The sequence below is a fragment of the Leucopleurus acutus genome, assembly GCF_964270905.1.
Source record: "Leucopleurus acutus genome assembly, chromosome: 1".
NCBI lineage: Eukaryota > Metazoa > Chordata > Mammalia > Artiodactyla > Delphinidae > Leucopleurus > Leucopleurus acutus.
The window spans coordinates 145,562,701-145,706,879 of NC_139142.1; the positions used below are offsets into that span (position 1 = coordinate 145,562,701).

At 41.2% G+C, this 144,179-nt stretch overlaps 3 protein-coding genes across 6 annotated transcripts; all 3 read right to left on the reverse strand.

The window, feature by feature from the left end:
- Window positions 1-1,356: 1,356 nt before the first annotated feature.
- Window positions 1,357-22,041, reverse strand: PSMA4 (proteasome 20S subunit alpha 4). 2 transcript variants are annotated; one of them, XM_082836103.1, is made up of 9 exons: window positions 21,961-22,041; window positions 7,020-7,046; window positions 6,752-6,794; window positions 6,307-6,469; window positions 4,905-4,982; window positions 4,508-4,596; window positions 3,914-4,044; window positions 3,042-3,165; window positions 1,357-1,921 (listed from the first exon to the last, which is right to left on the reverse strand). In XM_082836103.1, the coding sequence occupies exons 2-9, from the start codon at window positions 7,020-7,022 to the stop codon at window positions 1,767-1,769; spliced, it is 786 nt and encodes a 261-aa protein (XP_082692229.1). In that variant the 5' UTR covers window positions 7,023-7,046; window positions 21,961-22,041; the 3' UTR covers window positions 1,357-1,766. The 2 variants fall into 2 exon arrangements, with proteins under 2 accessions (XP_082692229.1, XP_082692228.1); XM_082836102.1 differs by lacking the exon at window positions 21,961-22,041 and adding an exon at window positions 8,469-8,578.
- HYKK (hydroxylysine kinase) lies at window positions 6,755-37,330 on the reverse strand. 3 transcript variants are annotated; one of them, XM_082836061.1, is made up of 6 exons: window positions 37,026-37,330; window positions 32,330-32,680; window positions 31,280-31,419; window positions 21,961-22,144; window positions 7,020-7,046; window positions 6,755-6,794 (listed from the first exon to the last, which is right to left on the reverse strand). In XM_082836061.1, coding segments are annotated over exons 2-5 (672 nt in total). In that variant the 5' UTR covers window positions 32,676-32,680; window positions 37,026-37,330; the 3' UTR covers window positions 6,755-6,794; window positions 7,020-7,044. The 3 variants fall into 3 exon arrangements, with proteins under 3 accessions (XP_082692187.1, XP_082692185.1, XP_082692186.1); XM_082836059.1 differs by lacking the exons at window positions 6,755-6,794; window positions 7,020-7,046 and adding an exon at window positions 12,578-14,762; XM_082836060.1 differs by lacking the exons at window positions 6,755-6,794; window positions 7,020-7,046 and adding an exon at window positions 14,885-17,638.
- Window positions 37,331-39,736: 2,406 nt separating this feature from the next.
- Window positions 39,737-89,315, reverse strand: IREB2 (iron responsive element binding protein 2). Its single transcript, XM_082845713.1, has 22 exons — window positions 89,250-89,315; window positions 87,349-87,438; window positions 70,020-70,185; window positions 68,456-68,593; window positions 67,353-67,571; window positions 64,931-65,000; window positions 64,253-64,436; window positions 63,060-63,199; window positions 60,399-60,570; window positions 58,363-58,463; window positions 56,210-56,326; window positions 54,977-55,136; window positions 54,024-54,159; window positions 52,763-52,847; window positions 52,243-52,399; window positions 51,807-51,931; window positions 50,227-50,331; window positions 49,988-50,130; window positions 47,178-47,325; window positions 46,970-47,092; window positions 44,105-44,290; window positions 39,737-43,388 (listed from the first exon to the last, which is right to left on the reverse strand). The coding sequence occupies exons 1-22, from the start codon at window positions 89,266-89,268 to the stop codon at window positions 43,278-43,280; spliced, it is 2,895 nt and encodes a 964-aa protein (XP_082701839.1). The 5' UTR covers window positions 89,269-89,315; the 3' UTR covers window positions 39,737-43,277.
- Between the last annotated feature and the right edge of the window lie 54,864 nt (window positions 89,316-144,179).

Sequence of the window (144,179 nt, forward strand, 5' to 3'; positions counted from 1 at the left end):
GCAGCAAAGCACTTCTCAAACTTCAGCATGAACTAGAAACACATGCAGAGCTTGGTTAAAACAGATCGCTGGGCTCTATGCCAAGATTTTTATTCAGGAGGCCTGGGATGGGACGCTAGAATTTGCATTTCTAGCAAACACCCAGGTGACGCTCCACAGACCACGCTTTTAAGTAGCACTGCCCTACAGCACTTCCATCAGACGATTCTATTCTAAGTGACAGCATCCTAAGCAAAGCTCAGCGGTGGAGCTCCCTTTGGCCAAACTGAACTATTCTCATCTTTTGGTTCTTTTTCCTCTGTAGCCTTAGTTTCTCTTGCATAACCTTTCACATGGCTTGGGCTGCCGACTGGGAGAGCTGGTCCTAATGCAGGACCTTCAGTATTCTTTCCTCATATCCACACATCAAGTCTGGCTTGGCTCAGCCCACACGTTCATTCTCAAACCCATCCCTGCAGACAGACATGGTAATCTGGCCAGACTGCGTGATGTGCTCACCTTTGTGAAAGGCATGGGATTATCTGATTGACAGACCTACCAGGACCACCTGGAGTAGAGGGGCAGAAAACCAGAGTGGAAAACCCGTAGCTTACAGGAATGATGAGCTCAAGGCAGTGGTCACCTCTCGGGGGTAGAGGGAAACAGAGAAGAATGAGACCTGAAAGGGACACATAGGGGGCTTCAAAAGTAATGATTAATTTGTTTCTGAAGCTCGGTAGTGGATACACAGGGCTTTCATTTTAATTCTACCTTTCGCGTTTTACTATGTTTGCAAGTATGTATGTGTACACACACACACACACACACACACACACACACACGATTTTTAAGTCCAGTATGAACACCCATCAATATCAAAGGTTGGCGAACGACTCTTATTTCACTGGATAGGCTTCGGATAGGGTAATATCAGACGAGACCTAGGAGAAGGACAGCTCTCCGTTTTGCTCAAATTGGGCTACAGGTTCTCCAAGATGGTAGGGGAACAACGAATAGAAAATCTTCACTGCACAGTTCCCACCTTTCTTTTTTTATGATGTTTACATTTCTGTCCACTTTAACATCTTATTTAAAAGTAACTGGGACTTCCCTGGTGGCGCAGTGGTTAAGAATCCGCCTGCCAATGCAGGGGACATGGGTTCGATCCCTGGTCCAAGAAGATCCCACATGCCGCGGAGCAACTAAGTCTGTGCGCCACAACTACTGAGCGTGTGCTCTAGAGCCCACGAGCCACAACAACTGAGCCCACGTGCCACAACTACTGAAGCCTGTGGCCTAGGGCCCATGCTCTGCAACAAGAGAAGCCACCGCAATGAGAAGTCCATGCACCGCAATGAAGAGTAGCCCCCGCTCGGCGCCAACGAGAGAAAGCCCACGTGCAGCAATGAAGACGCAAGGCAGCCACAAAAAAAGTAACTGCAAGAGTAGCCACAGTATACATAAAGTGTGAAAAGACCACAGCCCTATTAATCCTGGTATCTTTAACAGTTACTGCTAGAGAATGTTTTCCTTCACCATTTCCATTCTTTCCAAGTTTTATTCAAAAAAAAAAAGAGGGGGAGGGTGATTAAGATGTCCATGAAGAGTAATCATCATTACAATATTCACCTGGACAGCAATAACAAGGACCCAATTCAGTTGGTACCATCCTATTTTCCCACTAGACAAGTTAAAAAGAGCCAAAGCCTTCTCAGTGTGGAAGAATAGGGCCGCTTTTACACTGAAATGGTGCCCCAAATGAGTTATAGAATCCCTGATTTTGTCTTCTATTTATCCTTTTCTTTCTGTTCTTTTTCTTTCTTCTCACGCTCAGCTTTCGCTTCTTCTTCCTCATGTTTTTTGATCAACTGTTCCACTTCCTTTTGTTTGAGAACTCTGATGACTGTCTTTCCATTCTCTCTCGTTAGTGTGGCGATTTCCACTGGAAGCAAACACACACACTTGTAATACAGGCAGCCATACTTAGCCAAAACCCTTAATAAGCAACCACAGTTTAATCTCTTCATACCGTTTGAGCCTTAGTACACCACTTTTCCAAGTTTTCTGCTGAATATAATTCATGGATACTTTCATGGAAACAAAATACCTTCAATATTGTAATGTTTTTATGAATGTTTTTACTTTAATATCATCTTTATCTTCATCCATACTAACTTTCTGAGCTGCTGTTCTGTTACTTTTGTGGAAAAAGTACCACCAGCCAATTGCTCTAGCTGGCCTGACCAGAAAGAGCCAGTTTCCTCGTTAGAACCTCTGAGGGCTCAGCCAAAATCTTTAACCAGTACTTACACTTATTTTTCATGAACTTTTCAAATCTCTTTTCAAAACAAAGGCACGAAAAGCAGCTCCCATGACTATGGATGAGAAAAGCAGACTAATGCCAAAAGGAGGAGAAATTTTGAGAAGGGAAAATTGCGTAGTGCCTCCTTGAAATTAGGTAGAAGTAGACAAGAGGACAATCTGCAAGTAAATGGCATTTTTTAAAGCAACACCAGGAGCTAAGTTATCCTAAACTAAATCAATACGTTAATTTACCACAATTTTTGAAAAACATTATTTACAAATATTGTTTTATATGGTCATGTAACTTTAGTTAAATAAAGCATTTACAATTGCAAACATGGGCTTAACGTAAGAGATCAGTAGATTCAGAAGAACAGAGGGTACAACTCATGCAAATGTTGTATCTCTGGTAAAGGACACCAAACATAGGTAACCATATAATCACTTTCATATTCTTTATCATATGTACACATGAGCACAGATATCACTGTCAAGAAGTCGATAAGATAGAATAGCATGGATCAGACTTAACCATGAATATTGAGAACATTCAGGCTCAAGCCCTTAAGCTTGTTATGTAGTGTGGGACGGTGGCTCCAGAACTTGTCAGTGTTGACCTTGGTCAAGTCTTAGGAAATAGCTGTAAGGTCACCTAACTTATAAGGCTGCTGTTTCAGGGCACTATGATAACATGTTAAAGGCCTACTCAATCAATTCCCTCACTAAGCAAACAAATTAGAGGAGTGGACATAAATTACCTTTTTCAGCAGAGAGCTTACTAACATCCATGGTCTTATTTAGGACTTTGATAGCTAAAGCAAGAGCTGACTTCAAAGTCATTTCTCCTTCTTTGTAATCTTGTTTTAACATTGACACAGCTGCCTATAAAACATAAGGAAGAATCAACACAGAGAACTTCCTTTAAATTTTTGCGATTTTTAGGAACATGAATAATGCCTGAATTATTATTGGCATTATAACCAACATAAACAATTTTTTTTAACATCTTTATTGGGGTATAATTGCTTTACAATGGTGTGTTAGTTTCTGCTTTATAACAAAGTGAATCAGTTATACATATACATATGTTCCCATATCTCTTCCCTCTTGCATCTCCCTCCCTCCCACCCTCCCTATCCCACCCCTCCAGGCGGTCACAAAGCACCAAGCCGATATCCCTGTGCCATGCGGCTGCTTCCCACTAGCTATCTACCTTACGTTTGTTAGTGTGTATACAACATAAACAATTTTAATGGCAGGGAGGGTTGACATGGGATAGGGGTGCAAAGGAGGGATGTTGATGATCTATGAATGAATCCCAGGTATCCATGACAGAATTCAGGGGGTCTGTGAACTAGTATGTGGGAGATGGGGGAACTAGATCTTATTTTCTAACTGAAAATTTTCTAACTGAAAATTAGCACTTCCTTTCATTATTACTGTAGGCAGTAAACCCTAGTAATATTAGTAGTACCTGTGACTTCTTCACCAATAGAAATCACAGATACTTTCATATCACATTAAGGCTGTTGCAGCTACCTTAAAATGCTGTTTACACTCATCACTACTTTAAAACTATGGCAGTTACTAGACCCTTTGCTACATTCTATAGCAACACAAAAATACTCACAGCGCTATTATTTCCAATGCATGTAGCTTTCCATCCTCCATAATTTCCGCTAGGGTCACTCTGATAGAGCTGAAAGCCATAGTGCTTATCCCAGCCAATGTAAAGCAATGAAACACCAAAGGGACGTTTTCCTTTAAAAGAGAAAAAAAAAGCTAAACATACCAACAATCTAAATTTAGTATCACTATGGTTACTTGAGCTCAGTGGCTAACCCCTCTTCTGTGAAGTTAAGCATTCATAAACTGTTCCGTGTTCTGGCCACCACAGATAAGCTCCATCAAAAATTCCACTTTTGTTTCTAGGATTTGGATGTAGCCAGGAGAGGGAATAAAGACAAAGAGGACCAGTGCTAAATTTCATCATTATGTAAAAAGCAATTTGTTTCCTGATTTGAAAATGTTATTTTGGCCTTTCAATAGTCTATTAATAAAATGTTCGATAGTCTACATAGTGGAAGCCAGTTAGTTCATGAAGTGAGAATGGATGAAAAGTGTCTACTTATTTCACTTTCAATTTCATTTTACCATCTCAAAAAGGTTATTACTCATAAAACGTTTTATCTTTTGGGAATAAAATTTCCAAAAGTTTCAGTACCTCCAAACTGCGTATAAGCTTGTTTGATATCACACAGTGCTGTGACCAACTGCTCACAAGGAATTGGCTCCTGATACTGCAATAAATACCTAGGATAAAGAAACTGGCATATGAATAGTTTTCTCTAAAACACTCTATATACACACTCTGAAAAGAAATCTCTGTCATGGGGTCAACATAATAGTCACTTATAAATAATCTAAAGGGGGAGAGTAGAGGGCATGGCAACATCTTAAAAATCATACAGTAACTAATATTTTCCAAGTTTGGTTAAAGAAAAAAACACTGTAATTTGCAATTAATATGTTTTTAATGACTTTAATCTTTACAAAAATGAGTTCTTAGAAACATCGAAACTAATTTTACATATCATCAATTATAGTATTTATGACCATACCTTTGAGCAATGAGCCTCAGTTCATTAGTCAGAACATTAGCATCAGAAGTTATGCCTGCCACACTGCAGGCCATATCCCTTGAGGAAAAGAAAGACATTTATCTGTAAGCAGAGAAGATGTTTACCAGGGGTATTTTACAAGTTTTAGAAAGTACTAAGCTCTATTAGAAATTCACCATGCTTCCTCTCAGCTGCTACACCCTTCAGACAAAACCTATATGTGTTTTATCTTTGTAGGACACTTTCAACTTGATGTCATTCAACACATAAGATCAACAAATGCACACTTAAGTTCTTCACAAGAGATGTATTTACCATCACCACCCTGTGAACAGGGCAAGAGAATAAACACTAGGAAGCTAGGGTAAATCCCAAGAAGATTCAACCACAAAGAAGAAAAAGGTTTTGCCAGACAGGAAGACAGACTACCCCACGCTCTTGGGTAGTAAGCACTCTCACCTCCTAAGGCCTAACTTGATGGGGGTGAGGGTGAGGGGACCCGAAGGGCGGGATATTTTATGAGCCTGCCTAGGAAGCTCAGGGCTAGGCTTACAGGGAGGGTGCATTTCCTTTCTCTACTCCCCATTCCCTGAAAGCTGCCCTGGCTCTCCTACAGCTTCGACACCCTCTGGCACTGTGCCTAATCAAGCCTGCAAGCTGCTGAGGGGCCCAATAGTGACTGTGGAGGGATGACACTTTCTTGGGTGAGTGTATCAGAAAGGCCCTATAACCAGAATTCACCTGGCTCACCACTGAAGGGAAAGTCTCCAATGAGCAAATCCAGCTCTCTGCTAGCTGCAAAGCCCTGAACACCCAACTGTAACAGAAACTTCACTAAGTGTACAGAAAAGTCTAAACTTTTCCCAGACCTTCAGGAGGCCTATTCTTTGGTAAGATTCAGTATAATTCAAAAATAATTCCTGAGTAACCATTATAAACAATACCTTGAGGGCCTCCTATATGCCAAACACTGTGCTAGTTTATCTCATTCATTTTATTTTATTTCATTAAACTGCCACAACCACTCTAGTAGGCTCTGAAGCCCAGAGAAGTTAAACAATGGGTGTGAAGTCACAGCTTTCATATTCTTTCATATTCTTTGGTGAATATGAAAGTCCCAGTTACTTTCATATTCTTTGCATTGGTGGAGCCCAGATTTAACCCAAAGCTGTGTGACTACCAAGCCTCTTATCACTATACAACGCTGTTTCTCCACTAAGTACTTGACCCTGCACTTTTAAAGAATAACATATGGTCCTGGGCCTCAAGGAAGTTTCAAGCAAATAAGTTAAAAGGAAAAAAATTCAGAAGTAAAAACAGAACAAACTGTTCAATTCTATCATGTCACATGGAATAGCCCTCCCAAAATATGATGAGATGTTTGCCCTAAGATTTCACTTACTCGTTCAGTTTATAAATTTTTTCAGAAAAAAAGACTTCATCAAGAAGCTTGTGGATGTTACGTCTCTCTGCTGCAAGCAGAACACCATCATTTGCTAAAATTCCCAAACAGGTGCCTGCATGTCCTATAGCTTCCATGGCATATTCAACTTGGTACAAGCGACCTACAAGACAAAAGCAGTGAGAAACCAAGACTCTCTTCCTTGTTCTTGCACCACTGGTTCAAGAGAAATCAGCAACAACACTGGAAGGCTACAGACGAGAGTCCTACTTTTACTCATAGTCCTATGATGTACATAATCAACCTGGTGATCATTACTTCAAACTACAGAAAGGATGAACAACTGAGTCTTAAAAAAAGTTTGTAGATTCCCCACCCACCCCTAAAATTCAAATACTTAAAAAATTTTTTTTATTTGAGACAGATCAAACAATTTATATTTTACCTTCTGGAGAAAATATAGTGGTCCTGGAGTCATATCTTCGAGACTGCAAAGGAAAAACATACAAATGATTCCTACTCACTTTTAGTAAGCCAACTCCTGTAAACCCACAAGTCATTTTACAGAACACATCCTGGTATACAAAATTCAGAGAGTGGGAGGAAACTGGTAAGGCATCATTCCATTTCAATTTTCTCATGCAAGTCTGTAAGCTGAGTACAAGCAATACAATTTATCAGGCAACAGCTAACTGGCATGTGTATTAACTCACCATGTTTTCTGAACTTTATGATAATTCCTGTAAAAAGAAAATAGGATAATTATTAAAATGAAACTTACAATTTAAAAAGCATTTCTTGACTTGAAAAAAAAATGTTTTCTTCACTCTCTTCATTCAGCCAACATTTACGGTGCACCAGGCACTATGCCAAATGCTGGAATGCCAGCATGGGTAAGAGCAATCCCTTTCCTAAAGAGCATACAGTCTGGTGGCCAGGTGAGGGAGAAGACACAGAAGGACAATTATAAAGCAATATGGTAACAGAGGCACTAAGGGTAGAGTGGGAAGAGGGTTGGAGAAAATCAAGAAAGTATTTTTGCGAAACACATACAGAAAATGAGCCCAAATTAGAGATGGGAGAGGCAGAAATAAGGCTGAGAACATTTAGGTCTAAGAGGAAGAACAGGGGAAGAAAGAAGGGAAAGGCATTCCAGGCAGAGGAGAAAGCTTGGGCAAAAGGCACTGAGGCAGGATAGCTTAATGGGCGAGAAAAATTGCTGAAGTTAAAAAAGATATGAAAAAACTAAAGAACTAAGCAAGTATCCAGACCATGTAGAGTTTTGAATGCCAAGCTAAGAGGCTTAGGCTTTCTCCAGAGAATGATACGGGGTCCTGAACTATGAAGGGGAGGAGCGGGATGGTAATCTTTGGCATCATTACTATTACTGCAAAAGACAACACTGGGGCTCAGCGTGATTTGGTGGAAAAGCCAAACTTCGGCCTCCAGAGCCAATTTTCCCAAATTCTAGAATATCGGTAATTAAAAATGGAAAGATAAGCAGGGATCAGGTCCCGAAGGCCCGCGTGCCCAGGTAAAAACTATGAATGCTATCTCTTATGCAATGGGGCTCCAAAGAATGATGCTGGGCCAAAGAGCCACAGGAGCTGACCGGCATTTTAGAAAGATCGCTCTGGCTGGTGAAGAGTGGGGCAGGGTAACCAGCTATGCGGCTCCTGCAACACGCAGGTGAAAGGTAAGGCTGGCCCTGAGCAGAGCGCCAGGAGATCACAGAGAGGAGACCGCCGGGGCTTCTGATTCGCGAGAGAACACAACTTTCTCATCTCCACGCCAGACGCAGGACAACGGCCCGAGGCGAGTTCACCTGCACCTCCTTTCCCGCAGGTTCACTTTCACTACGGACTCTTAACAGTGACGGAGGCAGCCCTACAACTCTGTCCTGCCCACCGGCCCCGCGCCCGCCCCGCCGCCCGAGCGTCCCCAGCCCCGTGGTGCCTGCTCAGTGCAGAGAAGCCCGACAGCGGCCGTCCGGAGCCAGTCCCGCGGCCGATCCATCACCAAGGAGCCGGTGCAGAGTCATCGTGTCCACGGTTCCTCGGCGGCCGCTGCAGGCCGGGACCAGCTCTGCCGCGACGCTCAGGATCCCCGCCCGCGGAGAGAGCGGCCAAGCTTCCGCGAGTGCGCAGGGGGCAAAGGCTCACCGAGGGGAGACGCTGAAGAGCCTACACGGAGCTCTTTCTCTGCGAGAGAAAACGCACCACCACCGCCTGAGTATCCGCTGCTAATATGGCCCCCGCGCGTGCGCACAGCCACCGGCGGGGGCGGGGCAGCCGAGGACGCGGAACTCCTTCTGGGGGGCGGAGCGAGCGCCGGTTGTCCTTGTGGGAGCTGCGGGGTTGCGGTTCGGAGGCACTGGCAGGGACCCTCAGCACGATGAGGGGGCACTAGAACACGGGGAGCGGGGCAGGAAGACCCTGACCAAGGAGGAAGTGGAATTATAGCTAATGTCCCTTTTCCACTGTTTGCGCTTTATTTTCACTTTCGCTTTCTATTCAGCACTAAGTCATTGGCCCAGGAGAGCACTAGTGTGGGACCGCCTGTTAATTGCTTGCCTTTCCTGCCCTGTTCTCAAAACGGACCCAAGCACGTCAGACGTTACCCTTCACTCTGCCTTTTCTCACCATCTCCCTTCTTGAATCTGTCTTCCACTTTTATTGCTGATACATGCATTTTGGGGCATATAAAGCATATTATGAGGGGGTTTACACCTTTGGGAGAACTTTCACCTTAGTCTTCTCCTCTTGTCTTTTCACCTCGTTAGAAAGGATTCCCCTGACCAACCTAGTTAAAGCAATACCCTACCATCACCGTACACACACGTTATCTTTTATACAGAAATTGTCATGTTTATTTATTTATTTATTTATGTGTTCATTATCCATCTCTCCTTTCCACTCTTTTTTTCATCTGGCTTCAGTCTCTGTGTAAACTATTTACTATTCATGTTTTAAGTTTCTCCGAGCTAGACGCTTGACTAGGTCTGAATTAATGTGTAGTCATTTGCTCATAGTCTCCTCGAAGAAGAGGTCCACAGGGTAGGGACTTTGTCCTCTTCATGTTGGGCAAAAAAGTATTATTGACGGATCTGGGCTTTGAAAAGGAGGTAACCTGGGAATGAGTTGTGGTTTGAGGTCTCTCCTTTCATTTCTGCTTCCCAGGCACATAGGGAGGTGAGCCAAGGCAAAATGGCAAGGGCCACAGCCAGACAGGTGGTGTTCTGAAAGCATCCTTAGGTGGCAGTGTAACTTATGTAATCTCTCTGAGGATTCCTGCCACCTTAGTTCATTCTGACGAATTAAGCATTAAGAGTTTTAAATGAGAGGTAGAATTTATTAGGTCAAAAGAAGAGGGATCAGTTGAGATAAAAGAGCAGAAGTAAAAATGAGTTTAACAAGTTTGGGTGACAGAGTAGCTCAGTCTGGTCAGAGTGAAGAGAGGTCAATAAAGGGAGGAAAGGAGGAAAGGCATTTTAGGCCAAACTGTAGAATGCCTTCAATGCCAGAATTTTTTCTCTGTAGGTAGTGGGAAAAGAGGATTAAAGTGATGTTTTAGGATGATGAAGCCTCATGATCTCCCATCCCACATGTTCCTCCTACAATGTGGCATGGATGCTTCCCATTGAGAGGTTTTGTGTCCCTTTCCCCTGAATCCGGGTGGGCCTGTGACTGCAACGGAAGTAACATCATATGACTTCCAAACGCAGGTCATAAAAAATAAATTTCTGTCTTGTTCTCTTGGGAAGGTGTTTCTTGGAACCCTGGCACCATGCCATGAACGAGCAGAGACCAAATGGAGAGATATTCCACCAACAGCCCGGCTGAGGTTCCAGCATGACTGGCCAGATTTGTGAGTGAGGATTCCTCTAGATGATCTTAGTCCCCCATCATTGAATCTCCCCCAGCATTGAGGTCTTCCCAGCTGAGGCCCCAGGCATTGTGGAGCAGAGACAAGCTGTCCCAGGGCCTGTCTGAATTCATGACCTGAAGAGTCCATAAGATATAAAAAATTGAGCTTTCAATCTACTAAGTTTTTGGTTAAATTGTCACACAGCAATATATTGTAATGAGAGTTTTTATCTGGCCCTAATATGAAGGCTGTAAGGTGGAGAGATTAAGGATAATAACACCAGAAAGTAAAGTTCTGTTGCAGTCTAGAGGGGAGAAAAGCCCAGACAGAAAAAGATACTTGCAAGAGTAGAGTCTTTGCTGGAGGTATGGTATTGATTCCCAAATCTAGAACTGGTTTTCCTCCTCATTGGTGGAAAGAACCAAAGACCAGCACTTGTAGACATGCGTTCATTCTAACAGTTCATCAGACGGTTCTCTATTAAGGCTGTGCTAGGGGCCTGGCACCAAGCTAGGTTCTGAAGATAATGAAATAAATATTATTCAATGTATGCCACCAAAGAGTTTATAAACTACATTGACCTGATTGATTGGAGATAAGCTAGGGCAAACACCAAATAGTAAAATAGCAATGCAAGGCAGCCCGTATTTAAATATCTGAAGAGTTGGTCAGCAATATTTGCATTAAGATAATTCAGTGGAAGAGAATCCATGTTAGCAGAAGGAGCAAGCAAGCAGGAAATCTGTAGAATTTCATGGTATAAGAAAATGAACATTGGTCTGGGAGTGAAATGCAAATTTTAGTTCATTTTTCTAGTCCCCAGTTTCCTGAATGGTCAAGGCAGATAAAAATCACAACCCCTTAAATTTGAGAAGCATAAGTGCTTTCCTGTGAATGATCTCATTTGATCCTCCTAACACAGGTGTGTATGTGAGCCCATAGAGAGGAGAGGAGGGGAGGGGAGAAAGGAGGAGAGGAGAAAGTGGTATGGGTCCCTGGCTCTCTTGGAGCAAATTGCTTCAACTTTTAAAGCATCTATTTCCTCATCTGAAAATGGGGATTAATCACAACAGTACTATTTACATTCCCACCAACAGTGCAGGAGGGATCCCTTTTCTCCACACCCTCTCCAGCATTTATTGTTTCTAGATATTTTGATGATGGTTATTCTGACTGGCGTGAGGTGATAACTCATTGTAGTTTTGATTTGCATTTCTCTAATAATTAGTGATGTTGAGCATCTTTTCATGTGCCTCTTGGCCATCTGTATGTCTTCCTTGGTGAAATGTCTATTTAGGCCTTCCGCCCATTTTTTAATTGGATTGTTTGTTTTTTTTTTATATTGAGCTCCGTGAGCTGTTTGTATATTTTGGAGATTAATCCTTTGTCTGTTGTTTCATTCGCAAATATTTTCTCCCATTCTGAGGGTTGTCTTTTTGGCTTGTTTATGGTTTCCTTTGCTGTGCAAAAGCTTTTAAGTTTACTTAAGTCCCATATATACACTACTGAATGTAAAATAGTTAGCTAGTGGGAAGCCGCAGCATAGCACAGGGAGATCAGCTCAGCGCTTTGTGATGACCTAGAGGGGTGGGATAGGGAGGCTCAAGAGGGAGGGGATATGGGGACACATGTATGCATATGGCTGATTCACTTTGGTGTACAACAGAAACTAACAGTATTGTGAAGCAATTATACTCCAATAAAGATCTATTAAAAAATCATAACAATACTTTTCTCATGGTTTTTTTTGTGGAGATTAAATGAGATAATGCATGTAAAGTCCTGTGATATAATATGAAATATATGTTTGGTCTTTGTCCCAGGTTCTGGCACAAAGTTTCTAAAACTCTTGTCATTTCCTGAGTGGTAGGGGAGAGAGGAGCTTCTTTTTTATTCATAAGAAGCCCCTTTCAGCTACACATGAATTTATGCTAATGAAGTGAGTCTTGGAGGATGGGGGCTGATTATTAGAGGAACCAACCAAGTGACTAGAGGGCTGGAACTTTCAGCCTCACCCCCCACCTTCTGGGGAGGGGAGATAATTTGATCAACCAGTGGTCAATGATCTGATCAACCGAAGCCAACATAAAAGCCCTACCAAAGAGGTTCAAGAGCTTCTGGCTTGGTGAGCAGATCTACATGCCGGGAGCATGGTGCACCCCCAACTCCACAGAGACAGAAGCTTCTGTGCTTAGGATCCTTCTGGATCTCACCTTATGTATTTCTTCCTCTGTCCATTTATTATTATACCCTTAAAATAAACTAATAAACATAAGTAAGCATTTCCCCGAGTTCTTTGGGCTGTACTAGCAAATTATAGAACCTGAGGAGGGGTCATGGGAACCCCCAACTTACAGCCAGTTGGTCAGAAGTACAACCTAGGACTTGAGGCTGGCATCTGAAGTGGAGGCAGTTTTGTGGGACTGAGCCCTTAACCTGGGGGTCTGCTCTAGCTCCAAACAGTTGGTGTCAGGATTGCTTAATGCGAAGGAAAACTCCACATGTTTAGCGTCAGAAGTGTTGTGAGAGTAGAGAGAGTTTTCTTTTAAATACTTAGTACTCAATAAATATTTGTTTTTATTATTTATTGTTAAACAGTAAGGCAGGAAGGACAGGGATTTGATCATCATTTACTGATCTAAAATTCTGATTCCTAAGAATCAGATCACTGATTGAATATGAGAGAGGCAAAAAGAAAACTTCTCCAATATTCTGAGTTTGGGTAACCTGGTTCATTCATTTAGTAAGTATTTATTAAGTCTTTTCTATGTGCCAAGCCCTGTGCTAAGAACTTTGCATCAATTTCTAAGAACTCTAACTCTATGAGGTACTACAGGCACTATAAGATAGGTACTACTTCACCTTTACAGATAAGGAAATTAAGGTACAGAGAAGTTAAAGGTGAATATAAGAATGATACAAGAGTGATACAAGAAAATTCAGAGAGAGACCTAGTTTGGGGAGTATAGATAGCTCTATAGGTAGGTCATTAGATGGAGAGATATAGAATCAATGTGTTCTCATGTATATGGAAAGAGATAACTACTGAGAAGGTGTTTGAATGGACAGGGTTCTAGACTTGAGTCATCTCTAGAGAATGGAGGGTTAAAATGACAAGAAGTAAACAGCTATTTACTATATCATACTAAGGGGGACATGAAGAGATATCAGTGAAGGAAATACAGTGGTATGATTAAAGTCAAGTAGTACATGTGAGCTATGTTCTTCAATATTACATATTCCTATGAAAAGAAACATAAATTGTAGAGAATTTTAAAATATCTGCTTAGGGTCTTTCTTAGTATCGATATGAAAACTATTTCGGTACTTCAGGAGTTAGTGGCCTTGCCTGGGTGTGTTATTTGCTTACTTGCAGTTCCAGTGAGTTCTGGCATCTATCTCTAGAGTTACAGTTTCAATTGCTCTCTCAAACAAGTTAAAGCTTTCTCTTATGAATACCATCTGTGTTTCCTACTAAGGCACTACGTGTGCCTTATTTTCTCCAGCCTTTCTTCTAGGATACATTAATTTTGTAAATATTTTTAAAGACCATGGGAAAGGCACTATACCAGGTGTAAAAAGGGATGAAAGACAAAAAAAGTTTTACATGGTTTCTGACCTCAAATAGCTCTTAGGCTAGATGACTACACAGCCATCATCCATGATACCAAGTGATGTGCCATACAGAAGACAGGGTACAATGGGATTCTGGACAACAAAGAGTTGGGAGAAGGCTTCATAGAATTGGTGATATGTTAACTAGGTCTGTGTGTTACATCCACTTATTTAAAATATGTGAATATGTCTACACATATATATTCCTTTCAAAGTTTAAAAAAATCATTGATCTCAGGGCTGCAACAGACCTTGAGAGATTATCCGATTCAGAATATCACTCTACATGTTTGATACACAAGGCAAGTGAGACCCATAGAAAGACATGCTTGTTCATGTAGTACTTTCTTAGGTTTAAAAAATGGTCATGAAATTGCTAGAAGACCTTAGTGGTTTCATGTGCATTGCAGTGTTTCATCAATTCATCTTTAATTATGCAGGGAAACCCTTTATGGAATTAGATTTGGTCCTATTGGTTTTTAATTACCCAAGTTAGTGTGCATTTTTATCTGGTCACATGGAGATCCCAGATTCATAGGACTTGGCAGTTTCAAACCAGATTTCTTCTACAGCTTTCTGGCCCATGTCAAACATTTGCTGTAAGTGCTTCCACCCAGTTTTTGCAGTAATCATGAGATACTCTTTGTTCTCTGGGTATAGCTGGCAAGAGTATGCAGCTAAGACAAGTGACTGACAAAAACGACAGCAAACAAGTAGAAACAAAGCACCCCTCTCCACAGGTGTCAGTGGGACTACACTTTCAAACCCTGCAAGGACATGACCTCCTACTTGTATAGGAGTCTTGCTTTCAATCATCATGTACATGATGGTGATTGCCACTTCAAACACATAGTAGCCATAGCTCATGTCATCAAAATCTAAAATCCCAGACACTTGATATACAGCATCTCCAAAGGCTGACTTGCTGGACTCTATTAAAATGTTATGGTCGTTAAGATCTCCATGATTGATACCTGAAAGGAGAAAAATCAAGCCAAGTAAAAACAGTTGTTCAATACCCTAGTTCATTCTCTTTCCATTGCTCTTCCTCAGGTATGGACATTCAGAAATTTGATAAGCAGAGATAAAGGCTAATCCCTCTTTTTCTTGAAATAAAATAATTTCCTCTGAAAAGGAAAAAGCAGTTAATTTTGGTGGTTGTTTTTGCTTTTGCTTCTCATCAATACAAGGCCAGAAGATGGAGACTGTAGTCGTTGTGAACACCTGATTTTGGCTATGAGCCAAGTAAAGGGAAAAGAACTGTATACACACACACATACACACACACACACCCCTACGTGTGTGTGCATATTCATATTATTATAAGAAGCAAAGAGTCCTAGAATGAACCAGATGTGCCTTTATTTTAACCTAGGATTTCTAAAAGAAATTTCTGATGACAAGGTAATTCCGAATGTCCCCAGTCTTTTGATTACTGGAATAGGTGGTGTTATTTTAAGACAGCACCACTCAAAGTGGGGGGCCTGTGGCTAGTGCTGGCCCACAAACTGTTATTAGTCTGCATCAAATAAAAACAGAAATTGAGACTGTTTAGATAATTTCATAGTGGTTTTTCATCAAAGAGTATGACAGGGGCCTTATCTCATTAACAGTATAGGCCAGTTTGGGTGTTGTCAAATGTGCATGGTAAGTCATATGTGGTGTGAGCCGTGAACTAATCTTGAATAGTAGGGCCATGTATCAGGCTGCACTGGGTTGGGAGAAAACCCCAAACTTTTACTATGGATAGTTTGAGAAGCACTGATTTAAACCACTGAGTGAGGGGACTTCCCTGGTGGTGCAGTGGTTAAGAATCCGCCTGCCAATGCAGGGGACACAGGTTCGAGCCCTGGTCCAGGAAGATCCCACATGCCACGTAGCAACTAAGTCCGTGTGCCACAACTACTGAGCCTGTGCTCTAGAGCTTGCGAGCCACAACTACTGAAGCCTGCACGCCTAGAGCTCGTGCTCCACAACAAGAGAAGCCACCGCAATGAGAAGCCCACACACTGCAACGATGAGTAGCCCCTGCTCGCTGCAACTAGAGAAAGCCGTGTGCAGCAACGAATACCCAACACAGCCAAAAATAAATAAATTTATTAAATAAATAAATAAACCTCTGAGTGAGGATTAGGAGGAGATGGGGATGTCCACGCCTACTGAAGCAGTTAGTCATGTACTTTATAATAAGTACGTGATATAAAGTCCACAATATTAGCTTCTAAATATAATGTTGATTTCTTCTATATGAGTTAGTATTGTGTAATTCATGTTAAGTGATATGGCACCGTTGGTGGCCTGTAAAAGCAATGAATATTACTGTAAACTACATGCTTCTGATTTTGGGGTTCATCATACAATTGATGCCATGTCATAGTTTCACTGGCAATATTTTTTCTTCCTAGAGGTTCATAAAGTAATTGGATATCTTGTACAGTCAAATGGCATTTTAGAATCAATGAAATGTTACTTCACTAATGCAATCTGTATATGCAAGAACCTCTCTCATTTTGTTGCTTCTCTTCACATGTCCAATGGCCTATTAAGAAATGATACAGCTACTCAATGCTTGGAATAAAATGACAAAAGTTGTTGAATTTGAGAATTAACGAAAGAAAAGAAAGAGTTCTGATCCAGTTGGCAGAGTGAATTCATTCTTTGATAACCCCAATATACATAGCAATGATAAAAGTAAAAAGAGAAAACAATAAATATACAGCCAGCCTCAAAACCAAGATAGATTTATACACTAAAAACAGAATAGAAATGCCAAGCACAAGCAGTGCAGTGAGCAGGAATAAAGCCACAGGCTTGTCTATCGTGTTCCAGATCAGCAGTGTGCTTTCCCCCTTTGGGAGAAGGAACTTAAAATGCTACCTGCTGGTTGGGAAACAGACTCACCACATGAAGCTGAAGGCAGTGATGAGGGTTTCCCAACTCTTAAAAGGATGACAAAATCTGCTACTACAACCCACTGTTTAGACTACTGCAGGTCCAAGGAGGCAGAAGGACAAAAATATAGCCTTAAAACCAAATGCCAAACCAGGCTGCTGTGTGACTATATTCTGTGCCTGATCATTCGAGTTACTGAAGTCTTTGGTTCAGTGTCTATAGTCAGTTTCTTGTTCTTGCTCATGATACCTTATTTCCCTGTGTGCTGATATAGAGTATGTTCTCTGGCCACAAGGCAGTTACTCTAGAAAAATAATCAAGAAGAACTTCTAAAACTGAAAAATACAATGAAAAAGTTAAAAACACAATGGTTGGGTTTAAGAGATTAGACATAGCTAAAGAGAGAATCGATAAACTCGAAAATTGTTGAAAATGCAGCACAGGCAGAGAAAAAGATTAACACACACACGCATGCATGCGCGCGCACGCGCGAGAAGGTAATATACACAGAGGATTCAGTGAGAAGGTCTAACATGAGCTTAATTGGAGTCTCAAAAGGAGAAGAAAGAGAGAAAGGTGCAGAGGCAAGAATTCTCCATAAATGGTGAAAGACCATGTACACACACAGATTTGAGAAACCTGAGTAGATCAAGAAAAAAAAATATTTTAAGAAAACATCTGAAAAGCATCCCAAAGGAGAAAAAGACAAAAGCAACAGACTGACAGCTGGCCTCTCAGCAGCAATGGAAGCTAGAAGACAGTGGAATTCTAAAATTCTAAACCCATGAAATCTAAAGTTCTATAGGCTGTGAAAATCTCCTCAGGGACGAAGACAAAATAAAAAACATTTTCAGACAAAATCAGAGAGAGTTCACCATTAGATAACTGCATTAAAGGAAATTCAGAAGGTTGTATTTCAGGCAGGAATAAAATAACTCCAGACAGAAGGTTTGGGGTGCTGGAAGATAAAAAGGGAATATATAAGTAAATCTAAATAAACTAGACTCTAAAACAAAAATAATAATGTCTTTTGTGGTGAAAATATAGAATTAAAGTTTGCTAAAACAGCAGCATATGAGTCAGGAAAGAGATAAATGGAATGAAAGTATTTTAAGGTCCTTGTATTGTCTTGAATAATATCAGACTTTGATAAGTTAAAGTCATATGTTAGAATTCCTAAGGTAATCATTCAAAGAATAGAGAGTATATAATTTTCAAACTGTGGGAGAGAGAGAAAAAAAAGACAAAAATAATTAGCACAAAAACAATTCACTCAAAAGAAGGGCAAAAAGGAAAAGAAAAAATGGAAAAGAGAAAAAATCAAGAGAACAAAAATATGATGGGATAGCTATATAATGTCAGATGGAGTAGACATTAAGGCAGAAAACAATGGCAGAGATAAAGAAGGATACTTTATATTGATAAAGGATACAATTTCCTAGTAAGACAATAATTCAAATTTTATATGCATGTTGCCTTGAAATATATAAAGCAAAATTTGACAGAAATACAAATAAAAATAGACAATCCACAATCAGACTGGGAGATTTTATATATACTTTCCTTAATAATTATTAGAACAAGCAGACAAAAAGATAACTCAATAGTATAGAAAACTTAAACAACATGATTAACAAATTTGACCTACTGGACATATGTATAACTCTGTACCCAGCACCTACTAAATACATTCTTTTTAGCACACAGGGACCATTTTTTAAACATTACCAAATGCTTCATTATAAAGTAAATCTTAACAAATTTCAGAGTACTAAAATCATATAGAGCTGCTCTGTCCCACATAGTAGCCACTTGCCACAAGTTACCATTTAAATTCATTAAGATTAAATAAAATAAAAAATCCAATTCCTTAGTTGCACCAGTCATTCAAGTGCTCAGTAGCCACACAAAAGCTAGTGTGTTAGACATCACAAATACAGAACACTTCCATCATTGAAGAAAATTCTACTCGAAAGCACTGATACAAAATACGTTCTCTGACCATAATGCAATTACAGTAGAAGTCAACAGTAAAAGGACAATCAAAAATTTCATCATATATATCTTTTATTGATCTATATCAATGGAGAGGTAGACCAATGTTCATGGATTATCTTACTCGATCTTATAATATAAATATATATATCCATTTTCTCCAAATGTGTATATAGATTCAATTCTAGCCAAAATCTAGCCAAAATCTCAACAAAATTTGTCTTTAAACATGACACGCTGATTCCAAAATTGTTATGGAAATGTAAAGGACCAAAAATACTCAAGACCCTCCAATAGAAGAACAAGAAGGTGGGAGGATATGTTTTACCAGATATGAAGACTTAAAAAGTTAAAGAAATTAAGATACTATGGTAATCTTTAGGTATGCTCAAAAATATTCCAGTTATCTTCCTTCTAGGAACATGCTGGGTTGCAATTCCCTGCTTCCCCAAAAGTTGTATGCGGCCGTGCGGCTTTTTTTGGCCACTTACATATGAACAGAAATGACATCACTTCAGGGCAGAAGCTTTAAGATCCAGCGTACAATTTACTACATTTTCTTTCCCCGTAGCAACATTCCAGTTGATGAAAGTTCCATCAGTCTAAATCCCAAAGTGAGAAAACACAGAGCCCTAGTGAATCCATGATAGACCTGCAGCTTGAGTTGGAACTGATAAACCTTTGTTATTATAGTCCACAAGAATTTGGGGGTTATTTGTTACTGCAGCATGACCTAGCCTAGCTGATACACAGTGTGGTATGGGTGCAGAGACTGACAAATAGACCAATAGAGTAAAATAGAGTTCAAAGACATATTTGATTTACAACAGAGGTAGTACTGGAAAACAAAAGGAAAAACATGGCTTTTCAATAAATGTTGGTGAGAAAATTTACCAGCCATAAGAAAAATTCACACCATATATAAAAATAAATTCCAGATGGATTATAGGCCTATTATGAAAGGCAAAAAACTAAAACTTTAGGAAGATAATATAGGGTAATATCTCATGACCATAGGTAGGGAAAATTTTTTTCAGAAAACACTAACCATGAGGTAAAAGATTGATATATTTTAAACCAATAAATTAAGGATTATTCATCAAAGCATATCATGAAGAGAGTGAAAAGACAAGCCACAGAATGGAACAAAATATTTGTAACACGTATAACCAACCAGGGGCTTGTATCCAGAAAATATTTTGAACTTCTAAAATCAATGAGAAAAAAATCCCAATAGAAAAACAGGCAAAAGACTTGAATAGGCACTTCACAAAAGAATATATCCAAATGGCCAATAATTGGGAAATGTATATTAAAACCACAATAAGCAACCATTACACACACATCAGATTTGCAAAAATTAAAGTCTGATAGTACCAAGGTTGTAGAGGAATATAAATTTTATTCTCTGCTAGTAGTGGTACAAAGTCATACAACCACCTTGGCATTAATAATGCCACCTTGTTTGGCATTATCTCTGAAGTTGAAAATGGACATGAACTATGATTCAGCAATCCTACCCCTGAGCTCATGAAGTCATATACTCAAAGAACTCATGAACATGTATAGCAAGAGACACAAGAATATTCACAGAGCACTGTTCTTAACAGACCCAAACTGGAAAGATCTCAAATATCTTTGAAAAGTAGAATAGCTAACGTGTGGTATATTTATGAATCACATACTCTACAATAATAAAAGTTAAAAATAAGCTATAGCCACATGCAATGACATGGATAATCTTACAGAAGTACTATTAAGAAAAAAAAAAAGGTAAGACACAAGTGAATATATACTGCAGGGAGACGGGACAGGGAGACCAGTTAGGAGGCTACAGCAATAATCCATTTGAGAAATGATGGTATTTTGGACCAAGTGGTGGTAGTAAATGTGGGAAACAGGGTTAGAAGTAGGGTATTCTTTGAAGTTAGAACTGATAGAATTTGACTGGATGTGAAGTGTGGGAGAAAGAACAAAGTCAAGCTGATGACTTGTAGGTTTTTGGTCAGATTAACTAAGCAAATGGTGGATACTATTTTAACGGAATGAAGATGACTGGGAGGGAGAAACAGGTTTGAGGGGGAAAACAATCAACTCCTTTTTTTTTTTTTTTTTTACCACATTGTGTTTACACAAAGTAAGTGCTAGGACTGAACTGTGCCCGCTCACCCCCCCCACCCCAAGTTCCCTGCAAATCTATGTTGAAGCCCTAACCCTCAGTGCAATGGTATTTGGAGATGAGGCCTTTGGGAAATAATTAGGTTTAGGGGAGATCCTGAGTGTGGGGCCTTCATGATGGGATTAGTGTCTTCATGAGAAGAGATACTGGAGAGCTTGCTGGCTCTCTCTCCACCATGTGAGGAGGACACAGAGAGAAGAGAGTCCTTACTAGAACCTGACCGTGCTGGCACCCTGATCTCAGACATCTAGTCTCCAGAGCTATGAGAAACACATTTCTGTTGTTTAAGCCACCCAGTCATTTGTGTTTTTTTAATGGCAGCCTGAGCTGACTATTACAGAAAGCAGAGGACAAAAAGGAAGTTCAAAGCCTATCCTCGGCTTTACTAGAAATGCCCCCTCAGTTCCTTGCCCTTTGACCAGTACTTCATTCTGGTCAGAAGGTTTGTTACACCCTAAAGAAATTGTTGTGCATGTGCATAAGGAGATATGCCCTAGATTGCTCATTGCAGCATCATTTATACAGAAAAAGAAAAAGGAACCAACTAAAATTCCATTAACAAGAGGATAGACCCAAAAAAATTACATTAAAATAAATTATGGAACACACACACACACACACACACTATGGAATATTATTCAGCAGTTAAAGCTAACCAGCTAAATGAACTAGAACTACACATATTAAATGGATCAATCTGAAAAACAATGTTGAATAAAAAAGCAGGTTGTAGAATGATAATATACAGTGTGATGCCATTTATCTAAAGTTTGAAAGCATGCAAAATACTACTGTAGGTAATTTATGAATATATACATATGTAGTAATATTAAAACATATGCAAATTTAGTAGGGAGGGGAGAGGTAGAATCATGTAAAGTTTAGAGGGAACTTCAAATGTAGCAATTTTAAGGGATTAGAGGGGGCTTCAAATGTAGCAATTTTAAGGGAAGTGAAAGTATTATTCTTTAAAAGCAACAGGAGCAAATCTGACAAAGTTTTAAGATTTGATAAAGCTAAGTTGTACCTCCATACTTTGCTGATGGTTTGAAATTTGACAATTTAAAAATCAAGAAAAATACTGATTTGAATGGGGGGATACTCACATTCTCGAAACTGACTTAATTTGGTCATTACTTCATCCTTGAACAGCTGAACAACCTGTTCGACAATCTCTCGATTCCGATTCTGGCCCAAGGCATACAGGTATTTCTCCAAAAGAGGAACATTTTTCAGATTCCAGATGAAGTTCTCCCGATGAAGACTACTTAACTTTGGGTGATGGAATTTCTAAATCAAAAGCAAAGAAACTCTTAGACTTTTAACAGCACAACCTCTATGGAGAGGTCCGCACCCTCCAAAGGGTGGGCTGGGTGTGCCTTAGGGAAAGAGCTGCCATTCTCTCGTGGTCACTGACTTGCTCCATTTACCTTCATCCACAAAGTGGTAATAACATCATATTTCTAGAGGATCTCATAGTTTTGAGAACACATTCCCATCTTCCCCGATCCTCACAACTGGGCAAAGATAGGTGTCACCATCTGCAGCCTACCAAAGGAATGGAGGCAGCTCTAAAGAACTCTGTGCTGGGCCCCCACTCCCTCTCCGACTTCATCTTCAACAACTTTTTTTCACTCTCTTCTAACCACTCTGACACTGGCCTCCCTGCTGTTCAAGGAACATGCCAGGCACGTTCCCACCCTTTTACGTTTGCTGTTTCTTCCTCCTGGGGACCCCAGGAATCCGTATGGCTAATGCCCTCGTTTCCACCAGGTCTTTACTCAGAAATCACCTTCTGGGGGAGGGTTCCTTGACCACTCCATCTAAAATTTCAACCCTCTCTCCAATATTTCATATCCCTCCTCTCTGCTTATTTTTTCTTTGTAAGCACTTGGTACAAAATGCTGTCTAACAGTCACCATGATTCCCTTACTTACCTTGGTATCCTTGCTAGAACGTAAGCTCCATGAGGGTCAGAGGCTTGTTTTGGGCCTGCTTTGTTCACTTCTGTATCCCCACATCTAGAACAGTGCCTGGCACATAGAAGGCACTGCTCAAGCAATATCTATTGAATAAATGAATGTTCTTAGCGTAGACAATTCTAGAATTGGAAAGGCCTTTAGATGTTGACCACTCTATCTAAAGTTCTAAATGGCTTTGACCATCATTGCACAAATGAAGAAAAGTTCAGAGAAGGATGATGAGTTGCCACTATGGGGCTGAGGGAGGACCCGGGTCTGCAGACTTCAGTCCAGACCCCTTTCACACAGTGAGTGCCTGAAGGGGTCTTGGTGTCCACCCAGTGGAGTAGCTTTCAAATTTTTCTGACCATGACTTGCAGTAAGAAATACGTTTTACATTGCAACCTGGTATATGGGTAACACACACTAGGGAAAAAAAGTTTCTGTAACAATACTTACAACCTTACATGTGCTGTATTCTGAGATTTTTCACTTTATTCTATTTCTTTAAAAATGTTCCTCTAAATTGATTTTTAACACCCACTCTCATGACCTGGAGTTTGAAAACCTCCCCCTGATGCTCCTGTTACTATTATCATGTCCTTACTAAGTGGTCACGTAGCCTCTGTTTGAATACTTCCTGCAGGAGGTACTTTTTACCCTCATTGAGATAGCTCTGTGTTCTCTCTTTTGCAGAGCTAAAAGCTGCCTCTCCCATAGTGTCTATGCAATGGGTTCCAACTGTGACCTCTGGGGCCACGGGAACAGGATTAGTTCTCCCCCACATGACTGTCCTCTTGATATCTGAAGACAGCACTTCTGCCTCACAGTCTCTTCTGTAGAGTAAACCTTTCTAGTTCCTTCAGTTTTTCCTCACATGACATGGTTTTGAATCTCCTGACCATCTGCTGTGTTAAATGTCACTGTGGATCACAAAAATACTCTACACAGTAAGCACTGAAAAACACTGTTAGGAGTTGTGACTTCTGGGGAGTAGGACTGGAAAGGAACTAATAATGAAAATGATGGTAGAGAGAAAAAAGGTTCATTTTACACCTTTCAGTACTGCTTCAGTACTGATACTTTTACCATGTGTATATATTACTTTTATTTTTAAAGAAGGCAAAATATAACACTCTTGTTAGGTTTGCAGTAGAGCAACCGTCCATTCAGGGAAGGCTCCGAGTCAGTTTCTAAAATGGTAGCACTGTTACCCCGTGCATCCCACTCTGGTATGGAGTAGTGGGAAGAATACTTGGGATCTGGACTTGGAATCAGACAGATCTGGGTTTCAACTGGTTTTATCACTTAATATCTCAGATCTTAGTTTCCTTAACAGTAAGATCAGGTATCAATACCAACCTCACAGGGAATGTAAATTGGTGTAGCCACTATGGAAAACAGCATGGAGGTTCCTCAAAAAACTAAAGAGTTGCCATATGATCCAGCAATCCCACTCCGGGTCATATACCCAGACAAAACTATAATTCGAAAAGATACATGCACCCCTGTGTTCATAGCAGCACTATTTACAATAGCCAACATAAATGCAACCTAAAGCCAACCTAGGAAGCAACCTAAATGTCCATCAACAGATGAATGGATAAAGAAGATGTGATACATGTATACAATGGAATATTACTCAGCCATAAAAAGAATGAAATAATGCCATTTGCAGCAACATGAATGGACCTAGATATTATCATACTAAGTGAAGTAAGTCAGAAAGAGAAAGACAAATAGCATACGATATTACTTACATGTGGAATCTAAAATATGACAGAAGTGAACTTATCTACAAAACATTAACAGACTCACAGATGGAGAGGGAAGACTTGTGGTTGCCAAGGTGAAGGGGAGGTGGGGGAGGGAAGGACTGAGAGTTTGGGATTAGCAGATGCAAACTATTATATATAGGACGGATAAACAGCAAGTTCCCACTGTATAGCACGGGGAACTATATTCAATATCCTGTAATAAAACATAATGGAAAAGAATATGAAAAAGAATATATACACACAAGTATAACTGAATCACTTTGTTATACAGCAGAAATTAACACATTGTAAATCAACTATACCTCAATAAAATAAAATTTAAAAAATACCAACCTCATAGTCATCTGTTGATAAACTAAGACATGAAATAAAGATTTCATACATAATAGGTTCTCAATAAATGTTTGTTGAATGTGAACCGTGCAGCTTATGTGCCTGACTTCTCTGGCCTTTCCATCCTTTGGCTCCTTAGCACACCAACCTGAGTGTCTGATAGTTTAATCACTACCCTTTATTAGCCTATCTAAACCTACCCCTTTTCAACTTCCTCCCTCTACCTCTCACACCAATTCCCATTTCTCAAGCACCTTGTTTCCTCTGCTACGAAGCTCTGACCACACTCATACTCATAAGCCCACCCTATATTTTCTTCTTTCTTATACTTAAATGAATCTCCTAAGATTGACCTCCAGCCCATTTGTGAACCAAGCAGCAACCAAATTCCAGTACAGATCAGTTGGTCCCTTCACTTGTGAATGCTCAGTTATGGCAACAACCAGAACTGCATTGTACTCTGGGCTCCTTGTACTCTGGGCCCCCCAGGCCTGCCCAGCCACTGGAAGCTTCAATGGCCCAGCCACGTCCCCAACAGAGCAGTCACAGCCTCTGCCACACCCCTGGGATTAAAATTCTGCACCTGTGTGGTATCTTGTGCAGACTCCGTGGTTCCTAGTGCTTATACAGAAATTAAAAACTTACCACCTACAAAGCCATGGGGGGGAGGTTAGGTGAGGGGATGAACAATGGGAATAAAGCATGATAAAATGCATTATAATACCTAGTGGGAAATGCTTCCCTTGGTTTCCTCTAGGACTCCCCTGTCCCCTGCGAGACAACTTAAGTTGCACAGCAGAGTGGCAGGTGGTTAACTACACAGCAGAACTCACTGTCAGCAATAATGTGGTGCTATCTCCCCCTGAGAACTGTATTTTCCATTTCAGAATTTAGCAGCAAAAGTTGAAACCTCAATGGCAACGGGCATATTAATAAAGGCCACAGGTAGTGTAGAAGGAAAGATCAGTAATAAAGAAGTCCTCTGTAACAGACACTCATCTCAACAGCTCATTTTGTAGATTTGATTCTGAGGATGGTAGAGAGACTTTCCTGAGCCTTCCAATCCATTCAAAGGTCTTTCTAAATAAAAGTAATATATGAAGAAAATTTCCTAACTGTACACTTAATTAGGAGAGCCTACTTCAATCCAAATTATATTAATGTTCAGAAATTGATGTTTTTAATGGATGTCCACAAATGGATTTGCCCCAAATTAACTGAAAACTATTATGACAGAAATGTTTAAACATTTACTAACCAAACCCTCAGTAAATATCTACTGAATAAACAAATAGAGTGCAAGGTGAAATGGTAATTATTGTCAACATAGAGAAAAGTCTTTCAATTGGCAAACATTTACTGAGCACTAACTATGGGATAGTGTGGTCTCGGACTCACAGAATGTATAGTTTAGTGACTCATTTTGGGGTGATGGGATTACTATTAACTTTAATTTTTTTTGTATGTTAATCTGACTTTCTTTAATGAGTCACTGAAAGGGCTTTTAATCAAAAAAGAGTTATTTCTATTTGGGGATAAAAAGGTAAATAAATACTAAATATTTCGAGTGTAATATATATTTCAGTTTCTGGCCAAGAGGGAGTAACAGGGTTTATCCTCCTGGTTGAAATACTTACAACACTGGACAAAATATATAAAACAATAGTTTTAAAGTTACTAGACATCAGGCAATGAAGGACAGGGATCCCTGAGAGATGGAGAACAAATGAGGTGAGTTTGTTTCGGATTTTGGCCTTGATAGAGGTGGAAGTGCAGGGAGGGGAGACCCAGGCAGAGCCCAGGGAACTCTCTGAGTTGAGGAGGCAGAGCCTCTAGGAAGACCAAAGCTGCTAGAGTTTTCAGGATAGATGACCAGAAAATAGGTTGCTACAGAGAGAGAGAGCACTCTAGAGACCTGGAGAATGTTCCCTTTGAGAATCTGGCAGATCAGTGTATGAGTATGAGGAAGCTACTCAACGCTGGGGAAAGAACAACCTGAAAGGATTAGAGGGAATAGTACTTGGATACACAGGGTCAGGAATAGCACCTGTTCCCACCAATCATACTCATAGTTCATGGGACATTGGGTAGAGAACTCAGAAGGGTCTTGCATTAATAGCGGGAAATAATTGTCCCTAGACTAAACCCAGCCCTGGTCCCACCCAGCAAGTATTGAAAGCAAGACACAAAAGCACCAAACTGCTTCAACTGCATCCACTCAAGGAAGCTCAATGAACACCAAGCACAAGAAACATGACCAAAACTATACCAAGACACATCATGATCCAAGTGCTCAAAAGTAGAGATAGAGAAAATCTTAAGGACACACACACACACACACACACACACACACACACACACACAGGACATATTACGTTTAGAGGAACCATCTGACAGCAGATTTCTTGTCAGAAACAATGCAAGAGAAGAAAGTAGTGCAATGTGTTTAGAGCATGTTGGAAAAGACAGTCAACCTAGACGTTTATGTCCAATGAAAATATCTTTCAAAAATGAAGGTGAGGGCTTCCCTGGTGGTGCAGTGGTTGAGAGTCCGCCTGCCAATGCAGGGGACACGGGTTCGTGCCCCAGTCCAGGAAGATCCCACATGCCACGGAGCGGCTGGGCCCGTGAGCCATGGCCGCTGAGCCTGCGTGTCTGGAGCCTTTGCTCAGCAACTGGAGAGGCCACAACAGTGAGAGGCCAAAGTACCGCAAAAAAAAAAAAAAAAAAAAAAAAAAAAATGAAGGTGAAACAAAGAAATAAGAAAGCTGAAAAAATTCATTACCAGCAGCCCCACACTGCAAGAAATATTAAAGGAAGTCCTTTAGGTAGAAGGAAATAATATGGATCTACAAAAAGTATGAAGAGCACTGGAAAAGGTAACCATATAGTCAAATATATCATTTTTTCCTAATTAAATCTCTTTAGAAGATAATTGAAAGTTTAAACAAAAATAATAACAATGTATAAGTAAAAGGTATGACAACAATAGAATAAGGACAGGAAGGAAGAAACAGAAGTATACTATGTCAGGTGCATATACCATACATGAAATGATATAACTTGAAGATAGACTGTGATGTTAAAGATGTATTCTATAAACCCTAAAGTAATGACTAAAATAAACAGAGTTATAGCTATAAGCCAACAAAGGAGATTAAATGAAATTAAAAAATACACGAACCAAAAGAAGGCAGAAAAAAAGCAAATTCGAGAATAAAGAATAGATGTGACAAATAGAAAACAAATATCAAGATGATAGGCTTAAACCTAACCATATAAAAAATCATATTAAATGTAAATGGTCTAAACATCCCAACTGGAGGTCACAGATTATCATATTGGATAAAAAAGCAGGACTCATGTATATGCTGCCTACAAGAAATACACTTCTACTATAAAGTACCAAAGAATTTTTCCCTTGTTCCCAGAAGACTATAAATATCAAGTCTCTGAAGGTAGAGAGAATTAAAAAAATCTCCTAAAGCTTATTGTTAAAGTGTTCTCAGCCCTGTCTCATCTCTCACTTAACTCTCCTTAAGTTTCTACCTTACTCTTTTCTCTAAAGCACCAACCAGATAGATAAAATGACTGTGGACAGAATCAGGGAGTGGGAGCAGGCAGGCTGATCCCACCGGGTACTAATGGAGCACACGTGAAATGCGTAGAGGCTGATCTGCTTTCCTGTACGGCAGGAAGCCTTAGCTTCCACAGATCTCAACACTTTCTAGACCCCATCTCTGACATTTTCCCCTCCCTCTGGTCCTTTGTTCTAGGCTGTGGAGGCAACCACTTGATTGCTACCAGAGAGAACCCTGCCTACTTTAGAATGGAGCTGTGTCCCAGCAAACCCAGGTTACAGTCCATGTCCTGCTCAGTCCTTTCCTCTCTCACACCCTTAACATTAAATCAGTCACCAAATTTGGTTGGCTCTTTCTCTCTCTCTTTTTTTTTTTTGTGGTACGCGGGCCTCTCTCACTGTCGTGGCCTCTTCCGTTGCGGGGCGCAGGCTCAGCGGCCATGGCTCACAGGCCCAGCCGCTCTGAGGCATGTGGGATCCTCCCAGACCAGGGCACGAACCCGCGTCCTCTGCATCGGCAGGCGGACTCTCAAACACTGCGCCACCAGGGAAGCCCTGGTTGGCTCTGTCTCTTAAATATATCTTGAACCTTTTCTTGGTTCAACCCTCAATCTGCTTTTTCCTGATTACTGCATTAGCTTCCTAGATGCATTCCCTGCCTCCATTCTGGCTTTCTGCCAATCTACCTATCATATTGGCCCTCAGAGGGCTATAAATTAGAATTTTTTTTCCTGCAAGTCTCCCTACTGAGCAAGCAAATAAGACAAAGTCCAAACTCCTTAGTGTCATATATGGTAACATATTTTATAATCTGACTCCATCCTATGTTTCCAACTTTATCCCCTGTCTCCCTCAGGTTTAACCCCTATACTCCAGCCACAGTGAATTATTCAGAGGTTCTAGAACATAGTCATTGTACTGCCATGATTTTTTCATGCTCTTTCCTTTCACTGAGCACCCTTCCTCCTTTTCTCTGACTGACTGATGGATTTGAAACTTTTAAGAACTAGCTCAAAAGTTTTTTTTTGTTAGTTAACATTTTTTTTTATGAAGCCCTCCTTGAATACATACTATATGTTTGACACTGCTAGACATGAAGGATAAAAGACGAGTAATTAAGATGTAGACCAATTTCTTAAGAAGGTCATTTCTTCTTATGTAGCATATGTAACAGGAAGCACAAGCAACAAAATTACAATACCATACATGATAGACTGTTACCCTGATGGCTCCCTATGAACCATGCCTCCTGGTGTGCATGCCCTTATGCAGCTTCTCCCGGTTGACTTTGGGATTAGACACGTCACATGCTTTGGCCAATGGAATATGAGCTAGCATGATTCAAGCAGAGGCTTGATAAGCATTTGTACACTGGGGCTTGTCCTCTTGGCACTCTCTCTTGGAAGACAGCAGCTGTGTTGTAAGGATGCTCAAGGCCATCCTGGAGGATGAGACACCAGGTGAAGAGAAGAGGACACATGGAGAGGATCTGAAGCACCGCAGCTGAACTCCCAGCTGAATATAGCTGCATGAGTGACCCCAATTAACACCAAGAAGAGCAGAGAGGCCAGTCAACCCACAGAATCATATGGGTTGACAAGATGTACAAGTTCCGATGAAGCAAAGAGAAGGAAGTGATCCTCTTCGTACAGCCTGGGAAGAGAAAGAAGGGTCCAGGGAAGATTTCACAGAGGAGGTGGTGCCTGAGCTGTGTGTTGAAGGATAAGTAGGAATTTTTCAGAGCAGGGGAAAATGTATTACTGGTTGAGAAGACGGCATATGCAAAGGCGCAGATGCATGAAACAGAAAGGCACATTCAGGGAATGACAGGAAGTTCTATTCTGGTGGTAAGAGAAGCATGAAAGCGGAGACATGGACAATGAGACTAAGCAGGGGAGAGGCAGGGATGAGGCCACACAGTGCCTTGTCTGAAAGAAACGCTGAGGACCTCGGCCTTTACTTTGAAGTCAGTGAGAGGCCACCGAAAGGTTTTAACTATAGAACTGACATAGTCAGATCTGTAATTTTAAAAAGTAACTCTGAACTGGTATAAAGAATACATTGAAGGAGAAAAACACCTGAATGCAGGGCGGGATAGTCGAGGCAGGAATGGAAAGAAGAAGATGGATTGTAGAGACATTTGAGAGGTAGACTGGCTAGGATTTAGTGAGTAATTGGAAATGTTTTACTCATACAAACTGTTGTTTACTTTTTCAAGAAAGTGTCTATCTGTCCCCCTGGAACACACTCCTCTAGGACAGGGGAATCTTTACCTTTCCCGCAGTGCCTGCCATAGAAGAGGTACTTAGTGAACATTTGTTGATTAAATGAAGATGTTTCGGTAGGTCTGGAAAAATATTTGTCAAACAAGGTACCATTTCTATAGGACCACAACATCCTTAACACAAGTCATTTCAATCCATTTGTAACACAGCTATTGCTTCATATAGAGGTCTGGCTATGTCTTATCTGGATGAAAACTTCAGGTTTTAATTTGTGAATGCAGACTGTTTTCAGTGAGCAGCATAAAGAATACCATGGATTTCTAAAGATGTAGGTAATCTTGCTAGTAGACTAGTAAAGTACAGACCTGGGCAGAAAGAAATCTTTTACTGTCATAAAATGTATGCATCTACTACCCTATTTCCTTCGTAACACATGTTAAGAGGCGCCATATAAAAAGAGAGTCTGACCCTAGGTGTATTTAAAATAAAATAAATCAAAACCAACACATAAAAAATTCTTATAAGCAAAATAAAACTCCAGATCTTACCTCCAGTGTTTTATCCAACTTGGCAGCTACTCTTCCAATTTCATATAATAGCTGGGGGCTGATGGGAATCTCAGCTATAGGCCTTCCTGGCAGATACGTCAGCAGCCTCACCAAGTAGCTTTTGATTTCAGAGCCGCTATCTAGATGGATGGAAGTATATATCCTGTCAATTATTCTTGAAAAAAAAAAAAAGAGGAGAAGCTATTCTGCCTTTCCAATTACTATTGCAAAGAATAATACAGAACAAGAGAAAAAACACGCTAACCTAGGACAAGTCAGCAGGATTCTGTGGAGCAGGGCCGAATGGATCAAGCAAGCAGGTACAACAGACAGACATTAGGACATTGGGACCAGCCATTTACATACTAACATAACTGTGGCCCCAAGTCTGCTGGCCTTAGCTCTAAACATAAATCACCTGCTCTGGTAAGTGAAGGCCTAAAAAACATTTTTTATAAATTTAAAATCGAGGAAGGTATGATAAAGAAATGAGTGTTTCAGAATCACAGGCTTCTTTAGGGACAAACTGCTGCTTGGAGAGCTCTATTAGATACATCTTAAGAAAAAAAGAAAGATACATCTTAGCATTTAGAATTGAGAGGAACCAAGTTTCACAGATGAGGTTTCCTTAAGAATTTAAGTTGTGTACCCAAGGTCACATGTACAGTAATTACAGAGCTGGGATCTAAAATTCCTGATTCTGTGTTCTTTCTACAAGATCACAGCACTGAAATATACAGCTGATCTGATGAATAAAAATATTTAATTATTTTCCTAATTAAAAATAAAAGTTCCCTTAGTTTCCACATGTCCCTTTAGTTGTTCATCCATCAGATCCTTCCCAGGCAGAAGAGTTACACCAGACCCAGGCTCTAACCACTTCTGAATCACAGCCCCAGTCTCTACTTGGGTGATGCTGTGGCTTCTCCCAACTGCTGAAAAAGTAACCCTGTCTACACTTGGAATGACGTACCTGTTCTTCATATTTCTACTTGTAGCCAAAATGCAGTAATGCACATGGACAGGTGACGACCAGTGGTAGTCTCGTACCTACTGATATGAGAGAGGTTAAGTTGTCTCCTTTAGTACGACACATGGAGGCCGTTGGAAATCCAGCTGCTCTCAGAAATATGATGATATGACTCTGCACTTCAATCAGGTCTGGAGTTTTGCTTGACTCGCTGTTGCTTATTTTGAGGACATACTCATTTGGGCCATCTGTAGTGTCTTTGGTTCTTAAAATGCATACATGAAAGTTTTGGTCATCATAGCTAGGAAGTGGCTTGATCTTGGAAACTTTTAATCCAAATACCGATTCCACTAATGCAGAGGCTTGTACCTCACTGAAAGTGGGTTTGGTAAGAGCCTGTGATTGCTGACCACCTCCACTTGACATTATTTCTAAGGAAAAAAAAAAAAACCCAAACAAATAAACTAGAAAGGGGACATATAATGAATATACTTATTTAAAATATTTTTCTTAAGACAGACCAATAATGTTTCCCAGTACTGATTCTGTATTTCTCTTGATTATGAATTTTCACTCATAAAGTTAAAAAAAATAAATGAGTGTATGAGATAAAAAAGCAGTGAATAAAAATCCTTGTACCATAAATGATTTCTAAACTCACCTCTCAAGCAAAAGGTATGTTCCCAGGGACAGAATGAAGACCAGGAAAGCACCTTGGTATCACCAATTCCTCCACCCCTCCCAGTACCATGAACTTTATTTAAAGGGGGAAGTTATGTCCTGAGAGGTTAGTGTCTTGCCCAAAGTTATATATAAAGTTACAGTGAGAACTCAGCCCTCTAGACTCATAATCCATAATTATGTACTTTGGACTATATTACCATCAGTTTTGGTTTAAAATATAAATTCAAATACAGTGATCTTACTTTTCTGTGTTAAATTATAAAGGTCATCATCTAGCTTATTGCACATACTTTGAAGGGTGGGCTGATGTGCAAAGCATCACGTGAAGCACTGTGGGAGACAGGAAATGCACTTGGAGGGCTCTAAAAAGTTAACTCATGGTCACAGATATCCCAAATAATAAAAAACATAAAAGCTGTTCAAAACAAGTTATAAGGCAGTAAGTGATAAACTGATAGAATGCCAAAGAAAACACTGAATTGAGTATAAACCTGAAATGACTGAATTATCACTGAAGTGACTAAGTTTACCTTAAATTGTAAAGAATAAAATTTCTACTGTTAAGCAGAATAGGGGCTTAAAATAAAAATTAAGGAGGCTTCCCTGGTGGCGCAGTGGTTGAGAGTCTGCCTGCCAATGCGGGGGACACGGGTTCGAGCCCTGGTCTGGGAAGATCCCACATGCCGCGGAGCAACTAGGCCCGTGAGCCACAACTACTGAGCCTGCGCGTCTGGAGCCTGTGCTCCACAACAAGAGAGGCCGCGATAGTGAGAGGCCCGTGCACCGCGATGAAGAGTGGCCCCTGCTTGCCATAACTAGAGAAAGCCCTCGCACAGAAACGAAGACCCAACACAGCCATAAATTAATTAATTAATTAATTAAAAAAAATTAAGGTCGCTTATAAAAAGTAAAGGTGCTTCTGAGTTTATGCCCTATGAAATTAATATCTACAAAAACTGTGGTAGAAATTCAGGGGAGACAAATTACTACAGCCTAGGGATATTCTTGAGAAGATGGATTTGAATTGAGTTAGTAAATATGAGTTGGATATATAGGATGCGGGAGACTGTTTTCTTCCCCTTGATAATGCCACCCTCTGCTGCACATACTTGGCATATTTCCTGAGTGTATATATATATATATATATATATATATATATATATACATACATATATATCGAGAGAGAGAGAGAGAGAGAGAGAGAGAGAGACACAGGAGGCAATGTAAGGCTTCTGAATATCCTTTAGGACCCAAATATTTAAGATCTTTGCAATCTCGCTTCCCCCTTTTCCCAAAATAGTTTTATTCCAACCCTTCCTTCATAGTAAATTGTAAATAATTAATAACATCTTGGGGATGGGTTGCATTTTAGGGTGCAAGTTAGATTGCTGTTCAAGGGATGTAATGTTATATAAAAAGAATCTCATAAACAGCTCTTGTTGATAGAAATCAGAACAGCTGTTGCTTCTGGCAAGAAGGTGGCATGAGGGAACAACTTTCTGGGAGGAAAATGTTCTGTATCTTGACTAGGCTTTGGTTACATGGGTGTAAACATTTGTCAAAATTTAGCTTAAAACTTAGGTCAGAGTAAGATCTGTGAATCTCACTGAATATAAATTTTACCTTAAGAAAAAGGCTTTGTGAGAGACTGGCTAGGACAGATGGTGGGGTGGGATCTTAGGACTTTCTCAGAGCTCCCCAAATCAGAGCATATGCCTGTTAATGTCTAATCACTTCAGATCTATGACAGACAAAGTCCAACTTATTCCAGTGAAGGGAAAGGGATAAAATTCAGGGAGGTACACTAGGGCTCTCCTATATGACCCCCTCCCTGACTCAGCCCCAAGACTATATAGCCTGATGACTCAAGTGATAAGAGTATAAACCCCAAATGCCAGTCCCCTCCCCATCCCTCCTTGCCTGATCCTCCTAACCTAAGTGATTCCTCCTGCCTCTAAACTTGCATAGCCCCTTGTGCCGCTGTAGGTTTCCACCACCTGTTATAGTTATTGCATTCTTGCCAATTGCTTCTCATGTCTGCTTTCTGACCAGTGCATTTGCTTTCAGAAGCAAATTAAGTCATTCAGATTTTGTTTACTAAAGACACGTGACAAAGCCTAAATGGGGTTTGAAACCATCTTTGCACCTGAAACTTCTGGGAACCAATATATCCCGTCACATTGTATATGGGCTTAAGACTTCACGTGGGATTTTAACATTCCTTCTGGAGATTTATAAACAGGTGTAAGGCCCATATTCAGAATGTAATAAGAACAAAAGCTTTAAATTCAAGATGAAATCCTGGAGTAATTTTTCAAATCCTAAAGCATTAAAGATGTCAGGATAACTCTGAATTTGGTATGAATTATAAATACTTAAAGTTGGAAGGACGCTTAGAGGCAGTTAGTGAAGGCCAATCTGCCTTCCAGTCTAGAAAATGTTTCTGTAACATTCTTGAATGGGGTTTGTTAAGCCTCTACATGAAGCGCCCTTGTTTTCTAAAGCAATGTAAAGCAATGTTGGCAGCTCTAGCCATCAAAAGACAGCCTGGTGTTAACAAAAAGTTGTGCTGGTTAAATGTATTTTACCACAATTTTTTTTTTTTTTTAATGAAGAAAAGAGGTGCTCTGCTGGGAGAAATAAAACATATTTTATACCTAGCGTCTGAAATTTTTGACTATTCACATCTCCTCTAAAAGGGAGTTGGACTAGATCATCCCTAAAAATCCCTTCTAGTGCTAACATTCTCTTTCTAAAGTTCTTTCTTTTTGAGCTTAAATTTGCCTTTTTTTCTTTGTCTACAAAGACTCCAAATTATGGAACTAATGACACAGATCAAGTCAGCTGCTGTAAGTAAGTAAATACAGAGAAATATATGTTAAGAAATGTCTGTCTTAACCAAATGTCTTTTGCATGGGTGGAGGGGGCAAAGAAGGGAACTCAAATCCTGTAGGTAGTTGATCTATATTTCCTGCCAACAGTGTTTCACTTGGCTTCTGAGAAAGCACTCAGGAAGCAAATGTTTTCCAACTCCAGGGCTTATGCCAGAATCTCAAAACCTTTGTCCTACAACCAGGGGAGCTGGACCTTAAACTCTGCACTTTGTGTAAAGTATACCAGAAAATAAACAGGAGTCATTCTTGAGTCCCCTCCCTCATTCTCAAAGTGTTACCAAGTCTAGTAAATTCTACCTTAGCATGTCTTCCAAATTGCCCTTCTTGACCTGCAATTCTTTCTGCTATGCCCTTCCAAGGCTGGAGAGCAAGGATTACACCCAGTAAATCTCTGTACCCCCAGCCCAGACTCTTATTAAATATCAGAGGAACTAACGAAAGGAGGGTTGCCTTTACTCAATAGGCTCATGGGGCCGTTTACCCTCGAAGGGAATCAGGAAACAGAAAGGCAGGGAAACTAGAATCTGTAGTTTTTCGTTGCGGAGCACAGGCTCCGGACGCGCAGGCTCAGCGGCCATGGCTCACGGGCCCAGCCGCTCCACAGCATGCAGGATCTTCCCGGATTGAGGCACGAACCCGCGTCCCCTGCATCGGCAGGCGGACTCTCAACCACTGCGCCACCAGGGAAGCCCTAGAATCTGTAGTTTTTCAGAAGACAACAACAGGTGCTGTGAGTGTCTTCCTTCTGGGTGAGAGGGAAAGAGTGGTGGGCGAGCGGGCTGCAGAAGTCAGGAAAATAAGGGAGAAGGAGGACACACAAGTTCAGAGCGTTATTACTTTAGTGAGGTCCTGTCGAGCCCTAGAAATTGTTCCCACCAGACACCTGGCCGTGAGTGCCAGGCGCCGTACTTCCCCTCTGTCAGGGTCTCCGCACAGGTCTGGCAGAGTTGGACCAGATGGCTTCTCGGGTCCTTCGCCCCAATTCTGGGATCTCAACCCAGCCCTTCTGGGTTACAGGTGCGATCCAGGGAGGAAGGTGACTTGTGCATCACCTACGCAGCGAGTCTGACGTGGATCAAGGATGGGAGAAGCCCGAGGCTCATGACTCCTGGCCCGACTTGCAGCAAGCCTCCCTGCTCTCTGGGCCAGCCTCCCAGAGGGTTCTGGGGTTCGTCTCTGCTTTCCCCACCCAGCTCACCCGCAACGACCCGAGGTCCTGAGGTGACTCCCGCTCTCCAGCAGCCCGGGACTGTAGCCGCAGTCCTCCGCTCTAGCTCGGAGGTCTCGCCTGACTCGCAGCTCCTGAGTCCGCCCCTCGTCCGGGACCGAGAGTCCTGACTTCTGATTGGCTCCTCGAGATCCCACCGCCGCCAATCAGCGCAGACTCTTGGAAGGCGAGGCCCGTCCAGGCCGACCTGGGCTATTCCAGCCCTGTCCCCGGCCTAAGAGGCTGCGAACAGAAATTCCGAGATCGGGCTTCGGATGGTCTTTCTGCAATCCCACCCCGCCTTCTCTCGGTGGTCACCCCAGTCAGAACTCGGCAACCTCACTACAAAACTGGATTTCTTGTTTATGATTGGCTCTTCCAGATTCCGCCCCGCCCCTCCCTTTGGTGAGTAGCCATTTAGCAGGCTTTCAGCTCTTGAGTGGCACCTTGCAGTTCCTCCCAGTCCACGTAGCTGTGGAGGCTTCTTGGCCTTATCCCAGGATTCTAGTTGTCTGCGTAGAATTCGCGTCCTCGTTTTTCTCTCCTCGCCCTCCCTTCCCTCCTGCTGGAAACACGTATCCCAGAGGCTTCGCAAGCGTGGCCGAGGTGGCCTCAAACCCATCCTGTCCCCCAAAACATCAAGAGTTCAGCTCGGAGGACCTGGGAGTTTGACCTGGCAGCGTTCTGCACAGGACCTGGTTCTCCCGGGATACTGGAATGTTAGAATGTGAAATTGTCTAATTTATCAGTTATGTCCACACGTTCCTTGTATTGATGGGGAAACTGAAGTCTAGAGGGCACAGAGCCTCAACCAGACCTGGTCACCCAACTTCTAGTTCAAGCTCTTGCACACTGCCGAGTTTTCTATTCTCAAGATGTAAAGCAAGCGTGAAGGCCGTCCTAACAGGTCATCCCGGGGGCTGAGGTGACCACAGTTCAGGTCTGGTGTGATAAGTGATTCATTTACACTGAGAACTGGTAATTGGATCAGAATCCTTATTTAGGTAGTTCAGTGTATTCTCCCTCTGCAGGGAAGTGTAGAACCACATGATTATCAGGAGGCTGCCTTGGGAATCGTAACAGCCAGGCTGGTTGGGTGACCTTAATTGTCAAGGTCACCTGGCTGTGATAGCCAGTTTGATATACGTCTGCAACCAAGCAGAACCTGATAGTACAGAGCACTCTCTCTAATGGAGGAGAGTTCTAGACATCACTCATGTCTGCAACTTGGTCTGTTTTTGTCCATGCACATCTCCCTCTCCCCCTGTGCCCCCGCCCCCCCCCCCACCCCCAGGATACAGCACACTCTGGTTAGAGTGACCTTGATTGATTGACTTGGTGGTTTCCCAAACCGCTGTCAACCACCTATTGAGAGATCACCTCTTTTCTTCCTTTAGATATGCTTCTTATCTGCTTCACTTCTAATTTCCAAGTAGCAGGGCTTTTTTTTTACAGCCCCAGGGCGGCATTCTTGATGTCTCATTCCTTTAGGGTGTCAAAGACAAACTTTGATTTGGATTATCTGTAACCAGAACCTGACTCCCAAAGGCCTTATTAGGCCCCTCTGCATTCTCTTCCCTCAGGCAGGTCCTGAATTCTCTCCACCCTCTCACTATTCCACCTCTATTGATCTGGTTACTGTCTTTAAGGTACACTGCTCAGTCCTATTACTGGGTCTAAGAGAATGAACATTTCTAAGGCTCTTAATACATGCTACCAAATCATGTTTTTCCTCAGTAATGCCAATATTGGATACCATGATAATGAAAAAAGTTCCACCAATCTGATAGACAAGAAATGTCATGTCACTGTTGTATTATGTTTTTTCCTTCTCCACCTGGCCACTAGGACACTTAGGTATTGGCTCTCAAAGAGTTTAGTGATCAAAAATTGGAGTGAAACAAAATGAACAATCTGAAGAGTGAGATTACAGATATGATTTTATATTATAAAACATCCTATAAAACATAATAGCCCACTAGTTTTATGATACAACTATATATTGCAGGTTGTTTAAAAGGCTAAAAATTCAGTGCCATCATCATGTAAACACAAAATTCACAGAGACAACACAATTGTCATTACACAAGCAAATTCTGTGGGGATTACATCTGCTTCTGCAATAAATGTTCCCTTTTTGTATACTGAACACAAGCTTTATAATCTGATGTTTTGGAAAACTTACCAGCCAAACAACTCATATCAAATTAAAACAAGCTGAAGCTAAACTTATAATTAAAAAGCAAAAGTGGCATCAAGTGAAAACCATAAACTAAGAAAACACAACACTGGTGTTGCACTAGGCTTCCTTGAAAACTCTGGATATTCAAATATTCAAACTATCACCATGTGTCTGTGTTGATATTGTAAAGCAAATAAGTCTTAGGATACTGAATTGGAATCCTTAGAAAACTAATAATGTACTAATTTTAGTTTATGAATACCAAATTTTAGTAATTTCAATTTCTCATTTAGGTTGCTATTAAGAGTGGGAGAAAGGGCAGATATTTTTAGATCAGTGGGCAGCTGACCATACTTACAAAACATTACTTTAGAGGCTCATGGCCCTGGCTCCCGGCTCCAGACGACTTGCTTCAAGAGAGCGCTGATGAATAGCCAGTGGAAGGAGGAAGTGACACCACCAGCTGGTCCTAAAGCATAGAGGCTCATGAAAACATAGCACCTCCATCCTGTATCCATCAAGAAAAGGCCCTTTCCTCCTGTAATACACAACTTTGTAGCATGAGACGAATTCAGTCCTAAATGTTCACTTTAACATAAATTACCTCCATAAAAAAAGATCTAGAGTATGGAGGTTATGTTCAGGGCAACTTCTGGAGGGTCCAACTTATTCATCAGAATGGGTTGCCTAGCACAGTCTCCCATCTCTTGAATGTTCAAGAAAAGGTCGCCCAGTTAGATGTTATTTAGACAAGGGATCCTGCTTTGGGTGAGAGATTAGTCTTTTCAACTCTAAAAATGTTATTCCATGAATCTAAGTACCTGTTGGAACAACCCTTGAATCAAGTTCAACTTTACTTATTGTTTCCTCGAGGCTATTCCTACTGCAAACTTTATCTTGGTTTTCATTCTCATTTTGGCAGTTATATTGGGAATAACTAATGTCTGAACATTTAACTAACATGTTTGAAGAGAAATTTCTGGATGGTATCCTATTTCTTTTTAAGTTATCATATTTTATTTTTCAATTACCACAAAATATTTTATAACAAGAGTCAAATATGTGATAATACAATTTTCTTTATTAAAAATAATTTACAGCATCAGTAACATATACACAATTGTCATCAACTGAACTTTGCCTCCAATATATTTCTATACAATACTTAAAATTATTGAACTTAAAACTGTTATACTGTTTTGTTGGCTTTAAATAATAGACAATGATTTATATTTACTTAAGTGAGATATATGGTTTCATAATTACATACTATGTGTAAAACTGATAGAAACATCAGCACTATCACACTTTAGGGGAAAAGTCACTAAAGAAGACTAAGTCCACCTCCTTCCCCTCTCTTTTATAACTTCAAATCAAACTAAGATAGGGTCAACATCCAGTATCTTAGCACTTTCTCCTAAACCTAAAGGCAAAAGAAAGGTGTCTTTTAATTCAACCACAGAAAAATGTCAAATAATTTCTCCTCATCCTCTCACTCAACACTGAGAAGGCAAATGCACACAACACTGTTACCATATATGCAAACAACTAGAATTCTGATTTAGGTCTTAGCTGTACTTTTTGTCCTTTAGTACCACTGAAGTTTGATTCCCAGTGAAAAACTGAGCAATTTAGCTAAAGGGAGTCTAATACCTCTCATTCAAATGTCAGCTTGGAGATAAAACAGGAAGTAACAACTGTCATCTTGGAAACTTTTTAGGTATACTAATGGCAATTCAGTGACTGGATGACATTTTTAGCGATTAGCAACCCAAAGGCATGAAATATGGCAATGGTATGTAGCATAATGTTTCTTAAAATATAACAAAAATGCTGCTGTTGATAATGACCTTTGAAATTGTACTTTTAAATTCACAACACTAATTTGCTTCTCTAAGGGGCCTATTATACTTCCTGCCACAATATTTGTGTATTCTTTTTAGAACACCAAATTATCCAGATATATTCAACAAAGGAGATAAGTAAAACAATAAAAACCAACAGGGGCCACATTTTTGCAAACACAGAATTTGGCTGGAGGCAGAAATATAGGTATGCTTTGGGACACACATCCATGACTCTCCTCACAAATTGATAGCCATTGCTTACCAAGCTTTTTGGTTCATTGTATATAAGCAAGAGATTAAGAGAACCTTGATTTTGTTCCTGAAATACAAGATCTGCTTGTATTATTACTGGACTAGGTAGACTGGAAATTTAAATGCTTAATTCACAGCTGACTAGCTTTATCATCTCTTCATCTCCTAGATGTGCTGTTTATGATGATGCCCAGGCCTCTGCCCGTAGGTTACGTATTATATTATAGTATGGCTTAAAAATGAAACAGATGTTTTCCCCACACGTAACAATCTGGATTATCATTTCTTCAAAGCCTGTAACAGATATTTTAATGTTCAACTTGTAAATTCTCCATCCCTAATTCATGTTTTCACGTAAATTAAAAACATATGCACTGACAAATACACAGCATTATAAAATATCAAGAACACGTGATTTGAAAGTATCAAAGAAAATATTTATAAAAAATTTAAATAAAAGGGAAATCATTTTGCCAAACTCTAGTCCACCTAATTGTCTAAACACATATTTGCAGAATATTTTCAAAAGATTGTATGATTTGATTATGTGCAAAGTTCTCAGTGGTCTTTACCCACTGGTTTGGTAATTTCAGCATTTTAGCTTAAAACAATTCTTTATTCTGTGCAATGTGAGCTAATTCTGAATTGCAGTAACTTAACTAGGTCATATGATGATCTCCATGTGGGAAAAAAAATCACTACAATTAACCTTCTGCCTAAGTTTAATTTCTTAATTAAAAAAAAGGTATAGGACTTTTTGGAATTAATTATCCAACCTTTTTCTTAAAAGTTGACAAACTTCTTGTTGACATAACATTTGATGTGATAAATAGACATGCAAATAGAGAAAATACAGTATTCAGACAGCAATAACTTAAGTGTTTTATCCTGACGGTTAGCAAAAGCATACATAATTAATAGTATCATGCTTCCCAGGTAAAATGATTCAAAATGACAGGAAATCGATTTAAATAATTAAGAAGTAACCAACATTTAAAAACTGTTTAGGGTTGAGCAACCATATAATTTAGGGTGGATAATTTTAAAATCTAGAGGAAATCATGTTAGCGTTTAATGATTAAAGTTCTCTTTAGCAACCATAAATGAGTGTGGAATTTTAGTTAATAATAGCTAAAATATTAGGTTATAGGAAGTTACAGTATCACACAGAGTGAGCAAAATAATCCAATTGATATAATGCCATCTGAGGCTCGCCAGGGTCACAGCAGCAAATTACTGAAAAATTAAGGGCTGCATATGTGATACATATTTTCACTGCCAATACATGGTGCTACGCAATCAATTGTATTCCGTAACAGTCCACCTTCTGATGTGGAGGAAACCTTGGCTGGATTGGACAGAATGATTGTGTATGGGGCAGGTTCTATCCCTTGCAGTTAGACTGAGACTTAGGATAACCCTGGCTTATATTACAAACTAAGAATGACAACTATGTGCAACTCAATTCTGAAAAGGAACGAATATATCTGAAAATCCACTTATAAATCAGATTTCACCTTCCACAATTTTAAAGTTATCTGGCTTGTTATATTTCAATCTGCTTCTCTTAAACCAACAAACAGTAGTATACAGTTTTATAGGTGCAAAACTAAACGAAAGACTTCAGGAAGGTTACTCATATAAGAATCTTTAACACAAGTTCAAATTCTGCCTTTATTTACAAAATGGTCTGATAAAATATCCCCCCATACTTACAGGCCTCTTCCACAACACACTTCACACGCTGATTTTAGCAATGTTAATAGCACCATTCGTATATTATTTAAAATCAAGAAGATTTCATTTCAGTCACTACGTTGATTCATAATCATTTACATCCATGGATGAGATAAGTGAGCATACTGGGACTACCTGCAGCTCCATGGTAAGGACTCCTGGGTCCAGCACAAAAGGCTTTGTTTGCAGTTACCAGTTATGAAAGGTATCCATGGTGAGTAGATACTATGAGAATTTTCGTGCCACAAAGTTTAATAATCCTCCATGTTTGAACAATGTTATTTCCACATCATTTTCAAAGGAAGCAATCACGCTGAATACTTTTCCAGTGCTTGTCTTTAAACAAACAAAAACATCTCACATGAGTGGTAAAATCTACAAAGTTTTACTTAGTGGTTAAGACCATCTGTCTTCATATTCAATGACTATACTCATATTCTGTCTGAGAAACATTTCTCCTGCTTGAAAACACCTAAGATACCAAACCATAGGCTTCACACCTAAGTAGAAAAACATGTTATTTTAGTCCCTAATTCTAAATAACAAGTATCGCATCACCTAAAACATTAAATCAAATGATTTAGATTTTGACTTACTAATTAGGGAAGTTGTTACTCATGGTCATTTTATGTTAAATTAAATATTCATTGCATATAATATTGCTACTTTTTCCTTTCTTCTTGGTTGTAAAGTCTGTGTTACTCTAACCCTGAACACTCAATTTTGGCTTCTCCTAAAGTGGTGTACGTGCCTGGGATAAAATTAGATCAGGACAGAGAGAGCTGATAACGAGGAAAAGGAAGTTAACGTGTGTAATTGGAAGTCCATGTCTTCCTTCTGGACTAAGTATACAGTGTTTTCTACTTTTCCTCGGAGAACATCAACTATATTAACATCAGTTTAAGTACAGAGAAAACAGAGCCTTCTCAAACTACAACTTGTTCACTAACTGACATAAGTATGCAATTTACAGTAATTGTTTCTTACTCAATTTACAACCATCTATTTAAATATATAGTACACAATCATATATTTGAGAATTTTAGATATACCTTTATATTTAATGTAACTCCAGGAGACAGTTCTTCAGGAAATGTTAAAGAAAATGTTTCTCTGCCAGAGAGGCCCAAAGAATCTGCATTTTCTCCTGGAAGGAACTGAAGTGGAGCTATGCCAATTCCAATCAAATGATCTTTGTGAATTTTTTCATAACTTTCAGCCAAAACAGCTTTCACACCCTGTAACAAACATGCATTTTATTTCCTCCATTCATCTCTGAAAGTTGCTTTACTGAGTATTTTAAAAGGAAAAAAATTCTACTTTTGGCTTTTCTGTAAAAACTTTAAACCCAACACCCCATACTAAAGGTCAATGTTATATCAAAGTATTTAAAGAAATCTTTTATAGGTTATTTTTCTCTAAGTAGCTCCTTAACTCCTAACTGCCCCTCGGCCATTCCAGGGTTAAGTACTGGCAGTGCCTACCATATAGTAAGCGCTCTCTATAATTGGGGGCGGCTGCTTTAAACTCAAAAAGGGCTCAGGAGGATTTCTGTTTATGGTAGATCTAACATATGTGTTCATCAAAACTCCCTTTTAAATTGCCACTAAAATAAAAGAATAAAGAAGTGTAAACCCATAGCAACAAAGGGAATAGGATGTGCAAATTCTATAAATATTTAGAAAACAGAGACTTAGCAGACAATGTTGAAACTACAAACTGATAAACTGAAACTAAGGTGATACCAGTAAGATTTGAGTCAATCTGCAACAAAGAACCTAGAAAAGGCTTGAGACTCAGAGGCATGAGGTTCTCAGAACACTGGGATAGTAGTTAGAAGTCTATAAAAAGCAGTAAGATCCCCAGCTCAGTTTCCACACAAGAGAGGACGCTATTCTCCGAACAAAATCAGCTGAAGACCCATGTTTCTCTACTCTTTTTCATTATTATCCTCCTAAGGAGTTTTAGACATTTCCCTTCTAATCACATCTTCCTCCTCATTGTCCACCACCCCCCCAAATTTAATGTCACAAATATACTGTGTTATCTGTTTATATATGTATATGTCTATGTATACTTCATACATTAGAAGAGTAAGATTTTGTTGCACCCCTTGGGAGTGCCATCACCCTGTAGAGGATGGATGCTCTAGACTGAAGAGGAACACTAGGCTCACGGGAAGTCTGGGTGAGAATACTATCAGAAATGGGGGGAGTAGGTCTGTTTCTTCAATGGGTCTCACTGAATGGCCCAGAGAAAATATTTACAGATACTAACATATAGGGCTATCTCAATGAAAAAGGTAGCTTATCATTAGTAAGGCCCACTAACAAAACGCAGCTCACAACTACAGCTTGTAATCAGTTTTTTAATGTCTAACTGAATGGACAGCCAAGGATCAACAGCTATATGAGGAAAGCCCGCAACAACAAAACAAAAAAAGCTAAAAAAACTTGAGGGAAAAAATGGAAACCTATACCTATAATTAATATTCACGATATAGACATACCTTGTTTTTATTGAGCTTTGCAGCTACTGTGTTTTTTAACAAATTGAAGTTTTTTGGCAATTCTGTGTCAAGCAAGTCTACAGGCTCCATTTTTCCAACAGCATTTGCTCACTTCATGTGTGTGTCACATTTTGCTAATTCTTGTAATATTTCAAATGTTTTCATTATTATTTTATTTTTTATGGTGATCTGTGACAAGTGATTTTTTTTTTTTTTTTTTTTTTTGCGGTACGCGGGCCTCTCACTGCTGTGGCCTTTCCCATTGCGGACCACAGGCTCCGGATGCACAGGCTCAGCGGCCATGGCTCACGGGCCCAGCCGCTCCACGGCATGTGGGATCTTCCCGGACCGGGGCACGAACCCGTGTCCCCTACATTGGCAGGCGGACTCTCAAACACTGCGCCACCAGGGAAGCCCATCTGTGACAAGTGATCTTTGATGTTACTATACGACTTGCTGAAGGCTCAGATGATGGTTAGCATTTTTTAGCAATGAAGTATTTTTTAATTAAAGTGTGTACAATTTATTTTAGATATGCTGTTGCACACTTAATAGACTACAGTACAGTGTAAACATAACTTTTTATATGCACTGGGAAACTAAAAAACTTGTGCAGCTTGCTTTATTGTGATAATCACTTTCTTGCAGTGGTGAAGAACCGAAACTGGAGTATCTCTGAAGTATGTTGGTACTTAAAATTATTATCTTACAAAGACAAAAGAATTAGACTTATTCCCACAACTCCTTAGAGTATTTACATTTTAAGGGGGAGGGGAATTAAAGATTCAAAACAAATGACGTTTGTATGATTATGATAGCTGTGAGGGCTGTATTTTGACCAGCCTCTTCAACAACTACAATTGTAAAGAGAAGCACAGGATGAGTATGAAATGGCAGAGAGCACACGTCACAGGACTATTCTCTCCAACAGATTCCCTATTTGCTCTTCAACAAGGAAACAGTTTCAACAGAAATGTCTTCCTAGCAGACAGCCAGGGACCAATATCACCTATTTGGAAAAAGATAAAAGTAAAATGTGGCCCACTATCTCTGAGTCGTTAACCTTTGATGGAGCAAATCATAGAAAATTAAATGAAAAGGGGGCAAGTAAAACTACCAATGGGTATAATTATTATTATAAAGCAATAATTTAAGACAGAATATCCTTTCCCTCTACCACATTTATTTTCACAAGTAAGACTGATGTAATTTTAATTAAATTCAGAGTATTAAAATGCAACTAGATTAGTACAATGTATTATATAAGGTCACTTAAAAATACCCACAGATGAGATCCAAGTAGGCATACAAAGTCTAAGTGAACAAAATGAACTTTGACAGGATGTTACTGACAAAAGGGAATATTTAAAACTCTTTGAAGTTTAAGATAAAATTTAAGAATCAATACCAGCAAGTATGGTCCTTTGGCAGCCCAATCTCTTGAATTTCCTGAACCATATTTCTTCCCTGCTAAAATAATCAGTGGGATACCTTCCTTCTGGTACAGCTCTGCAGCCTCAAATACATCTAGCTGTAGATTAAAACAAACATAAGAAATTTTAATACAAATTTTGATCTAGTTAGCAACTGCCTAAATACTCTGTATACAACCTTACCGTCTGTCCTGATGGAAAATGAACTGTTTTGGGAGCTGGTTTTCCAATGAACTTATTAAAAAGCTTGATATTTGCGAAAGTGCCTCTTGTCATCACAGCATCATTACCTCTTCGGGCTCCGTAAGAGTTGAATTCACGAGGGGTAAGGCTGCAACAAAGTTATGAAAGTTAGTTTTTATTTTAGATGGAAAATAATCACATTATTAAATTGTAAAACTTACTCATAAACACTTTTTTATTATGGAAAATTTCAAGCATGCACAAAAGTAGAGAAAACAGAACAGTGAATGCCCAGGAGCCTATCACTACTCTACAATAATCAATTCATGGAATCTTTGTTTCTTCTATAATCATCCTCCATTAGACTGTTCTGAAGAAAACTCAGATATCATATTTTAACTGTATACATTTCAGTATGTTTCTCTAAAAGATATGGACTTAAAAATACTACCTTGTTACAGACAAAACCCTCCGAACTTCTTAATACCAGCTAGCCAGTCAATATTCAAATGTCCCTGGTTTTCTTATTACTTTTTTAGTTGTTGGTTTGCTCCAATCAGGTCCAAATATGGTTTATAAATTCATCCAGTTGATCTCAAGTCTTTTTTAATCTATATGTTCCCTCTCCTTTTTTGTCCCCTCTTATACTTTATCTAAAGAAATTAGGTCATTTGTAGTGTAGTTTCCTGTATCTAGACCGTGCTGACTGCATCTCCACAGTATCATTTCATATGTTGTTCTCCCTCCTGTATTTCTTGTTAACCAGATGTCAAATCCAGTGACTTGACAAGGTTTGGGTTTTTAATTTTTGCAACAATGCTGCATAGGTCGTACTTCCATCAGGAGCACATGATACCCAGTTTTCTCTTTCTGGAATGCTACCAGTGAGTGATCATCATTGTCTAGACTACACTAGGGACTGCAAAATGATGATACTCTATTTCTCTTATTCCTTCTCCATTTTTTAGCTGGAAAACTTCTATGAAGACAAACTTTCCTTCATCAATGATTTGGTTATAATGAAATACATCCCATACAGAAAAGACTTTATTGTTAAATAATGAGATGGTTTCCCATCATCTTCCAAAGGTAACTTGGAGTTTTTAATTTTTCTCTTTTAGTATTATTATGAACTCATGGATTTAAACATATTCATTATGTTTCAACCCATTCCAGTTATATTCTTTATTGACGCTCAACATGTCCCATCTTTGAGCAGTGACAGATTCAAGTTGGCTCCTGAGACCTTTTGACAGAAAGCCTGGAAGTTAATTGTAGTTTGGTGGGAATTAAGACACTCTTTGGTAGTCTCTATAGCTCCTTTGCTTTTGGTATAAGACATCTAGAATCATCTTGTATATTTTCCAGGGCCAAACCTGGAATCAACCATTTCCCTAAGACGAATTGGTTGCTTGTCCTAAGAATTGGTATTTAGACACCATTATCTGTGTGCTATGGGTATTCACTGCTACTGGATTGGTTACTATATAAATGACCTTTTAGGGACAAGAGAAAACTGAGCATAAGCATCTCAACAATCAACAACCAACTTCCATCAGTCTCTAATTTGGTCTTTTATGTAAAGACAACAAATATTCTTCTAATTTAAACATCTTATCTCAGGATGTACATTTAAACACTGTACTTCAGGATGGAGATGGTGAGGGGTTTGAGTGTCTTTAAAAATAAAATTTTTAACTGACGAAAACTAGGGTATTAACTGTGCTAAGAAATCCATAACAGCAATTACAATAAATATAAAAATTGTGTATTTGAGAGAAGTGGTGGCTTTTTCTTTGGGAGGGGGTTGGAATCTTTGTCACAATTACGACCAAGATGGAAATCACCTTTTAAAAAATATTTGAGAGAAATAAAACTTATTTTATTTCTCACCACTATGAACAAAAGCCGTGTGTAAAACAAACTGATTTATCTTCATCAAATTACACCAAATGGAGTTGCTATTAGCAATTTCTACCAAAAAGTGTTTTAATTCCCACCAAACTACAATTAACTAGAAAATAAATTCAAACACAGATTTCACAATAGCACTAATGAGATTATAGTAAGAGCTATGCAGTATTACATGTCAAACAAAGCTAGGTAGCACTGATTTTTATAAGATATTTCAATGAAAAGTCTTATCATTTGCATAGCTCAAGCATCAAAAAGCTAATCAGGCAGCAATACCACAAATTCTACCTTTAGCAAAATTTTGTCTCTGGCGTCAAAACAGTTCTTTGATAACCGAGCAACTCTACGTTATTAATCACACAGAAATGAAACAAAATCTTTCTAGTTTTGGATTTATATACCCTATGTAAATGATCTCCTTCACATTCACATTTATTATTCTTGTGAAATTTTACACTCGAGAAGCAGAAATTCATTGTCTTTTCATTTGATACAGATCAAGCCTAGCCTCACGCAAGTACATTTTATAGCCCAAAATACACACATTTAAATTGTGCAGTCCAACACTGGAAGATGGTTAGAACCATCAGGCTTTATTTGGTAGGTCAAACCAATCTGACTTTTCAACAAAGTAGCACTGAAAAAGAGAACTCCTGTTTCCAATTAGTTGTTTACTTAATGGACAAGGGCTCAATTTAAAATAGTAATTTCAATTTCTAAAGTTACAAGCAAAAGCAGGTACAACAGGTATCCCAGTTATTGCTTAGGTCAAATACATAGACAATCAGACACCCATGATAGCATGTAATTTACTGGATAAAGGAACATGACCAGTAAAAGCCTCTTAATTAATGAGAAAGATAAAACAAAAACAGCCTATAACCATGTACACATACCCTCTGTTTGTCAAATACTTAGCAGCAGGACTACTCCTAGCAATGCTTCCAGCAGGTGATATATGATCTGTCGTGACAGAGTCTCCCAGATATAATAAGACATGGGCATTTTCAATAGGCTGGAGTGCAACTGGCTCTTTGGTCTAAAAGGTAAAAAATGTTGAAGGCATTTAACTCTTCATGAGGTTTTTAAAACTTCAAACAATTTTTTAAGTATCAAATAGTAAAAAAGTACTTACAAGCTTATCAAAAAATGAAGGACATCTGATATAAGTAGACTTTAAATCCCATGGAAACAAAACTGAATCTGGTACTTCTAAAGAATTCCACCGTTTATTTCCCATCTGTGAATATGGTTTTGGTTGATAAACCAAAAGAGAGATAAAATGGAGTCAGAAAAAGAGGTTTATGAAAATGAGGAAATTAACATAGTACTTAGGTTAGAATTAAAAAAAGAAAATAGGCCTCATCCATTTGGAAAGAAAGCTAAAATACTGCATTCTATAAAATTATGACATTTTTGGACTGAACTGATAAAATTTTCTCATCGAATTCCAGCACACCAGATTTTCAGGAATGCCCTAAGAGTTAAGTTTCAATACAAACTGAATGTGAACGACTTTACAGAACCCCAGAAAAGCTAAAGAATTTAGAAAGATCTAAACATGTTGCTTAATTTAAAACATTAAGCGTGTTTTGGGGTATACTTTTAATATTTAAGAATATTATCATGGAGAAAACCTTTTTTTTCCCAACATATTTGTCCTACATCACTGTATTATTAGTCCTGCCTTCGAACTATGTTCAAAATCTCACCATTACTCACCACCTCCACTGCTACCCCAAATGTTCCATGCTATTACCATTTTTTACTTTGGACTACTACATACAATAGGTCCTCCTGACTCTATCCTTATTACCCAACCCTCTTGCCCCAATATAGTTTCAATTCAAAGACAGTGTAATCTTTTTGATTATGACACTCCTGTTCCACACCTTCCAATGGCTCCCCATCTCACTTCAGAGTAAAAGATTAAATTTTAATAATGGCCTAAAATTCCCTATGTAATCTGGACATCATTTTCTACCACGATCCTTCTTACTTCCTATGTTCTAGTCACACTGCCTTCATTACGATTCCCTCCTTCAGGCCGTTACACTGGTCCCTCTACCTGGTAAGCCCTGTTCTTTTTTTTTTTTTTTTTTTTTTTGCGGTATGCGGGCCTCTCACTGTTGTGGCTTCTCCCGTTGCGGAGCACAGGCTCTGGACGCGCAGGCTCCGCGGCATGTGGGATCTTCCCAGACCAGGGCACGAACCTGTGTCCCCTGCATCGGCAGGCGGACGCTCAACCACTGTGCCACCAGGGAAGCCGAGCCCTGTTCTTTGTTCACATATATGACTAACTTGTTCACCTCCTTCAAAACTTTGCTCAAATACCATGTTTTCAACTATCCTATATAAAACTGCAATCTACTCCCCAAATTTTACACAATTGGTTCTCTTTACCCTGTTCTGTAATTTTCTACGGCACTCATTACTTTTTAACATATTGTGTAATTTACCTAATTATTCTGTCTACAGTTTACTATCTGCCTCTCCCCTTGAGAACTTTGTGTTTTCTTCACTGATATATTCCAAACAGCTAGAAGAGTGCCTGGCACATACTAGGGTCTCAATAAATATTTGTTGGGCTTCCCAACAAATTTAGAATCAAAATTTAGAATCAAATTTTAATTTTGATTCTATTCAGAAAGATACATGAAATAAAGAAACACTGCCACTTTATTAAACCTTTTAAGAAACAAATGAGAGTCTTACCTCTGTCTTCTCTTTTAATGCTTTAAACATGGATAATACAACATGTTCTTCCTCTATCTGATGAACTTCTTCTCGACTAGGCCAAATATCATGTAGGTAAATATTCCTGCCAGTAGGGTCAGTACCTGGTTAAAAATTTTTCATATGAAATTTAATATAAAAAGTAACTCCCTCAAAATGTTCACATCTTTTCAAAGACACATCACAGAAACCAAGTATATTATTCAACAAGAGTGCTTCAGGTGTAAGCAGCTGAAAGAACTAATTACTTGCACATTATATATTCTTCATATGAATCAAAAATTAATAATGCATCGTGATAAGATTTTCTGAAATAATTCAATAAATGAACAGTCTAGGAAACATTTCAAAAGTACAACTTTTGGGGAAAAAAGTGTGTGCAGGTATATATGTATACATATAAAGGAAAAGATACCTAAAGGCTCCGTCTGGAAATCTATATTCACTGTGCCTGCTATGGCATAAGCTACCACTAAGGGTGGAGAGGCAAGGTAATTGGCACGAACACAATCACAAAGACGACCTTCAAAATTTTTATTTCCAGATAAAACTCCACAAGTAACCAAATCACCCTGAAAAAACAAAAAACACAAATGAATATATTCAATTCAAGAGATGGTACAAATTTGGATAATCACATATAAGAAATCTCAAATATTACACTTCTGAGGGCATGATAACCAAAAGCATTATTTCCAATTATTAGGTACAGAACTATCAATACTGTAAATAAACTAAAATAATTCCTGCACTATTAAGGAATTAGTTCAAGGTTCTAAAAATGACTTCAAAGGATCATTTTATGATTGATAGGTTACCCTTCCCAAGAGATGAAAGGACTACAGAAATATAAACACATTAATATATATTTTTGATAACAGTGAAATACAGTTAGGAAAAACCATTTGGATGTCTTACTGATCCACACAGTTTACCTGTTTTACTGCATTTAAAACTGCTTCTGATAAGGGTGCTGTATTTCCCACGCATGTTGAACATCCATAGCCAACTATTTCAAATCTGCATTTCAAAAAATAAATGTGATTGGACAGAAAATCACAACATTTGTAAAGAAAGGACAAGTCTTATCTTTCATTTCCATCACTGTAGTAAGATTGCTGAAGAGAATATTCACAACACAGGAACCTTCATCAACATGTTCATGTCACAGCTTTTGAGCAATCAAGTCTGACCCTCAGCCATGCTATCTGTACTGAATGCAAACCTCTGAAGAGCCCTGATACTTAGGACACTCCCTAGTTAAATCTGGTTAACTAAATCTGACACAAAACTTATCAAACTACGCAAGAAAATTCTTCAGATACTACTCGCTAGGAATATAACATGTCCGTTCAAAAAATCGATATTATACTGTCCTCCAAAGGGGTTTAAACTGTCAAATATCAAGAGGACCTGGCTGCAACAATCCGACCAAAGGCCCCCAAAGAGGCACTGTAATTGGGTACTCTGATAGGAGTAATCTTTTAATTCTCAACCAACTAAACCCAAGAAAAGCTCCTGACAAAAACTCCAAGATGATATAACTTAAAAATTACAGGTATAATCCTCAAAATTACTTTCAGCTGCTCTTCTAAACAAAGAAAAAAACCTAAAACTTGGCAGTTTTGCAAAAGAATTGATTTACGTAAGACACTATGTTCCAAAATACACAGTGAAAACACAGCTAGCATCAATTATTTTTTTGAGTACATGAACAATATAAGTTATTTTCTCAAAAGTTCAGGGACAACTTAACCTATGCTTAATGGATATAATAATCTCACAAAACCTCAATTAAGACAATTTATTCAGTTAATAATGCAACCTATATCTTACTCTGTTCTGAAAACTGATGATCTACATGACTCATGCAAATTATGCAGTACTTGGTACCATCCCTTACCTGTCTGTCACTGTTACTTGGTTTTACTTGTTTGTCTTGTGTTTCCATCTTTAAATTAGAGATCACATCTCCTACTTCTTTGTAGCCAACACAATGCCTTGCTGCTCATTGAATATGCCTAGTAAATGTCTGCTGAGTAAAACGGCCTCAAAGATTTTGTGGTAATGGCAAGGCAACAAGTAGAACTAAAGCGTTTTTTTCTATCTTCTTTTTGTATATGAAAGGTCCTAACAAGTAGTTTCAATCACTGCTGAATACCAATGTCAATATAAAGAGTGGTAACCATCACTTACCCGAGCTTACTAAGATATGGTAATACTCCACTTGAACTGAGGTAATGTGTAACCATCCCACTGCCTGGAGATAAACTTGTTCTTATATAAGGTTTAACATGCAGACCAGCTTCAACAGCTTTTTTAGCCAAAAGACCTGCAACAGTAAACAAACAATAATTTATTATGGCAATGTTTCTCTCCCTCTTTCCCTCATATTAAAGTAGGAAGTAAGAAAGGGTTTATGGTTTATTTTACAGGTCATCTCCAATACAGGTTAGGGTAAAAGTCTAAAATTCACACATTTACTGTCATTATTTTGTTCACTTTATTCTACTGATTTGTTTCATTTAAAACAAGTATGTGTGGTAGATATACTATATGGTATATGTGGTAGATATACTATAGCTTTTACATTATAAATTATTAATATACAATCTGATATCATGGCATCATGCACACAAATGGAAAAGGATATATAATAACATCATGTACACATATAACACATATCATTAAATGAACCATTTTAAATGCTATAATCGTAATGAACTAATAGCAATTTAACATTTATTATACTTGATTTTATACGAACGATTAATGAATTGCTCCATGTACATACAATTGATTTCATTTATATTCCTTGTCAATAATCTTTTACTTCGTGTCTCAACTGAATCTAATACACTGCTATGGTAAATGTCTAGTAGATCAAAAGATCTGCTAATTAACTATACTTCTAAATTGACAGAAAAAACATATACAACCTAAAGCTCATAGATACATGTTATAATTTTAAAAATTCACCTTCTTTGTAATAAAAACAAAATTAATAACATAAGTCAAACTTAGGCTCCTTAAAACCTAATTAAAAACTCAGGTTCTCAATATCAAACACAGGCATCAATACTCATGCATAATCTAAGAAACAGAATGTGAGTATAACAGAAAATGTATGGCTATAAACCACAGCCTACCTGCAGCGAGCATGACAGATGGATTGCAATTATTGGTACAACTGATAACGGCAGCAATGACCACAGATCCATGAGACAGCTTATATTCACTTCCTTCATAATGAATAGAGACGATATCATTTTGCTTTTCAGCTGCAATTTGGAAGCCTTTAAATCCAACCTATACAAATTTGCACATAAATATAAACTAAATATTCTGGATATGTATAGAAAAAAAGACTGGTAGAAAATATGGCAGACCCTTGACTTTTGATAAGTTCTGACTATTTGTGAGTGATGCTGAAGTTCCATGTCATTCAGTAGTTATAATTCAGCTGAAGCATGAATTTGAATAATCATGACAGGAGTCTGGTGGTGTTCCTAAGCTTTTATCTACTGAGTCCAGCCAACTACTCATGATCCAGATCTTACTTGGCTTTGCTGTTCTTTATTCATTCCTACTTAACAGTAATTCTCAAGAGATGGTACAAACATTTTCTGTTAAAAATGTCCTTGAACATTTGCTTCAAAATGATCCTGTGTGTCTATATGTATGTAGAACAGATGAAGAAAGATGGGTTATGAGTTAGTAATTGTTCAAGTGAGGGACACAGGAATTCAATACACTATTTTATTCCTGTAGAAGTTTGACATTTTCCTCAAAAAAAAAAAGAAAAAAGAAATTATAAAAAGAAAGGCTCTGAAAAGCCAGCTACTAGTTCTCAGAATAGAAAAAGTGACAAGATTGAAGCCATGATTCTCAAGACGGGAAGTACAAACCCTGAAAGTCAAAGAGGTCACTTGGTATTTAGTTAATTTACCAGACTTTAAGAGAGTAATCACAACAGTGTAGTGGTTTTGTCCTAGTCTGGGAAATCACAAAAGTCTAGAGCAGTGCTGCCCAACAGAATTTTCTGTGATGATGTAAATATTCAATAGTTATGCTGTCCAATACAAGAGCCACAGCCACATGTACCTATTCAACTTGAAATGAGGCTATCATGACCGAGAAACTCTATTTTTAACTTTAAATTTTTATTTAAATATACCCAATCAACCTCTGGTCCTCACAGTGGATCTGGGAACAAGCTCATGAAATGTCTGACTCGCACTTTGGACAGAGGCAAAGGAGGGGGCTGCTGGTGTGTACCAATAACATATAAAAATACAGCAGTTGATTGAGTTCATGGGTCATCCTGCTAGTTCTTCACTACTTACTTAGCACAAAGTGTATTGACAAATAAGGTAATCTACCTTTTCATTTAAGCAAGCTTGGAAATCACTTTTCATATCTGTCAAAGCAACTCTATCTTGAGGTCTTTTTGGACCACTGACAGAAGGAACTATTGAATTCAGATTAATCTGGATCACCTAGGAAATGAGAGAAAAGAGGGAGAAAAGTAGTTAGAATTCTTAAGTACAGATTCCAACATGAGTACTACTTTCTGATGCAGAATGAATATGCTCACATTTGTTTTAATGCAGTTTGTTTTAATGGTGATATACACTCCCAAGAATATTTTAAAACAACTCCATTTAATTTATGAAACATAATATATAAAAATTTGCTAAAAGACTAGCAGACCAGTATGCAAACTAGCACACCACCAACCATACAGTCTATATAAAATTTTTTCCCCCCCAAATGGTTTTTTCCCACAAAGATAACACTGTCTTCACACATGCCTGATGATAAAGTAGATGCCTGTGCCAGCTAAGTTTATTGCTTCTGAGCTCCAAATTCATCATTCTTTGCCTGCTCTGTGATAACAGAGGTGGGCTCAGTAAACATTTCTCCTTTCTCAGGTTGTACGATGTTAAGTCTGGTCAATAGAGGGTGCTTGGGGGACGCAGCAGAAAAGGGTTTTTCTACTCCTGGTTCTAGTTTAGCTAGCCAGGCCCCTGCATACCATGCTTTTATTCCTTGGTTTAAAAAAAATCATTTTATAAAAATTCCACCTCCCAGCTAGGTTTCTATTAATTTCTTCTGGTATTTCTACCATTTCCCTATGTACATTTTATTTGTGTATAATCAATTCAAACAAATTTTTTTCACTATGGCTTTCATCATTATTTAACAGCCCTGTTTATTCTGGTTGAGCACAACTGAAACACCTGCTTTTCCTACACTTTTATTTCATGGATCCAGGTGATCCTAGTCTGTGTATGTATTAGTTTCTCTTGAAATCAACATCCTGGTGAATTTTAGTTTTATTTCTTATCTATCTGGTCAGGTTTTTAATAGGCACATTTATTCCATTTCATTATACCACCAAAATGTTTCCATTTAATTGTTCTTATTCTTTCCCTTTTAAAAAAAAATGTGGACAGAGCACTAGATTTGATAAATGGTGCTGAAAGGGACCAGAAAATAATCAGAGAAGTTAGAAGATTTGCCCAGAACGTCACACAAATTCAATTCCTATGGGTTCTATATGGCACTCAATATACTATATGTATTCACTTATTCACCTAACATGTTACTGAACATCCACTATGTGCCACGCACTCTTCTAGGAGCTGGGGACAGAGTGCCAAACAAAGCAGGTGAAGTTCCTGTCCTCATGGAGCCTACTTGTATTCATTCTAGTGAGGGAAAGACAGGCAAATAATTATACAAATTGATAGGTATCAGGCAGGGATACAAGCTATGAGGAAAAATAAAGCTGGGTGAGAAAATGGATTTCCCAAGAAAAAAGAGCTTAATAGTTAACCATACCAATGATAACACCAAGTTGATTTAGATCCCTGACACACTTCTAGAAAGTGAATTTTATTACAACTTTCCTGAAAGTGAATTTACCTACTTCAATATAAATTTCCAAAACATAAGAAATATTTACTTAGACTGTAAAAATATCTTTAACATTTAAGATCACATAACTGTATATCCCCTTCATAACGGTGGATTTTTTACAAAGTATAGACATTAACCAGGTGTAGACATCATCAAAATTGATATTTGGGGAGTAGATTATAGTATTCTTATCCTAAAATAGAAAAAAATTAGACTGATAAATTGAGACAATTTTATATTTTAAGTAATAAAAATTGAGACTTGATAAAATGTCACAAAATTTACTGTAATATAAATCTATGTAAAATTAATGAATAAAATCAGAGTGGGTCACAAATAACATTAACTTGTTAAATAATAACAGCTATCATTTATTGAGGACTTACTATGTGCTTGAAACTGTCATAATGAATTTGTACTTAACCTCTTAAGAATCCTATGAGGTAGATATTATCTTCATATTTCAGAGATGAGGAAACAGAGGCAAAAAGGTTAAAAAAGTGCCCAGGTTGTATAGCTGGTAAGTCTTAGAGGTGGGATTCAAACCCAGGTGGTCAGGCTCCAGAATTTACAGCCTTAACTACTATTAGGTGGGTTATTGTGTATATACCTGAGAATATTCAGGTTCTCTTGAATTATCCTGGTCATTTCGAAACAATTTCACAGCTTTAAGGTATGTTTCCATTGACTTGAGTTTGGCTTTGTCAAAACCTAAAAAGATGATTGACAACAATAAAAATCCTTTCAGAAATTTTTAAATCTTTGGGGGTAACGATGCCGAATTTCAGTGATGAGCAAGAAACAAATATTACTTATTACTAAGCACTCAGAAAAGATTTCTTTACAAATTGGTATTATTCTCAATAGTAAAAATTTTACCCTTCATGAAAAGACTTTATAAAATACATACCAGAACCCCCCCTTTCAAAAGTTACTCAATCACAGACAAGATCAGAAATACTGAGCCAGTTATATAAAACTCACAAAAATATTGTTTCCAAGAGAAAAGCCAACAACAAAATTCAACATAATAAATCACTAGCCACCATGAAAGATGAAATTCATTACTTTCCCTAAACAATAAGCAACATTAATATAATAGTCAAAATGAAAGAATAAAGTAAATGAAAGTTAAGAATAGTTTTACAGAGCAGAATAGAGATTTAACAAGATCTTCCAGAAATTAAAAGAACTTAGATGTTAACAATAAAGTTTCCAATTAAACATTCTGGTAGTTATCTGTAAGCTTGATGAGAAGTAAGTAACTGTGGCAGATTATATTTGCCAATGACTGCCACAACAATATCTATCCCAAGTTACATGTTCTCTTACAATGTGACATTGACATTCAACCATCAAGAGGTAGAATCTACGTTCATTCCCCTTAAACCTAAGCAATGTAATTTCTAGCCGGCTAGCTGGCTAACTGGCATGTACCTTCTCTCTCCCCAACCCCCTACACCCCTGCTCTCTCAGGTTACCAACCCTTGAAAAGCCACCATGTGAGAAAGCCCAGATTATATATTCAGAAACCATAAACAGGTGTTCTGGCTGACAGTCCCAGGTGAGTTCCCAGCTGACGGCCAGCATTCACTGCCAGACATTCAAGTGAACAAACCTTCAGGATTCCTGGCCCTAGCTTTTAAGTCTTGCAGTTGAGGCTCCAGACATCATGAAGCAGAGACAATCTGTACCTGTATGAATTACTGACCCACTGAAACCATGCAGCAATAAATGATTATTGCTGTTTTAAGCCACTAAGTTTTAGGACAATTTGTTACACAGTGACAGATCATTATGACGTTAATTAATATCAATATGTAAGGAATAAGGCATTTCTCTCTTGAACATTCTGCCACCCAAAATCCAGTTTAGAGAAAACTCTGTATTCTATGAGGACCATTCCTTCCAAGGTTCCAAAGGACCAGTCATCCATTTTGCCATTTGACTTATCATAATCTGCCCCCAAACTGAAGAATACTAGGATATATCTCCCCAATATACTTATGATGAGATTAGAGTTCAGTAATGATCTCTTAAAAAAAGAAGTGGATCAAATAAAGAGACCCTGCTTTTTAAAAGAATAGGGGCCTTATAAAACCAACACATTCTGGTTTTGCAAGTATTTTCTATATTAGTCAACAGAAGAGTGGTCAAAGTTCCTAGTTAATCAGGCTACAATAAGAATTTGGAACCTGTAACTCTATGCTGCTTTTCACAAAATTATGTGCTTATTCTTTAGATAGAGCACTGGTTCCCAAACTCTGTCTCGTGGCTCCTCTCTTCCTGGATATAGAAGAGAACAGCTGTAAATGTGCGCAAGCCTGACTTCCATTAAATTGCAACCTCTGATCACTAACAGGGTGGAGGTATCCATTATTAATTATTGGGAAAACGTGAGGCAAAGATCAGCAGTTTGAATAACTCCTCTAAACTGCTGTAAATGGGTTACAGTGGATTAGGGTTTGAGGACACAACACTCTTTAAACACATCTGATGCAGTTTATTTCAAAGCTGCTGTTTTAAAATAAGACAATTTCATGAACATTAAATAACATGTACAAGGTAGTAATTTATTATACAATATTTCAGATAGACACATTGGAAATGTAACACATTTATCCTAGTGATCTTATACGTTCTTACCTGTATGTTCTAAATGTTTTAATGTCACATTGTCAACAGGGAAAAAGCTGAGGATAGCACCATATTCTGGACACATGTTTGCTATTGTAGTTCGATCTACTATAGATAACTGTGAAACTCCACTTCCAAAAAACTCAACAAACTTTCCAGCCACTCCTACTTGTCTGAGGTGCTATATAAAGAAATACATAGAAACACACACAAAATTAGCATGGATTTTCTGAAAACTATAAAATCTAATCTTTAATCCATTACTACTGACAGTGAAAGAGGTCCTCTGTTATTTTTATGAAACATCAACTCATTTTGGTTTTCCAGGTATTTTAAGGTAAACAGTCAATAGAAGAGTGGTCAAATGTTACTATTAGGGTAGAAAAGGGCTTGAAAGTTCAAAATGGCTAAGATTCCCGTTTTAATGTCTCTGAAATCAGCGTATACCTTAGACTCTATGGTGTGTCTGTTAGCTGGCAGTCTTCTTTCTTTCTTAGCAGCACATAAAACAGTGGTGCTTCTAACCAATGATGGCATCTTAGATTTAGTGAAATACTAATATACTGATGAAACTGTGTATTTAAATTCAAAAAATTATATACTGCTATAAAAATTCTTCGAATTCCAACTACTGATCCAAATATTTACAGCATCACTAATTATAGGTAAATTTCTTTTTTTTAAAAGATATTTTGTTTTTGATGGGGACCATTTTTAAAGTCTTTATTGAATTTGTTACAATACTGCTTCTGTTTTATGGTTTTGGTTTTTTTGGCCATGATGCATGTGGGATCTTAGCTCCCCGACCAGGGATCGAACCCGCACCCCCTGCACTAGAAGGCGAAGCCTTAACCACTGGACCACCAGGGAAGCCCCCCTAGGTAAATTTCATTTTGATAGGATTTAACATGTGGCCTCAAATTTAATTCCTTCTAAAATCATTTTTCTTATTACTCATTTTTAAGTAACCAAAACAGCTACCCACCTCCTCTCAATTGTAAAATGGTGTCAGAATGGTATAGAGGGACTGCTCAGCACAGTGACGATGTATGAAACAACATTCAACCTATGAATAACATTAAGCTCTAACATTTTATAAGTGCTAAGGATCACTTAATCCAAACGTTTTATAGATGCAGAAACTCACCCCTAAAAGAAAGATGTTTCCTAATTTTCACTGTTTTATTTTTGATGATAAGAGCCATATAGATTAGATATAGCAAGCCAAATGCTGCTTTCCCCAAATTAATGAGGTACCACAATATACATTTTGAAAAACAATATATGATTAATCCTACAAAGATCATGAATAGAACAGGACCTCAAATATGGGACAAAATAATCAAAAAGGTACATCTACATAATAAGTTTAATTTTTGCATCAATAAGCCAAAATGTCAAAAGTACACGTAGAACATTGTTAAGAAAAAATATAGCTGGAGGAATCTAAAAAGCACCATTAATTTTCAGGATGTGTGAAGGAAAAGAATTGATTTTTCTAAAATTATAATGGGATATCCCTTTTCCTGTAGGAATAATCCTTCAATTCTCTATTTAACTTCTTGATCTTTTGGTACCACACACTGAATCAATCATTTCTGCAAGATGTCAATTTTTTTCTAATTAGGGAAGAGGGATCAATACTAAATGGTGAGAGGGAGGTAACACCATTTACTTTCCCTGCTGAGTATTCTGAAAGCCTTCAGACCAGTAACCTAACAGAAAATGCTGAGACGCTGGGATCCAAATTGGAATTATTTGCGGAACATTTCCCAGCTTCATTCATTGAACGAAATGGGACTTAATCATTACAATAAAGTTAGTGAAAACTAGAAATTTAGGATGGAGAGTTACAAATTATTGTCTTTAGGAAACCCTACAGTACATATATTAAACGCATGCAGCCAATATTTTAAAAATTCAGAGAAACAATTTCTATATAATACTTTTATCATTTCTTTTTATTTTTAATTGAAGTATAGTGGATTTACAATGTTGTGTTAGTTTCAGGTGTACAGCAGAGTGACTTTTTTTAAATGTTAAAATAGCCAATAGAAAAATCTGACACTACCACATTTTTACAGCCTATATTTTTTAAAGTACTAATACAGTAATAGTTTTCAGGGGACAAATGATTCAAATTTGTCAAATTAAAGGAGATGCAATTAGACATTTCCTAAATACGACTTTTTTTTTTTTAAATTCACGAAGGCAACAAACATTCACTGAGGCAATAAGGCATAATGGTTAAGAGCATGGACTTACGAACCTGACTGCCTGGGTGGGAAACCTTGTTCTACACTGACCATTCAGCCCTATGACCCTCTGGTTGACCATTCAGCCCTATGACCCTCTGGTTAAGTCATTAAACCTTACTGTGTCTCAGTTTTCACAGAATTAAAATAAGGATGGCAATAGTAACAATCTCATAGGCTTGTAATGAGGAATAAATGAGTTAACATGTCAAGAGAACAATGACACAACAAATTGTTTTGTACTTACTAGTATAAAGGGTTAAATTTTGCTATTATTACTATGATGATAACTATGATGACACAGCTAATAACATCACAGTGCTGAGGATGAGTTGATGAACCCAAATCCCTGCTCTTCTACTTACAAAAAAAATCATGTCCACTAAGTTATACAGCTAGCAAAATTTTAACTTACCTTTGTAATGCCAAGAACAACATCTATGGATGTAACAAAAGGATTCGATGAGCCAGTTAATTCACATCCAACCACCTCTGGTAAAGTAAGAGAAGCTGGCAGACCAAGCATAACTGCTTCTGTTTCAATACCTCCAACCCCTAATGTAATAAAGACAGGTATATGAGTATAGCGCATTTAAAGATAATTTATCTTTGTAACATCTAAATCTCTAGGTGTTTCACGAGCTTGTCTTACACAGTACCTTGCACAGAATTACTATAATGCTATTACTGTAGATATGGAACTCAAGTCTTCTCAAAAGAATGACTCCACTCATATGGTTGGAAAAAACTGATTTTTACCTTTATCTTAAATTCAGAAAACATTTAGTATCTATTATGCTAGATACTATGCTATGCTCAAGATACAGTATGAATAGAACCCAGCCCCTGTCAACCTCAAGAAGCTCAGTCTAATGATAAAGACAAAAAGCCAACAATTATAGCACCGTATAAAAGAGTACATGCACTCTGCCAGAGGGAATAGCTGATGCAGGCCGTGAGGTGCAATAGCACAGCCCACTCAGGTAAATAAAAGATGTGTTTGGGTAAATGGCTAAAGAGGCAACAGGTTGTGATGGGCCCTATAAAAAACATGAAGAGGGGGCTTCCCTGGTGGTGCAGCGGTTGAGAGTCCGCCTGCTGATGCAAGAGACATGGGTTTGTGCCCCGGTCCGCGGCATGAGGATCCCACATGCCGCGGAGCGGCTGGGCCCGTGAGCCATGGCCGCCGAGCCTGCGCGTCCGGAGCCTGTGCTCCGCAACGGGAGAGGCCACAACAGTGAGAGGCCCGCGTACCACACACACACACAAAAAAACATGAAGAAATTTGGATTTACAAAGAATGCTAGGAGAAGCCACTGAAGGACTTTAAATAAGGGAATAAGCACATCACCTTCACAGACATCATCATCATCATCACTAACCACTCCACAAATGGTAGTGCTGTGCTGGGCACGGTCCACATTCCTTTTCATAAATTCTCTTATACCACACTGTCCACAAACACTTGAATTAAGATTTACTTTTGTTCCTGCTGTTATACGTGAAAAAACAGCCTCAAAGAGGCTATAAAGACCCTGCTATTTATGTTCTTTTATAAATTTCCTGACATCCTCTCCCCCAAAGAATTAAATATAGTCATTTACTTACCCCACCCCAGAATCCCCAAACCATTCACCATGGTTATATGAGAATCTGTGCCAATGACACTGTCCGGAAAGAGGAGGTCCTTTTCTTCAAAAACCACTCTCGACAAATACTCTAAGTTTACTTGATGAGCCATTCCAGTTCCAGGAGGGATTACAGCCACATTCTTAAAAACTCTTGAACTCCACTGTATTTTATTTAAATTTAAGAAATCCAACTGTTAGCATATATCTGAATTTGCCTCATAATCAACATATAAATACTGACACTAAAAATATTTTACCAATGTTCATCATGGTCAAAGTTTACAGTACATAAAAACAAATACACAGATACTAAACCTAAATATATTTATTTTGCAGATTATTAAAACAAAATTAAGTCAAAGAAAAATGTTCCAATAGTCCAGATAAACAGTAGCTTTCAACTACATTCCAAGGATTCTCAGGGATGGGAAAAGGGGTAGGCCCAAGTAGAAGACCCTCCAAGCTCACTTGAATTAGAGCCACTGTTTTTAATATTTTGTTATACACTAGCGTTTCTGATTAAGATTTTATTTGAAGGAAAAAAAGTAAAAAAGGGTTCTACTGCTAGTGTTTAAAAACTTCTAAAGATATAAAAATCAAACCTTTCAATATTTCATAAACTCCTATTAAAAAATTTCCCCCCAGTCATTTATACCTTGAAAAATTGAAGCCTCTCTCGATTTCTGCCAAATTCTACTTCTTGATTTTTTAATACTGTTTCAGGTCTAAAAAGAAGAAGAACTGGCATTAAATATATGTATTACAGAAAAGACTTGCCTTGTTTCTAAGTCTACATATTTTAAAAATTCTGGGAATAGCAGTTTACTAGACTTCTCAGAATCAGTTATTTTCTTTTCAACAAGGAAGCTCTGCTTTAAGTAACACTAGAAAGCTACTGCAAGGACTTATTATTTAAGCCATGGTCCACACCAGTGTCCCAAACTGTACTTAACATGTAACACTGTGAGATTTGGCTAAAATATTAAAAGTAGCATGGTAACCTTTGTTGGATTTTCCACTGCAAGGAAAAAGAAGGGTTGTAGCTTAGTGAAAAATAAGCATGTACATCTCCACCCACTTAACTCTAGTACCAGTTAAACTAGGAGATACTTGTTGATTATCACAATGTAGCAATGACAAACAACTCAACATCACTTTATAGTTTAAAAAGAGCTTTTGGTAAAAATTTTAAATTCATCTCACCCAAAATGGAAGGTTCTATTTTATATAAAGTAGCATTTTACTTTAAATGGATTATAAACCTATTTTACACGAATTATGTAAACTAAGAGATAAAAACAATTCACTGCCAAGCAGTAAACATAGTGCCATTTTTAGGAAGCTATTTTTATCTAATGGATATTTAAAAAAAAATTATTTCTAACAGCTTTAAGTTGTTTATTTTCACTTGCCAGCTGGTGATTTAAGTGTTGACTAGAATATCAATATAACTTAAATTATACATGTCCTCCAGGGTCCAGATAATTATAGTTGTTTGTCAACTTTTTTAAAAGAACAAAGATTAATAATTCATTGCTGATTGATCATTTGAAGCCATAGCACATCTTAATAAGATTTTTCTTAGGACCTCAGGGAACATAGCTTTCTAGAGCTACTCCAATTATCTTACCTTTTCATAGTATATATAGCTACAAAGTACCACACAAACATTTATTAGCTCATAACCTGACTTCAAATCAGGCAGTGATTTCAAGTGCCAAATGTATGCTCTCAATTCTCTATCCCTCAATTTCTTGTTTGAGTCTATAATTAATACTTCACTGATGCATTAAAGCACATGAAAGAGTTACTATTTTCATACAACCAGGGACTATAACATATCTGATCTTAATACTTTGTAATTTAGAGTCAAAATTGAGGGGAAATGTTACACCAGATTGGATTTTTAGAAATAAAAACATACCATCTTAGCACTTCATACCAGTTATAAAAAGATACCCAAGAAAATCAATGATTTTTTGAATCAATAAATCTTCCTTTTCAGGAAATTAATTTCTAAATAAGAAGAGAAATTAATCTCAAAATTCAGCATGTCCCTAACCATCAGGACAGCCAGGTAGGGAATAAGGAGTACTTACATAAATGTAAAACTGCCATGATTTGATGGCAAAGGACCCACACACTATATTGAATTCTTAGAAAGGAAGAGCACCTGAGTTCACTTATAACCTGAGGCTTTACAGCTACATTGAGCACAAAATTTAGAACTACCCAGAATTTGAAAGATCCAATTTAGAGACAAATGAACTAATATATTATTTGATACTTACGATGAAATATGTGTTGATATTACTCTTAGCTAGCCTAAATCTTAAATGTGTTAAATTTTTTTCAATTTGAAAAAGTGTAAGTCATTTTTAACTCGTCTTTAAAAAATTTGACAGTCTAGTAAACAATGGGATAAACAACATAACTCTCTTAAAATAAGACTAAGACTTTGGAAACTTCATAGCATATAAAAATTCAAATTATAGAACTCTTTTTTTTATTCTGAAAAATAACCTATTAGGAAATTTAACCAACTCTTAAGAACGGGATTCTTTTCCAGGCAGGTTTACTACTTTCCATGGTACTATATAGGCAATTGCTCATCTAAAAGGGCTCATTAAGTTTATAACATATGATAATGATAATATTCTTAACATAGAGGTCTCAATGCAATAAGAAAGAATAAGAAATCTCCTAATAGGAAAATAAAGCTAAAAATATAGATAGATTTCATAAAAGAAATCTGAATGAATAATGAGCATGTGAATGGTATAAATTCACTAAAATAAAAAATTTACAGTTCAAGATAATTTTCTGTCTACATTAGTTACAAAAATTAAATATATTTATAGAAAATTCTTAAGAAAAGTTTTCTTCAAAGGAACAGAAATAAATCATGGTATTTAGAGACTACCATTTTCATTAACTTTGCTTCTTTCAGTACAATAGGAAGCACAGTAAATATGAAGGCAATGTAATAGGAATCAGGAGGGGAAGGAGAATAAACATGATTTCCTTAACTGAAAAATAATCTGGTACTAATAAATATTTTTAAAAACATCTCATACTCAGGCACTGGTTGCAAATGAAAAGGACATAGAATGGGTGTATTTTCGATCTGCGAAGAAAATCTTCCTGAGTTTCGGCCTAGTTCTCCAGAATCACACGATCCTCGGCAGGTAGTCTGGCCTCTGCAGGGAAGCTTCTTAGGCTGCCCTCTAAGTGGAGAAAGCTTTCCTGCTTTCTGTAAGTCACCACCTCCAGGATTTGGAGCATTCTGTATTGCACTATCGTTCCAAAAGGAAACAAAATAAAACCATTTAAAAGTTACAGAAATTTAGCTCTTCAAAAAGCACACAACAGCAATGCTATCTGGAAGTAACAACTGAATGTTATTCAAAGGTTAATATATCATTTATTTCAGGTTTCAAAAGCAAATCTCAGATTACCAAAAAAAAAAGTTGATTTATTTAAATTTATGGAGATTAAAAAAAAATTGTGCCACTAAAATCATTTGCATATAGTAACTTTTGGCAAGTAGCAAAATCGATTTTTTTCCCCATCTAACAACTTAAAAGAAGTTCAGAGCCATCGTTTAATCTAGAGGGCAAAGGCTCTCACAGGTTTTAATAAATTGTAGCCTTTTCCATTACTCCAGGGAATGTAAAAAGAAAGCTGGTACATGAAAATAGAATCATGTCTTCTCTAGTTTGACTGTGGTCAAAATGACCTTTTAAATATAAGAAATTTATTTCAGTGGAAGGAAAATACAGCTGTAGTAAGCTCAGTGTTTTCAATCACCAATTTAGACATTAAAGGCTCACATCTTTAAATTCTCTCTGGAAGTTTAAAAACAAAAAGGAAATGAAGGCTTAATTCAGATATTCACTCCAAAAAGCAGGTTCTAGGCTTACACATATCTATAAAAAATGGCAGCAGGAATATACAAACATGAAAATCAGTTTAAATTTAGACTCAGTTAAAAAGAAAATTCACCAATACATAAAGTTTTCATCAGGTTTTTTTTTGTATATTAGTCAATACTAACTGTAGCAAACTTTACTCTGGCACAAATTATCTCTATTCCCTTTCTTCTATACCACACACTCCCAGTGGACTGGATGCCAGTCAACGTGCGTGGCTGTCTTTATAAATATGTATATTAAAGTACCATTTGTTGAAGTCAATTTGTAAAGAATGATCAACCGTGAGATCTGTCGGACAGGCAGGATGGACTTTCTTAGGGTCACCTCCAAGAGTTTTCACTGCCTCCCTCATAGCAGCAAAATCCACCATTGCCGGTATTCCACTAAAAAATAAAGAATGATCAACTTCTAATTCTTCTTTTACATTTGCTCAAATGATCAATATGCATTTTTAAATTTAAAAAATATCCCTTTTTAAGTTGCATTCATGTTTGATAATGTACGGGTTATCCAAAGTTAGATGTATCCTGGTTTAATGAGAATTAATATTAAATATTATCTGAGAATTTCAGGGCTCAAAGGTAAATGTGCCAAAAATACAACAGATGATTTTTAGGGGCATAAGAGAACTTCAAGGGAACTGCCTATGGAATTCTTTCTCTTGCCTTATATTTTAAGATACCCCTCCCTCTTCCCCAGCTCCAGCCCCTTCACTCCCAGTGCCTTCTTGTCTCCAAAGTTATCCACTAAATATATGGATATAGATATAGATGGATCTATATCTGTACCTACATATATATCTCCAGCCAACTATATAAGAAGCATTTACCAAATGCCTTCAGTGTGCTAGACACCAATGCTATAAGACCAAATAAGGGAGAGTAATTGTTCTCAAGGAATTTGTAGGGAAGATAAAGTAGCAATTATAGAATAGTATCATAAGTAGTACAGTAGCAGCATATACAGGGTACACAGAGCAGTAGCTTACAAACCAGACTTAGGTGGGTGGGTGAAGGGGATGTTCTTATTTGTCTAGCTAACGCCTACACCTCCTTCAAAACTCAGCTAAAGGTTAATTCTTCCAATAAGTAATCCCTGGACACACAGATTAGGTAGAATCTTTCAAGCTATGGTAAAGACTTTATTGTAAGTGTAATGGAAGCCAATTGGAGAATAGGGGAATGATATGACCTTGATTAACATCTTTTAACCAAGTCACTTCACCTACTGTGAAAAGACAAGACTATACATTCCAAGTATGGAAGCAGCGATACCAGTTAACAGATTATTATAGTTATAGTCCAGGTAAGTGAGAATGGGGCTAGAATCAGGATGACTGTGGTGGAGATGGTAAGAAGTATTTGGATTCAGGATATGTATATTTCAAAGGTAGAGTTGACAGAACCTGCTGATAGACTGGATTATGTACGAAGGACAGTAACCAGGGTTAACTCCTAGATTTTTGCTCTAAACAAACAGGAGACTATAGCGCCATTCAATATGACAGAAAAAAACTTGGAAAGAACACATGAGGGGCGCTGAGCAATGAAGTTTTGGATATGTTAAGATTGAGAAGCCTATTGGCTATGTGGAGATGACAAGTAGGCAGTTAGATAAAAGTAGTTTTTAAATAAATGGTACAAAAAAAAGTGCCTAATTTTTAAGAAATAGCTTCAGTTTAGAAAAAGCAACTTTTTAAATTTATAAACTAATCTTCACAATTAAAAAACAAGAGAGCCATCAGGGAGTCTGAATTTTAAAAAGCGAACACTCTGAAAATTCATCATGAAAAATAAACCAATCACTCACGTAAAATCTTGAAGAAGAACACGGGCAGGGAAAAAGGGCACTTCAACATTGCTTTGTTTGGTTTTCCAGTCTAAAATGTTCATAACATCTTCCCTTTTCATTAAAAAGCCATCACAATTTCGCACAGCAGCTTCCAACAGGACCCGTATTGAGTAAGGCAGAACATCTGATTCAAGAGAAAATATTACTATTAATAAGCGAATAATCATAACTACACATTGTAAAAATTACAATAGCAAAATGATAAAGACACAGATGCTTTGTTTTCTCAATTAAAAAAATTTTAGTCAATAAGCAACAAGGATTTGCTGTATAGCACAGGGAATTATATTCAATATCTTGCAATAACCTATAATGGAATATAATCTGAAAAATATATATATAACTGAATCACTTCGTGTACACCTGAAACAAAATATTGTAAGTTAACTATATTTCAATATAAAAAAAATTTTTAGTCTAGTAAACAGGGAGTGAAACACCATTCTTGTTAATACCAGGCTTTCTATAAATTTGACTTTCCTGTATGTAAGCTGAGGCCCTGAAAAAGCAGAGATAAAACCTTCACCTAAACTTTAATAGAATAAATGAAAAATTAATTAACTAATTAATTAAAAAAAACTTCACACAACAGCTGACTTGGGCATATGAGACTGACAAATACTTAACATTCAGGGAAAACACAGAAAAACTGAAAAGCACAGATAATTAGAATTAAATATAATAATGAAAACATCCCAATTATGGCAAAGAATGTTTAAACTGTGTAAAAGTTTGTAATAAATTTAAAGGATTTCCATCAAAAATAGTTAAGGTTTAAAAATAAACCAGGGTGCTTAGGTGAATAAAATTCGTTTCATGAAAACTGTCATTAACTCTTGATTTCAAGTTTAAGGAGATAAATAGATTTCAATATTTAAAAATTTTTTGATCCTATTAAATTCTCACACTGGATTTTGCCACAAAGAAGTATTTCCTTAGGACTTAAATGGAAGACGAAATCAGTATGAAATTAGCTAAGTCATGGTAACCCACATAATAGATTACTATGCAGCTGTTTAAAGGAATGATGATCTCTGCATGCTGATAAGAAGTGATCTCCAGGGCTTCCCTGGTGGCGCAGTGGTTAAGAACCTGCCTACCAACACAGGGGACACGGGTTCGAGCCCTGGTCCGGGAAGATCCCACATGCTGCGGAGCAACTAAGCTCATGTGCCACAACTGCTGAAGCCCGCGCATCTAGAGCCTGTGCTCCGCAACAAGAGAAGTCTGCGCACTGCAACCAAGAGTAGCCCCCGCTTGCCGCAACTAGAGAAAGCCCGCACCCAGTAACGAAGACCCAATGCAGCCAAAAAATATAATAAATAAATAAATAAGTCATCTCCAGACTGTACCATTAAGAGAAAAAGCAATGCAAAACAATGTTTATAGTATATACCTTTACAGTAAGAAAGGGAGTAAAACAAAATATGTATAAGAATATGTATTATTATATATTAAATATAAAACTAAAAACTATAATTTTAAATATACTAAATATATAATAATATATACTCCCCCCCAGAAAGAACAATGAAAGGATAAAATAAAAAACTTTATATATATATATATATGCCATATAGTATTTTGGTTGTATCTCCCTACCAGGATATATATTAAGGGCAAAAAGATCCACAAAGAAAACAAATTATGTTCAGTCATTAGTACTGATATTGTAGTTTTGAAATTGTCATATATACAATGAGAAGCAAGCAAAAAGTACTTTTGTTACTATGGTTGGGAACCAAGATTTAAGAGTAATGATGTACAAGTATAAAATCAGAGTAGTTAAGTTTTAAAAAAACCTTACACTTCAATAGGTATCATCAGTACAAACTCATGATTTTTCTCTTTCTAAAAAATATGTACGTATTTCCTATCTCTGATCAGTGAAAATGCCTAAAATGATGACAATGCAATAGTACTGAACCACTAGCAACTCAGGTTGCTGTTTCTAAATACTACTTCCCATTTTTTTAAAAAAACAGAGTTCCTTGGAGAAATGGTTAGTTCCCTATTTGGGGAAGGATATGCACAAAATGAGCCTGGAACATCCTGTGTCAGAAACCAAAGAAGTTATCAAAGACTAATGGGGACACTAATGGATCAATCTGAGCAACAAAATGAATAATGACTGTAATACACTAAAATATATTAAATATATAAATAGCCCTGAGTTCATAATGACTCCTTTGCTACAGAAACTCATTACTCTGAAAACTGACAAATAAAGGGGGGAAAATCAATCATTAATCTTGTCTTTCCTGATTTCAAGTGGCAAAACAGTAAAGAGGAGAAAGTTCCTCGTAATAGCAGAATTACAGCTAATAAATGTAGAAGGGCAGTGATATAATTAGAAAAATCACCAATGTGCAGCACCTAATGAAATAATGGATCTGTACAATGATCATAAGTGGATGCTAAAATCCTGAGGTGATATATGAATGGGGAACTTAAAATGGATGAATCAAGCTGAGAAAAACTATACCCAACTCAGCATCACCAGAAGTAGGACATTACAGATATTATTTGCCTCCTGATGAAGTAGGAAATATAAGCTAGGAGATATTCTTTCCAAAAATACATACATACATAAATAAACCTGAATCTAATCAAACATCTAGCTCTAACTTCTAGTTAACAAGAAATATGGGGGATAGTACAACAATAAAATAAAACCATGAAGAAGCAATCAAATCCAGAATGCAGTACATTCTACAGAACAAAGAACCTGATTTCTTCAACATAAAAATGGCATGGAAAAAGGAGAGAGGATGAATATTATAGATTAAAAGAGATTTAAGAGACATAAAGACCAAATGCTACATGTGGATCCTATTTGGATACCGTGTGAACAAACCAACTGAATAAATGTATTTTTGAGACAACCAGAGAAATCTGAACTTGGACTGGGTTTTAGATCATATTAAGGAGTTACTGTTAATTTTGTTAGTTATAAGAAGTCCTTTCGTACATCAGAGATGTATACTGGAGTACATTTACAGATTTAAAAAAAGGTGGAATATTTGAAACAAAAGATTGACAAAATGTTGATAACTAGCTGACAAATACATGGTGGGTTATTATACTATTCTCTCCCTACTTTTATGCTTGAAAATTTTAACACACACAAATTGAAGATTAATGAAGTTGTAAGTAAAGAGGATAAAGGACTACATAATCAGAAATACTAGATTCAAAGCCAGTATTTGCTATTTACAATAGGTATGACCTTTGGAAAGCAACTCAAGTTGATGCATTTTCCATTCAAAATGGGAATGCCAGCTACCTAACATATGTGAAGAATATCTTACCTCAGCATCTACCTAGTACATGTAAAACCCTCAAACAAACATACTATGACAAACAGTAGGTACTTAACAAATATTAGTTTCCATTCTTATCTCAATGAGAAACATAATGAAGCCCCCCAAACCAAGAGGAATTACAGGGGGGACATTTTTTTTTTAACAGAACATTTGGAAATGATGAGAAGTAAAATATCCCAGAAGCAAACACAAAATTAACTTTGGTTAATTATCCTGGAAAAACAATCTCAGGAATATTTTTTGTTTTAAATATCTTTATAAAAAGCATTTTGTCAGATTTCTAGTAAAATATGGTAAAATAAACACCAGTAATTATCTCCACTCTCTCCTGCAACCCACTAAGATAATAGTAAAGAAATAAAAAAAATTATAAACTCGCAAGAACAAAGAAAGAAACAGAGAAGCAAAACTAACAAAATTTTGGAAAATAATCCTTGGTTGACTGGTAATGGACTGAGCAGAATAGAGAAAGCTGAAACTAAATGTCTACATAGGGGAAAGGCAATCAGAAACAAAGACTAGGAATCAGGACAACCTGCAATTTCTTAAGAGGAGTGTAAGAAACTAGAAGGCAATATAACAATGCCTTCAAAATTCCAAGAGAATTTCCAACCTAGAAATCTGTGAACAGGTAAACTATCAATTAATCAGGCAACGTCTCAAAAATTTACTTCTCAGGCACCCTTTCTTAGGAAGCTACTGGGATATGTTCTATAAAACAAGGAATTAAGTGGAAAATAAAAAATCATGATATCTAGGAAATAGTCTCTGACACAGGAAAGCGCAGAGACTCTTCTAGGGCAACACCGTGTAAGCCACAGTGCAATCGAAGATGGAGTCCAGATGGTATGCTGCTAAGAGAAGGGAAAAAAATTAATTGATAGATTACCTGATTATACCAGAAGGAGTTTAGTTCTTTTGGAGAGTTTGGAGATGAAGTATTGATAAAGACATAGAAAACTAAGCAAACAAAAAAAGACAGTCATTAATTCCAGGAAAAAAATACAAAGTTGTAAGAGAAACGAGATGCAATCATCATTTACTACATGGATTGGCTGAGAATATTTACAGTCATAATATAAGCACTGAACATTGATTTAACCAAAAATTATAACTATACTAGGAAGAAGTACATGGGATATATGTAGGGGAGAAGAAAAGTGCCAAATTCTCATTTTCCATAGTAAAAAGTAAAGTCTAAAATTGAAAAATCAAGAAACAGCTGTATAAGCAAGGCTATTTAATAATATGGAGGACATTACCAAAACAAATAGCCCAAAGAATTAAAAATAAGTATTCTCTGCAGAGTAGAAATCTGGGGCAGGGTTACTCTTTTGGTTATAATTTCAGCGGTCTTACTGTTTTTTAACTCTATCATTTGAAAATTAATATTAAGTTAAAAAGCAATATCAGATAAGAGTGTGCTAAGAAAAAAAGAATCACAAATGTTAACTGGACATTTTGTCACTAAGGAGCACTATCTTGCAGATTTGTCTAATTTCAGAATAACTACTAGAGGCCTACAGCAAGGGAAGATGCAAATAAACACCCTCTCCCCCAAACAAAAACAATTTATTTCTTATTTCTCTCTGTGGTAGCCAGCCTCCAAGATGATACCAGTAATCTTCACCTCCTGGCATTCACATGCTCTCACATAACCCTACACTGATCAGTTGTTTGTATGACCAAGAGTATGGCAGAGATGACAGTGGGGGACTTTCTTCCCCTCTCTCTCTCTCTCTCTTTCATTGAAGTACAGTTGATTTACACTGTTGTGTGAGTTTCCGGTATACAGCAAAATGACTCAGATATAGATATACAGATGTATTTCTTATTACAAGATATTGAATCTAGCTCCCTGTGCTATACAGTAGGTGCTTGTTGTTTATCTATTTTATATATGGTAGTACATATCTGCTAATCCCAAACTCCTAATTTATCCCTCTCCCCTGCCCTTTCCCCAATGGTAACCATAAGTTTATTTTCTACGTCTGTGAGTCTATTTGTTTTGTAAAAAAGTTCATTTGTATCATTCCTTTAGATTCCACATATAAGTGATAACATAATGTATTTGTCTTTCTCTGTCTTACTTCACTTAGTATGATAATTTCTAGGTCCATGACAGTGTGTGACTTCTAAGGCTAGGTTATAAAAGTATTCCAGCATTAGCCTTCCTCTCTCAGACTGCTCACTCCAGGAGAAGCTGGCGGCCTGTTACAAGAACAATCAAGCAGCACTGATGAGAAGCTCATATGGAGCAAACCTGAGGCCTCTGTGCCAACAGCAAGCACTGACTTGCCAGCCATGTGTGAATGGGCCGCATTAGAAGCAGATCCTCTAGCTCCAGTCAGGCCTTCGGATGACTGCAGCCCCAACTAACCCCTGCTGTAACCTCAGGAGAGATCTTGAGCCAGCACTATTCAACTAAGCCATTTTTGAATTCCTGACCCACAGAAACTGTGAGATAATAAATGTTTACTAATGCTTTAACCATAAAGCTTTTGGTTTAATGTATTACATAGTAAGGGAAAACTAATACAATTCTCTTCCTCAACTTTTAAAACAGTAACATCTACAATTATTTACTTAGGATCTACTAAGGAGAAAATATCAATGTGTTTTACCTACATTATCTCATTTAATCCTTAAAGTAAATCTATAGGTAGATACTCCAGAGCCCTACCAGTAGAGAATAAGCTGGCAGGTGTGGAAAAATGGACACAGGTGCTCCAGTTTGTTTTTAGCAATATTAATTCCATATCCCTACTCTGGATCAGGCACAAAGTTCACCAAGGCCCTTAACCTCTTTCTTCTTCCCTATTCTCCCTATGGCCCCCCACCACACACTATCTCATGCTCCAATTACACCATCGTAAAAGTTCCTTCTCCAAACCTCTCTGATCCCCATTCTCACACCTTTTCTTCAACACCGTGAGGACTTACTTTCTCCCTTATCCATCAGCACCTGCTTGTCTGTACCTCCCCTCACATAAGCAGTTTAGGTTCTATGTGGTCAAATCTCTTGTTTCCCCAAACTGTACACTTTTTCCCCTTTGTTCTTTTATTCTATCTGTCCATCAAAACACCAACCTGTTTTGTCCTTTCAGTTGGTGAACCCCACATCACTTTCCCACTTATGAAGAACTGTTCTTTCTTTTTAAAAAGAACTTCATTGAGGCATATTTTACACATAATTCACCCTTTCCAAGGATACAATTCAACGATTTTTTAAGCAAATTTACCAAGTTGTACAATCAGCACCATAAATCAGTTTTAGAATATTTCATCACTTAATTAGATTCCTCATGCCCATTTGCTGTTAATCCCTGTCCTCTCCTTGCCCACACCTGGAAACTACTGATCTACTCTGTCTCTATAGCTTTGTCTTTTCAGTATATTTCATACAAATGGAATCATCCAATAAGGTCTCTTGTGTCTGGCTTATTTCACTGAACATACTTTTGAGGTCTGTCCATGTTGTAGCATGTATCTATAGTTAATTTCTTTTTATTGCTTAACAGTATTCCATTGTATGGCTATACCAAATTTTGTCTATCCATTCACCCAGTGAAGGACATCTAGGTCGTTTCCAATTTTCAGCTATTATGAATAATGCTGCTGAGATGATTCATTTGCCAATCTTGGTGTAGAGAACGTTTCTATTTCTCTTGGGTAGATTCCTAAGAATGGAATTGCTGGGTCATATGTTAAATTTATGTTTAATGTTTTAAGAAACTGTCAAACTATTTTCCAAAGTGGCCACATCACTTTACATTCCCACCAGCAGTGTATGAAGTGACCTCATTTCTCCATATCCTTCCCAACATTTGTTATTGTCTGTTTTTTATATAATACCCATTCTAGTGGTTGCGAAGTAGTTCACTGTTGTTTTACTGGTGGTGATGTGTAAAGGAGGAGGAAGGAAAAAACAAATCCCTAAAACATCAACCAGAGAAACTGGTACCAATATAAATACACAATTACAACCTCATTTGGGTCCTCACCATTCACCCAGAAATTCTACTTTGTTTCTCTGATCTGCTTGTTTTCCCACACTCCACAATAATTCATTCATACCTTCAACTACTCTCCTTAGAATCAAATCTCTATTTGCCTCCTACAGGATCTAGCCCCACTTCCTACATCCTAGATAAATAAAAACTAATAGTTCCTATCTTCACTTCCTCCTACTTTACACACAAGCCTAGATACCTCTTGATTTATCCTTTTCCCAGTTAAGAAGGCAGCTGTGGACCTCCTCCTACTAAATGCCAACTTTTATAGGAGTTCCGCATCCAATTCCCAGTGATACATTTTAGAACCCATGAGTCAATTATCTCTCCTTTTTCTGTAATCTATCCTTCAATTGGATTCTTCCCAGCAGCATGTGAAGTCTTTAGCCCCAGTTTCACACACACACGTGTACACACACACAGCTTCCAAGTACTATTTTCTTCAAATTCTCAACCAAGTTTTTTGAAAGAGTCGCCTATATTCCCAATGTCCACTTTTCTACATATTTCATTTTATACTTCTACACTTCCATTCACTCTTCAGCCCAGCCCAATCTGATTTCTTAAAATATCAATGAAACAGCTCTAACTAGTTTCAGTATTCTCTCAACAATATTAAATGGAGCTAACAATTTCCTCCTTCTTGAAACACTCTACTGGCTTTCACAATACCATTCTCCATGTCTCCAATCTCACGTTTCTGCATTACTTGCACGCAGAAGCAATGACTTGCCTTTGTTCCAGACTATCTTGAAAAAGATGTTAATACAGTGAATAGCCTTGGAAGATAAAGATTGTGTCTCTTTCTGGAGCAAAGGGCAGGCATGCTTAGTGTCCATTATAAAAGATTTGGGTTCCCTAAGTCAGACTTCATTTTCTGTAACACAATCTCTGTGTACAGGTATTACCTGGCCTTCTTCAACAAATGTTGGTACCAAGCACACTGCTTTGCTGTGGGTAATAAACTGTCCATTGTCTCTGATCCAAGAGTTTTGTGTCTTCTGCCAGCATCTATGAAACTGTCAGTTTAACTTACAAGGAGAGTGAAATTCTGGCACTTTTACAGTTCTCAACACTTTCTGGCAGTCCTGTTGCGGTTCCCTGGCTTACCTCTACTCCTTTACCTGATCTTTAAACGCAGGAGTTCCTCAGAGTTCGTATCGAGGCTTACTTCTTTTCTCACTCCATATCGTCTCCTCTCAGGAGTTTTAACTGATCCTATGGCTTCAACAGACTATCTCTACACCAATAACTCCAAAATATTTTTCTGCAGTCCAGATCTGTCTTCTGAGCTCCAGAACCATGCAGCTAATTGCCTCACAAACATCTCTACTTGAATACTGATATGTTTCCAAATTCACTAGTACCTAAACTGAACTCTGATTTCCCCTCTGCCCCTGTCCCATATTACTACCACCTCTGTGTTCCCTAGCTCAGTAAACAGCACCACCTTCCACCCAGATGCTTATGCCAAAGTATCTAGGCAACATCCGTGACACCTCTTTCATATATATTTTGAATTTGTCTACTTCTATCACCACCACCACTAACAAGTACAAGCCACCACTATGTCATCTCTCACCCAGATTCTTTAGTTCATCGTTCTATCTCCATACATGCCCCATACCAGTGGTTTTCAAAGTGTGGTCCCTGGACTCCTGGGGGGCCCCGAAACTCTTTCAGGGAATCTGCAAGGTCAACTAAGACATTATTTGCTTTTTCCACCATTTTGACATATGTGCTGATGGTTCAAAAACAATAGTGGATAAAACTGCTGATGCCTTAGCAGGACTCAAAGCAGTGGCACCAAACCGTACTTGTACTCACTGTATCGTTCATTTTCAGGCAAAATACCAGTTTCACTTAAGAATGTCCTTGATGAAGCAGAAAAAGTGTTAATTTTATTAAATTTCAACCACTGAGGTCAAGTCTCAATATTCTGTGTGACAACAATGAAGTGTATACAGCATTTCTGCTCAAAACCAAAGTACAATCTTTGCTCAAGGGAAAAACACTTGTGTGATTGAATTACAAGCTAAATTAGCCACTTTTTCCAAAGAACACCATTTTCACTTGAAAGAACAAATGACCAACTATGATTATTCAAATATGGATATCTGGCAGACATTTTCTCAAAAATGAATGAAGTAATAAGCCTGTCTGCTCATTATCTAGTCCCACCATTCTCTGCTCACTGTGTTCACTGAAGATCTTTGAGAAATAAAGGTTCACTAAGTTACGCAGATCTTCCAAATGCGGACACATTTTATTATACAATATATAAAAAATACAGACATGCACGTTTGTTAGTATCACCGCAGCCCTTTCAACATGGGAACCAGAGCTCCCATGAAGCTGTGCACTCTGAAAGACTCCTCCTGCCTGTGCCAGAACCTGGACCAAGACGCTCTGCGCAGAAGACCCTTTGTCCTACCACTGCCTGGACTTCCCCTGCAAGCTGCCTGGACGGTCACACAACGAGCTGCTGCTGTTTCTGCAAGCCCCCATGTGTCCCATGCATCGTGAAGGGCTCTTGCCCCTGCCAGGATCTGTTCTCTCAATACATGTTCACAGTACCAGTTGCTGGTTGCCTACTCCCCTGCATGTACTTAAGATGATGGCCTACTGCCTGCCCAGCAACTTCAGACCAGCTCCAGTCTGACCAAACCAGCAAACTTCTCTGCGATCTAATGAGCTGAACCACACCTTCTCCAATGGTACCTGACCCCCTTCCAATTTTTCCTTCCTTGGGTATTCTCTGTCAGCCCTACAGGTACCATAAAGAATTTCCTTACATCTTACAATTACTCTTGTATCACAGTTAATAATTATTTACATTAAAGTTCCCCTATTCTATGCCCCGATTGGACTGAGACTGCTACAACATACTAAGGCGCTGTACTTACATTTTCCATTACTAAACTGTGTGCTTTCTTTAGCACAAAGATGCTATCTTAGCCATCTTTCACCCGCCAGAAACATCTGAGTACTCAATCTTAGCTGAATGAGTTAAACAGCATTGTTGAGAGATGCATGCACCAAGTATCAATAGAAAACTGGGCTGGATTAATACCACCTCTTCTAACCAGGAATTTCCAGAATCCTATGAATCTGGAAAGCTAATCCTCTAAAGATAGGTAATCAAAAAGACATGCAGGGAACCAGAACATGCCTGTGACTTAAACTGAAAAAGTATGATAACGTGTTATCATACTTCTGAAATGAACTGCTAACAACAGATATCTTTTTGATCAATTACTCAGTGTAAGATCCAAGAGGTGGTTCAGGCTTTAAAAAAAGATGCCGAGGTCTGCTATTTTACATGGGAGGCAGCTGATGAAAGGCATATCCAGGTTTCCAGGACTGTAGATCTTACCACTCAAAGCTAAGTGGCTGCTACTATGATTAGGCAATAACATTTCTCTCTCAGGGCAGAGGTCGCAAACTGTTGGCCTGCAGATGTGTTTCGTTTGTTCTACACAGTTTTAACATTTTAAAGTTTAATTGCCAACACTGAAAAACCAGAGATTTTTTTACATGAAAATCCAAATTTCTGGCTTAAGATAAATATAAAGTTTTACAACACCAACCTCACATTTCTGCTGGAATTGAGTAGCACCTACTCTTTTATATAGGGCATTTGCTCTCCTGCTTGCCACAATTCCAGCCAGGGCCATTTCACTTGTTTATGGTGCCTCTATGGTCCTTATAAGCATGAGCATACAACCCCCGGTGTAGCAGTTTTACAAGCATAGACTTTGGAATCTCAAAGTTTCATCATGTTTTGATCAAGTTTCTCCTCTATCATTTATTAGGTAATGGTACTTAGTAGCGGGACCCTGGCCAACTGGGTAATAACAGAACTTACAGAATGGATATAGTAAACAATCAATAAATACTAGCACTTTATGACTGCCCTTATTAAGCTGGGAAACAGAATGGTATTAAGGGGGGAAAAGTGTTGGTCTGAAGTCAAAAGATATGAGTCTAAGACCAGATCTTCTCACTTAGAAAATATGTGACCTTAGGCATATTACTGAGATTTTCAGCCTCATTTTCCTCATGTGCATAAAACTATCCTCCCTGCCTAACATAAAGCAATGTAGTGAAGATAGATAATGTAAAAGGGTTTTGTTATTTCTCAAAAGTGATTAATTCCAGGTTTAAACAGTAGATGGAGAAAATACCCATAGGAAATATCAATATTAACAACAGGCTTTAGATAAACTAAATATGAAAGAGAAATACACTGAAGACTGATGGAAAGGGGAAACAAACACTCAAACACTCTAGGCCTGCCTAAAGCCTCAAGGAGGCTATCTTTGGAGTCCAGGCTAAGAGAGCAAGGGGACTGGTAGAGTAGCTTTAGTGTAAACCTAAAAACCCTGTTAAGGCCAGGAACCTGGAGAAAAAATTAAGAAACTGTTCTAGAAGGCCCTGTAACCCCAGACTTTGCAACAGGATTAACTCACACCCATGTCTCACCAGTCAAGGTACTGTTTATATCTCTAACCAGTATCAGGCTGGAATGGAACTGATTTCCAATAAAGAACTCTGACCTTTTTTGTTTTGTTTTGTTTTGTTTTTTAATATCGCCATGGAGAGTCCAAGAAGGCAGAAAGAGAAAACAGATTCCTGCTTCTTTAAGATTTTTTTTTTCACTCACTGACAAAGGTAGAGAAAACCAGAAAAATAATATCTATTATTGATAAACGTACAGACACACTCACTCTTCTCATTTGCTCCTGGTAAGCATGTCATCTAGCACTATCTGCTAACATAACAGGCATACTTCATGGTGCCTGTCCAAACTGCCATCCATGGAATGGACAGTGCTCAGTGTCCCATTACCTCCCTGGCTACAGTGCTGAAGCAAATGCCAACCCCTTGGCAGGTGAATGACCAACAGCCTGGTGGAAAAAATATAGATTCCTCTCTCAGGAATTTGCAATCAGGTCACAGGCTGAACCAGAAAGTTGTTAAGAGCTAAGCTAGAGACAGAGGTTGCCATTTGTGGCCATGTATAAAGTTAGTAGGCAGAGGCAGCTTGTCTGCAGTGAAGTAGAGGGAGCAGAAGAGTGGAGGAGGGCCAGGAATCTGAAGCCCTGAGAGAAAAAATAAAGAGCTCCCTCACTTCTGGCTCATTGCCCATTTACTTGAGATACAGCCACCTTTCATTTGCCCGGGAGCTCTGTATCATTACAATAAATCTTTCTTCACTTGAGGTAGTGGGTGTCTGTTCTCTGCTACCAAAAGGACCTAATCTAGAATAGAAATTGTCTACAAAGGCACAGTTAAAACCAACAGATCGTTGGACAAAATGTGGAGGGTTGGTGAGTGCATGATTGTAGATGGACTAGAATCACATTAGGTAAAGGTAATCCTTAGAAAGTTATGTATTGTGTGTAAATATTACAAGCAAACTATTTCATTGCTTACCGAACTTACAGCCCTTTCCAGAGTCCATGGAAGAGACAAGATTAGAAAACATGGACTTGTGTTCCTACCAGCAAGATAACTGACCAGCAATAGACGCCCGACTTGCCCAGCCAAACCACAGGTTAACTATAGGTTAAAACAATAGGAGAAAAAGTCATCTAGAGATACAGTCTTAACTGGCTGGTAAGCTAATCATAACACACAAAGAATGGCTGGTAGTGGCTATATTGGGTATTACACAATACCAATAAGTAAAGTGGGCTGTGGAGACAGAAGACTGGAGAGTAGATCTTCAAAAAGAAACAGGTGACAGAAAGAACAGCCTCTGGCTTAGAAATTCTAGTTCCCATGAGGCCTGACTGTGCTTTCTTCCTTTGCCTTTGGATGTTTGGAAACTGTAACAGCATCTTCTTTCTTGAGTGCTGAGTTAAGTGAGTTTCTGTTCCTTATATTCAAGGACAAAGACTGGAAAAGACAGTACATATACAGTAAAAGTGAAAAAGAAAAGTGATGCGGGTGGAGGGAACAATACTTTCAATCCGGTAACTATATAATAAGGTTGCATCAAAATTTAACTACTACACACACAGCAGCAGCTTTATTTATAAACAGGGAAAAGTTGGTTAACAACCTCAATATTCAAAGATCTGCTAACTAAACCATGATGCATTCATATAGGTAATACCGGGCAGCCAGTACAGTAGAAGCTGTAGAAAAGTACAGGTATCCCTTTCTACTCAAACTCATAATCCCTGACTCAGAAACCGAACAGATTCAGATAGCAAGGGATACTTATATCCAATGACATGGAAAGATGTTCATGATATACTAAATAAAAAAAGGTTACAAAACAATATATACTGTATTTTTTGTTAAGTAGCACATTTACATATATTTGTATATGCACGTAAAAATGAAACTGTTTCTACGCTGCCTATAATGTTTTTGTCTTTGACTACCAATCCCAACCTAATTTCTTATAATCAATAAAAACTCTCCTAAAAAATTAAATACAGATTTTCTTTCAGAGATTACAAGGTAGGATTAGGAAAACCAAGTCCTGGCTCTACTACAGGACTAAGCAGTACCATGGTTAAAAAGTAAGCAGTTAGGAAGGAAAAAAGAAAGATGAATGAGATAACGTGAGGTAAAGAAGGGGGCCTGAGGCTTTACACCAGGCTGAAGGCCCTCTTGCCCAATAACAGCTACTCTCTAAAATATGTTTCCCTAGAGCCAGGCCAGTCTCTTCACTGTCTTCCCCCTTACTCATTTTCCATTATGCTTGCTGGTCATTCTAGTTCCCCAAGTGTTGACTGGCCTCTGTGATTCCTCTGTTTAAAATCAATTCAAGTCCTCCTTCCTTCAGAAAGCAGTCTAACTATTCCAGGCAACAGTGATCTCTCTCTTCCTTGGAACCAGATATATTTTCAAATTCAGAGATCTACTTAAGAGAGTCACTCAAAATCTCTAAGGTTGTAGTCAATGCACTGGAGTGCCAGACAGGCAGCTCCAGATCATTAAAAAGGCATTTTGCCACTAGTGAAATTATTAAAGTTTAAAATGTGGTCAACGTGTACAATATGCCCACTTCCATAAAGATACTTTGAGTATAGGACTTCCCTGGTGGCGCAGTGGTTAAGAATCCACCTGCCAATGCAGGGGACACGGGTTTGAGCCCTGGTCTGGGAAGATCCCACATGTCACGGAGCAACTAAGCCCATGCGCCACAACTACTGAGCCTGCATTCTAGAGCCTGCAAGCCACAACTCCTGAGCCCGCGTGCCACAACTACTGAAGCCCGAGCACCTAGAGCCCGTGTTCCGCAGCAAGAGAAGCCACCGCAATGAGAAGCCCGCACACCACAACAAAGAGTAGCCCCTGCGCAGCAACGAAGACCCAACGCAGCCAAAAAAAAAAAAAAACTAAGTGGCTCTCAAAATATGGCCCCAGGCCAGCAGCATCAGTATTACCTGGCAACTTGTTAGAAATCCAAATTTTCAGTCTCTACCCCAGACCAGAACTCCAGAGATGGGGCCCAGCAAGCCTCCAGCTGATCCTGATGCACACTGAAGTTTGAGAACTACTGACTAAGGAAACAGCTCGTATTGACTAATTAAAAAAAAAAAAAAGATACCTTGAGTATAAACTTGGGAAGCAAAAAGATAAAATGGCAATAAAAAAGGAGAAATCAAGTAATTTGTGTTGTACTCTATCTAAAGACAGACTTAATAAGGGAAGGTACTGTTAGTGAGGCAGATAGTCTAGGCTAGTTCACTCACTACCCACTCCCAACCACCTCAACCACTTCTCCCTTGTCTTTCTCTACTGCAAAATCCAGAAAGCTAAATACACCATCTTTCAGCCTTTAAAGCCGAGAGTGGAGATGACATTTTGGCCAAGGAGATACAGGCAAAAGCTCCTGGGGTGGGCTTTTCTTTCTGTTTTGCTCTTCCAGCTGCCTAAAACATGGACCTAATGCAGGTACATCAGCTATTTGCAACCCCAAAAATGAAAGCAAAACAGAAAAAAGTGAGAAGCCTAGGTCTTTGCTGATGTTGGTGCTATACAGTCCCAGTATGTCCACATCCAGACTTCTTGTTAGGTGAGAAAAATAAACCCCATTTGTTAGAGTCACTGTACAGTACGTTTTCGGTTCCTTGCAGCTGCAGGCATTCCTGATACAGTTAGCAGGGAGCTTAGAAGAGTGTTCTCAACTATCTTTCCTCCCCAACATATAAGAGAGCTAGAACACTTGCCCTTCATTAAGTTACTCACTACAACTGTGATTCTCAGCCTGGTAGGCATCCAAATGTGGGAAGCAGAGAGGGCAGTGGTCCAGAACCCTGGTGATTACCAAAGCAATGTCTCCTAAGCACATGTCTGGGAGGCCATTCAATCTGGTCCCTCCAAAAATGCAGCAAGGATTTTTTGTTTTTCTACTCAAGTTGCTCCTTTCTTTCAAAGTCAATTCTTCTTCCAAATTTTATTCCCTACTAATTACTAAGAAATTATTTAGGTAATTACTTAGTAAACCTCTCATAAAACCATTCTATTAAAAACAATGTTTTAACCCCACAGAAATAAAAACCAAATTTCTGTTTTAAAGGCATATGTATTTACAGGCATTCTCTTATTTATCATGGTTATAAAAACCCTGGTACTCTGGAACTCAGTTATGTACAGATGCCTGTGACAGCTTATTTTCCAGAGATAATATAGCTCTTACTTTATTAATCACTCTTTCAGTGCATTTTACAGTTGTTTTCATAGTTTCCTACTGATTTCCTGCATTTGGGAAATACAGGCTATCTTCAAGTAGGCACATTTCCACAAATTATCCATAAAAAGAACTTATACTCAAATTAAAAAACATCCTCATATATGTTCTTTTACTTTACTAAGCTATAAAATGTGGGTTAAGAAACTTCCAGGCCAGAATCACTAGATATTTGAGAGAAGGGAAATAAAAGATCTTTCTTATATATAATCAACTTAGCTGTTCCCTTTTCAAAATTAATACAAATTCATCATCAGTGAAGATATAAAATAAATGTGAATCAAAGGCACATGGCACTAAGAAAAGACCAACCTCTCAATGCAAATCACAGCAACTAAACATGCAAGGTAAAGGATTTTGGTGAACTGTTTATTTTGAAATGGCAACCTAATTCTAGGATAGGGATCTTCTCCAAAATATACTCTAAAATATCCAAATATTCTCAGAATGTACAAGAAAATACTGCTAGTCTAGAACATTTAAACCCACCAAAATCTACAGAAAAATCACAAAAGCAATCTTAAGTAACACAAGAAGGAAAAAACAAAAACCAAGGTTAAGGAAAAGCTCCCTCCAAAACTGCAACAGATGTGGCATTTAATTTTTCTTTTCACTGAAAAGTCAGAAAATAATAATCTAAATCACTCTTCCAAACAGGTCTTCCCTTCACCGGCCTGGTTGAGAAAATTACTTAGTTGTCAATAAAGTAAAGACTTCCATCCAATACTCTGGGGTTCCGCCAAGTTCACTCTTCTGAAACCTCAGTGAAAGGTTTGATCCAGGTCAGGCGCCTGCAAAGGTCTGCCAAGAGTGTCAGGGCACAAGCCAGGGCAAACCATGCCCTGGTCAACAACTCAAATCAGTGGGCCCTGCTGATGATTCCTATTCAAAGGATAGGCACACTGTTCACTCGGAAAATTAAAATATACATTTAATAGCTCTAGAATATCATATGGCAGGTTTCTATTGTTTTTAAAATTGTATTAGTAATTTCCTGGGGGTAAAAATCATTACTAAACTAACTTAGATTTTAAAATGAGAAGCTATGGTATGGGCTTACATCCTCCTCAAACAAAAGCTAGCCCAAGAAGCTTTTAAAATGTTAGACATATGTGTAGGTGTACCTGCTACGACATGGTGGGAATAAATTTAAAATTTCTTCAACTCAGCTCGACAAATGCATTTTTATTATTAGAAACTAAACAAAGCCAAGAAAATTTAAGCAACATTACCATACTTGGTGCCTCCAAGTCTAGGTACATTGAAGAACTTCTTATGTGAACTGTCATTTAATGTTTCAATAAGGTACTCAAAGGCATATCCTGAAAAAAAAAAATTATACTTTCATTAAACACTGCTACAAATTACCTTATTCAAAGTGAAAATACCTAGAAACCAGCTTTGTCCAAAATAATTTTCTGTAATGGCTCAAATTTTCTATATTTGTGCTATATTACCTATATTTTCTATAGGTAGCCGTGGCCATTGAGCACTTGAAATGTGGTTACAGCGATTGAGGAACAGAGTTTTTACTTTTATTTAATTAATTTAAATTTAAATAGTCATATGTGGCTAGTGTCCATTGTATTGGACAGTAAAACTCTAAGCCATGACTCTTGTCAAATAAAAACTGAAAAAAAAAAGCTTTCATTAAACACTGCTACAAATTACCTTATTCAAAGTGAAAATACCTAGAAACCAGCTTTGTCCAAAAGAATTTTCTGTAATGGCACAAATCTTCTATATTTGCGCTATATTACCTATATTTTCTATAGGTAGCCGTGGCCACTGAGCACTTGAAATGTGGTTACAGCGACTGAGGAACAGAGTTCTTAATTTTACTTAATTTAAATTTAAATAGTCACATGTGGCTGTATTGGACAGTAAAACTCTAAGCCATGACTCTTGTCAAATAAAAACTGGTATTGTATTGGACAGTAAAACTCTAAGCCATGACTCTTGTCAAATAAAAACTGGTAAAATAATTAACTCCTGAAAATGTGATAATAAAGAATACCTAGAAAGGGACAATAAGAATGATTTAAAGGATGAATAGGCATGTTTTGTGAAGACATGTCCTGAAAATTGCATAAATACAGACAGGACAACGCCACAATTATGTTAGAAGAACTGATTTTTTAAAAAATAACCAAAAGATGGACTTTTACACAGCATTCAACAACAGGAATAAAATCAAAAACAAACAACTTATCAGGTAAGACCTTCACAGGCTTTAAGACTAAAGGTAAAGGTGAACAACAAAATATCTGGGCAAATTAACAGATTCTCCCTAAAAGACACGTCTTTCTGGTTTTGTACGAATTGAAGCTTAACTACCAAGTCGAAGACCCAGGGGACTTATTTGAATGTGCCCCAGCTCCTAAGGTTCTTGGGGGAAGTGGCGGAGAGGCAGCCTTGAGGTTAAAGAACCTTCAGATCTTTTGTGCAGATTCACTGCAGTAGGTGGGCAGGACCCCCAACATTGCTAGGACCTTGGTCCCAAATGAGAAGCGATAAGCATTGTTCACTTTTTGAGAATATATAATGTTTTTCCTTTTTTATTGAGGGTTAAGCGAGGGAGGTGGATGAGGGGAGGAGACCCAGCGCTGCAATAAATGGTCCGAGAACTGGCTGACCAGTGTTCGGCCTTGACCACCCCCCACTCTGCTTCTAGAGGCAAAGAGAGAGGGAGGGGCTCGAGGCTGGACAGCGGAATAAACAACTAGCTGCGTGAGACGCCACCAAGGAGACACTAGCCCCCACCCTCATCTCTTACAAATGGGGGGCGGGGAGAAGATGGTGGGCCTCTCCTCGACCCTAGTGCTACTGAGGAGTACCGGGAAGCCGCTGGCAGCCAGCAGTGGCCAACGGGCCGAGGCCGGTACGGGTCAAGGCCAGCGGCGGAGCGGACGGCCCTGCTGGGGTCACGCTAAGGGACGAGGGCGGCGAGGCCGGGCCCTCGAGGCCTGGGCGCACAGAGTGCGGCCCAGCAGGCAGGCCCCAAGGGAGCACAACCTGAGCCCGGAGGGCCCCGGCGCCGGCCGAGCAACTCCAGGAGAGAGAAGCAAAGAACTCGGAGCCGGGGCAGCGCGCGTCTACAGCTGCCAGATCCAGTCGGTGAACTGAAACTAACCTGCACTTGGGGCGTCCATCGCCGGAGACCATATTATCCCTGCGGGGAGGGGGCCCGCGGGGGAAGGAGGGGGAGGTCGGGCGGGGAAGAGGGGGAGGAAAGCAGCCGGACCGGCAAAGGAAGCAGGAAAGGAGCAGTCTCGCGCAAACACCGCGAGAGCCGCAGAACCGGCCCCAGGTCTCAGCTCGCGGGATTTGCCGGCCAAGTCTCGCGAGATCTTCGGGCTTGGAGACAAAGAAAGAGAAGGGGCGGGGCCAGCCAGGCGGCGATTCCTTGCGTAATCGCTTCTGTTCTCGCGAGCTGGGGCGAAACGCCGGGGAGGCTGCGGCGTTGGCGTCACTAGTTTGGCCCTCTTAGAGATCCGTTGGTTGTGGCTTCAAGTGTCCAATTGAGGTTGTGAGATCCAGGGGTGTTGGGGTTCCTTTGGGGTATCCGGTGATGGGGGGTGGGGGGAGGGGCAGAGGGGCAGAGTTGGAGCTCCTATGAAAAACAGCTTGAGAACCTCTTTCCCCTGAAGATAAAGCTTTTGGTTAAACCTGTCATATGTGTAGCCTACACGCGTGTTCTCTGGAGAGGATGGGAGAACTGATCTGGCACGTAGGAAGCGCTCAACTAATTGTTGAATGAATTTCCTTACATTCCTGTAGCTTCAGTCTCTCCCTTTCTACTGGCTCCTTCCCAGTTGCAGTTAATCATGCTTAAGCCTCTGTCCCTCCTCCACCTCCGCTCTTCAAGTCCCTACGTTCTTCTCTACCGTCTTATCTCCTGTTGGCAGCCAACTTTGCAGAAAGAGCTGCTTGTGTTCGTCCTTCCCCTCCCACTCCTTATCTCTCTCCAATCTGCCTTCCACCCCCTAGAAATGCCTCTGGTCAAGGTCAGCCATAACTCCACTTGTTAATCTCACGTTTCTCAACCCTACTCTACTCGATCTCTCCCCTTGTTGAGAAATATTCTATCAGCTTTCGTGATCTCAGACGCTACTTCTTGTTTTTTCTTCCTATCCTTAAGGGTGCTCCGTCTCAGTTTCCTCTGCAGGCCCCTCTTCCTCTGCCCAGCCATTAAATGTCCTGGGTATTACATATACCTCAGGGCTCTGGCCTTACACCACCTCTCACCAGTTGTCCTGGCACGTCCCACCTTCTCCTTTGGTTTCAGTTATTAGTTATATGCTGTTGCTTCCCTGTCTACCTGCAACCCAAACACATCTCCTAAGCTCAGAGGTGTATATTCTAGTACCTATTGGATGCCTCCACATCCCACAGGCACCCCAGACTCAAAATCTGCAAAACGGAACCCCGTAATTTCCCCCTTAAAATCCACTACTCCTTTTGTATTGCCTGTAACAGTGAATGACACATCAACCACTCAGTTACCCATGCCAGAAACCGACACATCATCCTTGATCCTGTACCCTCTCCCTTTAAACACTGACTCAACAAGCCTTGTCGAAGCAAACCCCAGTATGTTTCCTCTACTTATGCACCTTTATAACCACCCAGGTCTAGATTTGAGCATTTCCTGTCTGGATGATTGTGACAATCTTCTCAAAAAGACCCTAGGACATGAGAACTACCATAACTGTCATTTTCATGATGATGAAACTGAAACTCAGAGAGGCTAAGTAACTTAGAGTTACCAAGTGACTGAGTCAGGATTTGATCTGGTATCTCATACCTATTTGTTTATACCTTTTTCAGGAAACCTACTTTCTGGCAGAATCATTGCTCTGTCACTCTGTAGTATTTCACTTGCTGTTCTCTCTATATGGAACACTCTCCTGTGCCCTGTCCTGCTAACCCCCTACTTATTCTTCAGGCCTTAGACCAGGTATTTCCTACAGGTAATACTCACTGACAATCCCCCAACCCCCAGTTTGGGTTGGGAATGTGAAGAAATGCTTCCCTATCTTCCTCTATTTCAATTAGAGCACTTTATTATACTTGATTGTAATTGCCCATTTACTGTATTCTCCATATATTGGTTAGATACTTTTAGCTGCATGCAAGAGAATACCCGACTAACAGTGGGTTAAACAATGCAGACCTATAATTATCCACAGTCGGCAGTTCTAGGATTAGTGCAACAGATCAGTGACACCATCAAATACCCAGGCTCGTTCCATATTTTGGCACCGCACTTCTCAGCATTTTAATTTTTGTTTCTCAGACTTGTTGCCTCCTGCTTGCAAGATGACTGCATCATACAGAAGCATTATGTTGTCCTAGAACTTCCAAAACAGGGAGGGAAAGTGGTGCAGAGCCCCTCTCTTTCTTTTATCAGAGAAGAAAATATTTTCCTGAAGATCCTCCACAGACCTCTCATTGACCAGAAATTAGACTAGTAGTTCTCCACTCTATCAAACTCAACACCCTCTTTTCAAGACACATATTTTGTAATGTCTCCTTTACTCATCCTGGCATGAAACTCATAGATAATATAACTTACATATATTATAAATATGTGTAATGTAATGTGTAATATTACACATATTACAAATAATCTATATAATGACCTAACTGTAATATAAAAGTAATTTTTTAGAAATTTATGAGAAAGTATTAAAAGTATTTTAATAGTATTTTTAAAGTATTAAAAGTAATTTATTAGAAAAAACATGTATTATAATATGGAGGTACACAGGCACATCTACATTACACAACATGATGTAATCAGATGCTTGCATCTACTTATAATGATTTTACAGAACATAAGATAATATTTAACCAAATATAGTCAACACTTTATATTTGACATTTCAAACTAAGGACTAAATACATATATCATTCAAAAATATATATCATGGGACTACCCTAGTGGTTCAGTGGTTATGACTCTGCACTTCCACTGCAGGGGGCACAGGTTTGATCCCTGGTCAGGGAACTAAGATCCTGCATGCCATGTGGCAAAAAAAATAAAAATTAAAAATAAAATAAATATATATACATAATAAATGCATTTATATAATAAATCACATATGTGTATATATATCATGAATGACCAGCTTAAATGGAGGCTAATGAAATGTATTGGTGACTCAAATATTATTGGAAGCATTGTCACTGTTGATTTTCTGGAATGAGGAATAATTCTTGGCAAAGTTCCAAGCAAAACAAAATAACAACTTTTCCTCTTTTTACACGACATTAGCATTCCTGGAAAATTCAGAGTGTATTAAAATAATACACAAATTACTTTTACATTTATTTGTAAATGGGATTAAATTCTAGGTTCAGATAAGTATAAACATATATGTTGTTACTGTTCTTCTGTTTGTGTGTGTGTTATCTACCTGAATATCTGGCAGCATGTTCCATGGGGGAGGTTGATTCTTTGTTGTAAAATTCTGTCCTGTGGAATATGGGAATCCCACATCCATTAAATTCTAAAAGTGCTTCCCTCCCATGGTGACAATCAAAAACACCCTCCCGTTTTCTGTTGTGTGTGTGTGTTTTTTAACAGCTTTCCTGAGCTTTAAGTCACCCATTTAAAACACTTTTTATTTTGTGATAATTTTAGATTTACACGCAGTTATAAGAAGTAATGGAGGGCTTCCCTGGTGGCGCAGTGTTTAAGAATCCGCCTGCCAATGCAGGGGACACGGGTTCGAGCCCTGGTTCAGGAAGATCCCACATGCCGTGGAACAACTAAGCCTGTGAGCCACAACTACTGAGCCCATGTGCCACAACTACTGAGCCTGCACTCTAGAGCCTGTGCTCTGCAACAAGAGAAGCCACCACAATGAGAAGCCTGCACACAGCAACCAAGAGTAGCCCCCGCTTGGCACAACTATAGAAAGCCCATGCACAGCGCAGCCAAAAATAAATAAAATAAAAATAAAGTTAAAAAAAAGAAGGAGTAACGGAGATTCCATACAACACTTCACCCAGTCTTCCCCAGTTCTTAAACAGATTTCAGCAGTTTTACAAGCACTATTTTGTTGGGAACATGTGTGTATTTAATTCTATGTGATTTTATCACATGTGTAGATTTCTGTGACCACCACCACAGTGAAGATACAGAACATTTCCAAAGATCCCACATGTTGCCCTTTTATAACCACATCCACATTTCTTCTATGCTATACTCCATCGTCCCCTAACCCGTGATAACCACCAATCTGTTCTCCATTTCTATAATTTGTCATTTCAAGAATGTTATACAAATGGAATCACACTGTATATAATGTTTTGGGATTGGGTTTTTTTCACACAGTATCATTCCCTGGGGATCTATCCAGGTTGTTGTATCACTAGGTGGTTCATTTTTATTGCTGGATGTATTCCATGATATGGTTGTACCACAGTTTGTTCAACCATCACTGAAAAACATTTGGGTTGACTTAAGTTTGGGGCTATTATGAATCAAGCTGCTTTGAACATTCATGTACAAGTTTTTGGGTAAACATAAATGTTTACTTCTCTGTAATAAATGCCCAAGAGTGCAGTTGTTGAGTTGTATGGTAGTTACATATTTAGTGCTTAAATAAACTACCAAACTGTTCCAAAGTGACTGCGCCATTTTACATTCCCACTAGCAAGATATGAGTGGTCCATTGATCCAGTTTTTCCACATCCTTACCAGCATTTGGTGATGTCACTATTTTTTATGTTAGCCATTCTGATAAGGATGAAGTGATATCTCATTGTGGTTTTAATTCCCAGTTTGCTAATGACTAATGCGATTGAACACCTTTTTGTGTGGTTATTTTCCATCAGTATATCCACTTTGGTAAAATGTGTGTTATGTTTTTGCCCATTTTCTAATTGGAGTGATTTCTTTCTTTCTTTCTCCCTTCCTTTCTTCCTTCCTTCCTTTCTTTCTTTCTCTCCTTCTTTCCTTCTCTTTCTTTCTTTCTCTCTCTCTCTCTCTCTTTCTTTCTTTCTTCCTTTCGTTACGTTTGAGAGTTCCTTATACATTCTAGATACTAGTCCTTCGTCAGATATGTGGTTTGCAAGTATTTTCTCCCAATCTGTAGCACACATGGCTTTCCCCCTCACACATTGCTTTCTGCAAAATTGGAGTTTTATCAGCAAGGAAGAAAAGGAAATTCCTATAATGTTGGCAACACCTAGTATCTGTCACATATCACTGTTCTGTAAACTCCATGAGGGCAGGTGCCATATCTATGTTATTCCTTGCCAAGTCTCCAACATCTAAACAGTACCTGGCACAGAGTGGGTACTAAATAAACGTTTGTTGAATGGATGAAGTGACTTGTTCAAAGTTGTACAGCTGGCAGAACCAGATTAAAAAGAGAGGCTGGTAATTTGGTTCTCTTTTAAACATTAAAAAAAATGTAATTCATTTTTATTTAGAAGAGAGACTGAGAACTTCACAGGGGAATGGTAGAGAAGGAGGACCTTCCCTAAAAAGACTTCGCTTTGCCCTTAGGAACTTCATCTCTCAACCACAAGTGAGTTGTATAAGCATTTTTTCCCAGTCACATTCGTATTCTCCAAAGAGAAGTTTTCACAATACATTTTTTTCAAGTTACATTTCTAGTTAGATTTTTAACACTCCAGTAATACTTTTGCACCTTTTTAGTTCAGTGTCTTGGACGATATCCAGTCTGGTTCATCTCTTCTTTTTTAATTAAACATTTTATTTTGGAAAAATTCAAGGATAGAGAAAAACTGTGAGAAAATTATAATAAATTTCCTAATACACTTCACCTAGATTTATTTAATGTTAACCCTTTGCCACATTTGCTTTCTCTCTCTCTCTCTCTCTTTACATATTACATAAATAAGATCCTCATTATTTGCGGGGGGTTATTTATTTATTTTTCAGCTTAATTGATGTACAATTCACATACAACACTGTGTAAGTTTAAGGTGCACAACGTGATGATTTGATAATACATATATGATGTAAAATGACTACTACGATAAAGTTAGTTAACACATCCATCACCTCACATAGTTACCTTTTTTTCTGGTAGTGAGAACTTTTAAGATTTACTCTCTTAGTGACTTTCAAATACCAATACAGTATTTTTATGTATAATTACCAATCCTCATTATTATTATTTTTTTGCGGTATACGGGCCTCTCACTGTTGTGGTCTCTCCCGTTGTGGAGCACAGGCTCCAGACGCACAGGCTCAGTGGCCATGGCTCATGGGCCCAGCCGCTCCGCGGCATGTGGGATCTTCCCGGACCGGGGCACGAACCCGTGTCCCCTGCATCGGCAGACGGACTCTCAAACACTGTGCCACCAGGGAAGCCCACAATCCTCATTATTTTTTATTCTAGTTTTCTTCCTGAACCACTTAAGAGTAAATTACAGAAATTACAACCCTTCAACCCTAAATACATCATGTATCTCCCCAAAACAAGGAACATCTCTTACATAACCACAGTATGATGATCAAATTCAGGAAACTTAACATTGCTACAATACTATTATCTAATTTATAATCCATATTCAAATTTTGCCAATTTCCCCAATATTGCTCTTTCAAGAAACTTTTCCCCCCAATCCAAAATCTAATTCGGGATCAAGTATTCCATTAGATGTCATGTCTCTTTAGTCTCCTATAATCTGGAACAGTTCCTCTACCTTTCATTTTCTTCTCTTTTTTTAATATTTATTTATTTATTTGGCTGCACTGGGTCTTAGTTGTGGTATTTGGGATCTAGTTCCCTGAACAGGGATCAAACCCGGGCCCCCTGCGTTGGGAGTGTGGAGTCTTACCCGCTGGACCACCAGGGAAGTCCCTGCCTTTCATTTTCTTTTATGACATTGACATTTTTGAAGAATACCTATTGTTTTGCAGCATGTCCTTTAATTTGGGCTTGCCCAGTTGTTTCTCTATGATTAAATTTAGATTATGCGCTTTTGGCGGGGGCACTATATAAGCAATGTTGTGTCCTTTTCAGTGCATCATATCAGGAGGCACCTGATTTTACTTAGTTCCCTTTTTGGTAACTAAGCCAACTCTTAATGTAAAATCAGGGCAGAGTTTCAAGCCCAAGTCTGTGGGACTCTAGAGCCCATGTTTTTACCCATCCACAGCTTTGTGGTTAAACATGGTCTCAGTTACTGTGAGTGGTGGGGTGGAGACTCCCACACTTTTCTAAATCTTCTCAGTAAGCCCTCTCAATAGCTAAACCCTGAGTGTCCTTCTAACCTACATTTTCATTCTACCCAGAGAAAGCCTATTTAATTATTGATAGTTCCAAAATAAAGGCCATGTCTTAAAAAACCATCATGATGAATAGGAACACCTGCCATTCCTCAGCTCCCCTTGGAAGCCACTGCTGAGCCTGATCACAGGTAAAGTAAGAGCGGTTGGCTGCCTGCCCTTGGCATATGAAATCAAAGGGAACCATTGTACACCCAAAGCAGATAACCACATGTTCTGCCCATCTAGTCAGATGGAATGCAGTTAAGAGTTTTTTCTTTCCACCAATACGAGAAGACCACACAGTAAAATTTTTAGAAACTCACTGAAATCCCTGTCTCATGCCACCAGGTATGTCAACGCAGATTTGCAGGGTAGAAGACTATCCTTGGCATTGTGATAAGATATAAAGGAAAGAGAAAAGACTCTTATTCCTCAGATCTGTATTTCCTTTTCCAAGGGAAAAGACAGAATTACCACCAGTAACATGACATAGGACTTTCAGAAGTAGTGTTATGAGTTGAATTGTGCCCCCCTCCAAATCCATATGTTGAAGTCCTAACCCCCAGTATCTCAGAATGTGACCTTATTTGGAAATAGGGTCATTGAAGATGTAATTAGTTAAGATGATGTCATACTGGAGTGGGGTGGGTCTTATGACTGAGTCCTTATGACTGTGTCTCCTGTGGGGACACTAAGGACTTGTGTCCTTATAAGAGAAAACAGGGACATGGATATACAAAGTGGAGGCAGCCATATGAAGAGATGGGCACACACACACACACACACACACACACACACACACACAGGGAGAATGCCATGTGAACATGAAGGCAGAGATCAGGGTGATGTGCCTACAAACTAAGGTGAAAGGCCTGGAACAGAATCTCCCCCACAGCCCTCTGAAGGAACCAACCCTATCAACACCTTGTTTTCAGGTTTCCAGCCTCCAAAACTGTGAGACAATAAATTTCTGTTGTTTAAGCCACCCAGTTAGTTGTATTTTGTTATGGTAGCCCCAGGAAACTAACACAAATATCTTCTTGGCATATCCAAGGTGCAGTGAAGCTAGAATAGTAGAATAGTCAGGAGACCTGGGTTTCAGTCCCAACTCAGCCCCAAACACACAGTGTTGTTGTATCCAAATGAATGAATTTATCAGGCCTCAGCTGTAAAACTAATTGAAGTAAGTGTTCTTCTAGGTTCAAGAATTATTTTATATAGCCTGTGATTGTATATTTCCAGTTTAGGACAAATGCCCTTTCCTTTGTCCCTCTCACCAAAGAAATCATGGTATCCTATCAAATTAGACTTCCTAAACGTCTCTTGGTTTCATCTCCTCTGCCTCTGCCTTCATTGGGGCTCTGATCATTTCTTACCTGGACCACTGTATTAGGTTGAACCGTATGGAATTGATGACATTTGACCATTTTCTAAAAAAAAAAAATCATGATTTTACATGGTTCCACCTAACAGTCATTTCCTCACTGGTCTCTCCCTAACTGCTTGAGGCATGGCTCCTCCACCCTCTTGCCACAGCTCCAATCACCCTTTTTATCACCACCAAGGTAGTCTTTCTGAAACACGAATCTGATCATGTTTGCTTAAAATCCCTCAGAGTTCTCCCCATTGTCTTCAAGATAAAATCTGAACTTCCCCGCACAGCATTTGAGGCCCTTTGGACCTCATCCTCGCCTATTCTCCGTCTCACCGCTTGACACAAGTGCCATTCTTACATAAGCTGTACCCAATCAAAACCAATGCTGTCAATACTTGGATTTCCCTGAAAATAAGCTTTATGTTACCTCAAGCCTTTGCACATTCACCAGCTAACTTCTGGTTGTCCTTCAGAAACAGTAGAGGCTCCTCTTGATGAAGCGTTCACTGCTTTCACCCACTTCCCACCACCTCTGCCCTGGGCTTCCTCTTTCTTACCCTCCTAGCCACCTTGCTGTAATTCTTGGTTTATTGTCTGTTCATTCATTAGGCTGTGAACTCCCTGAACACAGGGGCCAAGTTTTAACTCTATCTCCCTATGTCCTAGCACAGGGCTTGGCATATGACAGTTGCTCCAAAAAGTTGTTGAGTAAATGAATGGATGAGTGAACTACTGAATGAATGGAAGAAACCTGATCATGCATATAAGAATTTCCAAATTTGTACAATAGGCGAATTAAACATAAATGATTTGAATTATGAAATGACTTATCTTTGAAAAATAACTTTCTACAGGAAAATTCTGTAAATAGCAAGTTAGCTTAGTGAATTTGAAAATATAACTCGCATTTAAAAATTCGATTGATGGAAACTTAACCCTTGTAAAGTGGTGCCCTGGATACTTCAATTTGTTTCAACCATTACTTAAATATTATTTACTACATTCCAGAATGGGCAGTATTCAACCTGCCCTTGAGGAACTCATTAATAATGTCATTATAAGTGGTAATAAAAATAATAATAGCGGGCTTCCCTGGTGGCGCAGTGGTTGAGAGTCCACCTGCTGATGCAGGGGACACAGGTTCGTGCCCCGGTCCGGGAAGATCCCACATGCCGCGGAGCGTCTGGGCCCGTAAGCCATGGCTGCTGAGCCTGCGCGTCCGGAGCCTGTGCTCCGCAAGGGGAGAGGCCACAACAGTGACAGGCCCGTGTACCAAGAAAAAAAAAGTAATAATAATAGCTAACACCTGTTAAACGTGTTTAAGTACTTTACATGCATTATCTCATTTAAATCCTCACAACACCCACCCCATAAGGCATTTGTATCTGTTAGGATGTTTTTAGCTGCAAGTAAAAGAAACATCCAACTCAAACTGGCTTAAATCCAAGCCACTGCTTATATCCATTGGAGTACTTACATTTTCTCAGAAACATTTAGCTTGCTTGGGTACCATCACAGCTTCACACAGAATCAGAGAAAGGTAGCACTTCCTGAATGGCTCACTTCCCTGGAGAGAGCAGCCCCAGTGACCAACAAACATTTCTCTGATGATCCATCTCAGCTAGGCCATGGGCTAGGGGCTGGGAACACAGAGGAGATTAGGATGGCTCCAGCCTTGTCCCTTAGTCTCACTGAAAGATAAACAGACAATGACCATGTGTCCAAAGAGTCAGAAAATGACTTTACTGGGAAGCAGTAGTGTTTGAACTCAGAAACTTTGTGGTGGACCTTTCCTAGCCAGCACTGTGGACATTTGATATCAGTTGCCTGTTTCTCCTGCCCAAAGGACTCTGATCTCCTTTCAGGCAATTCAACCCTTCCCCACCCCTCATTCACAGGTCCACCATGGGGATCAGTATTTAGCCCAGGAATTGGGGTTTAACATAATTAGAAGCAACAAATCACTACAAGAGTTTTGCTGGGCCGTCTGAAAAAGGGAAGATTTCTTTTTTCCTCTAGAAGTTGTGGGGAGTGAGGTTGTGACATCTGGAATTGCTGTAGCCATTTTTGCCACCACAGCGGTGAGCCTGGAGCCATGGGGTCCACTGTGTGGAACCTGAGAATGAAGCCAAGATTCTGGAAAACAGACACAAGAGATAGAGAAATACTGGATTTTTGGTGTCATCCTTTTAGCTTGTGGATCAAGCCTTGCCTGGTCTCCACAAGTACCTCCTCTGGAATTTTTTTTCAGTCATATGAGCCAATACCCACCCGCTGACAGGTTGAGCCAATACCGCCCCCCCCATAGGTTGAGCCAATTTGTGTTTTGTTTGTTTGTTTTTTGTAACTTGCATTGAAAGATCTGATAGCTATTTATTAGCTGTGCAGTTTTCGACAAATTACTTCTCTGAGCTGCAGGTTTTTCAATTGTAAAGTGGGAACAATAACAATGATGACTTGGATAATTGTACAAATTAGATGTATGTGAGGGGTTGTATTAGTTCCTAACAGTGGCTGTAACAAATAACCACAAATTTAGTGGCTTAAAACAACACAGTTTTATTATCTTATAGTTCTGGAGACCAGAAGTCTGAAATGGGTCTCACTGGGTTAAAAGCAAGGAGTCAGCAGTGCTGTATTCCTGCTGGAAGTACTAGGGGAGAATCCCTCTTCTTACCTTTTCTGTTTTCTAGAGGCTGCTCTCATTCCTTGGCTCTGGGCTCCCTTTCATCTTCAATGCCAGCAATGGTCTCACTCAGACCTCTGCTTTTGTCATCACATCTCTTCCTCTGACTCTCCTGCCTCCCTCTTTCACTTTTTAAGGAGATTTGTGGTTATATTGGCCCAACTGGATAATCCAGGATAATCTCTCCATCTTAAGGTCAGCTGATTAACAAACTTAATTCCATCTGCAGCCTTAATTCCCTCTTGCCATGTAACGTAACATACCCACAGGTTCCAGGGATTAGGAAGTGGACATCTTGGGAGTGGGGGATACAGGGTATTATTCTGCTGACCGTAGGTGTCTAGCCTGCTGTGGACATATATCCAGTACTCAATGAATTATTTCCATAGTCTTTGAAGCACAGATGACAAACATTTAACCCCACTTGGTGGAATCAAAGATTTCTTAGAGAAGACGATGTCTAAGCTGAGTCCATTCTAGACTAATGTCTGCCATTTATCGAATACCTCAGACACTCTGCCAGACAGTTTGCATAAAGAATTTGTAATCCTCATAATAACCCTGAAGATAAATATTATTATTAGCTGTGTTGTACAGATTTAAAAACCGAGGTTCCAGAGATGTGGAAAAATATGATCCCTCATTAGCACTCATTAGTTAGTTGATGGAACTAGGAGTGGTCAGTTTTGATGAGCAAAAGAAGAAAAAAACTCCAAAAATCTTGGGGCACAGGCAGGAAAGGCAGGCCCAGAAGGAGCCTCGCAGTGTGGTTTCCCAGGTTTCCTTGGGTGCCAGGAGGGATGTTTGGGGAGAGAGAGATGAAGGGTGCAAGAATCTCAAAGGAATTGGGGATGATATGGAGACCATACTCCATTTAATGGACAGATTCCATAAGCACTTTTAAAATGTCAGAGCAGGAAGGGAAAATGAGAAACTCCAGTTTAAGGGCTTGCTATTTGAGCACGGGTCTTGCTTGAGTTCCACGGTGAGTTATCCAGTGAGATGAGAGCCAAGCAGGAATGGGAAACCGGATTCTGGGACCCCAGTCCCGCATCTCTTATGGGAATGCAGGCCAGATGCCCCGGGGTTGGGCATCTTAGAGTCACCTCTCTGGTCTCAGTTCTCTGAGGGCTCTGCCATGCTGCTCTGCACGTGGAGCCCATGGTTTGTGCTCAGAAAACACGGTGAAGTTTGGGAGGTACAGCCTGGGCTGCAATTAGGCTAGTAGCCTCTGGGGGGCAGCAGCATGAGGCATTGTCCTTTCGAATGACAGCGACATTAAGAACTGAATGTCCTTGGCACCAGTGGTGAATGAAACGCCGGAGGGAGCAATCAGGGAATGAAGTTCCCAATTGTGTCCTCTAACGTGGCCATGAAAACTGATTTTCTTTTTTACACTTAGGACACCCAAAAGGCCCTTTCAAAGCAGCCATCCTGCTAGGCTTGATATCTATTCTAAAAGAGTTTGTCCCTGAGCTTCCTTGGTGGCACAGTGGTTAGGAATCCACCTGTCAATGCAGGGTACACGGGTTCGAGCCCTGGTACGGGAAAATCCCACATGCCACAGAGCAACTAAACCCATGCGCCACAACTACTGAGCCTGTGCTCTACAGCCTGCAAGCCACAACTACTAAGCCCATGTGCCACAATTACTGAAGCCTGTGTGCCTAGAGCCCACGCACTGCAATGAAGACCCAATGCAGCAAAAAATTAATTAATTAATTAATAAAAAAAAAAGAAAAAGTTTGTCCCCACTCAAAACACTGCAGCAACTCTTCTCTCAGAATAGCCTTCAGAGCCCAGGGCTGGACTAGAAGGGTCAGGCTTGAGGGCAAACACTTGTTTGGGGGCTGTTCATCTAAAGCTCATAATGTTAAAATCTGGCCTTTCCTCCCCAAATTTCAGGTGCCCGGGGCCTTACTCCTAGAGATGTCTGCTCTTCCCCCACTGATAAGATCACCCTGATCTGAACTACCACCAGATTATCGTAGTGGCTCCTCCTGACTGACCTCAAAACAACAGCCAGAGGGAGTCTGTCCAGATGGGAGCCAGCTCTTATCATCCTCTGCTCAGAAGTCCACACCGGCTCTCATCTCACTTGGAGAAAAAGCCAAAGTCCTTACCATGACCTCCAAGGCCCTCCGCCATCTGCCCCCTCCTTCTTGACCTCACCTCCTACCCCTCTCCCCCCCCCCCCTTACTCTACATTAGCCTCACTGGCCTCTTTGCTGTTCCTTGAGCACCCAGCACAATCCACTCTCCAGGCCTCTGCACTTGCAGGTCTCTCTGCCTGGAACACTCCTCCCAGACACCCATATGACTTGCCCTTCACTTTCTCTGGGTCCCCGTTCCAATTTGACCTGCTCATCGAGGCCCATCCTGACCACCCAACACAAATGGCAAATCCCAGCATTCCTTATGCTTATTATTCTGCTTTATTCCTCTCTGTAGCACTTATCATGATCTCACATGCTGTACATTTCACTCACTCTTTGTTGTCTATCCCCTACTAGAATGTGGACTCCATGAGGACAGGGACTTGACTGTTTCATTCACTCTTGTATCCCCAATGCCTAGAATTGGCAAGTGTTCGTAGGTGTTCAATTCATATTTGTTGAGTGGATACATGAGTCAATTCACCCCATATGCAAGCTCAGAGAGTACTTAATTCGTTTTTCTGAACGCAGAGTGGAGAACATCAGAGGCAGGGACCTCTACTGATCTCTGGTCAGATCCGTCTCTGTGACCTTAGTTAACTGAACACTTAAAGTTTCAAATTGGAAAGGTTTTTCCCAGTTGAGAGTATGCCTACGGTGTCAGCAGCAATGATGGTGGGAAATTGTTTAAAAGCAGAAGCCAGACAAGCTGAGACTCCTCAAATCCATGCAGCAGAGAGCCCCATAGCTCTAGGGAAGACTTCTCAGTCCTGGGCCAGAGGTCACAAAAGCTCACACTCTCTCTTAGTTTTAGGACCCAGAATACTTTTGTGTGTTTCTAAAGCAAGAAGTTTTGTCTCTGGAAATGGGGTGACTTGGTCCTGACATTCAGAAAGAACTGTAGGGGATCAACATAGTGTTACATGGAAGGAATTGAAGTTTGGCTCCCAGGTACCTGAGCTCAGAGCATGCTGCATCCTTCTCCTACCTTCCCCCTTTCCATGCTCTCACCACTACCCCATATGGGACCTGGATTATCTCTAGCCTGGGTTCCTGTCTGACCTCCTAACTGGCACCCACCTGCACCCCACTGACCAGCTGGGCTTCCAGGAGAATCAACTTTGATTACAGTAATTTTCCTGCTCAAAACCCCTGGTCTCTACACAAAGGCCAAAGGCCAAAGTCTCTAGCCTGATATTTGAGCCCTCTGGTACCTGGCTCAGGACACCTGTTTCCATTCCTGTTAATGTCTCACCTTCCTGGCTCATCTGGCCATCTAACAGGTCCTGAGCTTCCCCACCTCAGCATTTCTGCTTTTGCTATTTTTGCCCCGCCTCCCACTTGTCTCCCATGCCAGAATGCTACCCCCATCCTCCCCGGCTATGCAGACCCACCCAGCACCCTTGTCCTCCCCGAAGTCTTCCCAATCTTCCACATCTCAGTAGGATCACTTCTCTCTCAACGTAGATAACATAATTATCTGAGCCTTTTCTGAAGATCTCTTTGCAGACCTAGGAGAAGGGCCCTTTAAGACCAAGCAGCGCTGAGCAGAAAGGTGGTTGGGTTGGAGGGCGCTCGGCAGGGCTGCTGAGGACCCCTTCAGCATCACTGCGTCACTTTGGCCTGATCTCTGGAGCCCCTCCCCCAACCTGCTGGCCTTTGACCTTTTGGAGTTCCACCCTACACATTCCCCTTGCTCCTGGTGTCAAGGACCATTCCTGTCCTTCCTCTGGACTTCGCTTTGCCTGCCCAGCCCCTGCATCTCTCCCCTCAGTGGAACTCAACCTTTCATAACGCGAGCATCTATCTCCCAGCACTGGATGTGTCTATAGCACTGAACATTTTCTATTTTCATACAACACAGTCCCCAGACACAAGCCCTCTATTATATTTGGTGTTCAAATATCCCAAACTAGAGGAAAAACTGGCTGTACTGATCTTATTGAAAGATGATGTGTCATGCAATGCAGATACAATCTTGGGGATTTTCAAGGGTAATTTTGACTAAAGAGGATGTTTACTTTAAGTCCTGACTTTAGGACCTTTAGCCCTGTATGAGCTGTGAGTCCAATATGTATAGTTCGTGAGATCATTAGGAATTAAGACTCTGTTTGAACAAATAGCTGCTCTGCATAGGTAGAGACCTTTGTCTTTGTATACTATCTCCTGAGTCCCAGGATGCTTCCCCTCTAGTGGGTGAGCCCACCATTAAGCCTTGGAATCACAGATCTGAGCACTGGGAGGGAGGTGGGGGCTGGCATGAGGATATAACAGTCTTCTAGCCCTCTTTTTTTTGGGGGGGGGGAGTGGCATGCGGGACCTTAGTTCCTGACCAGGGATTGAACCCGTGGCCCCTGCAGTGGAAATGCAGACTCTTATCCACCGGACCACCAGGGAAGTCCCTCTAGCCCTAGCCCTTTTTGTTAGATGAAGCAACTGAGGCCCAGAGAGAGAGAAAAGGGGAGGTGAGATCCAGCTTTCCAGTGATTCCTGGGGCACAACTCTTTCCTCTGAGTCTCACCAGTTGTCCCTGGAAAGAATAAGAAAGAAGCCAGGGTTGGGAGAGCCTGTGTTTACCGTGGGAAGCATCAAACTGCACTAAGTTGAAGGCTTCCTTTGGTTCAGCCCCAAGTCATACCTCTTAGCAACAGTTCTCAGTCAGTGTGTGCTCCTGCAACAGGACCTAATGGGCCTCCCTTCTGCTTCATAATGAATAAACACCAAATTTATGGAAGGCACTAAACTTTCCCAGTAACCCTCATCTTAGATATAGCTTACACTGGGGCATTTGCCTGAAAAATTGCCAACATAAGAATGGGCCTGGAGATGTTTGCAGGCTTATGCAGTAATTGAAGGGTTAAGTTTCCATGGCAAATTCTGAGAATTCTAAATTCTGTTGCTCTTTTAGGAAATATCTTCATGTTGCATAAAAATATAACTACATGTTGACTGAATACCAAAGAGTTGGGAATCACAGGACTAATATTTATTGAGCACTTACTGTATGTCAGGTGCTTTTGACATTTCACACTTTGCAAAAACCCATTAAAACAGACATTACAATTGCCCACTTTGCCCAAGAGGAAACTGAAGCTCGGAGAGGGTAAGTGACTCGTCTAAGGCCACACCAACGACATGAAGCGGTCAGGATTTGAAACCAGTTTAGCCTAACTCAGAGGAAAGAAGTTTTCCAAATCCCATAGTGTTTCCTTTTGGAAAAATAATAGGGATCCCTGGACACTGGGTATATATGGTCTAGACTCCCAACAAATGCAGGAATTCCTTCCGGAACCCATCAGAGTCTCAGAGAGAGAAAGTGGAGCAGGTAGACAGGGCCAGATGTTCGTACTCATGGATTTTGTCTCTAACCAGCTGTAATTTTGACTCTGACTTGGACAACCCAAGTTCATCTGTCTCTGGAGGCTGAATTATCCTCCTCTCTAAGATCTCTCCCAGCCCTAAAAGTCAGTGATTCTGTGGTACATACTGTGGACTGGCTCACATGGTTCCTTTCTGAACTGTAGAGGCTAAACCACTAATGACTACATGTCCAAGGCTCCTCTGCAGGTCAGGATCTGGTTGTGATTCATATTCTGCTGGTCAAATGCATCCGTGTGAGACTCTGTTTCAGAACTGAATTATGTGGAGAAGGAGGTGGAGCATGGACATCTGTTTTGCTGGCACAGGACGGGGTAGACTTGGCATGATTCTGGGGTGAGCAGGTGAGGACAGTCCTGAATGTCACATAGTAACAGCTCCCTTGGTAGCTCAGATCTGCAGTGTAGTTTTGTGAATTGTGCCCGTAAACTCGCCCTAGACAGAGTCCCAGTGATTTGTTAGGCTCTATGTATCGCTTTGTATCGGCTAGGGCTCTATAACAGAGGACAGAGTCCATTCTAGTTCAGTTAAGCAGAAAGTGATTCACTACAGGGTATGAAAGGGCTTAGAGTTGATGGCAGAGCTGTAGACACGACTCTAGGCTGAAGTCGCGTGAATGACTCTCAGAGGGGCCGAGAGAGCTGCTACCTCGTCTGTGATCAGGACGCCACGGGTTCCAGCACCACACGGATGCTGCCACAGTCCAGAAGCCTCTATGGTTATCAAACTGTCACAGTCAGGACGTCACCATGATCAGAAACCACAACCACCGCTGCAGCTCCACCACAGTCACACTGTGCCTGTTAGTCTACACCAGTGAATGCCTTGTGCTCTGCTTCCCAGTACTCGTAAAGCTAGTGATTGGACACTGGAATTTCTGCAAGGGCCACTGAAAAAATCAGCAGACCCAGGAGAATTGTAGCTTCCTCCTCACCTCTACCTTCTGTGCCAGCCCATCTGCCATCCTGGGAAACACAGACTAGCTTTCCGGCCTTGCCATTAGAGGAAGGCACACATGAAGGCGGAAGGGAGTCGACGTGAAGCACAGTCCACCTGTATAAACTCTTTTCTGTTAAAACTCACTGGAGCACATTTGGATGTCTACAAACCAAGAACCCTTGTCAAACAGGCTCTGTCTCTGGGGACAGGGCACTGACTACGAGATGCCCATTGAATATGCAAGTGTGGCTATGAAAACGTTTTCTATGTTGGGCTGAAACCTGTGCTTCTCTGTCTCACCTGTGCCAGTTTTGCTTTCTGGCACCAAACAGAATGAATCAGTTCCTGTGTCCATGTCCAGAGATCTAAGGATGGTGACGATGATGCTCCCCAAACTGCACAGCGGCACTGAAAAGCCTGGCTTTCAAATGGAAAACCGTCGAGGAGAGCAAAGCACCAAAGCAAAAGCAGAGAGATGGCGCGGCATGAAAAAGATGGCAGGGCTAACCACCAAGAGAATATATTCATGGTGGCTCAGCAAAGGCATAGCTACTGTCATTTGGCAACTCCCAGTCGACCGAGAGGCTGTAGAAACTAATTAATTCAGAATGTATTACATACAGTATGCTAAATTGGTCACCAGAGGGAGTCTAGATATAATAGGACTTTTGGCTAAAACCATCATTATAACAGTTAGTATCCGGAGAGCTTTTTCCTCCTTCTTTCATCCAAAGTGCTCCAAGCACCTTGCTATCACTGGTCTCATTAATAAACTAGTGCCTCCCGTGAGCTAGGCAGGTGGCCACTCTCATTATCCCACTTTTTAAAGAAGGGCACCTAGAGGTCAAGTGACTGTTTTTAACATCATGCTAATTAAAACCTTCTGTAGCTGTTATTTACAAGTTCATGGGCTCCTTAAAAGCTTTGTTAATGATTTTAAAAGCCCAATTCACTCACTCACTGCTTTGGCACTCTCACTGAGTCAAAACTGAAAAGAAAAGAGGCAGTTTTCCCCTCATTTTGGTTATGTATGAAGGCCAAAGAATTTGGTAAAATAAATTAATGAATTTGGTAAAATAAATTAACTGCCTCTGGTGCCAAATGTATTTATTTATTTATTTTATTTATTTATTTTTTTGCAGTACGCGGGCCTCTCAGTGTTGTGGCCTCTCCCGTTGCGGAGCACAGGCTCCGGACGCGCAGGCTCAGCAGCCATGGCTCACGGGCCCAGCCGCTCCGCGACATGTGGGATCTTCCTGGACCGGGGCACGAACCTGCGCCCCCTGCATTGGCAGGCGGACTCTCAACCACTGCGCCACCAGGGAAGCCCCCAAATGTATTTATTCGTAATACTTCTTGGTTGCCTATGTTGATAAATATTACAGGTTATATAGAGAACGAGAACTTGACCCCGAAGAAACACAGTCCAGCTGGGAAGGGCTGTATGTGTGAGCCACTTCTGCCTGGGGTGATGTGGAAACGCTTCACAAAGAGATGGCAAAGGACAGGAAAAACAGCACAAAACAAAGCAGTGGACATTTACTCCTTGCCCTGGGAGCATTCTGAGGGAGTGACCAAGGAGTTCTGGATGCCATTGTCCTTCTCCTGGCTCCTGCTCTGCCTCCTGGTCTTCCCACGGATTCTGGTGCAGTTCAACAGCTTTCCAGTAAATTCTATTTTGACTTAAGCTCACCTGAGTCTCTGGCTGATAAAGAATACTTTCTGGGCAGAAGCAGTGAGTGAACAATGTCCTAGAGAAAGGAAAGATCAGGCCTTTCAGGGAGGGATGGAACAGAAGATTTGCAATGACAAGGTTTGAACCACTAAATCTTCTTTCTATACTAGATCCTTGCCCAGATGGTACAAGAACCAAACACATATTTTATTTATTTATTTAATTTAATTAATTAATTTATTTTTGGCTGCGTTGGGTGTTCGTTGTTGTGCCGGGGCTTTCTCTAGTTGTGGCGAGCAGGGGCTACTATTCGTTGTGGTGTGTGGGCTTCTCATTGTGGTGGCTTCTCTTGTGGAGCACGGGCTCTAGGCGTGCAGGTTTCAGTAGTTGTGGCACCACACCGGCTTCAGTAGTTGTGGCTCACAGGCTTAGATGCTCCGCAGCATGTGGGATCTTCCCGGACCAGGGCTCGAACCCGTGTCCCCTGCATTGGCAGGTGGAATCTCAACCACTGTGCCACCAGGGAAGCCCAAACACATATTTTAGAAGTGTAATGCTGACATGTAAAATGTCACCATAGGAGGAAGCTGGGTGGAGGGTACATAGGACCTCTATTATTTTTGCAGCTTTCTGCAAGATTATAATTATTTTAAAATAAAACGGCTGTTTGTCTGTTTCTAAAGCGCATTGCTTTTGATATGACTAGTGGAGACAGGGTCTGAATTTCCACCTCCTCTGCTAAGGTGTGTGGTTGGGGAGGTTCCCAACCTTTGTCTCCCCAAGTCAGACAAAGGAAGAAGCCGGCACCAGAGTTGTAAGCCAAACCGAAACCACACGGGGGAGCTGGCTGGGGGCCCTGTCAGGAAGTGGAGGAAATGCAGGCGCCTAAGGCAAGGATCAAGCCAACTCAGTGTACCAGGCATTCAGGACCAGGGGGAGGGAGGGAGGGAGGGCAGAACAGGTTGGAGCTTCGGGCTAAGACGTGAGCCATTGCTTCTTGGGTCCATCACTCTCTGAAGTAGGCTCTTCCAAGCTGCTGGGGTGTGATGCAGGGGAGTGTTGGCCACAACTACAAAAAAGGCAACAGAGAGGTGAAGAGAAAAAGATAGGAAGAGGGATACACGGATAAACTGGAGAAGAGAAAAACCTTCACTGCTTGCTGGCCAGACACTAGACACTGAGCCAGGTCCTCCTGTGGATTTCATTTAATCCTCACGTCAACTCTTCATGGAAGGTGGTACCATCTTCAGTGAGTAGATGGAGAAAAGCAACTCAAAGTGACTTGTGTTAGACCACACAGCTAGTAGGTAGCAGAGCAGGGACGAATGGACAGGTCTGCCAGATTCCAAGCCCTCCCAGAGTGGTCCCCTCATGACCAGGAGCTGCTCCCCAGCCCCAGCCCCAGCCCCCTCTGCAACTCAAGTGGCACAAAACTGTTTCCCCTCAAAGTAGTAACAACGCCCATCACCTCACCCACACCCCAACAAGTTCTAAGTGAAGCTGCCTCTGCCCACTCCACGCTCGAGTGCGGGTGGTGTGTTTTATACCAAAGGAGCCGAGGTCGTTACCGCACTGGCCGAGGGGCCGCCTGCAACCAGCTACCGCTAGTGCAATTGCTGTACCCAACAGCATGGACATTACTGATTTTGATGACTCTTGCCAAGTTGCCCTCCTCGGACTTTGCACTGGATGCCCCCACTTCCCCACACCCTTTGATACCCGTCTGTTACCAGGAATTTTGATCTTTACCAATTTCAGGATAGTTATTTTTTAATTAGCTTTATTGAGGTATGATTTACGTATGATACTCAAGGTACTTTTGATTCACACTTCTCCCTTTAACAAGTGGGACTCCTGTCTCTTCATATGCTTAAGTGATGGGGAGTGTTTTAAGGTCCCTCAAGTAAAAAGAGTCCTGTCCTGCTAGGTATCTTACCTTAACCCAAATTCCCCGTTTTTGTGGGGCAATAACACTTCCTCTCTATCCCCATTAAAGTGCCAGCAGTTGTCACTTGGGTCTTTTCTAGTTTTAAGCCCAAGACAGCATGAGTGCCCTGTACATTATCCCGTCTGATGCTCACAGTTCTGTGAGGTGGTTATTATTTGCATTTCAGGGACGGGGAAGCAGAGGAGACACAGTGAGCCAGTGGCAATGCTGGGTTTAAATTCAGGTCAGTTTGAATCCATAGCCCAGCCTCTTCTGACTCTCTCACTCTGATAATTGGACTTGGAGTCAGACCACCAGGACTGACATCCCAGTTCAGCCTTAAGTTGCTGTGAGACACTGAGAAAATCTCGTCCCCTCTCTAGGCCTCTATGCAAAGAGTGGTTGCAGTTGCCAACTTCCATGACCTGAGTGGGAGATCGGGGCAGAAAATAATCCAAGACTGTCTAGACCCCAATCTTTTCATTGCTCATCAGAGTGAGTGAGTCACAAAGCCGAGGAAAAGCAAAACTTCTGCTCCTGCAAAGCCAACAGCAGAACTTCGTGATGCATTCAGCTCTGAACCCTGGGGATGGGTGGGTGAGGGGGGAGAAAATCCATATTTCAAGCATTTATCCAACACACGCAAGGCAGCCCAGCCTTGTCAAGAGGCTTTTCTTGTCCCAGGAACCAATTACAAAGGCAGGTGGAAGTAGTTATCCTTGTTGAGAGAAACAGGGCACAGGAACTTGCTCAGAGGCCCTGAAAGATGATGAGAATGAAAACCAGATTCCACAGGGTTATGGGAGAGAGTAAAAGAGAGCTGCCATTTAATTTCAGAAACTGGGGTAGCGGGGGGAAGGCACACATTTTAAAGGAGGGGAGAATGAGGCATAGACGGTCAAGCGTCTTGCTCAAGGTCACACAAGCTTTAGGAACACGGGTCTCTCGATCCCCGGTGCAATGCTTACCATCTCCCCACACCCGCTGCAAACAGCCAATCTTCTCTTCCACCAGCACACAGGGAGACTTGGGAAGGCCTGTACTGCTGGAGAGGAGACACAGTTTGGAATTAAGTCTTGGTGATGCTAATAGGATACATCTGCTAGGCTTCACAATTGGGCTTTTATTATTTGCACATTGGTAATGCCGTTGTATAATTACCTTTGGATGTTTGGTTACAATGACTCTGTGTTTTGCTCTGCAATTTGCTGGAATCTGTAGAGATAGAAGTTTACTATAAGGGAGAAAATAAATGAAAAATTCTAAAGATGTGGTTCAGCCTAGGACCACATGATTTTTATCCAAAGCTTGTAAAACATCTCCATCCTTTTAAGCCCCTCTCAGCTGTGCAGCACATGAACTTTTCTTCCTTAGGGAAACCTGGAGACTAGCAGTCTCTGAAATGTGGTGCTCCATGTTGATCACAGTTCTGGTTGTATTCTACCATTGGACTGGGCAGGGGAGCTATGCTGGGGAAGGTCTGGTGGTGCTAAGAAACGGGGGTAGGGAAGGAGAAATAGCAGCGTGAAGACCAGCCCACAGGTTGCTGAGCATTGGGTCAGCCATCTTCTGTTTTTACTATCCATGCGTTAGGTTGCTAACACCTGGAAAATAAGACACAGTCTCTGACTGTAGTTTTGAACCAGGATTCAAAGTTTGAGCCCCAAGGCTTTGGAGTCCTAGCTCTGCTTATCAGCTGTTGACCTTGGACAAGTTATTTCACTTCTGAGTCTCAGTTTATTCACTAGCAAAATATGAACAATAATAGTACATACAGTATAGAGCTGTTAAGAGGATTAAATGAGGTAATATATACAGTCTGATTAGCACATTATAAGGACTCAGTAAATGACAGTATGATTATTACACATTTCATCAAGTCTATGATGTCGTAAATTGTAAGATGCACCATTATTTTATGTACCACTAGAAAAATAACGTTACCTAGTAAACTATGGCACAAGGTTTTCTCATGTAGAATTTTTAAACATGTTCTTATTAAAAAATCTCATTTATTTAGACATGGGTGTTTGATAATATATCACTTTTGTACATACATAAGAAGAAATATGTAAGCAATGATAATATATCACTTTTGTACATACATAAGAAATATGTAAACAAAATGAATTCCCTTCAGAAGAGGGCAAATCTTGGGTCACTTTTTGATTCAACATCACTAATGACCATATTTTCACATAATATTGTCCTCTGAGCCATCAATAGTGAGTGATGCACCATTTCTTTCTTTTTTTAAAAAGTTTATTTATTTATTTTGGGCTGCGTTGTGTCTTCGTTACTATGTGCGGGCTTTCTCTAGTTGCGGCGAGTGGGGGCTGCTCTTCGTTGCGGTGTGCCAGCTTCTCATTGCGGTGGCTCCTTTTGTTGCTGAGCACGGGCTCTAGGCGTGCGGGGTTCAGTAGTTGAGGCATGTGGTCTCAGTAGTTGTGGCTCGCGGGCTCTAGAGAGCAGGCTCAGTAGTTGTGGTACACAACCACTAGTTGTTCTGCAGCATGTGGGATCTTCCCGTACCAGGGCTCGAACCCGAGTCCCCTGCACTGGCAGGCAGATTCCTAACCACTGCGCCACCAGGGAAGCCCGATGCACCATTTCTTAAAAGGGGGTCTTCTCTGCTGTCTCCAGAATTTCCTTCCAAGTTTTATGCACGTGTGCAGACAGTGACAGCTCTGTGTGATGGCCACCTGCCAACCATGATTGTATGATACACCCTGAGTACAGAGAGGTCAAAGTGTGGGGAAAGTGTGCATTTAAGAATTCATAACTTGTGAAGTATATTGTGAAATATTTGTAACTATTGAAGCTTGAAGTTTGTGAGTGGCTTCCTTAAAAAATATTACCATGTTCAATGTTACTATTCTCCATGGCAGAGTTACTAGTACTATTATTATTATTACATTCTCGAAGTGACATTCACTGACATAAATTATTCATGTATTTAAGGGACTTCCCTGGTGGGGCAGTGGTTAAGAATCCACCTGCCAATGCAGGGGACACGGGTTCGAGCCCTGGTCTGGGGAGATCCTGCATGCCATGGAGCAACTAAGCCCATGCACCACAACTACTGAGCCTGCGCTCTACAGCCCGCAAGCCACAACTAGTGACGCCTGCGTGCCTAGAAGCCTGTGCTCTACAACAAGAGAAGCCACCACAACGAGAAGCCCGCACACTGCAACGAAGAGTAGCCCCCGCTTGCCACAACTAGAGAAAGCCCACGTGCAGCAACGAAGACCCAACACAGCCAAAAATTAAATAAATAAATAAATTTATTTTAAAAATTATTAATGTATTTAATTATTAATACATTTAATTCTCACAACAACCATATGAATTAGATACAATTATTATGCTCTTTTTACAGTTGAGGAAACTGAAGCACAGAGAGGTGAAGTAACTCGTCTGAGGTCACACAGCTAGTCTTTCTAGAGACTTTGTTCTTAACCGCTACACCAGGGTTTCTCAACTCCGACACCATGGGCATTGGACCAGATGAATCTTTACTGTAGGGGGTCTATCCTGTGCCTTGTAGGCTGTTTAGCAGCATCCCTGGCCTCTTCCCTCTGGATACCAGTAGTACCCCCACACACACCCAGTTCTAACGACCAAAAATGTCTCTAGACATTGCCAAATATCCCCTGCGGGGGGAAATCACCCCAGCTGAGAGTCACTGCATTATGCCTGGCCCCTTTGGGCGGCCACTGAGGAAGCCAGACCCCAGGCCCTGCTGCAGATCCCAGGTTCTGTTTCATTCAAGCCCGGAAATGATGGGAGAACCCAAGATTCTGGGCATGCGGCCAGTCAGCCTCAGGTGGAACCAGGTGGGCCTGCGGAGCGTCAGTTGCTGTGGAGTGCCAGAGGCAGAGCAAGTGGTCAAGGGTTCAGGAGACAGGGGAAGTCAAGAGAATCTGAGATTCATCAGATGCAACTGACATGATAGCTTTACAGAGAAAGTGAAGTTCCCTTCGTCCCTCAGAACATCCCACTCCTTTCCCCCTTTTCAGGGAAAACCACTCTCATGTACGTGGTATGTTCCTATCAGTCTGTTTTTTTCTCTTTTACATTTATAAATTTGTATACACCTATGATAAATATGTAGTACTGATTTTTCTATTTGAGAATTTATATAAATAGAGTTTAAATTTTGTATCAAACAGTAATTTTCTGTTTTCACTTAACAATATATTTTTGGGATCTATCCCAAATGATACATATAGATTTAATTCATTCCTTTTAACTGCTGTGAAATATTCCATTATGTGACTATACCATATTTTGCTTAGTCTCTCTCCTACTGATGGACATTTGAGTCGTTTTCAGTTTTCCATGAATACCAACATCCTGTAGTGACTACCCTTGGAGGTGTTTCCTGTGTACATGCTGAACTCCTCTCTGGAACATCCTTAAAGATGGAATTGCAGGCTTATAGGGAATACAGTCGAAATTACATGTTTTGTTTCATCGGGTGCAGCCAAGTTGTTCTCTGTTGGGTCTATATCAATTTATACTCTCACTAGCAATGTATAAAAGTTAACCTTTCCCACCAACACTTGGGGCGGCCATTCTTTACCAGTTTTGCTGATCCGAGGGAGTCTATTCCCATTGGGGGCGGGTCAAGCATGTGGATAAACATCATCCATCATGTGCATCTCAAAGGGGAAAAGGTTGTGAGTCACTCAGTCTGTGAAAATAATCATGTTTGACCACAAACATCATACTGAGGTTTAAAAGTTGAAGAACTGCTTAACAACTCCTCAGAGTAATTCACCTTAGGCAGTGAAACAAAAACTACTCTTAAAACAAAGCAGTCATCGAATTAACTGCCGTGCTGAAAGAACTTCCTGGTGGACTTCATATATGTGGTCTGATCTGCCCAGTGAGTCCCTGTGGCTATTCTTTGGCGATGGAATAACATTGAACCTGGAGGTCCGCCCTCCATTCCACAGGGCTCTGCACATGGGCAGGTGTGAAATGAGGGGCAGTACCGCTGGTACCTCCTCCCTCATCCCACCCCCACTGTTTGACCAAGATTGGTGGGGCAGACGGATGATGGCCTGCAGCTCAGCCCACCACAGGAGAGGACAGGATTGGCCCAGAAATACTGCCTTAGGAAGTGAGGTCAGCCTGGTTTGGAGCCTGTCTGTACTGAGACCACCTCCTGCCCCAGGCCTTTCAGACCTTCCTTGTTCACCTGCTCCCTCCCAGTCCTGCATCTCATTCCCTCCAGAGTCACAGTTTTTAGGGTATTAAGAAAATACAGCAGGAAGCCAAGGAATCGGATCTGAGTTCCACTTCTGCCCATCACCCTGTGTCCAGCGGACTGTGTCTGTACAATGGAGAGGATCCCTTTCCTTGGGACCTCTCAGGGTTAGCGTGAGGAGAGCCCACAGGTGACAGGTTAAGTGTGGGGGAGAAGTTGGTTTAGCAGAGGAGGCTCCAGCTGGGCTGTTCAGTGACCTGGGCTCCACCACTTAACCAGCTAACTTCAGGAAGCCTCTTCTGCTCTCTGGGCCTCAGTTTCCCCATCTATGAAATCAGAGCATTGGGCTAGGTCAGCACTTCCAAAACTGTATTCCACAGAATGCTCTACATGCTCCATGGAAAAGGGGTTCCTGTCTACTATGTCTGGGAAATACTGAATGCCATAACTACCCTAGAAATCACATTGGAAGGCAGCGTTTAAAGGTTCAGAGATATCTGGCAGGAAATAAACTTGATGGTTCCCAAACATCTTTGGCTTTGGAACACTTTTCCTGTTGAATGAATAAAAATGTTTTAACATCTCTGAAATTACGGATGTCTCACAATTGATGTATCTTAAGAGACTTTGAAATACAGTTTAATAAAGAATAGCTACTGGGTATCAGCTAAATGCTGGCACTCGCTAAGTTTTTCACATGTAGTATTTTATTTAATATTCCCAGTAATCCTGTAAATTAGGGACTATTATTATTCCCACTTTGCAAATGAGAAAACCGAGTCACAGGGAGATAGATAAAGAAACTCACTCAGGATCGTACACCTAATAAATAGCGGAGGTGGGACTTAAGCTCTGATGATTCTGAACTCTTTTTTTTTTTAAGATTTTTTTTTTGAAGTGGACCATTTTTAAAGTCTTTATTGAATTTGTTACAATATTGCTTCTGTCTTATGTTTTGATTTTTTTGGCCACGAGGCATGTGGGATCTTAGCTCCCCGACCAGGGATCGAACCCGCACCCCCTGCATTAGAAGGTGAAGTCTTAACCACTGGACCGCCAGGGAAGTCCCCTGATCCTGAACTCTTAAACACAGGTAACACTGACCTTTGGAATCAGATCTGTGATGCAGTGACCATGAAGGACATAAGGCACGGTCATCAAAGGCCTTGAAAGGACCACATTCCATGAGAAAGAGCAGAATCATAAACAAGCAGACGCTGTTTTTGTGCCAGTATCAGGAGAGAGGAAGCTGGTCCAGGAATGCCCTCGAGTTACTGCGAGGAGCAGAGGGGAGCGGGGGTAGCACTGAGAGGGATCCAGATCTGGCCTTTCAGCAAATAATTTTATAATGCGGCTTTGCAGGGCAGAGCGATCAGGCACCTGGTCAACCTAATAATAAGGATTGTGCCCTAGACTTGTGTTCTACTGTGAACCGTTTCCCACACTGGCAGGTCTTAAATCACACCTGCGAGGGAGGTGGGCAGGATTATGATCCGCACCAGATAAGGTTGCTGAGGCCCAAGGAAAGTGAAACTCAGAAATGCTTTCTTGCATCTCTTTCTCACTGGTGTCTGCAGGGGCCATCAATTCTCCAGACTGCAACATGCAGAAAACAAAAGCAGGCACAACTTCACCCCGGGAAGGCGGATTTCTAGGACAATGTGTTTCTAAAGAAGGCATGCACTCCTCTCCCTCTGTCTCTTCCTCCCTCCCTCCCTCCCTCCCTCCCTCTCTCTCTCTCTCTCTCTCTCTCTCTCCCTCTCTCTCCCTCCCCCTCCCTTGTGTCCCTCTAGAGCCCGGTGCTCCCTCTGGGTTCCTAATATCCTGCTCCCCAAAGACAATCTGAAACATCCCTGTTGAAGTGTCTCTGACTTATACCAGCTGTGTCCCTCACGCGAGTGGGATTTGCATCATTACAAGGGTGGGAGGCATTTATAACCAGGCATGTTTCTCAAACTGTAACGTGCATATCAATCCTGGGGGATCTTGTTAAAATGCAGAGTCTGAGTTTGTAAGTCTGGGTCCTGCATAACAAGCTTCCAAATGGATGCTGAAGCTGCTGGCCGTAGGACCACACTCTGAGTACCAGAGACAGTGGTTTGGTGGAGAAGCTGGAGTCAGGATGTCTGGCCACCTTTCCATCCAGCTGACTTTTGGAAAGCTACTTAACTTCTCCTAGTCTCAATTTCCCCATCGGTAGAGTAGTAAATCCTAATAGTATTTAGTAAATGCCTAATTATTAGTGAAAACCCAAAATAGTGCTATCTACTTAATGGAATTGTTAAAAGGATTAAGTGCAAAAAGTAGGCACATAGTACTTAACCCAGAGCCTGGCACAGAGTAAACTCGCACTAAATAATAATTAGCAGCTATTATTAATGGGTATGGAAAGGCTAGTCTGATAGAATCAGGCACCAGGAAGCCAGCAGGGAGATGGGAGAGAAAGGGATTATTTCTGGTGTCATGAGGATAAAGCCATTCATATTCTGGCTTAGAGCCATCAGAGGCAAGGTCCTCTCCAATTCATCACCACTGCTGCCCTGCTGGTTTCCCTGGAAAGAATGAGAACCCGGGTCACCGTGGGCAGACAGGATGACAGGTCATGGGTCCAGCCTCCTGTCTCAGCAGCTTTGTCTTCCCAGGAGTGTCCCTGCGGGTCTTTCACTTGCTTGCAGCCACCCTCAGCTGCTTCTTCTTAAATCATCTCCACATCACAGAGGACTGGGAGCCTGCCTGCATTTCAGGGGCCCCAGCTGTCTCCTGTGGAACATCAATATTCCCATCAGGCTGTTTGTAATGTCAGCTTTGCAATCTGCTTTCTGCACAATGTCTAGGTGGGGCATGTTTGCAGGCTTAGTGAAGCCATTATTCTTCTCGGCGACATTTTCTGGGAGTAGCATGGATTCATGAAGAGATGAGGACAGTTCTTGCTTATGACGGGATCTATGTGGCCCACTTGTCATCTGCATCTATTTGTCCTAGAGACCCATCCATACTCAGACCAAAGAATCCCAGGGCTGGAGCTCAGGTGTCAAACTGTATGGTACATGCGAACCCCCTAGGGATCTTGTTAAACTGTGGAGTCTGATTCAGTAGTTCTGGGGCCAGGCCTGAGATTCGGCATTTCTAACAAGCTTACGGGTGACCTGATGATGTTGGTCCGTGGACCACACTTTGTGTAGCCAAGTGGTTCTCAAGCTTTAACATGCGTCCGAATCACCTGTAGGTTGGTGTAAAACACATGTTGCTGGGCCCCACTCCCAGATTTTCTGATTCTGTAGACCTAGGGTGGGACCTGATAATTTGCATTCCTAAGAAGTTCTCAGGTGACCCTAATGCTACAGATTCAGGACTGCACTTGGAGAACCATTGTTCTAGTTTCCCAATTTTTTCATTACCTTTATTAGTATTCTTTGAGTTCTGTGACTTTTCCTAGAGGTCTGCAGTCCTAATTGCTTGCGGAAATTCAGTGCTGCTGAGGGCCTTTAGTCTGTCATATGCATAGCTGGCAATGCCCCAAACTTGGCCAATGACACCCTTGCATTCGTATGACTCTGTCTTGAACTGGTTGTCTTGACTTGCCTTACACTCTGCAAGCTTGCTGGCCTCATTTTCCCACTGACAACTTCTCCTGGCCCTTTTTTTTTAAGTTAAGCATTTTCTCTCTTTTTTTAAAATTTATTTATTTTATTTTTGGCTGCGTTGGGTCTTCGTTGTTGCACGTGGGCTTTCCTCTGGTTGGGGTGAGCGGGGGCTACTATTCTTTGCGGTGCGTGGGCTTCTCATTGCCGTGGCTTCTCGTTGCGGAGCACAGGGTCTAGACGTGGAGGCTTTAGTAGTTGTGGCCCGTGGGCTCCGAAGTTGTGGCTTGCGGGCTCTAGAGCACAGGCTCAGTAGTTGTGACGCATGGGCTTAGTTGTTACGTGGCATGGGGGATCTTCCCAGACCAGGGCTCGAACCCGTGTCCCCTGCGTTGGCAGGCGGATTCTTAACCACTGCACCACCAGAGAAGCCCTCTCCTGGTCCTTTTGACCTGGCCCTACCAACAGCACCTCCAGCCTTGGTCTTTGTATCACTGCTCTGCCACCCCCAGACTTCCTGCCCTGGCTGCCCTGGGCAAGTAATCCACTCCTATCTGCACCCCGCCCACTGCCCTGGGGTATCCCCCTCTTTTCCTGGCTCCTCTAAGGATGCCAGGCAGCTGCCAGGGGCCTGACATGCGAGGCTCTGCCCAAGGCAAGCAGAAATCACGGAGCTAATTAAACCGACATGGACACGCTGCACTGGAACTCAGGAGCCTGCCCTCTCCCACCCCCTCTGACCAGAGCCTCACAGAGCTGGAATGAGTTAGTTGACCTTCTCAGTTGATGTAGTTAATTATGTGGTTGTGCAATGCTTTGCTTAACAGGACTGGTTTCTGGGCCTGGCCCAAGGCTAGGCTGGACTCTGGTGGGCTTCCACGTCCCCAGCCCTGCCTGCTCCCTTGAGTCTCACCCTGGCCAGTGCCCTCTAGATACTCAGGCTGGTATTATCTTGTTGCCAGCAACCCTGAACTCCTCTGCCTCCGCAGAGGAACCTGAGGACGATTCCTGTGACCTTTCCCTGAAGCCCCATCTCTGTGACGCTTTCAGTTTTACAAGCTGGCCTTTCTTGGCTGGAGAATCTGCGTTTCTGTGTTTGTAGTCAGAGCAGAGAAAAGCTGCCCGGAGAGGTTATGTGACCACCTGGGGTCTTGGTAACCTCTTAATACCTCTGCGATTAAGAATCTCTGGCCTCACGCATGGCACAGGGATATCGGCTCGGTGCTTTGTGACCGCCTGGAGGGGTGGGATAGGGAGGGTGGGAGGGAGGGAGACGCAAGAGGGAAGAGATATACATATGTACATGTATAACTGATTCACTTCGTTATAAAGCAGAAACTAACACACCATGTAAAGCAATTATACCCCAATAAAGATGTTAAAAAAAAAAAAAGAATCTCTGGCCTCAAAGAGGCCATTTTCTCTCTCTTCCTAGCTATAGTTCCCAAAGTTCTTCCTAACCTTGTATGACAGCTTGTGCCTCAACTGTACCAGGTGATCTTCCCTGAGCCTAGCACACTGGAAGGGCAAATGCTTGGGGTCAGATTGGCCTGGGTTCGAATCACATCTTCACTACTTTCCACCTGTATGACCTTGGGCAAGTGACTTAACCTCTTTGAGCCATAGTTGCCTCATCTGTAAAATAAAGAACACGAGTCCCACCACCTCCTAAGAGTCTAGGGAGGAAGTGAGAGGATGTGGTAAAGTACCTGGCACAGTGACCAGCATACAGGGTTGTCACTGGTTCCCCCCCAACCCAACCCTAGCACCCATCAAGGGGCTGAGCTTCCAGTAGCTCAGCTCCTCAGACAAGGAATGAGTGGGTAGGATCCCAGCCTGGCTTGGTTGCCTCTTGGCTCTAAACTGGGTGAGGATGGCCAGGTGGGCTAACAGCACCAGGACAGGGGCCTGAGACCGAGGCGTGGCTGAGCCCCTCCCAGCCTGTATGATGCCAGGCAACCCACCTTCCTTCTCTCTGTCTTGATGGTCTCATCTGTAAATGAGGCAGTTTTGACTGTGAAACCCAAGTTCTCTCCAGCTCCCTGATTTTAAAACAGGTACTCAATAAACGCATCTGGGCCATAGATGGGACTTGCACGAGATGTGGAGTTGCTAGGGCGCATTCTGGGCCCTCCTCAAGCCTCGCCTCTTGGAGAACGCTGAAAACCAAGATCCAATCCCTCTTCCCCTGGGCTCACCCTACCGCGTCCCCGCCCCCATCACAGAATTCTCAAGCCCTGCCCTGCTGAACCGTGCTGTTACGGAGTCTGTGATTTACATCTTTCTCATCTAAGTGCAGCTTCCTGGTGAGCCCAACATCCATCGAGCCACATGTGGGAGAGCGATGAAAGGTTCCAGGACCCGTAGGTGGTCCCTCCCCAGTGGGCTTGTAATCACTTCCCAGATTCCAGAGGCTCGTTATGTGAAATCCAAGCTGGAAGCCCCAGCCGGGGTTTGCCTCTCCTATCTCAGCTGTCAGCGGGAGCTTGAATTGTTTAGATTTGTGCTGGGGGGAGACAGAAGGACCAAGGCCCAGGAAGGTCTGTTTGCAACCCCCCTCATCCTTTCCCTGTTGATGTTGGCCCCGTCGGAGTCTGCCTGAGAGCCGTGGTCCCGCCCTTGGGGTGCACCTGCTGCGGACCTGCCAGCCCTGCTGGGCTTGGGGACAGAGCATTTGACTTGGGCCTGACCCTCTCATCGGGGGTGTGTGGGGTGTGGGGCAAAGCATCGGGAAAGAACTGACAGCACAGTCACAGTACCAGAATTGAACTTGAAATGGGTCTGGACCTCCTTCTACCATTCCTTCCATTTTTCCTTTCATAAGGAGGGCTAAACGCCTCTTACGAACCCAGAGGCAGGTACTGTGGGGGGCTTCGAAGAATTACCACACACAAATCCTGCCCATAAGGAAAGAACAATCTAGAAAGGGGTCAGAGAGAGTCATCCCTTCGTTCATTCTTTCATGTTCTGGGTCAATAATCTGTCACCAAGTCCCTCTCCTTCTCTAGAGCTCTCAGGTAGAAATGGATGTTTGGGGGCGGATGTGGAAGGACTGAAGCTGAAGAGAGTCTGTTTTCATACTTGTACTCCCTTTGTGGGGGCTGGTGCAGACGGGAGATACTGAGATGGGAAGTACAGCCCCTTCCTGGGGTTGCACAAGGCCTAGTCATTACACAAACAACTATAACACAAGGCTGACTCCAGAAGTGCCTTCATGAGGCAGAGAAAGAGAACCTGGAGTTCCCAGGAGGGAAGGGTCACTCCCAACGAGGGCACCCAGGAAGGCTTTGAGGTGTGCCTGGAAGGATGAGGGGTTTCTACAGCTAGAGATGGAAAGGAGTGAATGACAGGTACTCGTAATGTGTGAGAAACCCACAGGAAGGCTGGAAAAAGCAGGATGTGCAAGTTCACTAGAAATTAACTAGGAGAGCTTCCCCTTCTCTTTGTAATGGCTGTGTGGTCTTGGACAAGTCACCTAACCTCTCTGGGCTTTATTGCTTTGTGTACACAATACAGAGAAGGCAGAGAGCTCCTGTGAGGCCCTTTCATCTCATCTTTCTTTCATAAAGCCACGAATAAGACCGACAAAGTCCCTGCCCTCATTGGGTGGAGAGAAAGAATAAACAGTAAATAAGAGAGATGGTGCTAAATGCCTTGGAGAACAATGAATTAGGGAAGGGCGTGGAGAATGGGGAGGGGTGGGATAACAGATTGAAATAGGATGCTTAGAGAAAGCCGCACTGATAAGATGACAATTGATCAAAGATCTGAAGGTGAAGGAGCCAACCATGTGGATATCTGGGGAAAGAGCTATCAGAACAGAAGGAACAGCTAGTGCAAAGGCCCTGGGGTGGTCACAAGCTTGGTGTGTTCAAGGCCCCATAAGGAGGACAGTAAAGCTAGAAAGGAAAGGAAGAGCTGTAGGTTTCCATAGAAACTGGCTCTAGAAGGATGTGTATAGCTGGTCCTCTCTGCCAGGGGTAAGTACCATTGTGTAATCAGAATCAGCTTGATAGGGCTGGTTAGCAAGAAACACTCTGCAAAGCTGGCATCAGCAGCTGGCAGAGTGCCCAGTGCACCTGGGAACAATCATTGGCTGGACCAAGTGGCTGTGCTGAGAACATGCTTCCTGACACACTGACTGTAGGGATGCTCAAGTGCTCCCACCTTTGACTTAAAGGGCTCTGCAGCTCTGTTTGGAGTGTATAGAGGTACAGCGTGGTCCTGTAGCAGCAGGCCTCCAGCACTAACACCACTATTCCTACCACCAGGCACTAGCCCTGAGCAGAAGCCTCAGTAAGGTGACAACACATGTGGGGAGAAAACATTTGACATCTTTGTTGGGCCCTGTTTCCCCAACCCCCAACCTTTCCTTCCACCTCTTGGCCCTTCCCCTTTCCACCAGTCAAAGGATTCCTCCCCTGCTCCTTGTTGGAAGCGATGACACAGCAGAACCCCCCAAACAGTCTTTTTGACTATGAGTCACAAACTCAAGCCAAATATTGCCGAGGTCCTGGCGATATTTATGGCACTAAGACATGAGGATGAGTGAGGAGAAACAAGTTTACGGTTGGGAGGTGGGAGGGGAGGCAGAGGAATATGAAGACTGTGGAGACTGGAGGCTGGGTGGTGGCATTGAATGGGGTCTGTGCTCTGCCCTCTCCTAGATCCAGTGCCCAGTGTGGAACGGGGGCAGAAGGGGGGGCTGTGGGGTATGTCCAGGCCAGCTGGGGTCGGAGAGAGTCTTCCCCAAGCTCTCTGGGTCCAGCTTGTTGCTGGTAACACATTTAGTCCTGTGTGATTAAAAATGGCCTGGATGGGGTCCTGGGAACGCAGAGAGGCCAGGCCACTGGGCATGGGGGAAGATAACAATGTCAAACCCCCATATAAAGCGGAGTAAATATTCATTATATATAGCATTTATTCTAAAGCACGTCCCATGCATTAACTCATTTAGTCCTCACAACAACCCAGTAAGGTAGGCACTATTATTATCTCCATTTCACAGATGAGGAAACTGGGAGGATAAATAACTTGGCTAAGGTCCCAGGGCCAGTAAAAGAGACGACTAGGTTTTACACCCGGGCAGTCTGGCTCTGGCATCTGTTCCTTTAACCACGCCACTACATTGCTAAGATCAGGCTGCCTTGGTGAATGAGGCCCACGTGGATCCTTGACCACACGGAGGATCAGGTTCCGTACCGAACCACCCACTCCCCTCCCCCCACCCCTGGTTCCCCATCAACCTCCCCAAAGCTTAGGCACAATCCAAATAAAACAGGGAGAGAAACTTCCAAATTGACTGAGATTGAATTTCTACCACCTGCTAGAAGGGGGCTCACCAGTCAAATTTAGTTCCGTTATAGATTAATAAAGTGTTTGTGGACTAACATTCATTCCCATTCCAATAACCACCTGGTACCGGAGTGCTACTCCCTGCTGTTGCTGCTTCTCCTGCCACTGTCACCACCATTAGGCCGCCTGCTATGGAGCAGGAAAGGGTGTCACCACACCTAGGGTAAGAACAAAGATATACCTATTACTGGGAATACGGCTTCCTCTTCCCCAGTCAAGGGTTTCTCATTCTCAGGTTAAGCCATTCCAAGTGGGTTGGGTTGAGGCACTTCTCTTGTCTCCAGCAAAAAGCTCCCTCCGATTGGCTGGAGGCATCAATCACCCCACTCACTCATCCAATTATGCCTGCAGTCATGAGGGCATGCCTCCCCTCATCTGGAAAGAATGAAGGCAGCAAAGCACTATGGTCGCCTAATGCAAACCATTTGTGTAGTCAGAAGGAGAATGGGATGTGATTCACATGGACTTCCCATCTTCTTTTTCAAGAAGCCTGTATGGAGAGGGCAGGGCATTTTGCAGAGAAGGGACATTTCTGGTCAGGCTGGATTCATTCTCCGTAACCATCCCTGGACTTCTTTGGGAAGCTGGGTCTGATGCATTCTCGGTTCCTTGCAGATGAGCTAGGTGTGTGTGTAAGAGGTCAGGGGTTTTAGAAATTCCAAGTGGGCAAGTTTGACATCATCTTAATTTCTTACAGGCCATGGGCCAAGATGCAATAATGTCTTTGATACACCAAAGAACACTGAAAGGAAACTTTTAACAGTTATCATCCTGTTTTAATACATTGTAAGCTCCTTGAGGGCAGGCATGTTTATAATCGGCTTGACCTCCAAGACCTAGCATAGGGCCCTAGGAGGTAGATGCAGAGTTTTATCTCAACACCCTTTCCAGTCTCTCTACCCTCCATGTGTCCTCTGACTCACTGATCCTTGGACAGCCAAGTACTCTCCTACCACAGGACCTTTGTACATATCTTCCCTAAGCCTAGAGTGTCCTTCCCCCCCCACCCCCTCACTTGCCTAGTTAACCTGTATAACTTTTGAGCTCTCAGTTCAGTCATCACATCCTCAGAGAAATCAGCCTCCCTGACTAGGGCAGTTTCCCCAAGACAGATTCTCATTGCAGGTTGTTGCTCTCCTTGTTGCATCTGCCACAGTTGTCATTTTATGCTTTTTCATGTGCCTCTTTGATGAGTGTCTGTCTCCCTCTCCACACAATCAAGTCTATGAGGACAGGGGCTGTGTCACCATCATCTCCCCCACTGTCTTGCCTAGCACCTGGCACTTAGTAAGTATGGAATGGGTAGGTCAACCTTCACTGAGCACTTGGTCCTGTGTACCAAATGCTGAATAACCCCCCAAAATAGGTATTATCCTTCCTTTACAGAGAAGTAAACTGAGACCCAGAGAGGAAAGGAGAATTGCTCAAAATCCCACGCTTTGTAAGGGCCAGAGGCGGGCTTTGAATCCAGTTCTTCTGACTCAGGCACCAGCATTCTTTCTGCTACGTCTCTACTGGTTGCTTGAAGGATTAACCTGACTATTTGGGATGGATGGCATCAGCCTTACTTGTGAATCTATAGACATAAGGCTGCAGTTCCAATGCAAATTAGCAGAGTCCTTGCCCAAGGAAGGAGGCTGCTTGGGTTCAGCTCCAGGCCATTCTTTCACTGCTTAGCTGGGGACAACAGTTCCCCAGGCAGACAGCAAGGCTGCCCCAGTCTCTGGTCCTTTCCAGCCCTGCTGGGCCATGAACTCTGAGGGTGGTGAGGCAGGCATTTCTGGGGCCCCGAGTTATGCGCCTCTTGGGGTGATTGCTACAGCTGGCCACATGTTCACCAAATGCACTTTGGGCAATTGCCCCAGGTCTTGGTTCACAGAATTGCTGGGAAAATGACAGCTCTGGGTCCACATGAAAGGCATTCTTGGAAAATCTCTCCCCCCTCCCTCATTCCCCTGCTGGAGAATTTTGTGCTGTGAATTACTGCAGCAATTGGCGGCCCAGATCGGTTTGAGTGGAGGGGGTTGGGTCTCATTGCTTTATTGCTCCAATGTGTGTGGAATCAACTCGGTTCTCTGACATTCTCTTCTCCCCTCCTCTTCGTGGAATGAAGATGCTCAGAGAAGTGGAAGCAGTAGACAAAGGGCCTCAGTTTCTTTGCAGTTTGTGCTGTAAACTCCCCTCCACGTTCCAGACCCTCTAGCAAATAAAGAGGGGAAAAGAGGTGGGGTGGGTGGGTGGGGGCAGGTTATAAGCCTTCCCTCTGCGCTGAATCACTGCTCCACGTCTCCCAGAAGTGACGGCCACGGTCTTGACTGACAAGATGCACCTATAGTGGTGGGCCTGGCCGTGAGGAAGAGGAAAAATGCAGTGTAAGACCGAGGACTTCATCTGGACAGAATGATACCTGTGCTTATGCATTTGATCTCAAGTAGATTTTGGTCTGCCCTTGGCCACTCTGGGGGTGTCAGGGAATGTCACATATCACACTTTGGGGGTTATATTTCCAACTCCTTCAGCTCTGGAGAGCACTGCTGTCCAATTGGGCTTCCTGCAATGATGGAAATGTTCAACATCTGTGTTGTCCAGGATGGTAGCACCTGGCCACATGTGGCCGTTGAGCCCTTGAAATATGGCTAGTGTGACCGAGGAACTAAATTTTGAATTGCATTTAATTTTAATTAGTTTTAATTTAAATAGCCACACATGACTAGTGGCTATCATATAGGAGAGGGCTTTCCCAGGGTTTTGCTGCTCGACGTGCGTTCCAGTGACCATCAACATCTGCATCACCTGAGAGCTTATTAGACCTAAGCCCCACCCAGACCTATTGAATCAGACTTGCATTGTAACAAGATCCCAGGTGATGCATATTTACAATTGAGAAGCATTTCTCTGGAGCACAGTCAAGAACAAAGGAGGTTTTAGAAAAGAAAGAAAGGAAAAAGGCTAGTGGACGGAAAGAACAGCTATCATGAAGTCTTTGTGTCTTTCACGTAGAATTCTCAGCTCTCATTTGGGGGTCTTGATGCTTACTTAGGAGTCCATTCTAACATCGTTGGCTGCGGGATTTTATTTTTTCCAGCCTGCAGTAGATTGGAAGCAGCAGTAGATAGAAGCAGCTAGAGGCACCATGGGAGCATCTTTGCCGCCTCTAATGCCACATGTTAAATCAGCACAAAGTGCCCTGCGAATGTAAGAATCACGATGACCAGTGCCGTTTGGGAAGGTGAAGTCTGGGGCATCTCTCTAAGAACACACTGGAGTCTCTTTGCTAGAATTCTGCAAGCCAGGGCTGCATTTCAGAATTTCATTTTTAAGTACATGTTAATGTCTGCTGTAATGAAACACATGCTGTAGACCGATGAAATTTAATGTTGAAGCTAAATAATAAAATCTTTTATTTATGGGCAAATTTTGCATCTCCCTGTGGGGAGATAAGTTAGTGTAGAAGTCTTTCCCACTTCTGGGTCTCATGTGAAGCCAGCTTGTTTCCCCTTGACATCACAGGGGAAATATGGGGAGAGAGGGAGAGGAAGGGTGGGGGGAGAGGAGGCTTTACATTTACAAGCCTGTGGCACGATGCAGCAAGAGGCAGATTCTACTGGGTTTGTGGGTGTGAGGAGTTAAATAGGACTACCTTTCTGACCTCTGCCAAGTCTCTGGTGGGGCTGATGGGGAGGGTTGCGCTGGAGAATTTTTTTTAACTCTAAAGAGACCACAGATGATCTGACAGTGCTCGGAAGGGCTCCCAGCCCCTACAGACCCTACCCTTCACTGATAAGCTTGCTCTTTCATTTTAGGAGTCAATCAGCAAACATGGATTGAGCTCCTTCCATGTGCCAGGCACTGTGGTTGAGGGATTAAAAAGTATGAAACAAATCACAGACCCCGTCCTCAAGGAGTTTGCATTCCAGTGGGGCATAGACATGTACACAAGTAATTTCAGGAACTGAGAAAGGTTGTAAAGAAGAAAAAAACAAGTAGAGAGGTGTGACAGTGGTCAGAGAGGGCTTCCTGGAGGAAGTGACATTTGAGTTGTGTCCTTAGAAGTAGTGAGAAAAGGCAGCCCCTGAAGGTCTGAGAGAAAGGCATTCCATGGAGAAAGACAGGGGACAGGTGTGGAGGGTTGGTGGGGGAGGAGAGTAGGGTGGATCATGCTAGGCCACAGTAAAGTGGTGGGATTTTATTCTAAGCAAAGCAGGAAACCATTAGAAGGCTTGTGTCTCAAGCAGAGGAGTGATATTTTCCAACTCACTCTGGCTGCCTTGTGGAGGAAGGACTGTAGCTTTGGGGGAAGAGCAGAAGCAGGGAGAACAGGGAAGAGGCTCTTGTGTTCCAGATGACAGAAGATGGGAACTTGGGTTGGGGGGGTCATAATGGAGGTGTAAGAAGAGGCTGCATTCAAGATATAGCCTGAAAAGGGGGCAGACAGGTCTTCCGGTGAATTGGATGCTTGTGGGAAGGTCAAGCTCAGTTGTCTGAACAAATGGGTGAATGACGCCATCACTTCCTGAAAGGAAAGTATTTGGAGCAGGAAATCAGTATTTCTCTAAGTCGGAGATGCCATTCAGATATACAAGGGGATTAATATTTAGGAGTCTGGAGCTCCAGATCTTGGGCTGGAGATTTTTTAAATATGGTTGTTGTCAGCATATAGAAAAGACATGGAGCTACAGGGTCACCTGAGAACAGAGAATGCCTAGGGAGGGATAAGACTGAAGACTGAGACTCGGGGCACACCACAACTTAGAGAATGAAAAGAGTTGGAGGAGTTAGTGAGGGAGACTGGGAAAAAATGGCCAGAGAGGGGAGGAAAATACAGTAGAAATGGTGGACCATGTCAAATGCTGCTGAGAACTTGAGTAAGACGGAGACAGAGAACGGTCTCTGGCCTGAGAGAGGTCACTGGTGTGGGTGGAGATAAAAGGAGATTCAGAATGGATTGAGGTATTTACTTCTACATGGAATGAGAAACAAGGACTATCAGTTGCCTCTGGGGAGGGAAACTGTGTTGCTGGCAGCAGCAACCTTCCTTTTCACTATATCTCATTTTGTGGGTTTTTTTTATATGCTGTTACAAGCACCTATTCAAAATGCCCCAATGGGTTGAGGAAAGAATGGGCAGTGGGCTTCCCTGGTGGCGCAGTGGTTGAGAGTCCGCCTGCCGATGCAGGGGACGCGGGTTCGTGCCCTGGTCCGGGAAGATCCCACACGCCGCGGAGCGGCTAAGCCCGTGAGCCATGGCCGCTGAGCCTGCGCGTCTGGAGCCTGTGCTCCGCAACGGAAGAGGCCACAACAGTGAGAGGCCCGCGTACCGCAAAAAAAAAAAAAAAAAAAAAAAAAAAGAATGTGCAGTAAAACAAGAGGGGGATATCAAATAGAGACAACACACGGGAGATGTTTTCCTGTGAAAAGGATGAGAGAAATGGGTTGCTGTGGCATCAGGAAAGGTTTCTTTAAAGGATGTTTATACATTGATGAGAGTGGCTGGGCAGAGAGGGGGAAATGGGTAATACAGGAAGGGGAGGGGATGGCTGCAGGAGCAAGATCCTGAAAGAGGCCACAGAGATGGGATGGGATCCAGAGCGAGGGGTGAGTGGGGGGTAGGGACTGCCATTAGACTGACAGTTCATCTCATGTAACGGAAAGGAAGGTGGGGTGTAGGTTTAAGTACAGTGGGATGGTGAATAGATGGTGGGATGATGAGACCATCAGTTAAGTGTGACTGGGTGTGGGAGAAGATATTGGAGATTCAAGAAGAGTGTCTGAAATGGTTATTCTAGGGAGTGGAAAAGTAAATTCCCTAGGGCAGCTGTGATAGGTTTGTTTAGCAGTACTGAGTGCCCACTTGAAGGCTGGGGTCATAAAATCGAAGTGCAGTAGTTGAGGGGAGGGTGCCTCTGAGAGCAAGGGGTGGAGTTACTTCCTTTTCATTTGGGTCCCTCTGCATCTGGGGAGGTCTGCCTTGATTCTTTGGCAGAGAAGTCTTTCGTCTGTGCTCTTTTGGCTCCTTGGATACTTATTGGTGGTGAGGGACTGTCAGAAAGTGGGGTGGCATGGAAACACATGAGCGGGACAGAGGTGGCATTACCAGGCATTTAGAAGAGCACCTGGCAGCAAAGGACTGCCTAGTTCTTGGAAGAGCTGTTGGTGATGGGGCAGTGGGATGTATTGGTAATGGGATGGATGTGTGGATTTGGGGTGCTGGCTGTGAATATTGGCACTGGGTTGGTAATGATGGCATATGGCAAAGGGATATTGGCATTGGGCTGTTGGCACTGAGGTGTTAAAGGGCCAAGGATTGGTATGAATGCCCTGAGCGACACCAAGAAGGGCTGCCATTGTGAGGTACGACCCAAATTGTGCAATTGAAGAGATCAGAATGAAGCTGAATCTATAGAGACAGAATCACTTAGCAGTTGCCTGGGGCTAGAGGTGGGAATGGAGACTAACTGTAAGTGGGCACAGGGATCTTATACATGTTCTAAAACTGGATTAAAGTGGTACTTATACAACTCATTAAATCTACTAAATATCATTGAATTGTATACTTGAAATGGATGAGTGTTACAATATGTAAATTATATCTAAATAAAGTTGAAAAAAAAAAAAAGAATGACCTAGCATCATGCTGGGCACATAGCAGGTCCTCAATAAATAATGACTCCTAGAGAAATGGAAGTAAAAACAAAAATAAACAAATGGGACCTAATGAAACTTAAAAGCTTTTGCACAGCAAAGGAAACCATAAACAAAACAAAAAGACAACCCTCAGAATGGGGAAAATATGTGCAAATGAAGCAACTGACAAAGGATTCATCTCCAAAATTTACAAGCAGCTCATGCAGCTCAATATCAAAAAAACAAACAACCCAATCCAAAAATGGGCAGAAGACCTAAATAGACATTTCTCCAAAGAAGATATACAGATTGCCAACAAACACATGAAAGAATGCTCAACATCATTAATCATTAGAGAAATTCAAATCAAAACTACAATGAGGTATCACCTCACACCAGTCAGAATGGCCATCAGCAAAAAAATCTACAAACAATAAATGCTGGAGAGGGTGTGGAGAAAAGGGAACCCTCTTGCACTGTTGGTGGGAATGTAAATTGATACAGCCACTATGGAGAACAGTATGGTAATTCCTTAAAAAACTAAAAATAGAACTACCATACAACCCAGCAATCGCACTACTGGGCATATACTCAGAGAAAACCATAATTCAAAAAGAGACATATACTACAATGTTCATTGCAGCTCTATTTACAATAGCCAAGACATGGAAGCAACCTAAGCATCCGTCAACAGATGAATAGATAAAGAAGATGTGGCACATATTTATACAATGGAATATTACTCAGCCATAAAGAGAAATGAAATTGAGTCATTTGTTGAGACATGGATGGATCTAAAGACTGTCATACAGAGAGAAGTAAGTCAGAAAGAGAAAAACAAATATCGTATATTAACGCATGTATGTGGAACCTAGAAAAATGGTACAGATGAACCAGTTTGCAGGGCAGAAGTTGAGACACAGATGTAGAGAACAAACGTATAGACACCAAGGGGGGAAAACTGCGGTGGGGTGGGGATGGTGGTGTGCTAAATTGGGCGATTGGGATTGACATGCATACACTGATGTGTATAAAATTGATGACTAATAAGAACCTGCAGTATAAACAAACAAACAAACAGACAAAAAACAACTAATACTAAACTTTCTTTGGGTTATTTGTATGGAAATATGTTAATATAAATGTTTCAGACATTACATGAAATTTCTGAAAATCTTATATGTTCTAGTATAATGTTATAAGTCATAATTCTAGTTATTACTTTAAAATGTATATCTTAGAAATAACTAAATTTCCTTGTCAGCTGCATTATTATGAACCTTCATCAAATCTTTAACCATGGTCATTTTTAAGTGTTTTGTCATTTACAGACAGTTCTGGGTGTACTCTGATACTTTTGCAAAAATGTTCCTATGAAAGGGTTTCATCTTCAAGGAGTTCATAGAAAAGACTGACAAGTACAGGTTTCTGATAACTGACTATACTGCTGAACTGAATGAATAAGCATTTTCAGAACTCTAATGGAAAACTGATGAACTCATAAAAGTGCTAACAAAAGATCAAGATAAAAAAAATTAATTACGTGGGACTGAGTGAACTGATGAGGATGATTATAATTTTTGTGACTTTCTGTTTGAATTAAAAAAAAAAATCCCACAAGGACTCAGAGGCAAAAAATATACAAATCAATTTTCACTGCAAAGTAAAGGAGCTGTTACAGTGGAGGATACTGGACTGAATGTCAATATTATGACATAGAAAAATATATACATATATGTGTCATCTTGGGCATGTTACTTAACTTCTTGTCTCATATGTAAAATGGGATAGTAGTACTATTGGTGGGAAATCACGTGAGATAGTATATGTAATGTAGAGCACTTAGAATGGTATATGGTTCAACCCAAGACTATATATGTGTTTGCTTTCTTCATGGTATTTTATTGTATATATGCAATATAATTAATTTAGCTAGTTTCCCATTGATCAATGTATAGCATTTTCAATTCCTCTGCTATTCCAATGTTGTTGTCAATATCCTTACATATCCATTACCACTGGCAAAAAAAAAAAAAAAGATACTATTTACCATTTAGTGTTACAATCTTCAATTCACTTTCCTCACTGCCATGCCCTTGATATTGGTTTGTAGAAATGCAATGACACAGGATAGCTCTTTTTGTAGCAGAATATCTTGCAGCTGTTGCTTACTGTAAAAAAATGTCTCTCAAACTTACTTCTGCTGACATTTGCAGACCAGGTGCATCTTCTGACATACACCCAGAATTTGATGACGTACCTTCAAAATACGAAGAAAATAGTACTTCAGATTTTATGTTTTGTGGTGGTATGAATGAACACATGTCTAACAATGAGTAATAAAATCAAAGATGAAAAAATTATTTTTATGACAAAGTAAATACACATGGTTAAGCTAAGTTTTAAAATATTATAATTTATTTTTTAATACGAGTAGTAACTTTATCCTGACATATTTCTTTGGTAAAAATGTGATCAAATGTATTCTATTGGAAAGAAGCAAAAATAGACCATATTTACTGTCTAAATAATATAATAATTTAATGATATTTAGCATCTAAAAAAAAAGAAACTAAATTGAGTTATTTGTAGTGAGGTGGATGGACGTAGAGTCTGTCATACAGAATGAAGTAAGTCAGAAAGAGAAAAATACCATATGCTAACACATATATATGGAATCTAAAAAAGAAAAAAAAGTTCTGAAGAACCTAGAGACAGGACAGGAATAAAGACACAGACGTAGAGAATGGACTTGAGGACACGGGGAGGGCGAAGGGTAAGCTGGGACGAAGTGAGAGAGTGGCATGGACATATATACACTACCAAATGTAAAATAGCTAGCTAGTGGGAAGCAGCCGCACAGCACAGAGAGATCAGCTCGGTGCTTTGTGACCATCTAGATGGGTGGGATAGCGAGGGTGGGAGGGAGATGCAAGAGGGAGGAGATATAGAGATGTATGTATATGTATAGCTGATTCACTTTGTTATACAGCAGAAACTAACACACAATTGTAAAGCAATTATACTCCAATAAAGATGTTAAAAAAAACCAACCATATATTTTTAAATAAATAAATAAACAATGACTGAATGAATAAGCAAGCTCTTCACAAACAAGGAGGGATGCCAAAACACTGGCCTCACTTTTTTAATAATGAGAATGTATTACTCTTACAGTCAGAAGAAAATGGAGTGTTTTTAAAGTGGTGGTGGCCCCTGGTGCTCTGCCTCAGTCCTCTATTCTCATACAAGATGCCCTTCTTGTGCTGAGACCTTCACACCTGGGTTTCTACTAGCACCTGTCTGCTGTCGGCACACACAGTACCCAGATGGGCCTCTGCTCCTGAGATCCTATGTTCCCAGGCACCACGTTTCAAACATACCCACCATCTTCAACCCTCCCACCCCCCACCTGCTCCTTTTCTTCTTCCCCACCTCAGTGACTAGCCTCTCCCTCCACCCTGTGGTCGAGCCAGCATCCTGGTGGCTTCCTGAACTCCCCCCAGCACGTCCAACCCACCGCCATGCCCTGACCTCCACCTCACGCCCCACTCCCCTCTCCACTGCCACCCTTGGTCTGGGGCCCCCACTGTCTCATCCTTTCTCCCTGCATCTGCCTCAGCTGCCTCTGCCGCTATTCTTGCCTCGGCCAAGCCCTCCTCCACAGTTCAACCGGAGTGAACATCCCAAAGTGTAAATATGGTCACCTGACACTCAAACTTCTCTGATCCTCAAAGTCCGCAGGATAAAGTCCAAATTCCACTGCAGGGCCATTTCAGGGCTCTCCGTCTACCTCCCCGCTCTATTTACCACGCTCCAGACGCTCCCCTGCACGGAACGCCTCCAGGCCTTTGTGTCTGTGTTACCTCTGCCTGGAACTCCCTTCCCCCTCCCACTGGAAAACCACCCATTCTGCAGGGGTTCAGCTCTGGGAACCTTCTGCAGCCCATTCGAATGGAGGCGTGATTCTCTCCTCTGGGTTCCCTATCACTGTGCACCCTTGTATATGTACCCCCGAACCCCCTCCAACTGTGAGGCATCTCGAGGACAGGAGCCCTGCCTCATACCTGTGTAGCCTCAGCACCTGGTACTGGGCCTGGCACAGAGTTGAATCCCAATTTCCTGGGAACGTGCATTAGCTGCCCACAGCCAGGCTGCCCAGTGGCTGTGAAAAGGAGAGCACGGTAGCACCTTGGAGGGGGCCTGGGCTGGACCCTGTGGGTAAAGACCATATCCTCCTTGTTCTTGGCCATGTCCCCACAGGGCCTGGCCATAGTGGTGGCTCAATAACAAGTCGTTGAAGGGACAGAGGTTTGCAGGCATGAATAAAACAAACCCCCATGGCTGGAAAAACCCAGCGATTGTCTGGCCCAACCTGTACCACCCACATGTGTCCCAACATTTCACGAAGGAAGAAGCTGAGGTCCCCCATGGGGCAGGGACTTGCTCAAGGATGAACAGTGGCCTCTTCCCCCACAAAAAGCCTAAAACCCAGGCGTCCTTCGAGTCTAAGATGGTTTCCTCTCCAAAATTTATAAAAGTGAAGAAGGCTTCCAGGAGCAGGTAGGGCTTGTTGCTAGTGCTCTCCACCATGCCTGAGCTCGTACTGTGTGCCAGCTTGGTGCTGGCTGTCTTCATACATTAACTCACTTAATCCCACATGAGCCCTGCAGGGGAGGCACTATTGTTACCCTCACTTTACAGTTGAGGAGTTGAAGACTCAGGCAGCTGAAGTTGGCAAGAAAGTGCTGGAGACAGAATTTGAATCCTGATTTATCTGCCCCCAAGACTGGTATTCTCAGAAACCATACCCTCAGGCACTGGAAAGGAGTGCCTGAGGAGGGGGGTTGTCTGAGCAGTGTGTCCTATGTGAGGGAAAAGGCCCAGCAGGGTGATGGCCTCTCGAAGACCTGGCCCCTGGCCCCCGGCTCCTGGGGGCAGAGTTGGGAGCAGGTAGCACTTAGAACCCGGGAGAAGAGGCCTCCCTTTCTGAAGTGCTAATTGCACAGGGTGCAGGCCCTTCTCCACTGTGGCCTCTGATGATCTTAAAACTGGGGTGGATTTCCAGGGGGTTGAACCTGAAGGACTTCCATTTGGGTGCAGAAAAGATAGATGCCAAATGAGAAGTCAGGTCATGCCCAGAGCTGACACCTCCAAACCATGACATTTAAAACCTTTGTCAGGGGCATTGGGGGCTCTTCCCTCCACGCCCTGTACTCCCATCCAATTCCTTCTTCACAAGCTAAACTGGCCCACTTCTGGTCCCAAACCAGCCATGGCTGTTGGTTGTCAACTAGATAAAGTCCAGATCCCTTAATCTGGCATTCATGCTGCTCTTTGGTCCCACCCTTGACTATTTGTCCTACCTTATCTCTCTCACTGACCTCCTAAGAAAACTCTTTGCAACATTACCCTGCTCACTATTCCTCTAAACATTCCTGCTGTTTTCCTGCCTCTGGGCCTTTGCTCATGCTCTTCCCTCTGCCTGGAAGGCCTTTCATTCCCATCTTCTCCTATGGAAATCTTACCCACTCTTCAAAGTCCAGTTTTATTGGTACCATCTCTTTCCATGGATTTTTCCTCCATCTCTCAAACCTGAAGGGCTATTTTTCTCTGTTAAATCCCAGGGCACTTTGTACAGACCTTAAGGCCCTTAACTTGCTGCCTCAAGTATGGAGTATCTGTATGTATGCCTCTTTCTGTACAGTGTATGTGTGAGGGTCCTATCCATCTCCGTACCCCCAAAGGCCTTGCACATGGCAAGTGCTCAATGAATGCATATTGGCCTAATAAAGGCCTGAAACAACTCCTAAAATCAGTGAGAAGTATTCCTGGCCCAGGGGCATTTGAATTTTAACAGGGACCACCACTTGCCCTAATGTAGAGAAATTACCCAAAACTTGGAAATAAGACAAAAATGTGCCCTTTAAAAGTCCCCCTAGAGCATTTTCTAAGGGTTGCCTAAGGGTTACTGGCTCTAGGGATGTAACTTTGTTTGACTTACTATTTATCATTAATTAGGGACCAGACTTTGTAAAAATTGATATTAACTTTAGAAAATTGATAAGCTACAAATGATTTCCAGACATTCAGAAAAGCATAACCCTAAAGGTTATGGTTTGATTGTCCTGTAGGACATAACCAGTTTCCTATCTAATTTAGCAATCTTATTCCAGCTTTTTTCTTTCAGTAACTATATATACTCCAGTGTCTTGTGCCCTCCTTTGAACAAGTTTCGCCATTCTTCTGGGTTCCCTCATTTATGAGTTAAACAAATCTTTGACATATGTTATAAGTTTTGTGTACATTGACACAACCTTTGGAGTGTATTAGAATCATCTAGGGGGCAGTTAAAACTTTTAGATACCCAGGCTGCACCTCAGTATTTTGATTCAGAAAGTCTTGGGTGAGGCCCTCATGCCTATTTTTTTTAAATTACTACCTCTCCATGACTTTTTAAAAAAAATTATTTATTTTCTTTATTATTATTATTATTTTTGGCTGTGTTGGGTCTTATTTGCAGCACACGTTCTCTTTGTTGCTGCGCTCGGGCTTCTCTCTAGTTGTGGTGTGCGGGCTCCAGGGCACTTGGGCTCTGTAGTTTGCGGCAGGCCGGCTCTCATTGAAGTGCATGAGCTAAGTAGTTGTGGCGCAGGCTTAGTTGCCCAGTGGCGTGTGGGTTCTTAGTTCCCCGATCAGGAATCGAACCTGCGTCCCCTGCATTGGAAGGTGGATTCTTTACCACTGGATCACCAGAGAAGCCCCTATTTTTTTTTTAATACTCTAAGGGAATTCTAATTAATATTCAGAGCTGAGGACCTCTCTACCAAAGGGAGACAGGCTTTATATTAAAGCACTTAACCACAAACCTGGCACGTAGTAAGTGCTCATTAAAGTTAGTCATTATTCCTGGTAGCCTTGATGATCAAATTTTAGACATTGAGAGTGAAGTTTTGACATAGGGCAACACTGGGTGTTTCTGAAGCCATACCAGCTCCACGCTGGGCCTTTTAGATCATGTATACCAGGTTTATTACTGTATTCATTTTTTTTTTTTTCTTTGCGGTACGCGGTCCTCACTGTTGTGGCCTCTCCCGCTGCGGAGCACAGGCTCCGGACACGCAGGCTCAGCGGCCATGGCTCACGGGACCAGCCGCTCCGCGGCATGTGGGATCTTCTTGGACCGGGGCACGAACCCATGTCCCCTGCATCGGCAGGTGGACTCTCAACCACTGCACCACCAGAGAAGTCCCTGTATTCATTTTTTTATTGCAGCTGTAATAAATTACCACAAATTTAGTGTCTTAAAACACACAAATTTCTCTTACAGTTCTGAAGTTCAGAAGTTTAAAATGAGTCTTAGGAAGCTAAAATCAAGGTGTCAGCAGGGCTGGTTCTCCTGCAGGCCGAGGGAGAATCAGTTCCTGGCCTCTGCCCACTCCTGGTGGCATCCAGCATTCCTTGGCTCCGGGCCTTATCACTCTAGTCTCTGCTTCCGTGGTCACATGGCCTTCTCCTACAACCTCTGATCTCCTGCCTCTTCCTCCTATAAGGACCCTTAGGGTTACACCGGGCCCTTTTGAATAATCCAGGTTAATTTTCCCTTCTCAAAATCCTTAATGTAACCACATCTTCAAATGCCTTTTGTCCTAAAAGGTAACATTCACAGGTTCCGGGGATTAGGAAATGGACATCTGGGGGGACATCATTCAGTCCACCACAGTTCCCATTCCCCTCAGCCCCTGGGACCCGAGATATCACCCCTTGCCGAGAGCTGGCTACCCTTTCCCCCAGCCACCACATCCCTTGTAACTATGGGGGACTGACCCTGTTCTGTGTTGGAGATCAGAAAGAGCAAGGGAAAGTTTTGCAAACCTCCCAAACTAGGATTTTCATACTGAAAACAGTAATATGTTGGGGAATCAGGAAGCCAAGAGGGAGAATTTAAAGGCAGCTCTGATGATCCGGTTGCCTGTGGGTAGTCCACAAAGCAAGTATGACATCTGCCTGCCACACAGCCAGGTCACAGCCACCTCTCTTCAGTACTGGACAGTCTGCCCTCTGAACTGCAGCTGCATTTACTATGTATAAGCTGTAAAAAAAAAAAACAACCCCCCTCATCTACTCTTTTTAAAAATTATCTCTATAGATAGTAACAGAAACAAGTTGAGATTGTTGCGGTTACGTCTCCACTAAATAGTTATAGTCTAAGAGTGCCACAAAAGCCCATTAGAGAAAAGGCAGAGGTTCATTTCCCTCCCTCCAGCTGGATGTAGCCTGAGTTTGCAAGGGCAGGCAGGGACACTCTGTGTACCATAAAAAGGCATCCCTCCGCGGTCCTGTGCCAGGGTGAATGGCTTGGCAAGCAGGGTAGGAGCTGGATGCCAGACTCTCTTGAACAGTCAACAACATGTAGATTTGGACACAGCGGCCCCGCTCACCCAGCTGTATCACCCCTGCCCCAATATATGAACTTATTTCACAGAAGTTCAGTGTTTACAAAATCTCAAAGTATTCCCCGACGTCCTCTCACTCAATCCTCACAACAACCCTGCGAGATTGGCCACGTTGGTATTACTGTCCCATTCTAGAGATGAGAAAACTGATGCTAAAAGATGTGAATGACTTGCCAATGTCAGCTGGCTAGTATGAGATGGGGCTGGATGTAGAACTGCCGCCTTTGTGACATCACTCAGTGCAAGGTGGCCCTGGAGCAGGGAGTGGGGCATGCATTGTAGCAGGCAAGCTTTCCATCTTGTCACCTGCTGCCCGAGGCCCAAACTTCAGGAGGCTCCTCTTTAGAAAGCTACCCACTTTCCCCGCCCCTCCCTGCCCTCTTCAGCATTCTCACTTTTTCCTCTTTTTCTGATGGATCACACCTCTAAGACACTCAGTCAACACCCACCCCCCACCCCCACCCCCCCCCCCACCCCCCCCCCCCCCCGCCCCCAGCATCATTCCATTAGTTTCCACATTACAGGCTTCAGGGCAGATAAATCACAATTACTTATTCAAAGGAGTGAGGGAATTAACATGCCCTGAATGGATTTTGCCCTTAATTTAACAAGCCAGTGCATTTGCTGTGGGTCTAGGCTAAGGGCCGTCCCACCTGGGCAGGAGATGGCTGGCCTTTCATGGGGCATCAGGGCCAAAAGCAGATGAAACTCAACCCCTGCTGACAGGAGGAAAAGGCAGCCCAGTTGGAGGACTTGGAAAACATTTTGGCGCCTTGTTCTGGGTGTAACCAGAAACCTGCTCTAACCGGGAGGCGTGGTTTCCCCCGCACTGCGGAGCGATGATGCTCTAGGCTCAGCTTTCTCTGCCGGCTCAGCTTTCCCTGCCTGCTCCCTGCCAAAGGGCAGAGATTAGGGAGGCCCCCAGACATCCCACCCATCCTTTGTTTAAAAACCTTCTGCCCTCAGTTTGGCAGTAGATCCCACCTGGAGACTTACGGTGAGAACAGCCACTAGACCAAGGAACCCACTAGAGCAAGGGACCCACTGGAGCAGGTCACCCACTGGAGCAGAGATTTGCAGATAGAATTCAGAGGGGTCTGTGGACTTAGACACACAAAATGACACCTTTATTTTCCCTAACCTCTAAATGTAATTCAGCATTTTGTCCCATTGTGAATGCAAGCAACAAACCCAGTAGTATTAGCAGCACTTGGAATTCTGTCCCCACAGAAATCACCGATATTTTCATATCACCTTACAATTGTCATGGGTATCTTGAGATGTGGTTTATGCTCCTCACTACTTCAAAATTAGGGTAGTTGTTAGATGTGTTGCTGGATCCTAATTGAGGGGTTAATAAAGAAACAAACATGACTATATCAGAATTCAAAAAATATTTTGATTACCATATTTCAATATAATTGTTTTCATTTGCAATCCTATGTTTTTTGGGGTTTTTTTGCGGTACGCGGGCCTCTCACTGCTGTGGCCTCTGCCGTTGCGGGGCACAGGCTCTGGACGCGCAGGCTCAGCGGCCATGGCTCACGGGCCCAGCCGCTCCGCGGCATGTGGGATCTTCCCGGACCGGGGCACGAACCCGTGTCCCCTGCATCGGCAGGCGGACTCTCAACCACCGCGCCACCAGGGAAGCCCAATACTATGTATTTTATTTTTTGTATTTAAAAACATTATTCTGAGAAGGTGGTCTATGGCACCAAGAGAGTAAAACCATTAAGATCTCATGCATCCAAAGTAACCTCCACAGTGGGCGGAAGCTACAGGTCACATCACTGAGGGGGGAGGGGCTTAAGATACAGATGCCAGGGCCTTGTCACAGGTTGGGTTCTCTGGGAAGCTAACTCTGAGATGGGGTTTATTAGGAAGTGCCTTTGGGATCAGCACCTGTGGAAGGGAGAGGATGGAAACAGGATTGAGCAGAGGAAAAAGGTGTCGTCTCCACAGAAGCCTCAGCTGGCCCTGTGTACAGTTCTGAGGCTGGGATGACTCTTCAAATTTGTCATGAGTTGAAGTATCAGGGCCAGGCCTTTATATCCCCACGTTGACCAGTTATTAGATGCAGTTGCCCCCAGAAAGGGATATGACCTTGGGCAAGGCTGCTCTTCCAGCCAAGCCATTTTCCAGAGAGAGCTGGCAGCTGAGGACTCCCTGCCAGCAGCACTCCCAGAAGCCGGGGGGGTGGGGGGGTGGGGGGTGGGGGGCGCGGGGAGAAAGCCATTCATTCCTGAGGGGGATCTGGGTGATGGTTCGCAATCCACCAGAGGCTCCACCCCAGGCCCATTGCAGCTGAATCCCTGCACGGAGTCCAGGACCTTTCATTTTTAAAGCTCTCCCAATGATTCTGATGCTCTGCCAGGTTTGGAAGCCCTTGATCCCAGAGTTGGAGGGAGCTCTGATATCATGACATCCAAGGGACTTGCTCAAGACCAGGAGGCTGCTGACCTGGCCTCATCCATAGCACCTTTCAATTTACCAACTTCACCCAAAAATATTTACTGAGAGTCTTTCGCCATGCTGCGCACTGGGGGTGCACTAGGGAGCAAAAGAGACACAGTCTCTGCCCTCAGGACACTTACAGTCCAGGGTTTCACAAGCCTCTCCGTGCAGGATGCTGCACAGGGGACGGAGTTGGCACAACTTCTCTGCAGGGCAAGTTGGCATCATTATCAAAATTGTAAAGGTACCTACTCAGCATGTCTGCTTCTAGGCATTTATCCTGCAGCTAGATCTCCACATGAGTGAAGTCACATAAGGAAAGGATATTAACCAAGAAATTATCTATAATAGTAAACATCTGGAAAAGCCTCGGTGATCATCATAGGGACTGGTTGAATAAACTGTAGTGCACACAAAGGAATCCTATGCAGCTATTAAAAAAAAAAAGACGTAACTCTATATATGTTTTATATATATATAATATATATATAAACCCCAACAACAATCCTAAAAGGCATATCAGTAAACAATAAAAAGGGGGGGGAGATGCAGAACCATATATAACATGTCAAAATCTGGGTGAAAAAAGGGGAAATATTTACGTGAACCCATGAGTTTTCAGCAGCGCAAGAGTTTTAAAAAATGAGGGAATCAGTCTGTCCAGTTCGAAAAACAGAAACCACCCAAGGTGTTTTAGACAGAGAGAATTTATTTTTTTTTATAAATTTATTTATTTTATTATTTATTTATTTATTTAGGCTGTGTTGGGTCTTTTGTTGCTGTGCATGGGCTTTCTCTAGTTGCGGTGAGCAGGGGCTACTCTTCGTTGCAGTGCACGGTCTTCTCATCGCGATGGCTTCTTGTTGCGGAGCACAGGCTCTAGGCACATGGGCTTCAGTAGCTGTGGCACACGGGCTCTAGAGCACAGGCTCAGTAGTAGACAGAGAGAATTTAATTCAGGAAATTGATTAGACAAATGAGGCAAGAGCTGAGAAAGCAAATAGGGGAAGGCAAGGCAGCTCAGAAACTAGCGGCTCAAGGAAGCTGCTGGACCTGTCCACTGGAAGGACAAATGGATGAGGCTGTCCCTGGGGCTGAGAGGCTGGAGTCTCAGTGGGTCTGGAATCCTGGAAGACCCATCCCCAATTCATGGAGGAGACGCAGCTTCTGCCAAGAAACAACCCAAGGCAGAGAGGGAGGGGAAGAGAGGACCTTTTTTCTTCCCCTTCTGCCCTTCATCTCCTGCCGGGTGCCTCCCCTTGACTTGTGCTCAACCTGAAGCCAGCTGACCCAGTACCTTGGAAACAGTAGCCCGTGAGGGGCAGCCTCTTCGGGTACAAAGAAGAGCAGGGGAGAGCGGGGCGTGGACCTGTGGGCTAGTGTAACAGTGATGAGCATAATGAGTACATGCTTATAAAATGCAGAGTATCTCCCAGAGGCCACATAAGAAGTAGTAATGGTATGGCCTCTAGGAGTTGGGGACTTGGGAGGGAGACCTAGTTTGTATTAAGTTCCCCCGGTACTTTTAAATTTTGTAGCATATTGCCTATTTGGAATAAGATGCCTGCCTGACATTCATATTTAGTTCATCAGAAAGGGCAAGGCTGTTAAATTTTTTCATTGGAAAACATCCTGGGAAAAAAGTGCCAGCAGGGCTTCCCTGGTGGCGCAGTGGTTGAGAGTCCGCCTGCCGATGCAGGGGACACGGCTTTGTGCCCCGGTCCAGGAGGATCCCACATGCCTCAGAGCGGCTGGGCCCGTCTGAGCCATGGCCGCTGAGCCTGAGCGTCCGGAGCCTGTGCTCCGCAACGGGAGAGGCCACAGCGGTCAGAGGCCCGCGTACCGCAAAAAGAAAAAGAAAAAAAAAATGTCAGCAAAATCTCCCCCCAAACCTCCTGTGATTACACAGCCCACCCCGAGACAGCACAGCAGTTTTTCTGTGGGTCTTTTTCACAAGTGTCTTCTTCCCATCCCTCCTTTC

What these genes read in the sequence shown, in the direction of transcription:
- PSMA4 (XM_082836103.1), bottom strand. An exon ending in AGCTTATACGCAGTTTGGAG is followed by an intron (nt 4,045 to 4,507) that starts GTACTGAAACTT and finishes TCTCTTTTAAAG; the next exon opens with GAAAACGTCCCTTTGGTGTT. An exon ending in TAAGCTCTCTGCTGAAAAAG is followed by an intron (nt 1,922 to 3,041) that starts GTAATTTATGTC and finishes GTTTGCTTCCAG; the next exon opens with TGGAAATCGCCACACTAACG.
- HYKK (XM_082836059.1), bottom strand. Translation starts at nt 32,675, where the DNA reads ATGTCAAGTGGAGGTGGTCAGCAATCACAGGCTCTTACCAAACCCACT. An exon ending in AGTTGGATAAAACACTGGAG is followed by an intron (nt 22,145 to 31,279) that starts GTAAGATCTGGA and finishes CTTTTGATTTAG; the next exon opens with AAATTCCATCACCCAAAGTT. An exon ending in ATTAAGTCAGTTTCGAGAAT is followed by an intron (nt 14,763 to 21,960) that starts GTGAGTATCCCC and finishes TTCTCCTTTCAG; the next exon opens with GTATCAATCATGGAGATCTT.
- IREB2 (XM_082845713.1), bottom strand. An exon ending in TTTCCAGACGGAGCCTTTAG is followed by an intron (nt 51,932 to 52,242) that starts GTATCTTTTCCT and finishes ATTTTTAACCAG; the next exon opens with GTACTGACCCTACTGGCAGG. An exon ending in AAGTATTTGACAAACAGAGG is followed by an intron (nt 47,326 to 49,987) that starts GTATGTGTACAT and finishes ACTTTGTTGCAG; the next exon opens with CCTTACCCCTCGTGAATTCA.